Below are 144,179 nucleotides of genomic sequence, written 5' to 3'. Positions count from 1 at the left end.
TAATAGCTATATATGATTCAGAATACACACACACAAAATGTTTTCCACTAAGCTTTGCATTTTTCAGGGAATATCTAAAATATTATAGTCACTATTGTTGGCATATTTCAAGAAGAAAACTAACAAATTAGAATTTGTCTGAGAGAACCACTGGAATGTTCTAGTAGCTATACCCAATACTATCAAGTTTTATTAATGCTGAAATAACAAATGCTTGGAAAAACCTCTTCAGCTACATAGAGAAATTATTACAGGACTATTACCACATAATTCCTGAAAATATAGTTGGTAAAATCCCAACCATTCAAAGAAAATAAATTTGTTGTAAAAATGTGCAGAGTAGCACACCATTGAAACATGGTAGTAAATGTCTAACCCTGAAAATATATATGGGTAGTATTAGCACGTTCAATACTTTTCAATTAAATCATTAACATGTCCCTTGCATCTCCTCAAACATGCTAGTGACTGATTGCTGCTCATTTCACTCTAAGCTCACCTCATTGTTATTGTTGTTAACAATACTGAACACCAACTGAGAACAACTATGCCTTGTAAATAACAAAAGTACAGATTCAGCTCTGCCCCAAGGGCTGACATGTAGGCTTCATCTTGAACCTGGATAGAATTCACATTATGCAACAACAAAAAATCATGCAAGGAACTTTTACAGAAAATGAACAGCATAATGCAGGTTTTTCTCCTTCTTAGTTGAATTATCAGATAAGTGTGTACTGTAGCTCTTTACTGCTACGAATGTCAGCGTTACAGGGAAATGTTTTGTTTGCAATGACAGACATACAAGTCAAAGCCCTTCTGTGTTGAATTGCAATGTTATCTAAACTCAAAATTTCATAGAACTGAGTGCTTTATCCGAAGTACACTAAAGACACAAATCTCAGGAGTTTATAAGCACAAGTAAGGACATCCGAACATGGCAATGGATCACATTTATATGGAAAAAGTGTTACTTCAATTTGATACTTTCCAGATGATCCACACCAAACATGTTTATCTAACTGAAATGTCTCCAGATCCTGCCATGGCTTTTAATTTCTTAGACCTATGTAACTTTGACACTCACAGAACATTTTTATGGACCACTATTTTCTCCCTGACAGAATGAATAGCTACAAGAAGATTTTAAATATTCATCTTGTCTCCTTCCTTTTGAATTTAAAACTATGTAAAAGCTATCTGAGTACATTGAAAGAAAAAGCACTTTAAATTATAAATCTTCCTTGATAATCATCAAGATTTGTATTTAATATAAATGCAAGCCAGAGGGAAATAATACCAAAATATTATATTATCAAATATGCGATTTGCAATAGAGTTCCTTTATTAAAATCGCCAATTATTATTTCACATAAAATTTAATTGAGGTCATTACCCTTCTGGCAAGTTATTTCAAAAATTATTTCTTATAATAAGATTTGTTATTTTAGCATTTTCCACATCAATGCTTCTTTCATATTTATATGCTTTTCATATCTATTTATAAAGATAATAGGCATCACCCATAAGTTGGTTGAATTAATAATCAAGTTATATATTTAAATGCCTGCCGAAGAGATGTGGTTCCTCCGTTTTGCTGCTGTTAAGAAAAGTCAACAACATGGCAAAGCTCCTGTATGCTCCGAGAACTGTTAGTGCTCCCAACAAGCCAAAACATCCATGCTTCCTGAACTAAGGAAACAGGTATTCTGATCACGTCCTTGGACAAACGATTCCTCAGAAGAGGCGGAGTTTTAGCCCCACGGTATGTGTGATGCATCATTGCTCACTTAAATCCAACTCGAAGCCCTGCACTCATTTAGAGAGAAGTTAAATCCCTGTGAAGGACCACTTGTCTGCATGGAGCTCTCTCGTCTCACTGGCCCTGAACATTTGCCGATTAAGATCATTTCCATTTAAACGTGAATATATAGTTGATATGGTCTGTGATCAAAATTACATAATGCACTGGGATTGTACAGTCATCTATATTGAAACCAATCTATTATGGCAACTGAAGGCCAATTACCCACTTTCTTTTCCCTTTCTATAACATTGATTATTTTTACACTGGTTACTGTCTTCTATATGGCGGAATAAGCAAGTGATAAAGCAATTCTAATTCCATAGGAATTAAAAGCTCAATAAATAAAGCTCCCCACCTATTTCTCTCTTTCCTTCAAATAAATAAATCTTAAAAAAGAGAAAAAGATCTATAAATGGCTTACATGCACTTGAAAATACACCCAACAGCACTGATCATGCAAATCAAACCACAAAGTAATATTAACTTCTCCAAATTAGAAAGGTTACTATCAAAAAGACAAAAATATCAAGTGTTGATGAGTATGTGGAGAAAGCGGAACTCATACAATGTTAGTGGGTATGTAATTATACAGCCATTGTAGAAAACAGTGTGGAGTTTCCTTAAAAATCTAAAAATAAGATTACCATATGATCCAACTGTCCTACTTCAGGATATGTACACAACGGGAATGAAATCACTGGGTCAAAGAGATGCATATATGTTTACGTTTATTGCAGCACTACTCACAACATCCAAGATATCCACCAATAGATGATTGGATATGGAAAATGTGATTTATGCACATAATAGAATACTATTCTATCATAAAAAAAGAAATTCTATCGTTTTCAGTAACATGGATGGAACTGAAGGATATCGTGTGAAGTGAAATAAGCCAGGTACTGAGAGACTAATATGATCTCACATAGTCTTTCATTTGAAGCTTCAAAAGCTGATTTCCTTGTAGTATGGTGTAGGATAGTTGTCACTGGAAGCTAGGAAAGGACTAGGAGAAATGGGGAGGTTGGATAATGGCTACCAAAATTACATAGACAGCTGGATATGAGGAATAAGGGCTAGTGTTCTGCACAACAGAGGGACAATAGTTTATAAAATTACATATTTTATAAAGAACTAGAAGAGAGGAATTTGAAGGCTCCCAACCCCTCAAAATGCAAAGTATTAAAGGAGAGGAAAATGGAAATTACCTTGATTTTATCAGTGTCCACTGTATAAATATATCTAATTTGCAGTCTGTATCTCATAAATGTCTATAATGATTATACATCAATTAGTAATTTTTTAAAAATTTAAGAAGTTGATAGCAGTATGAAGTTCAGTGAAGGAATTCAATTTTTCCATTAATATCCATTTAAAAATGCCAATAACTTCCATAATAAGAAATACGATTTATAAACAAATGCATCCAAAGAAATAAACAGGATTAGCCTGAGCTTTCTAAGTTCTATGATTGGTGTTGTTTTGTGGCACATTTTAGTTACATTCAGAATTTTTTCAGTTCTGTAATCTTATCTATGCCATCTCCATTCACTTTGTTCCACATTTGTGTGCACATCATAATGGCTTAGCTTGGGCCTGTCTCACAGAAACCATGTAACTGTTGATTATTAGTATTATCTTTGTGGCTTAAAAGAGTTGGGCTCAGGACTGGTATTGTGGCTTAGTGGGGAAAGCCAGCACCAGTGCCACAGTCATCCCATATTGGGGCCAGTTTGTGTCCCAGCTGCTCCACATCTGATCCTACTCCTTGCAAGTGATCTGGGAAAGCAGTGGAAGATGTCTCAAGGTCTTAGACTCCTACCACTCACTTAGAAGACCTGTGTGAAGCTCCTGGCTTTGGCCTAGCCCAGCTCCAGGATTTGCTGCCATCCGGAGAGTCAAGCAGCAGATGGGAGATTTCTCTTTGTCTCTCCATCTCCCTGCCTCCCTCTGATTTTCAAATAAATAAACAAATAAAAAAAAAAATGGACTGACTTTTACATGCTGCCAGTTGTATAAATTTCCAACAAAAGTTCTATGAATTTAGAGCAAATCTTGGATACTCTGGTTTCTCTTCAGATGATATGAATCTTTCACTTAAAACTAATCTTGGTCAGAGGCACCTATTCCATTTTATTAGACTCATGGATATTTTTAAAAGGCACAGAATTAGTAAAATGACTGGATCAAACAGGTAACTTTCATTAGGATTCAGTTTTTCCAAAAAGTGTACCACAGAATAGAGAAAATAAGCTTGGTGGAAAAAAACAAATGTGTTCAAAAGCCAGAATAATTACTCCGAACTGTATGAATTAACTGTTTTAAAATCTTACTCCTCATATTTGTGAAATAAATAAAATTATCACTTAATGGGGTTTTATAGGCAAAATGTACAGCCTAATAAATTAGACATGGACAATACTTTGGAAAAGTACTTTGTTTTCTTATATACTTTCTTTACTTCCCTGTATTGTTGCTACCTTGAATATTCTTGAAGATTCAAATCCTGAATATGATTTTATGCATTAAGTCAAATTTATGAATTTTAAAAGTGATTGCAAGTTAAATATGCCCTAAATAGTTTCAAAAGTCTTAAGAATTAAGCAGAGTACTAAAAAATTATGGCTATATGAATAAAACTTAACATTGCATGAAGTTTACATGAGAGCCTCTTTAAGTTTGTATTAACTATTATGATTTAAACCATTAATAAAATTAATTGCTCTATTTTGTGTTATTATATACATCATATTGGCCAGAAAATTTTAAACTCAAATATGAATCTCAGTGATTTATGTTAGCTATCTCAGAAAAAAAAATGGTGTTCAGAAGGATTCTGAAGTGACGTTCAGGCTACAAGTATCATGGGACCGGTGCTGTGGCATAGCAGGCAAAGCCACCGCCTGCAGTGCTGGCATCCCGTATGGGCACCAGTTTGAGATCCGGCTCCTCTACATACGATCCAGCTCTCTACTGTGGCCTGAGAAAGCAGTAGAAGATGGCCCAAGCTCTTTTGCCCCTGCACTCTTGTGGCAGAAACAGATGAAGCTCCTGCTTCTGGCTTCAGACCAGCCCAACTCCAGTACTTGCAGCCACTTGGGGAGTGAAACAGTACATAGAATACCTCTCTCTCTCTCTCTCTCTCTCTCTCTCTGCTTCTACCTCTCTATAACACTGCCTTTCAAATAAATACATACATCCTTACCAAAAAAAAATAATAATAATACAGGGATGGTAAAAAAAAAGTATGATTTCTGTGTGCAGGAGGTATCTTAGTCTAAGTTTTATAATTTGAAAACTTAGTGAATAAAATTGGGGCAATGGAATTTTCAGTACAATTTTTTTTTTGGTTCACTAACCAAGTTTTATTGTCCTAAACTCATATTTGCCTTTTATGATAGTTTATTCTCTTCAACTTAAGGATGCATTTATCAATTTCTTTATTATGGAAATAGTAAGTAAAATATCTTGTAACTCAGACTTTTTAATTAAAAGTATAGGGAATGACAGAAAAGGAATGATTTAGTATATATTACATGTAAATTCTTATTTATATACTATTTAATCCTCAATATATCTGACACCATTTTGTCCATTTTTACATAGGAGGGAACAACTTCAGACATATTAAGTTTCTTTAAGTGAAAGAAGTAAAATTCAAAATCAGTTTGTTGGGGACACCCCTTATATTGCAGGGAGTGCAGGTTCTATTCTATCTGGCTTCCCATCCAGATTCATCCTCATGTACCCAGGAAGGTATCAGAAGATGGTCCCAGTATTTAGTCCCCTGCCACTCAAATAGGATACCTGGGTGTTCATGGCTCCTGGCTTCAATGTGGCTATTTCAGCCATTTGGAGAGTGAATCAATAGATGGAAAATCTCTATTTCTCCCTCTTTCTCTGTTACTCTGCCTTTCAGATAATTGTTTTTAAAAAGTTAAAAAATCAATTTTACTTATTAGAATCCAGTGTCACTCTATATCTTTCTACAGTATGTGAACTGATATTAAAATGCATGCCATGTTGGGGCTACTGCCGTGGCTCACTTGTTAATCCTCCGCCTGCAGCATTGGCATCCCATATGGGCGCCAGGTTCTAGTCCCGGTTGCTCCTCTTCCAGTCCAGCTCTCTGCTGTGGCCCGGGAAGGCAGTGGAGGATGGCCCAGGTGCTTGGGCCCTGCACTCACATGGGAGACCAGGAGGAAGTACCTGGCTCCTGGCTTCGGATCAGCACAGCACCAGCCGTAGTGACCATTTGGGGGGTGAACCAGTGGATGGAAGACCTCTCTCTCTGTCTCTCTCTCACTGTCTGTAACTCTGTCAAGTAAATAAATAAATAATGCCATGTTTTAATCAATGATTTAGATAAAAGTTAGGTAATGGGTTTTTCATTAGTAAACACATTCATTAATCAAATACAACTCCTAACTAGTAGTATATCTCAGTGCTGAGTGCATGCATCCTCCCCAATGTCTAACAAGTCTTGCAACTGGACATGTCCAGAACTCATGCCCTGTTGAACACCTCTCACTATCCCAAGCTACTTTTCTAGTCTTTCCCAGTTCCATACATGGAAATGCCACCCTTCCAGCTACTCATGCTGTTACCCCTCTTCTATAGGAGCAGCCTCTTTTATCCAGCCTATTCTCCAAGTCAGATTCCTTTCACACGTGTGGCCCAGTCTCTCTAGGGACCTGTTTTAGATTAGATTGAAAGTTGAAGTCCTTTCCACTGCCTACAATTGTGCACTTGGTTTGATTCTTCAAACATTTTCTTGGGCTCTGCCTTCATTTACCCATGTATGCTGTTCCAGCTCCAGGGTCTACCGTTTGTCAAGTGTTGTAAACATGCCGTGGCACAGTCACTACTGTTCTTTCAGCCTGGAATGTGCTTCTGTGATCCCAAGGGCTTTTCCACTTCCTTCAGGCTTTTGCTCCAATGGCCCATTTCAGAAAGGACTTCTCCAGCCACCTTTCTCATCCTGCTTTCTTTTTTCCACAGCACTGATCTTACAAACACTTTTGCAAATTATGTGTTGTCAAGTTCGCCTACTACTTTGATGTGGAACCACAAAATCAATACTTGTGGCGTGTTGGCAGACATTCACAGACATGTACAGTGGCAAAAGATTTGAGTCACCAGACGCAAACAGGTGAGGTTGAGCCAGGCGATCTTCTGTCTTCTTGTCTCAGCTCTTGCTTCCTTTTCTTGGTCTCCGCAGTGCCACATTTTTCACACTTAGAGGTTTCTTTGGTGGTATTTTTCTATTTAAAAGTGCTGTGGAGTGCTCCTAAGTGCAGGAAGGCTATGACATGCATCTCAGAGAAGATGCATCTCAGACAAGCTTGCTTCAGGCCTGAGTCACAGGGCTGTTGCCCATGAGTTCAATATAATAATCATATATATACATATATATATATAAAATAAGTTAGCATTAAAACATGCATAAAAGAAGGTTGCATACTGGTCTATTAAAAAAATTTGTAACCAGAAGCCTGCAGGAAATTACACCTATATTTTTTTTAGATTTTATTTTTTATTTTTTACTTGAAAGTCAGAGTTACACAGAGAGAGGAGAGGGAGAGAGAGAGAGAGAGAGAGACAGAGAGACAGAGAGAGAGAGAAAGGGGTCTTCCATCTGCTATTTCACTCCCCAGTTGGCCACAACCGCTGGAATTGCGCCAATCCAAAGCCAGGATCCAGGAGCTTCTTCTGGGTCTCCCACGCGCGTGCAGGGGCCCAACGACTTGGGCCATCTTCTACTGCTTTCCCAGGCCATAGCAGAGAACTGGATTGGAAGTGGAGCAGCTGGGACTAGAACCCACTGCACCACAGTGCCAGCCCCACGCCTATATTGTTAACCTTGGGAGAAGTGGATCAGTTTTTGTTGATATTTTATAGCACAAACCAACCATAAATCATGAGAATGGCCTATATTATCTATGTATTCCCACTAGAAAGTAAGCTCCATGAGAACAGGAATACTTTTTTTGATTTGTTCATCGCTATATCCTCAATTTTGAAAAATAACAGGAGCTTATAATTAAGCTTATAATTCGTGTTATAATCCATGAACCAATAATAAAGCAATTAGAAATTGTGATTGAGTAAATTATGAAATATGAGTATATAAGTAGCTAAATGGAATGGATAAACTAGTTATGACCTGGGTCTTGGTTTTGTCTTAAACCTAGGATCACAGGGTGAAGATTTAAGATGTGACCTTTGCTCTTGAGGTTTCCATAATTAAGACAGTTTACATGCTTCACAAAATAAAAAAGCTGTTATTCCCTTTGAAATACTGCAGCTACAGTTAAGACCAATTTTGAAGATTCAGTGTTGATTGTTTATGTGAATCCGCCTACCATGATAGACAAGGATACAGTCAGCAACTGCATTTACTAACACAACCTGACCTCTAACTCAGAATGTTTGACATTTTTGTTATTATTCATTAATGTTGTAAATGCAGTAATGTGTAGCTTTATAAATACATACCTTATTCAAGATGCATACATATTATAGATATATGTATGTGTGTGTGCATGTATATATATATATATATATATATATGTAATGTTAACAATTTGCTGCATAACCTTAAGCAAGTGACCTAACCTCTTTATATTACAGTGAGCTTGTCTGCTAAGGGCAGGAGATAATACTACCCTCCCCAACTGGATTCCATTAGTATACGTAAACCACTTAGAATAGTAGTTGTATAATGGAAGCTATCAGAATCCTTTCTACATGGAAAAAGCCTGCATTGCTGAGATTTAAAGTAAAAAATGACAAATGATGTAAAAGGGGTCCTCAAAAGTTCACAGAAAATGTGTATTATGTAAAAAAGTATGCTTGGATTTCAAAATTTTTGCAGCAAAATAACCTCATCTAATTTCATTTTCCATGAATAATTTGAAGTGGCCTCATATATATGAAGTAGAATATATGTGGACCTAAATTTAATTTCCTGGAATATTTCAGTAGAATTCAATGTATAGATTTTGGTACATGGAGGTTTTTTTTCATATTTAGTGTAGAATAAGTTTTATTAGAACTTTATAATTTTGTATCAACATATGTAAATGTGCTCAGATGTTCCATTTCAGTGGCTACATTATTATAAATGGAGAATGATTACTATGAATATCTATTTTCTTTCAAAATCTATCAGCATGAATTTTACATTTTTAAGCAAAAATGGATTATGCTAATGTATTAACTCTGAAATTACTGTCTACTCTTTTCAGTTTCCTTTCTAATTTAATGAATATTAAGAAAAAGTTCTTAGCCATTCAAATGTGTACCTATTTTGCTCTGAGTTACACTTAAAAGGAAGCCATCCAGACTGCCTAGGTCCCTCATCCCCAGTGTAGTAAGGGATACTATCATAGTTAGTTCAGGCTGCTGTAACAACCAGAGTCTAGGTGATAACACAAAAAGCAGTTACTTCTCACAGTTTGCCTGCTTTGGAAACCCAAGATCAAGGTGTCTGTACGTTCAACATTTGGTGAGGGCTCTCTTCCTCATTGGCAGGTGACCACAACCTTTCTGTATTCTTTCAGGGATGGAGAGTGTCTGGCTATGTAAGGCCCATGAAAAGATTTGGTCTGATCTTGCCAAGACAATCACAGATAGGACTCAAGATTCAATAAATCTATAGCTGGCTAGCATTTAAGAGGCTAATTTTTTGAGTCCCACAAATGATGTTATAAATATCCAAATGGTCCTTTGCAGTAAAAGAGGTTCCCTACTCTCCTACATGATAGATAATATCTCCTGTAGCATCTCTTTCAAGAGCACCGATCCGTTCATAGGATCTCCATCTACTTTCACAGCCTAATTGTGCCCCCACAGCCCTGCTTCCAATCACCTTGGGGTTTAGGACTTTAACATATGAGTCCTGGGAGACATAAATATTAATCCATACACACATTCTCATGATATAAATCAGATGCAGGTGCCCGTTGTGTCCTCGTACTCCCTGCATTCATCAGCTTTCTTTACGTGATGACCGTAAATGGTATTCTTTTATAAACTCCGGATAATTTCTTTCCATTTCTTGCACATCCATGTTCCTCCTATTAAAAGCAATTTACTTGACACACTAAGCTATATTATTTAAAAGTCTCTTCCTATCTACTTTGGTAATGTTTGCAGATAAGAAAAAAATTGTTCCCACAATGTAGTGTACAAGCCCCAAAACTTCCAAATGATAGCACTCAGGAAACTGGTAGACATGGAGGTAATACCAATCTGGTGTACAAGATAAAAACCCTCTCTTAGCTTTTTTTGATGAAATTGAAGCTGATTTTCACATTTGTGCTGATGACAGATTAGTGTCTTAATTTTGCTGACTATATATTGTTTTCTTTCTTCTATCATTTTTTTTTCTATTTTTGTTTTTCCTGGAGGACTGGGAAGATCCATACTCTTAGTGATATAGTGATTATACTAATTCAGAGCCTTATGTTTCTATTCCCACATTATCTGGAAACTAGATGGGAAGCGGAGTAGCTAGGACTCCAACTGACACTCTGATATGGGATTTCCATGTCACAAGTGTGGGGAATCCCACAGGAGTCTCAAACAGAGTCACGGATCACCGCTCACCTGGAAAGGAGATGAACTGTGGAAACAAGGTAAAACATTGAGTTAAGAAGCTACCACTAGCCACAAAATAAAAGTAAAGTGGAGTTGTAAGTCAGGAGCTGAGGCAATGCCTAACGGCTATTAGGGAAACGCTCCTAATCATATCAAGCACACATCTCTGGTCAGTCAGATAACAGGGCGCTACAGGCAATAGCCTCCTACCCTCGGTGACTGGACTGCTCAAACATAAGTGAGGCGGGAACAGTATTGACTGGACTGTTCAACCGCAAGCAAGGAGGAAACAGCATTGATTGGACAAGTTGGAAGTTGGCAAGCTGGAGGACTGCCGGAAATGAGGATAAAAGGGGAGCCCTTCACCGCTCCCCATCCTCTCGGGGATCATGGCCCCGTGTGTGTGAACCTCTGGATCGCCACACATCCGGAGCTGAAGAGGCAGCCCGCTACTCTGCATGGAGCAGGTAGCAGCACAAGCCGACCTGCAGAGCTGTCCCTGAGCTGTAACCCCACTGTCTGTGTGTGAGTGTGTGTGCGTGCGTGGGCCCAGTGTGTGCGAACCTCTGGATCTCTGCGCACTTGGAGCCAAAGAGCCAGCCCGCTAGCTTTTGCTACGCGGCACAAGGCGACGACGGGATCAAGAGGCCATCTGGAGCTGCTGCATTGCTGCCCTGCCGCTGTGCCTGACCAGCCAAGATGCCGCCTCACCACCGTGCCTGGAGTCCTTATCAGATGCTGCCAGAGTTGACCACAGGGCTGGACCAGGCCTCTCAGCAGGGGACCTCTCCAACTTCTCACCTGGCCGTCCGCCTGGGAACTTTGAGCCTACTGCCCAGAGTGACAGCCTTCCCACGACTTCCTGCCTGTAAGTGACTGATCCGAGATCCATCTCTGCCAAGACATGGAGCTCTGGACCTTGAACACTGACACTCTTTTTCATGACCGTGATACGAGCCTTGAAAATGCAGCTTTTAAAAATAATGTTAGTCATGTGTAATATAATATAACTATGTTTTGACCCTATGCAAGGTATCTACAAATAATGCTGGAGACCCGATGTACATATACTATTACGATTGGATAGCCCTCAAAATTACTTTAACACTGTATACTGTGATCTGTGGATTAATGAATAAGTTCAAGTAGTATTATTGATATTGATATCAATGGTATTGATTCCCATAGTCCTCTAGTCATTAAGGAAATAGTGTTTCTCTGATAGGTAAGTGTTATTATAGTAAGTAAATTAGGTAGAAGATAAGTAGTTATGTTAAGCTAAGTGGTTAAGCTAAGTAGTTACATTAAGCTAAGTAGCTAAGTTAAGTAGTTTATTAATAAGTGTATTAATTAGTATAGATTGATAAGTATATTGATACTGATAAGTACATTGACCTCAATGAGCATGCTGATGAGTAGTGTGATAAAAAACCTCTGATGTGTAAGCAATAAAATCTCTCATTGGAAACACAGTCTTGTGTCCGTGAGTTCCTTTCTTCTCCGTAACTGACAAGTTATATGTTACACTTGCTACTGTCGAGCTGCGTGACAGTAGGCGTTCCCGACAACAAGTCATGGTTCAACCCACTGTGTCACAATGTCAGCTGCCAATATTTTGCTTTATGTGAAATATATTCAACATTAAAATGACTAAATAAGATTTCATTACATTAATAAATTGTTGACATTTTCTCCATAAACTTACTTATAAACTTTGAATATTAAATTTCTTTTTAAGGACGGACATTTGTAAATAGTATTTAGCTGATGTTTAATTAGAAACTTTTAAAGAATAAATTTATTGTGATTACTGATAAATGTAGTTTATCACTTTATTTTGTTTTCACTTTGTCATAACTATCTTGCTTTTTCTTTTTTTTCTGTTAACGAATTCATTAAGGTTTCTAAAAATTACTTATTATGCAAATGTTTCTTATTTTTAGATTTTCTTTCTTTAAATACATCCCATATACAAATTTTGAAAAAAACTTTGAAATTATAAATGCAAAGAGGCCTCAAAAAGCTTATTGAAAATGCATATAAGAAAATAACTCCTGAATTTCAAAAATTTTATGCAACAAAAGAAACCTACTTTTGTTCCATTTTCCATGAACTTTTTAAAGTACTATTGTATATTGCATTAACACATGGGTGCAGGGACCCAAACACTTGGACTATCTTCTACTGCTTTCCCAGGCACATTAGCAAGGAGCTGGATTGGAAAGTGGAACAGCCAGTACTCGAACATATGGGATGCCAGTGTCTCAGGCACCGACTTTACCTGCTATGTCACAGTGCCAACCCCAAATTTCTCATTTTTTATCTCAGATTTATGACCCCTTCTTTTTCACTGAAAACCCTCAATTCTTCTATGATATATGTAGGTATGAATCCCTTCCTTCCTTAACATTTTTTAAATCTTTTTTTCTGCCTTGCCTAGGAGTCAAAGTATTTTAATCTCAGAAGTCATATACAAGTTTACAGATTATTGTTTTTATGATATAGTTTCATCCTGATAAACCTATCATAAACTGAAGCCACATTCAGTCCAGCTAAGCTAGTAAAACTGTAGATCAGCAACTCAGTGCAATGTTTTGTCTCCTGATCCCCTGGCTGACTGGGAGCTGAGGCTCCCGGCTGCTGCCCAGTATCACCAGTGGTTTCATACTGCAGCACAGCACTGCTGGAGAAAAAGATCCACATCTAACATTGGAAGTATACGTTCCACTGAATGGGAATTGCTTTCCACAATTGTATAGATGAAAAATCATTAACTCAAATCACTGCAGGTTGAGGACTATGTGGTATGAATATACACACACTCTTACATACACACAAAAAATTCTAGAAAATAATTTGCATTAACCACAGGAAAATACCACTCTCTCATTCCTTGATTTTTATCCTTTGGGAATTTTAAAATGTGCTGAATCTTCTCATTCTATCTTCCCTTGTAACTAACTACTTCTTCTTTATAACACATCTCCATTAGTTTCGATGTTTTCTTGTAAACTTGATTTTTACAGATTTGTCTTTCAATGTACTCATTGTCTCTTTAGCTGTGTCCATTTGGCTATTAATAACCTAATAAGGTTATTGTTTCAATATCTGAATTTTCATTCCCAGAGCTTTTTATAGCTTTTTCACATTTAATTCTTCTTTTTCATATATTGTTCTTATTTTACAATTGTTATAGATTTTACTGTAAACATTTCAAGAATCATAGTCTGTTTAAGATCATTCTAATATAAACAGTCTCTCCAGTGTTAACTGTATTATTTCTTTTTCTCATTTGGTTTGTTCATAAAATATACAGAGTTGTTTGCCTCTACCAGAGTTCTTATGGTTTTATTGATTTCATACAATTTTTCCTCATGAACTTGACTTGAAGTTCTAAAAAACAGAAGTATTAATTCTGCCAATGCTTCTGGTGGGACCAGGTTGAAAATCTGTGTACTGATTTCCCAAGCTGAACAACAGAGCTTTCTTCATTCCTGTTTTTTTAGATGGCTTAGCACTTTGAGACTCCTGGCTCTTCAGAGTAGGTCTAATTTCCAGAGAAACATCTTTATCAGCTCTGAGACCTGGTGTTCCCTCAGACATATTAAACTCCCTGGCTCCTTGAAGCTTATATCCATGGGGTTAAAATTCCAAAATCCCTGGGATTTAATGCATGTCCTTGTTTGTCGAGAATATACTTTAAAAAATATTCTGGTGTTAAATTTATTCTCTTTGAATGCATGTGTGCATGTAAGTTTAGGTACATATGTACACATGTGTATGTGTTTACCATTTGTTATATGTTTGGAATAAGAAGTAGCTGATTCATTTCATTTCAGGCTAGTTTATGTACTTGATCTTTGTAAGTTTTGTGTTCCCCATCACATCCTAAAAATAACTATCTGGGAATAGGAAGGTAGGAAATGCCTTTTTTTCTTCACTATGATTTTCAGTTCACACATATTTGCTTGTCTTATATAAAATACTACTTTGTAATCAAGATTAAAATGATTCTGCTGAAATTTATCAAAGAACATTATAGAAGATATGAAGAGGGTGATTAGAAAATTCTAGGGAGAATGATCTATTGAGCAGAATTAGTTCACCTGAGGCTCAAGGGCAGGAGACTTTCGTAACACATTTGGGAAAAAGTCTAAAGGAAGAGTACCATTTCCTCATTTTTCTGAAGCCAGTGGTGCCACCATGATTTGCCCTTAGCATCCTTCTCCCCAGGGCTCAGAGTCAGCTGAAACTGTCTCCCCTCCGTGTAACATGTTATGGAACTGGAAACTACACCCACTCTGAAAGTAAAACAAGACACCAACTGGTAGTAGAAAGCTGTCCCCAGTCTTACTTCTTCATTTTTATTAAGAATGCAGTTGAGCCAGTGTTGTGGCATTGTGTGAAAAGTGTTGGCACCCCATATGGGTGCCAGTTCAAGTCCTGGCTGCTCCATTTCCTATCCAGCTCTCTGCTATGGCCTGGGGAAGCAGTTTTGAAGATAGCCCAAGTCCTTGGGCCCCTGGACCAGCACAAGAGACCTGGAAGAAGCTCCTGGCTTCTGATTGGCCCAACTTGGGCTGCTGCAGACATCTGAGGGGTGAATCAGCAGAAGGAAGACAACGCTCTCCCTCCTTCCCTCTCTCTGTCTCTGCCTCTCTTTAATTCTGCTTTTCGAATAAATAAATCTTTTTTAAAAAGTAATGCAGTCAATTTCAACTTCTTATTTTGTAGAGAAAGAAAATAATTTTATATTTTGTCATTAGATCTCTTTCAAATGAGAAAGTGAGAATAGGGAAGACAAAGAGAGTTCAAAATACTCCTTAATACACATTTTTTTACTTTCCTTATTGTTTAATACAAGATAAGCAAATGTATACTTGTATCTTTTGAAAACTATATGGAAATACAGCAGAAAGTAATTTATTTATATCTGTGGCTCCTAATGTCACCCTGATCAGAATTTCTATGAAAAATATTCAGGCCAATAACCAAATCACAGAAAAGAACTGTCTTTAATAGAAGACTTTGGTCTTTAATTCTTTGAAGTATATGAGAAGCAAAGATATGCTATATGCAAAATAAAAATCTTCTGCTATCTTTGAAAATACCAAAGGTAACTTTTAAGTGTACTTACAATTTTCATCTTTACAGATAAAATGTCTAGTAGGCAGGCTTATAGATGTTCATGAGTTTTCTCTATCATTTAAGCAGTTTTGAGATGAATAGCAAAAATAGTCACCTTTTTAAAAAGTCAAATAGTACTTTACCTCTGTGTTATATACATATGTTAAGCATCTGGATTGATAGCAGTTATTCTTTGAAAGCTAGTCTTATGGTTATCTAGATGTATCTTTAAAGAAATAAGGCTTAGATCGGGTACAAAATCTAAAACTGATCATAAAATGGAATGAGGTGATTGCAGCTTGCTAAATATTTATTCTTGTATAGGTGTGCATATGCTACCATATAACACACATGAGTCTATTTAAGCCTATCAAATATTTTCTTATTCTCAGCTATAAAAATGTTTTATTTAAAGCCTAAATTTCAAATAGAATTGTTTATATGAACCATATAAAGAAACTTGTTAATGATTGTTGGAAAAACAATAATGTCACATAGTAAATCCTCAAATTAAGTTTTTCCATAAATATATTATTAATAATCAATTTGCTTCAAATTCAAGGAAAGTGACTTTAGAAAATGCATCTGGTCATCTCTGTGGACTCTCACAGGAAAGGGACAGGATGTATTTCCCCTCCAATAAAGACCATATGATTAAACCTGTCCTTTCAAGACAGAACTGTCCACTCGGAGTACACAGTATACACAGAAACACAAAAGCATCCATTCTATCAACTGACTGTTGAGCTGCTGTAACAGTAGATGGAATAAGCAAACCTACATTTTTCTGATTTTACCTACATTTGGTGTTCCACAGTCAAGAGGAATATACTTCTCTCTCAAAGACTTCCCATAAAGCACAAAGGATGTTTCTGCCTATATAACCCTTGCTTTAGCTGAGTGATTCCCAGGCTGCATCAGTCGTCCCATCTACCAGCAGGACTTATTAAAACGCAGACTGCTGATCTTCACACCCAAAGAAACTAATTCAGTATATTTGAAGTAAGGCCAAAAATTTGCCTTTCTACTTGGACCTTACATGTTGCTAATACTCCTAGTACAGGGACCATATTTGAGAATGAATGAATTATTGAAGTTTACCCATGCAGAGGAGCTATGGCTTTTAAACATGCCAAAATAACAAGTCTTGAAACTTTCAGATATTAAGATTTATACCCTTAGATGTGTCAGAAGGGCCAGAGATCTGAGCCCTTATTTTCTTTGAAATATCCAGAGATTTCAAAGCCAAGTGGAATTAGTTAAACTGATAGAAATTATAATCAATACATTACCCAGAACATAATAGGTACCACATTGATTCATATGAATAAATTTAATCTAATCTCTCATTCTGCATTTATCATTATCTTCGAATATTTTCTCAGTGAATAGAGAGAAAAGCTGATGTAAAAATATGTCGCTGACCCAAAGGTCATATTTTAATTGCTCTTCAGACTTGGCTCAATATTCCCAAATGGTATTTTAAGATAGCTTGTTTCAGAAAAAAAACAAAGCATAAATAAATTAAAAATGAATTATACTCCCAGTACTTTACCTGATGTCTACTTTCTGTCCCTTAAGCAACTTATTAGCAAAACTTGTAAAACGCGTGGTCTTTGAGAACTTCGCTTCAGTGGTTCTGAACTGTTAAGAGACAGTATCATACATATGAGGCTTCTGATGGAGGCGCGCAGGAAGGCAGAATGCACTGAGATACACAAGGTCTGTTTTCTATGTTGTCTTTGGCATTTGTCAGTGGTGTCTGCTCTTGGGCGACTCTTGTAACCTCCAGCTGAACTCAGTTTCTTTATTTCTAAAATGGCAATAATAATTTCTTTCTACCATTAGATTGTTGAGAAAATCAATTTAGGTAGAGTCTTACTTTCTTATAAATAGAATTAACTTCAATCTAACATATTCAGTACTTTAAAAGGGTCATTGGGTACCATTGTCAATAAGAGGAGAGTATGCTTGGAGCTCTTATCCTAATTCAATCGTGTGCCTCTAGCACTGCCTAGATTTTTAAAAGTAGTAGTGAATTATAATGTAGAAGTTATTAATATATTACCTGCTTTAAATGCTTATTTTCTTTGGTTCATGTGACAGTTTTATGTAGTCTGTGAAGTTTGATATTCTTCCCCATATGAGTAGTGGTAGACTTGGCAGATTTTAATATCACTTTTACCACTTTAAATAATTTTCAGTAAATATTCAGAAAATTTATCCACTGGAAATATCAGACTGCAGATAAACCAATGTTTTGTCCATTTAAATGAACATTAAAAGGACATTCAGGAACAAAAGCCCCATTTTCTGTGAGCATTTCCACCTTTTTTGTGTGTGTGTTTGCCTATGAATACACATCACTGCCCTTCTTGGCTGCAAAAACCAAGCGTAAATATTCACTTAAGGAATGATTTCAAATTTCTTCTGTTAACTAGTCTAATATGGTAGGAGTTAAAGTAGAATATTGCACTAGGAAAAGAAGGAGTCTTAGAAAAAATGACCCTTTGTTAAGAAGGATGTCCTTTGTGTGCATCACCTCCACTGATGACAAAGTGGCAAGTCAGTGCCTTGACGGATGAAGCGGACTGCCAAGGAAGAGCCTCACAGGTAAACTTTGCACAATGTGTCTGCATCACTTCTCTTGCTGCAATGAGCAAGCTTAATAGAGGCAGGCTACTATCCATCTCAGGTGGTATTTAACTCTAAATATCAGCTTAACAATCCTTCAAATGTATATATATATATATATATATATATATACACACACATATTACATTATATACATTATATTACATATATACATATACATTACACGGTTCAAATCAAAGAATAAAGATAATTCCACGTCATGCCTTGTTTTTCTTTTAAACTCTTTCTTAGCTTCTGCGTTTTTTAGGCATTCATTAAAATGCTAAGACAACATACTTCCTCTGAGGCTTCAATCTTGGGAAGACATAGACAATAGTAAGGGTAAACTTAAAACCAAACAGAAATGATCATGGTTCTGGTAAAAGGGATTCTTTCAGAGAATAAAACACAATTACCATTGAGGATTTCTCTCATCCTCAATATGTAGGTCCCAGAGGTACTAATATGTTTGGTTACTTGTAATCCGATCTCGAACATTTTAGCTCACTTCAGCCATTCTGTGAAATCTCATGACATTTTCAGACCTGTGTTGCACATTAACAATATATTGCTACCTCCACTCAAGCAAGCAATAATGGTCAATGGCTTCCTTTTATATCCCTCAAAACATGTAAAAAATGGGTATACAGGAGACACCAAATGGACACAGACTAAAAGATAAGATTCCTTTCTGTGTGAGAATTATGTGTAAGAAGTATTACATAAAATACACGAAGTTAAAGCAATTGCTGAAGTTAAATCTACTCTCTTAAGGTCTGTTAGTACTACTGCCTTCTCATCTTTGCTAAAGTTAATTACATGGGTTATTTAAAAATGAAAGCCATATTTCAATGCCAGCCATGTAAAATCAAGATCAAATACTTGGTAGTATCTTTTATGTACTCTCTAGCTTTAGATATTCAATGAAATGGAGAATGCCTAATGGTAAAATTCAAGACCAGATGTTTGAGGATTTATAGCATCATATTATTTTAATGTGTGCAACTTATTGTTTCTGTTAATTAAAGAATTATTCTTAAGATGTTTGGTATCTGAATTAGTAACATGATTAATTGTAGATTCTCCAAACTCAAGCAGAAAAATGTGGTAATAAGATTCCTGCATAAAACTAAATGTTCACTTTTTTTGCCTTCTAAGGATAAAATTTTTAAGTGAATATTCACAATTAAGATAATTTTCATCAATCCATAAGCTTACTACATATGAAGAACACACTTAACCACAAAATTGTGTGATAGTCTTACTCTACAATGGCTATATCAGCAGAGTAGTATCATTACTATAACAAAAACTTGAACTGCTACATTACAAGTTTCTATTAAACAACAGTAAAATGAACTCAAGTACAACTAATCTAGATAATTTAACTTCACCCTATATGTCTGATTCATTTTTTCACTTCTCACAGTTTCAGTCTTTTCTATTTTCTCTCATTACCTTTTCTTGAATCAGATGGGCTGAGGTTTTTATTTCTTTAAAAGTTTAATAGCTGCATTGACATTTCATGATGGTACTTCTTTAGATAGTTCTCAGCAGGACAGAACTTCAGTATCACACAAATGTCTCTCTCACACACACACATACACACACAAATTCAGAGAATATTTTTTCAGACTAGCCCCAAAATTTTAATCTATAGGCTGTTCTTCAGACATTACTTTCTGTTTAAAGGAAAAAGAAATACATGAGACGTTAACCTTGAAATACTTAATTGAAAGACTATGACATGGAAGATGCTGATGGGGATCACCGGCACAATCGGCATGTCACTTCCGTATGTCCTGCTTTTATGAGAAAGAATTTTGAAGGATCAATTCCCGATTGCCTGATTTAGTATCTTGAATTCTTCTCTGCATTAAACCTATAATGATATTGTAAAAGAAGCTTTATGCTTTTGTTTATTTTTATTTTTACTTTTCTCCAAAGAGGAGATTTTCAGATTTTGTGATTGCCCTCAGTTGGAAATATATAATCCCAAAAACCACAGAATGTTAAAAATAAATTTATGCTCTGGGAAATAAGTTATATATAGATATGTAAACAAATAGCTGAAAGAGCTCTTAGGAAAATAATTACATCTAGTGAAGAACTTTCACTGTTTTATTTGAGACAATGATATAGCCAATGAGGTGCCATCTCTATCGGAAAACTGTTATCATTTGAGGCCACAGGATCTAGAACAAAGCAACACAGACTGCACTTACCTGGGAAATTCTCTCACAATAATAGTGTCAGGGATATTTGCGGGGATTTAATAAAGCACATTATAGTTTCATGTAATTATAATGTTTTGGAAAATCTTATATCATTACTTTAATAGTATATCATGAGGGAAAGCAAAATAAATAAGAAGAAATGGGAAGATTTAAACACAATCTTATTGATAGTAACATAGTAAATATTTTATATTTTATATTTATTTATGTGTATATAAGGGTTCTCTGGAAGTGGATGCTCAGGCAGACTCAGACGTGCAAGGTATTTATAAGGAATTGACACTTGAAGAAAGCTGGGTGAGAATTCAGGACCTGTTGGACTATTGGCTGTACAGAGGGAATGAAGACTGGATGAGAATTTGGAAGATTCACAAGCTTAATATTTGCATAATATATACCTCAGCAGAAGAAAAAAAGAATAGGAAAAAATGGGGCTGTGATGAATGTCTAATGTGCCTGAGCTGAATAAATACCCAAGACAGTGCTCACTTAGTTCTACAGCAGACAGATAAGAAAGAGATCCACCAGATTCCAAAAAACAATCACTCAATCAATAGGCAAGCAACTAAAATAAAATTGTAATCTTTTGTCAGAAAAAATAATAAGTTACAGAAGGAAAAAGCAATTTATGTAATACTAGATTTTTAATTACTACAATGGGAAGTAGAAAATGGTAGCACAATGTCTATAACCACTGCGAGGAAACACTGTCATACAAGGTCACTGTATCAGAAATTAACTCCTCTGCCTGTCAGGGTGGCAGAATGTCATGCAATGATGGCAGTATGCAATGATGACTATGGCAGCCATACACTTGACCTGAGGTATATAGATGAAAAAGGAGTTAAACCAGGAAAGGAAAATCAAAATAACAAAAGGCAGATAGGATTGACTATATAAACATTAGCATCTTCACACAAATGTTTTATGAATTTACAATTATAAACTGGAGGGATAAATGTAGGATACACAAATAACAAAAGGTTAATTTTATAACATTTGTAATAAAAAGACAACATAAAAATGAGCAAAAGATTGAATAGTGAATTTGTAGAGAAGCCAACAGAAGCAGCAGCTACACAGTCCAGAAATATTTTCATCCTCTCTGTTGTTCAGGTAAATGCAAAGTAATGTAGCAATGAGATATCAATTATTTATTAGAATTTGTAAGATCATTAAAAATAACATCTATTAATGGTGACTATTCAAGGAAAATAGTTTCAAATATCATTGGCATAAATATTGTATATTTCAGCCTTTTAGAAAACAAATGTAGCAATGCTTTTAAAGGAATAAACAAAAGTATATGTATTTCAGTATATAAATTTTATTGCATCATTATTGTGGTAGCAAAAAATCTTGGAAAATATTGTCTTTTCTTTGTCTATCTACAAAGAAAATTAGTAAAAGTCTGAATTCATATACACACAATATCCAAAATGTATATGCATATTTATACCATGAAAATGTCATCTCAACTATAGTGCATGTTGTGAAACAAAATTTTTTCCCAATGTGACTGATACATTAGGGAACATTTAGAGCATCATATGAATGGAGTGATCTTATGAGTGATTTCCTTACTACAAATACTAGGTAAAAACAGAACTATCCTCAACTGAGCTGAGGTGGTAGGAAGTATATACAGAGCCACATGCACATGTCACATTTAATGGCCACATCACTTCACTGCATGGGTTATCCCGCAAGATTATGTTCCTTTCATATTTGTAAAATTTTCTGTATATGTTTTATAAGAGAAAAGAAAACTCATTCAACAGCTCATATTTCTTTCCAGGTTCTGGTTTAAAATGCTTAGCAGAGCACGCAACAATTAAGGCACTTTTTATGCATGAGGAGTTAAAGGGACTTGTCCAAATCCTACAGAAGTGAACCTACTAGTGCTTGGGGTGGCTGCTTTAGTAGTTTTCAACATCCCAGAAATTTGCAAAGTTTTCAACTACCAGCAAAGCTTTAGATGTGGAGGAGAAAATCAAAAGAAAATGTCCACAGTCACAAAGAAGATAAATAAGGCTGTATATTGGACTAACTATTCATTTTTTATTCTTTAAAATTCCTTTCTTGAAAGGCAGAGGAAGAGAGAGAGACAGAAATAGATCATCCATCCACCAGTTCACTGTTCAAATGTCCACAATAGCTGAGCCTGGGACAGGCCAAAGCCAGGAGCCCAAAATGCAAACCAGGTCTTTCTCTCACATGGGTATCAGGGACCCAAGTACCTAAGTCATCATATTAGGAAGCTGGATGGGAGTCAAGATTCAAACCAGGCATTCCAGTAGCGCCTGTGGGTGTTCCTGGTAGCATCTTAACAGCCCAGTGAAATACTCATACCTAAGTATTTATTCCATTTTCACAGAATAAAAAAAATCTGTTATGGCACGTAACTCAGAGGACCTATATCTCTAAACAGAAACAACTGCACCAAGGTTTAAAGCTGTAATAAGTCATTTAAGTGTGATATTTGGAGCCCAGGACTAGGATCTTCATCTTCCCATGTTTGAGAGTACAACTTTCCTTTTTATTTCAGAAAAAACCTCTTCCCACCATTTCACAGCAACCCAGGAGCTACAACCCCCCATTACCAAGGCCACAAAAGTCCTGAAAAACACCTATTTTTTAAAAAAAAAAGTGCCATATTTATTATTTTTATATTTTTAAACCATTTATTTTGTATGCCATTCCACTGTTTTAATGTTTCTTTTTTAAAAAGAACCAGTTATTAATGAAGATGTTGAATGTTTTATACCAACTCTTTGTTTTCATAAACACTGGTTTTATTGCCTGACTGTGCATGGAGTGGTGATTATTAGGCACACACATGATAGCAGAACAGATTATATAGAGAGATCTGTACACTACACTCACCTCTATACATATAAAACTTGCATGTAGTTATACAAACATGAAAAATTATGACCATCAACTTTCTACACATGCTTACATTAGAATAATGTAATATCATAATTCTCTGTCAGCTTTATGTCTTCTGTTTTTTTTTTTAATAATTTTATGAGATAAAATAACTGTAAATCTTTTTATTATGAAAAACAAAGTAAAGGAGCAAGTGTCAGGAAAATTTTTTTTAATCTCCTAGGAAAGGGGTAAGAACCATTGTGGGAGTATCTTAGCATCTTAGCATAACCTAAAAGCAAATGCATAATATTTAATAGCAAAAGGATCCAACCTGGGGTAGCAGTGGGATCCCTTAGCACTAGACAGCCACACATTCCTAAGTGTAATGATGACCAAGTCCTATTACCACACTGCATTATTCTACTTAGTGCAGAAAGTTCATGAAAAAGTTATAAGGCTATGTGGGAGGATGTGCTACAGACTGTCAGAATAAGCTATTAGCACATACATTGTTTTGTTTCTTATGGAGTTGTAGTTTCCCACACCCACACTTGGCAGAAGCCATCTTTGCGCACCATTCCTCAGAAGTGGTCTCTTTTATTAAACCTCATAATAAAAGCAACCTGAAAAGCCTTCTCTCTCTTGTTTCTGTTTTTACACAGTTTTCTTTTTGGAGGTTGCTGTAAGTGACCTTGAAAGCAAGAAGAGTAGCAAGTTTTGATGAACAAAAAGAGGAGATGAGGAAGGAAAAGGACAAGCAATGGAGGTTAAGGACATCCAGCAGCACTGTCTTTGGGGATTGGAAGGGCTAGGGAATCTGGAAACATGCTGTGCTTTGGTTAAAAGGCTCCTAGATACTTAACTTAACCAAAGGTTCCTGTAACTCACTCACAACCAAGAGAAAGCAGCCGGTCAAGGGTTTGACCAGTGAAAATGCGATCTAGAAATGCAAGCTAGAAGCTCTATCCTCTACCACAAAGTTAAGCAGCTCTGTAATGTTCAAAGGTCCAACAAAATACACTAGCTTTAACTGCTTCCTTCTTTACCTCAATGACCTCCTCTGCATTTTGAGCCATCCGTATTCACTATGCCTCATTCTTTCTCATTTTTTTCTATCTCTTTTTAATCTTCTATCTCTGAGCTAACATTCAATAGAGTTTATACCTCCCTAATTGTCTTCTCCATGGGTTGACGAAAGGATGGCCTGTTTCATACGCCTAGGTTCTATCAAATCATGACTCACGGGGAAGAGCAGTGGGCTACGGGCAGTAAGAAAGACGAGGTTCAAGAAGGTGATAGCCCCATTCAAGATTATACATAGTAAAAATTTTTAAATGTAGGTAGACAATTATTACTCTTATTACAACCATTATCTGTGATAAAGAATAGATCTATTGACTGTGTGAGAAAGAATTATTTTCAGTCCTGATATTTGAAGCCTGTATACACTGAGACCATACTGGTAATACAAGGAGCCTTTCATATGAACAATCATATGTATATTTCTCATAAAGCTAAAAGTGTTGAGAATTATCTGTTAGTCCTCATCATATTAAAAGAATAAACAATCCCCTATAACAATTTTTTGAGAGAATAAACATATCCTGTGAAAGGCTTTCTGGCTCAGCCTGGTTCTCTCTATTGTGGGTTTATTTGATAGTCCCAAAGGAAAATGAAATATGGTATAGATTGTACCCAATACTCTGCTCTATAAGATGAAGCTGAAAAGATATTGAAAAGATATTCTGTCACAGAGTGTGTAGTTATTGCATTTTTTAACTCCTGGATGACAGACAGCATCAGTTTGTTAAAAGCAACATACAGAACAAGATGTATATTTTCACATTTTAAAGCATTCCTTCTTTCTCTGCGTCCAGAGAAGGATATAACAGCAGACAGCTCATAAAATGTGAAGGTAATATGCAGAAGCATATCAAGCCAATAGATATTTTCTTCACCTTAGATAAGTGTTCTTATTTGATACAGTTACATGGCTTTCTGGAAGAGACTTCTCTGTGAAAAACAGTTGTATTCCATTTCCCAGAATGACTGACATCAAAGTAAATTTAAATCTTTCTGTTCTTAGCACAAACTTATGAAAATAACTTCATTTCTATTTTTCAGAAAATATTTGGAGTAAAACTAAGTGACTGGAAGCCGGGAGGCAGGGAATGTGTTTTAAATTTACAAAAGCTTAGATTCTGCAAATGTTATTACCAGATGCCTTTCATTTAAATATAAATATCATGGCTATATTTATTTTGGCTATATGATAACTTTATTATCCAGTATTTCTGAAATATGCATAAATCATCATAATTCTGTTACATCAAAATTACTCTGAGACCTTGGCCAAGGGTTAAAGTTTTTTAATTCCCCTTTTGCCCTTCTTTTCAGGGGTCCTCTTCCCTTAAAACCCTGACACACGATCAACCTAATGCTTCCAATTACTCATACTTCCTTACTGTATACAGACATCCCTGTTGTATATCATATTTCAAAATAAGTTAATTTCCAGGTCTGTTTCTCTCGTGGTTCAAAATTAATCATCCCAACTTGAACTGACAGCTATTAATAAAGGTAGAAGACCACTAAGAATATTTACAGTTTACTAAGTTTCCTTAATTCTTTAAGATACAAAGACTCTGTAACAATGGGACTCATTGCGATGGGGAAGGGGAAAGTTGGGACTGGTTTGTTGTTTTCGTAGGGTTAGGCAGAGCAGTGCAAGCAACAGCAAGGAAGGTTGGTTGTTAGTACTTCACATCCCCATGGTGACTCGATACACAAAGTTTTCATGCTGCTACTGTATGCTGTGACCAAAACTACAAATTGCTAGGGGTAAACATTAAATTCAGAAAGCCTCATAAAATTAAGAATAAATCAGTTGATGAGTGTTTCTTAGCAAGTTCGTTCTGGTGAAATACAAATAGATTTTTTTTTTTTTTGAAATACAAATAGATTTTATAAGATAGAAAGCTCTGTATATCACAAAAACAAATTTGCCCCATTATGAAATTCACAAAAGAGATGCAACTGAAATTGTGTATTTGTTAGTTTTGGTACTCTCGGGGTTTCGAGTGTTTGTTCTATATGGTCCAGCTTGATGGCTTTGGATCATATTCTGAAAGCTGACACTTATACCTTCCAGTTTGCACTTTAATTTACTAATATTATTATACCCATAATCAGTGCTTTGCTTATTTCGGTAGACCAAGTTACTATGGTCACACCTAATTTCAATAAAAACAACTGCTTAACATTTATGTTATGTTGGAAAATTGCAGTATGGTACAGATTGGTAACAGAAGTTATTTTGATTTATTGAATTGTCTATCAATTTACTTTTCATTGACTAGTAAACCAAGATGCAAAGTTCCTTGTTTTATTTATCTTCACATTCAAACCTGTATCACAAAGGGAGAGTGCAACCAATGTTTGTCATGTGAACACACTGATGAATTTGTCTCTCGAGGCATGAGCTTTCTCACATACAAAATAGTTTTGACTAACATTTGCTTTTCCATACTTTATAATTATTGATAGAATCTGCCATGCTGAGTCAAGAAAACAAACTGAAAGAAAATAAAATTGATATAAAATATATCTAGAGTATGCAAGTAAAAGGCAAGTGATGGGCACTTCTAGTGTGTCTATTTTGACCACTTTGTACCTCACTTCATTGATTTGTCTTTTTTTTTTTTTTTGACAGGCAGAGTGGACAGTGAGAGAGAGACAGAGAGAAAGGTCTTCCTTTTGCCATTGTTTCACCCTCTAATGGCCGCCGCAGCTGGTGCGCTGCAGCTGGCGCACCACACCGATCCGATGGCAGGAGCCAGGTAATTATCCTGGTCTCTCATGTGGGTGCAGGGCCCAAGGCCTTGGGCCATCCTCCACTGCACTCCCTGGCCACAGCAGAGAGCTGGTCTGGAAGAGGGACAACCGGGACAGAATCCGGCGCCCCGACCAGGACTAGAACCCGGTGTGCCGGCGCTGCAAGGCGGAGGATTAGCCTAGTGAGCCGCGGCGGCAGCCCATTGATTTGTCTTAGCAGTTCATGAAGGTAAACATTAGCATCTAAATTTTCAATCTAATGTAATGAAGTCTGGACGAGTTTGTGTAATTTGTCTATGACCTCATACATATTGATTGATGGAGGTAAAATTCAAAGTGACTTCAGTGTATGCTCTTTTTAATTGGTGGCAATATAAATACATAAAATATATTTAAAACATGCTGATCTGTATTTACATAAGGAATGAGAAGAAAATCTCACTATCCTAAATATATTTTCAACTAAATTAATTGTTCCAGATAGAACCATGAGATGATAGATATATAGGCTGACTGTCTTCACTTTGGAAGAATTTATATTCTTGGCATGGCATTTAATCCTCCCCATAGCTAACCCCAATCTACTTTCCAGCTTCATCTCAACTAATTCAATCCTCATAGCCAACACAAGCCAAACACCTTCTATTCCAAGACATTCCCCAAATGAGCCTGCATTCATTATTTTATTCCCTTTGTTTCCTCCAACTCAAAGGTCCTATTATTCTGACCACCACTAGACAAACTTCAGTCTATTCTTTAGGGCAAGTATCTTATGTCTACAACAAAACGAACTGCTGTGCAATACATGCCTCCAAAATTGTAGACATATTCCCCCAGATAGGTCTTTGGCCAAATCTCTCACTGAAAGACTTTTCTGAAATGTAACCTTAATCATCCTATTTAATATTGGCCCATTCTTTTCTCCCTGCCCCAGTCTCCCATATTCTGCTTCTCTTTTGATTCTACTATTGTCCTTCCAACAAATTTCTTTTTTCTATTAGACAGGCAGAGTTAGTGAGAGAGAGACAGAGAGACAGGTCTTCCTTGCGTTGGTTCACCCCCTAAATGGCTGCTACGGCTGGTGCGCTGTGCTGATTGGAAGCCAGGAGCCAGGTGCTTTTCCTGGTCTCCCATGTGGATGCAGGGGCCCAGCACTTGGGCCATCCTCCACTGCCTTCCCAGGCCACAGCAGAGAGCTGGACTGGAAGAGGAGCAACCGGAACTAGAACCTGGCACCCATATGGGATGCCGGCGCTGCAGGCGGAGGATTAACCAAGTGAGCCACGGCGCCGGCCCCTCCAACAAATTTCTTAACTGTTATATTTGCTGTGTATGCTAACTAATTTTCTGTTGTTCCTGACCCAGGAAAATACACAGTTCTCAAAGGCAAGTGCTTGTATTCACTATGATAGCTCAAATGCCTACATATTTTGAATGGACACCTAACTAAAACAGGTTGAAGACTGTATTCTCTGCTTCCTCCTTCTTTCCACCAGGATGCTCTGTAGAATCGGAACTCCAATAGCCTAGGACCGATGGCTGAAACTAAGCAGATAAAAATGCAAGAGCTGTACCCAAGCAGCATCATATTGGAATGTCTGGGCCAGTGTGTCTGCAGAGAAAAGCAGCTTTGGGAGATCAGATGGGAAAACCGTGGAGGGACAGAGCAAGGAAGACACTGGGAAATGGAGAAAGTGGCAGCTTCAATTTCTAACAGTTTTTAAATATAAGATTTATTTCTCTTGAAAGGAGAATTTTACTTCTGAAGACTGGGGACGGGAGATTGGCCTTCATCCTTTGGTTAACCTACATGAGTTTTCTTAACTATATTCAAAGCTCACAGGTTCTTTTGTGGGAAACCAAGAGTATTTCAATTAATAAAATGTTAACCTCTACGTGTGCTTTAGACCCTGCCTAAATCTTACCTAAGCATTATTCAGAGTGATGTGATTTTGAGTTAAGCAAATAGCCATTCCCCTTTGACTGTGAATATCATGTACACAAGTACCACATCTCATTCCGTTTTATGTTCCCATGGAACCCAGTATCGGTTGCATCAGTGATTGCTTTTGGATTTTTGGTATATTTCTATTGAAATAGAGCTTTAAATTAAAAAAATTAGACCTTAGATAATATGTAACATTCACTTAGTGTATAATGCACCTGGAAAAGCAGTGGAAGAGGGCCAAATACTTGGGCCCCTGCCATCCATATTGAGGACCAGTATGGAGTTCTAGGTTCCTGGCTTCAGCCCGGTCCAGACCTTGGCTATTGGAATCATTTGGAGAGTGAAACAGCGACAGAAGATCTTTATCTCTGTTTCTTCCTCTCTCTTGGTAATTCTGTCTTTCAAACAAATAAATAAACTTTTTTGGAAGGTAGTACATTGCGTACTTATAGAAATAGCACTGATGTTCTTTGTCAACCATAACAGGAATAAAATGAACTAACTTACAGATTTCTAATAAATTCTAGAAATTTATCAAAGTAAAAAGAAATGTTAACTATTTATTGGACTTCAAACATGTGTGGTCAATAGTTTTTGTATAATCATCAAAACAAACATCCAGGAGCTGGTGCTGTGGCATAGTAGTCTAAGCTTCTACCTGCAGAGCCAGCATCCCATATGGGTGCTAGTTCATGTCCTGGCTGCTCCACTTCTGATCTAGCTCTCTGCTTATGGCCTGGAGGGCAGTGGAAGATGGCATAGGTGCTTGGGCTCCTGCATCCACATGGGAGACCTGGAAGAATCTCTTGGTTCCTGATTGGCTCAGCTCCAGCTGTTGGGGCCATCTGGGGAGGGAACCAGCAGATGGAAGACCTTTCCCTTTCCTCTCTGTAACTCTACTTCTCAAATAAATAAATAAATCTTAAAAAAACAGCAGCATCTGGTTCCTGCTCTTATATTTTCTCATTTATAGCTGATGATATAAAGTATCATCAGTGATTAGTGAACCTAGCTAAATTCACCTAAGACCTAGGAAATAGGTCCTATACCAGAGCTCAGAGGCAGCCTCACCCAGAATTCAGTGGGCCAACCTCCTCAGTACAACTGCCGAGATGTGAACCTTGGTTCAGCCACTAAAGCTTGAAACGTTGAGTAAGTTACCTACACTCTCAATGCCTCAGGTTGCTCCTCTTCAAAATGAGCTTGACAATATGAGTACCACCATCAGAAGCCTGAGTCAGATAAATGGGTTTGGAATATACCAATAACAGCCATCACACATAGTGCTATCAAAGTATTGGCTAACTAAAAAAAAAAAAAAATCTCATGCCAAATCTTATACACATTTTCTTTGCTTTCTTGCTCAAAATCTCACACAAAGTGGTAACAATATTATCAATAGACATTAATAATATTACTACTAACATTTTTAGCAGAGATATATTCCCATAAGTATGGCATGTTTACAAATCAGAAATAGTTCAGGAGTCTTCTTTTCCAGTAGTTTTGTTTTTATTTTCTCCAATATGTTAAAAAATGGTGCTGGTGATGGTACCGTACTTGATGGTGATAATGAAACTGTACTTGTTGAATTGAATTTCTTTTTTATTTAATAAATATAAATTTCCAAAGTACAACTTTTGAATTATAGCGGTTTTCCCCCCATAACCTCCCTCCCACCTGCAACCATCCCATCTCCCACTCCCTCTCCCATCCCATTCTTCATCACAACTCATTTTCAATTACCTTTATATACAGAAGATCAACTTAATATATACTAAGTAAATATTTCATTAGACTACACCCACAAAGACACACAAAGTATAGAGCACTGTTTGGGTAGTAGTTTTACCATTAATTCGCCTAGTACACCACATTAAGGACAGAGGTCCTACATGGGGAGCAGGTGCACAGTGACTCCTGTTGTTGATTTAACAATTGACACTCTTATTTATGGCATCAGTAATCACCCGAGGCTCTTGTCATGAGCTGCCAAGGCTATAGAAGCCTCTTGAGTTCACCAACTTTGATCTTATTTAGACAAGGCCATAGTCAAAGTGGAAGTTCTCTCCTCCCTTCAGAGAAAGGTACTGCCTTCTTTGATGGCCTGTTCTTTCCACTGGGATCTCACTCACAGAGATCTTTCCTTTAGGTCATTTTTTCTTTTGTCTTGGCTTTCCATGCCTGAGAAACTCTCATGTGCTTTTTAGCCAGATCCAAATGCATTAAGGGCTGATTCTGAGGCCAGAGTGCTGTTTAAGGCATTTGCCATTCTATGAGCCTGCTGTGTATCCCGCTTCCCATGTAGGATCATTCTCTCCTTTTTAATTTTATCAGTTAGTATTAGCAGACACTAGTCTTGTTTATGTGATCCCTTTGTCACTTAATCCTATCATTATGATCAATTATGAACTTAAACTGATCACTTTAACAAGTAAGATGGCATTGAAACAATGGAATTGAAATGTTTTTAAAAAGTCAAAATAAGAATTGAAGCACATCTGCATATTTCTTTGAAGATTAATATATGAAAACTTTAGAATTTTTGAAAGATTTATTTACTTATTTGAAATACAGAGAGAGAGACATAGAGAGAGAGATTGATGGTCCAACCACTGGTTCACTCCCCAACTGGCTGCAATGGCTGGACCTGGATCAGGCCAAAGCCAGAACCAGGAACCAGGAAACAAACGCTTACTCTGGGTTTCCCCTGTGAGTGCAAGGCTGCTCTTCAAGGGAGCTGAATTGGAAGTGGCGAAGCCAGTACTGCAAGAGGTAGCCTAACTTGCTATTCCATAAGGCCAGCCCCTAAACTTTAGGATTTTTAAGTGTATAAAAATTCCAACCAACTATATGTTTAGTTCAAATATTGTACAAAGAAGCAGGTTCTCACAGTATAAAATTATTTTTATTTGGTTTAAAGAGCCTTTTCTTGAAGAAAAATTTCTGGTTATCAAATAAAATGTATGTTTATAATAAACAAAATTATTTTTTTAGGTTTCCAAAGTCACTGTGTCTATTTAGCTTGGTTCTCTGAAAGCAATTCTAGCATTTTATTTAAAACACACACTTTCTTACATAGTATTTTTAAATATACTAAAATGAATAAAAAATTGAATCATCAGATTTAAGTATCAGACACCCATCAAAAAAAGCACGGAATTATATGTGAAGGCTATTGCAACTTAAATGAATTACATCCATATTTTATTCAAAATAATCTCACTTAACCTGTTTATGTATGAAGAAACAAATAAATCATCATTGATATATGAAATATAATTATTATATCCTACATAACAGGTTGCTTTTTTTTTTTTTGACAGGAAGAGTGGACAGTGAGAAAGAGAGACAGAGAGAAAGGTCTTCCTTTGCCATTGGTTCACCCTCCAATGGCCACCGCGGCCAGCGTGCTGCGGCCGGCGCACCATGCCCATCCGATGGCAGGAGCCAGGTACTTATCCTGGTCTCCCAAGGGGTGCAGGGCCCAAGCACTTGGGCCATCCTCCACTGCACTCCCTGGCCACAGCAGAGAGCTGGCCTGGAAGAGGGGCAACCGGGACAGAATCTGGCACCCCGACCAGGACTAGAACCCGGGGTGCCGGTGCCACTAGGTGGAGGATTAGCCTAGTGAGCTGCAGCACCAGCCTATCAGGTTGCTATTTTAATCACACTTGAAATTCTTAGTAATGTTACATGCTAAAATACTCTTTTTTTAATTTTTTTTTTATTTTTTGCCAGGCACAGTTAGAGAGAGAGACAGAGTTATAGACAGTGAGAGAGAGACAGAGAGAAAGGTCTTCCTTCCATTGGTTCACTCCCCTAATGGCCGCTATGGCCGGCGCTGCGCCAATCTGAAGCCAAGAGCCGGGTACTTCCTCCCGGTCTCCCATGTGAGTGCAGGGATCCAAGCACTTGGGCCATCCTCCACTGCCCTCCCGGGCCACAGCAGAGAGCTGGACTGGAAGAGGAGCAACCGGGACTAGTACCTGGTGCCCCAACAGAGACTACAACCCGGGGTGCTGGTGCTGCAGGCAGAGGATTAGCCTACTGAGCCATGGTGCTCGCCAAAACACTCTAACTTAAACAAGCTCCACATGCACATACCTGAACGTTCATTGATCAATACCATAATAAGTTTAATTAATGCTAACATGTAGGTAACAGTTCAATGAAGTAGTACAACACTAATAATTGAGCAAGACAATATTTTTCTTTTATATTATATAATTTTCCAAGAAAATTTAACAGCTATTGACATTTATACATCAATTAAAAAGCACAACATTGAGATATATAAACAGAGGGCTGCACAGCCTATAAGGAGGGATATATAAAACTCTGATGGTGAACTATAGCTTAGAACTCTTATAAAATGTTAGATCATAACCATAAAAAATACCTTAGGATATAGTGTATGTGAATAAAAACAACATGATTTTACAGCCAGGTGTATGAAGAGAAAAATTATTCCCTGGACAAAAAAGATATTATTTCCAATGCTAGAGGAACATTTATAAAAAGTACATGCATAAGACAAGAAAATCTCAATTTCCTAAAGAAAATATTATAAGTATTATATTTTCAGTTATAAATGCAATGAAACTAGAAACCAAAATCAGAAAAGAAAGTAATAAAAACAGAATAAATTCCTCTGCTTATGACATTTTGGATAATAAGGAAATAGGTACTGAAATTATTCTACATTTAAATATGAACTATATAGGGAACACTATATATACAGTGTTTCCTCTGTGGTACTAAAAGAAAAATGTGTAACCTAAATGAAAGTATAAAGGAAACAAAAAGTATAAAATCAGTCTAAACATTCTTTAAGAAAAATAAAAATTATCAACAAAAATAATGTAGCTCAGGGACAGGCATTTAACTAGCGTAAGGATATTGGTGAAGATGCTTTCATCTTGTATCAGAGTCTTGGGATTTGCTACTCAATTCTAGCACCTGACTCCAACTTCCAGCTAATGTGGACTCAGGGCAGTAGCCTTGGTGGTTCAAGTAACCAGGTTCTTGTTACCCATGTGGAAGACCTGGATTATATTCCCAGTTCCCAGTTTCAGCCTGTTCCAGCTGTAGTCATTGACAGGTTTTGAGCAGTAATCCAGTGTATGGGAATTCTCTGGCTCTAAAATAAATAGATTGTTTCATATAGAGGGATGGGGCAGGCTTTGTGGTGTAATGGATCAAGCTGCTCCCTGTGATGCTGGCATCCCATATGGGCACCATTTCCAGACCTGGTTGCTCTACTTCCAATTGAGCTCCCTGCTAATGTACCTGAGAAAAGTAGTAGAACATGGCCCAGGCACTTGGGCCATTGTACCCTCATGGGAAATCTGGAAGAAGCTCCTGGCTCCTGACTTTGATTTGGCGATCATTTGAGGAGTGAACCAGCAAATGGAAGATATCTCTTTTTCTCTGTCTCTCCTTCCCCTTCTTTGTAACTCTGTCTTTCAAATAATTATTTTTAAATGTAGAGGGATGCACTTCATATTTCCACTTTTATCTCTATTATATACATTAACATTTTTAATGCAGCAACTTCAATAAAGTAAATTCTTTCAAATACTCTATAAAATATAACTTATTCATTTGACAAAGATGGAAAAAGTTATTTATATAAATCACATTAACAATAAAACATCTATAGTACATTAGAAAATGATTTAAAACATTATAAAAGAAAAAAAATTGCATACTCATACTTCTGAAAATCTAAGAGATTTTCAATTAAATGGAACTATATATAGAAAAACAAACTGCTTAAACCTCAATGAAAATAGTATATAACCTAAATATATTGATAAATCAATGAATGAAATCTACATTCATCAACTAGCACAAAATGTTTGTTAAAATTATGTATGATAATACTTTAAAAATTTATGAAATACAGTTAAAAGTTCTGTCTATTTTGGTACTAAAAATGAAATTCATGTGTATATTTTTCACAATACATATTTACTATGAATTTTTGAAAACCCCTCATGTATTTCTTGTATTATTTACATTAGTACATAGCACTTAAAAATATAGAAACATCACAACCTTAACTCGAACATGTTACAATACAGAAAGTAAAAACAGTACACATTAAATTTACTTTGATATAAAAAAATGAGTAAAATATTAATCAATGAAATTTAGCTAAGTATTAAAAGAATGATACATCTTGAGCTAGGGGACTTCATCCAAGAATTGAAGGAATTATTCAATATTAGGAGTTTTAATATAATTTAGTACTATAATAGATTAAAAGAGAAAAATATGATCTTCTTAATGGATGACAAAAATCATTTGCTCAAATTCAATAGCCATTATAAATTAATTTTTTAAAAAATGCTTAGCAAGCTAGAAGTACAATATACTCATAAACTGGTAAGGAATTCACCTGAACTGTATTCTTTGTGTGTGTGTGTTTTTTTTTTTTTTTTAATATTTATTTATTTGAAAGGCAAAGCAAGGGAGAGAAAGAGGTAGGGAGAGGGAGAGATGGAGAAATCTTCCATCTGCTGGCTCAATCCCCGAATGGCCACAATGGCCAAGGCTGGGCCAGGCCCAAGCCAGGAGCCTGGAACTCCATCTTAGTCTCTCATGTGGGTTCCGGGTCCCATGGACTTGGGCTATCTTTCACTACTTTCCTAGGTGCATTAGGAGGAAGCTGGATTGGAAGTGGCACATAGAAAAGCCATGTCACATGTGGCAGCTTAACCTGCTATACACAATGCTGGCCCCATGAACTAAATGCCTAATGGCATTAAAAAAGGAATAAAGTGGTGATATTTAACCTAGGAACCCATATCGGAATACCTGGGTTTGGTACCTGCTCTGTCTTCAGATTCCAGCTTCCTGCTGGCAGTTAATAGCTCAAGTAACTGTGTTCCTGCCACCCATGTGGGAGCCCTAGATTGAGTTCCAGGGTCTTCACTTTGAACCTGACCAGCCAGGATATGGGAGGTTTCTCTGATGCATTCTCATTCCCATTCTCTTTTTCTCCCCTAACACCTGCTCAAAAATAATCGATACATTTTGGTATGATGATGGGCTACTAATAAATGCTACAAATGCAGATAAAATTGATTAAGTAAAAGGAATTGTTTTTTGTTGTTTTATAGTTGCAGAAATGTTGACTAGGTACCTTTCCACCATAAGTTGTCCAGATTTACTGCCAATATCTACACATATGCTTTGAATCTATGTATGAGTTAATGGTAAAAAATATAAACAAAATTGGGCTAGAATACAGATGAAGAAAATAGAGTAGTATGTGCTTTCTCTACCTGTTAGTTTAAATTTATACAACCCAGTATCTTCACAATATGAAGGTAGGCATATATTATGAAATATATGGGCAGTGAATGACCTAAAACTCCATTCCTGCCTTCATGATAACTTAGGGCACTTCTATATTTGGTGACAATAATGCACCCAAATAAATGTTAACATAGAGGAAGACTTACTTTCTCACTTGATTTTTTCTTTCCTACTATGTAAAACTTAAGTGCCACAGTTAGAGTACCAGCTATTCAGGAACAATGAAAGAGAAAGAAACATTTAGCATTGGGGCTCTATTTATTCCTGAATCTGATATAACAGAACTACACTGCCAACATTTAGACTTCTTTTGCTTGAGAAAATAAACTCATATGTATTACAGCTGCCACTTTTTCTATTTTCTGTTATTTGCAACACATCCTAACAATAATTTACACAACCTACAAGAAATTCTGAGATTTAAATGTTAATATTGAATACCACAAATTTAGAAAAAAAATAAAAAATTGACATTACCAACATCAAAAATCTCCCTTCCTGTTGCCCACTATGGAACTAGGGCAATCATTTTACTAGACATCATGACATTCTCTCAAAGATGTTGGAAAAGTACTGAAAAAAGTACAGAGTGTTCATGGAGTAAGTATATTCCAGTCACATGCCAACAAAAATGTCATAAGGTTTTGTCTCTCCTCTCTAAATTATCTCCAGGCCATTAAGGGATAGAAATTATATGAGGAAGTTTCATCATTCATTAAAATAATAATAAAAAATATTCAAAATCTTGTTTTAAGTCATTTTTAGAGAATCAACTATTCATATGAATTTTTTCATTAACATTTTTTAATCAACACAATTATGTATTATGAACAAAACACACAGATGTGCTCCAAGTTATTTTTGTTCAGTCCTCCTGTCTAAACCATTTTTTCCTAAGTATAGAAAAATACATTTTAAAAGGTAGCACTGTAACAAACAGATGTGAAAGTGAACAATTAAATTTTTAAGTTTCCCATGAATGTTATTCCTGGCTTATTACAATGAAGGCCATAATAAACTTATAGCTGAATATATGCTTAAAACATGTTAATCTTACATATCATATTATCATCAGATATAATGAACTATTTAAAATGTTCTAAAAGTAGGAAGTATTAATGGCATTGCAGTGGATGAGGTGATGTTTTAATATGTGTATATGTATATATCTGTTATGAAAGCAAAACATGAACAACCAGACTTCATGAGTGTAATACTAAATAAGTTAGAATTTCTATAAAGCTTACATAGATTTATTCTCCCCTTCCCTAGTTTTTCAGATACCCAACAACTGGGTGTGTGGTAGAGATGTCCTTGGTGTACAACCATAGGGACAGAGAGCAGTGCAATGATTCACTCTGCAGAACTAGCAAGTGTGTGGAATGGGAGCTATCCGGGGACCCAGAGAAGCCTCAGAAAATGCAGAAAAACAGTGGCAGAAGCTTGGAGGAATTGTGAACAGAAAAGTTCTGAGTTTCTGGGTAAAGAAGAAAGTCATTGTTGAGCTTAATTAGAGTACAGGACATGGATCACAGCTAAAGTCCATAGATGGTCCAATGAATAATCTACACATTAAAAAAATATTGTGATGACTCTTGAAATTATAATTTTCTGCATGATCTTTTTTTAAATTTTTTTTTTATTTTTTTGACAGGCAGAGTTAGACAGTGAGAGAGAGAGAGAGAGAGAGAGAGAGAGAGAAAGGTCCTCCCTCTGTTGGTTCATCCCGCAAATGGCTGCTACGGCCTGCGCACTGGACCGATCTGAAACCAGGAGCCAGGTGCTTCCTCCTGGTCTCCCACGCGGTGCAGGGCCCAAGCACTTGGGCCATCCTCCACTGCCTTCCCAGGCCACAGCAGAGAGCTGGACTGGAAGAGGAGCAATGAGGACAGAACCGGTGCCCCAACCAGCCCAGCAAACGGACTAGAACCGGGGGTGCTGGCGCCAAAGGTGGAGGATTAGCCAAGTGAGCCGCAGTGCCGGCCTGCATGATCTTTCTTCAGATTCCTTTGTATTGGTGCTAGTTTAAAAAAAAAAAAAAAAAAAAAAAAAAAAAAAAAAAAAAACAACTCTGAAAATATTCTCAATACACAGTGTTGCGATGGTGGAATAAGTATATTAATCCTAGCTGCAGACATGGAAATATATAACCACTCAGAATTCAGCCTCCTTTCATTCTTCCTGTTTCTATTGCCCATAACACGTGTTACATTCATGTAAGACTTTCATCAGTTTCTATGCATGCCATTTGCTCTGACCCTTTCATCTGTCCATGTTCACTCTGCTTGGACCAGCCTTCTCTACCTTATTTCTCTCTCTTTTTTTTTCTTTTTCTTTTTTTTTTTTAACAGGCAGAGTGGACAGTGAGAGAGAGACAGAGAGAAAGGTCTTCCTTTGCCGTTGGTTCACCCTCCAATGGCCACCGCGGCCAGTGCGCTGCGGCCGGCGCACCATGCTGATCCGATGGCAGGAGCCAGGTAATTATCCTGGTCTCCCATGCAGGTGCAGGGCCCAAGCACTTGGGCCATCCTCCACTGCACTCCCTGGCCACAGCAGAGAGCTGGCCTGGAATCCGGCACCCCGACCCGGACTAGAACCCGGTGTGCCGGCGCCGCAAGGCAGAGGATTAGCCTAGTGAGCCGCGGCGTCAGCACCTTATTTCTCAATACAGCTCTAAGTATTCCTTTAAGGTCCTCCTTAAATGGCCTTTGCTTGATGGAAAGTCATCTGATTGCCTCATCTTTTCCCTCTCTCCAGTTAACCCTAAGGGTTAAGTGCTAGTTGATTCACACATCTGTTTATACCTCAACAACCAACAATATCATTTTTACTGTACAACAGAAATTGTTTGATTGCTTATCTATCCTGCTCATCCCCACATCATACACAGCACTAAGATTACTTCAAGAGCATGGTCTTGGACACAAAACACATATGAGTTAGAGAAGATGGGAAATGAAGTTTTAGTTTTCTTACTGGGAAAACGATAACCTAATGAAAAGATCTAGGGAGTAGTAATAAGACAAGAGCCTACCAAGTAAGCAGTGTTCACTCATGCTATTGCCAGCAGCACAAGTTTTGCTTCAAGAATATACTTTATTAATTTCTTAATTTTTAAAAGGTATTTATGGGGAGAGAGAGAGAGAGAGAGAGAGAGAGAGAGAGAGATTTAGCTCATCTATCGGTTTACTCACTAAATAACTACAATAGCCTGGACAAAGCCAGAAGTTAAGCATTCATTCCAGGTCCCACTTGGGTGCAGGAACACTATCATTTGAGCCATTTCCACTGTCTCCCAGAGTCTGCATTATCAGGAAGCCAGAATCAGGAACAGAGCAGAGAATCAAAGCCAGGTACAGAAATATGGGACATGGGCCTCTTAACTGGTGTCTTACACTAAGTCAAGTGCCCTCACTTCAAGTTTCAAGCTAAAAATGGAGAATATACTTAGGACCTGGAAATATCTTATTTGTCAACCTCTTTCTTCATTTCCTCAAATTCTGTCCATTTCACATTTATACCTAGTTTTCTGATCCCAAAACCACTATCTATGTATACAACAGAAAATATTGTTAAGGAAAATCTTGCCTTCCAGCTGTCGTTTTTCTGGTAAGAGAAGTGACTTGTCCAAGTGCTAAAACCTAAGAAAAGTATAGACTTACATGAATAATACATTCCTTCACTCTTAGTAAAAGGTGTTTGCTTTATATCTTTGAAATTTCTTAAAATTTAGAGTAAATTATACCCTTCAGAGAGGTAAGAAGTCTTTTTGTGAATTTTACCACTATTTGAAAGTATTCTGTTCTAAGTCATCTGGATTTGTGAAAGAACTTACATTTATTTAAAAAAAAAAAAACTATACAACTTGACTAATAACTGCAAATACCTATGATAAAATGCTACAGTGCAAGAGTATAAACCCCATTTTTCTTTCTTAAATACATCTTCAGAACTTAGTTACCCAGAAACTGCTAAACATCCAGAGAATGACTTTTAATGAATGTGTGCACTAATGATGTGATATGTTATTCTCAGAAGTAAATAAGATTATTTATAATGTGCTGCAATACATTTAGGAAAATATTTCTACCATACTAGACTTTGTCTTTTTGAAGTTCTATCATATGGAGGCAGTCACATTTAACAGTAAAAATAACCTCTGTTACCAGAGCACATGGGTTAAAATTCCAGTGTCCGCATTTACAAGTTCTTCAAACTGGAGGCACTATAAAGCTGAGTCATGAAGTAAGTATCCCATTTAGTGAATAAAGTAGAAGATCAGTCAGTATCTCTCTCTCTGTCTACCTCTCCATCTGTAACTCTGCCTTTCAAATAATTAAGTCTAAATATATTTATATCTGGGCAAACTTCTCACCCCCCAAAAAAGCCTAATAATATAACCTGAGAAATAATCATGTTATGGATTAATTGGCTAATTATTCTTCCAATGCCATCCTTTTCTTTTTTTAAAAAAAATCTCTTTATGTTGGTGGCCATAAAATTATTAGTTATTGAAACATTTTGGAGGTCACTCAAAAAGCTACAAGTAGCACTATTATAAAATTCAGAATTCCCACTACTGGATATATAAATATCTAAAGGAAATGAAATCAGTCTATTTAGAGACAGCTGCATTCTCATGTTTATTGTACCACATTAACAACAGCTAACAAACTGAGGTAATGTAAGCGCCCATCCAGAAATGAATGAAGAAAGTGTAGTGTGTATATATACACACATACACAAACATGCACACACAAAATAAAGTCATTAAAAAGCAATGACAGGCATAGAACTAGGAGCTATTATATTCAGTGAAATAATTCAAATACAAAAAAAAAAAAAACCAGCATTGTGTAATCTCATTCATATGTGAAATCTAAAAAATAGCTGATTTCCTAGCAGTTTAGAAGTATAATATTGGTTACCTGAAGCTGAGTAGAATAGTGGTCAGAAAAGATAGGGAAAGGTTCATCAATGATTACTAAACTGTATTTAGATAGGAGTTATGTGACTACAGAAAATGATAATGTACTAGAAGAATTTTGAATGTTTTCATTATAAAGAAATATTAAAGTAGATATGATTATCCTCATTGGACATTACACAGTGTGTACATATTTCTAAATGTCACATGGTACCTCCTAAATATGTACAATTGTTATAGCAGTTAAAATTTTTTAAAAGTATTTATTTATTTATTTGCATATATATATATACACATACACACACACACACACATATATATATATATCTCACTTTCATTAGCCTCCTGTCTATTAGGCTACTAAATTGTTAGCATAATCCAAGTAAGTCAAATGCTTACTTAATAGGGATTGACCTTATGAATATTTTCAACATTTTTGAAGTTATAAAAACATTAGTTTGATTGCTATCTGACTTATGGACCCAGCTTAACTGATTTAAATCCATATTTGTAATATAATTATCTTATAAAGATATAAATTTTATACATGTATTTCAATAGTAAAAGTAAAAATTGAGATTGTCTTAAATACCTCCCAGTAATTCTATAATAAAATATGATTAATTCTCAGAAGCTTGGGATTCCAAAAACCATTGATAGTATGTGGATACTAAATTTAATAGTCAAGATTCCAAGATTGTGGAATAGGGAAGGAGTTTACTGCTCTAGGTTATGGAAAGATAGTTTAAAAAAAGAAGTGGAGAGAGTGCAATCTCAGGGAAGTGTTAGGGAGCAAACTGCAGTAGAAATCTCACAGAAGGTAAAGGGATGCTGTGGATCTGCATGCAGGGTGTGGATGTGTGGCACGAGCATGGATATAACACAGGACCCCACCAGCTGAGAACCTGAGTGCCAGCTTTGAACAGTGAGGTTAGACCAAATTGCAGCAACCCACACCACTGGCAATATAGCTGTAGGAAGAGCTGTTGTGAGTTCATCCTGGAGACCCATGGAGGACAAGACACCTGCCAATGGAGAGGGAAAGGGGGACACATTTTTCTCTCCCCATTCTGGCACCCAGCAACTGGCTGAGAGAGGATGGGTGCCATTTTGGATATAGTTACAACTATGCCAGCTCTTGTCCATGCACCCTAGAACCAGGTGAGAGGAGACACCTGAGTCTGGTGGGAGGATTGACAGGAGGCTGGGCAACCACCTAAGACTGGGAAGTGCCCTCAAGCTACCAATACATCACAGGCTCTGAGGCCCAAATTGCTTAGCCTGAGCACCCACATGCAGCCAGCTTTGGGAGCATCTCTGCCTCTGTGTGAATAGGACAGACTAATAGGGGTGGGAGTAGAATGGATCTTTGGCATCCTATGACTGTGGAAACCTTGTGCATTCAGATTGTAGGAACACTTTGAATGTAATAGAGGGCACAGGGTGTAGCAAGGTCTCTGGGCAATCACTGTGAGTGGCTTCACACACTTGCGGCTCCCTTATTACCTGGGGTATGTCATTGCAATGGGACACAAGCTCACGTTGAGGACTAAATAGATCCTTTGTGCAGTTTTTACAGCAGCATGGGTAAGTATTACACCCACTATGTGCTAACATCTGGGCATTGCTCACCGTGGAAGAGAGGAGGTGAGGGTGTGTCTACAGCAACAGAGCTGATCAAACCCATCCTTATGATAAAAAAGAGAAGATAAACTACACCCAACTTGTGTGTCACCCTCAATACTTGTCTCACCTTGGAGCACTGACCACAGATCCCTGGCCACAACCAGCATACACCTCTGGGTATTCACTGAAAGATCAGACATTCCACTAAGCCACAGAAGCATATTTCAAAGGTAAAAGCCATGAAAGGAAAAAAAAAAGTATCTCCACAAAGCCCTAAAAATAAACATAGAAATTCAAGAAACAAGAATAAGCAAGACAACATGACACTCCCCAAAAAGAACACAATATTTCAATATTAGAATGTGAAGATGAAGAGACTGAGGACATGCCTGAAACAGTATTCAAAAGATTAATCATAGGATTAGTAAGAAGCAATCAGAAGCAAATCCATGAATTAAAGAAATTCATTCATGACATGAAAGAAATTATTTCCTATGAAATTGAGATTTTAAAGAGAAATCAAAATTAAACATTAGAAATGAAGAATTTAATAAATATTCAATCAATTAAATAAAAATGTAGTGGAAAACCTTAACAACAGAGTTTGTGAAGCAGAAGAATGTATGAGCTACAAGACAAAACTTTGGAAATTTTCAAATCACACCCCCCAAAAAAAGAAGAAGAAGGAGGAGGAGAAAGAAGGAAGAAGAAGAAATTAGAAAAATTAAAAACAGTGGAGATTTATGAGATACTGTCAAATGTCCCAACACATGGGTCCAAGGAGTTCCTGACACATGGAAAAAGAGAATGGACTAGAAGGCCAATTTAATGAAGTGCAACAGAAAACATTATCCAATTTGGAGAAAGAAAGGGACACAAAACTCTTAATACACATGACAAGATTTTCATCACAACACAATGTAGTTAAATTTTCAACAGTAAAACATAAAGAAAAGGTTGTAAAATATTCACAGTAGAAACACCAGATTACTTTCAGAGGATCTCCAATTAGACTCACAACTAACTACTCATCAGAGGAGGCTAGGAGAGAATGGCAAGTTATATTCCAAAAAACTTGGAATATATCTTGTGTGCTTCCTCTGCTCGGATGTCTTAAGAGAAAAAACTATTAACCCCAAATACTGTACCCTGCAAAGCTCTCTTATGAATGAATGTGAAATAAATACCTTCCAGAACAAACAGAAATTGAAAGAATTTTTCACTCCTCATACAGCAATACAAAATACACTTAAGGATGTGCTACACACAGAAACACAGAAAGATAGTCATCTCTATGAAAGAGTATGAAGGCAGAAAAATCTCCCAGCAAAAGTGCAAAGGAAACCCTCAGTAAACAATAGGAATATTTCTGGAAAAATGGCAGGGCCAAGTCATTATATATCAATAATCACTTTGAATGTAAAGGGCATCAACTCTCTGATTAAAAAATACAGACTGGCTGAATGGTTAAAAAATAAGACATTTATTTGCTGACTACAAAAACATATCTTACCAACAAAGATACATGCAGACTCAAAGTGAAAAGATGAAAAAAATATTCCATGCTAACAGAAAGCAACAAAGGGCTGGTATAGCCATTCTAATATCAGACAAAATAGAGTTTAATATAAAAACAGTTAAAAGACATTGAGAGGCTAGCGCTGCGGCTCACTAGGCTAGTCTTCTACCTTGCGGCGCCAGCACACCAGGTTCTAGTCCCCTTCAGGGCACCAGATTCTGTTCCGGTTGCCCCTCTTCCAGGCCAGCCCTCTGCTGTGGCCAGGGAGTGCGGTGGAGGATGGCCCAAGTGCTTGGGCCCTGCACCCCATGGGAGACCAGGATAAGTACCTGGTTCCTGCCATCAGATCAGTGTGGTGCGCCGGCCGCAGCGCGCCGGCCACGGCAGACATTGGAGGGTGAACCAACGGCAAAGGAAGACCTTTCTCTCTGTCTATCTCTCTCTCACTGTCCACTCTGCCTGTCAAAAAAAAAAAAAAAAAAGACATTGAGAAGGGCCAGTGCTGCGGCTCACTATGCTAATCCTCCTCCAGCGGCACCAGCACCCCACTTTCTAGTCCCGGTTGGAGCACCGGATTCTGTCCCAGTTGCTCCCCTTCCAGTCCAGCTCTCTGCTGTGGCCTGGGAGTGCAGTGGAGGATGGCCCATGTGCTTGGGCCCTGCGCCTGCATGGGAGACCAGGAGGAAGCACCTGGCTCCTAGCTTCGGATCGGTGCAGCGCACTGGCCGTAGCAGCCATTTGGGGGGTAAACCAATGGAAGGAAGACCTTTCTCTCTGTCTCTCTCTATTGTCTATTACTCTCTGTGTGTGTCTCTCTCTCACTGTCTAACTCTGCTTGGCAAAAAAAAAAAAAAAAAAAAAAAGAGAGAGAGAGAGAGATTGAGAAGGATACTATGTAATGAATAAGGTATCAATTCAATGCACCCAATTACAGGGTCTGGCTATTTAAAAGAAATGTCAATGGATCTAAAGGAAGACATAGATGCTAACACAAAAGTATCAGGGGGCTTCAGTACACCACTTTCAACAATGGACAGATTAACCAGACAGAAATAAACAAAGAAACAACAGAGATAATCAATACTATGGGCCAAATGGACCTAATATCTACAGAACTTTCATCCTATAGTTGCAGTATACACATTCTTCTCATCAGTGCATGCAACTTTCTCTAGGATAGATCCCATGCTAGGCCATAAAGCAATTCTCAGAAAATTTAAAAAATAATCGAAATCATACCATGCACCTTCTCTGACCATAATGGAATGAAGCTGGAAATCAACAACCCAAGAATCTCTAGAACATTTGCAAACACATAAGAGACTGAACATCATGCTCCTGAATGAACAGTAAGCCACAGAATAAATCAAAGATAATTCAAAAAAATTCTGTAATCAGCTAAAGACAATACAACATGTCAAAATTTATGAGATATAGCAAAAGCATTGTTAAGAGGAAAATTTATAGCAACTGGTACCTACATCAAGAAATTGGAAATGTATCATATAAATAATCTACGATTGCATCTCAAGTACCTAGAAAAAGAGCAAAGTGAACCCAAAATTAGTAGGAGAAATTAAATAATTAAAATTAAAGAAAAAAACATAATTCAAACACAAATTACAAAGATCATTGAAATGAAGAGTTTTTAAAAAAGAAAAATACATAAAACTGATATACTATTGGCCCAATTATCCAAAAAAGAAGAGAGAAAACCCAAATCAATAAAATCAAAGAAGAAAGAAGAAATGTAACAATAGATACCACAGAAATGAAAAGAATCATCAGGGAATACTATACAGAACTATACACCAGTAAATTTTGGGAAATCTAGAATAAATGGATAGATACCTGGACACATAAAATCTACCAAAATTGAGCCATTGAAGATATAGAAAACCTAAGCAGGCCAATAACCAAGACAGAGATTGAATCAGTAAGGAAGCCTAAAAACAAAAGAAAGCCCTGGACTCGATGGCTTCACTGCAAATTACACCATCATCTGAAGAACTATTTCCTATTCTTCACAAGCTTTTCAAAACAATTGAAGGGGAGGGAATCCTCTCAAACACTTTCTGTGAATCCAGCATCACCGTAATTCCTAAACCTGAAAAAGATACAACTGAGAAAAGAGAACTATAGACCAATTTCCCTCATGAACATAGATATAAAAATCCTCCACAAAGCACTAACCAAATTGAATCCAACAACACATCAAAAAGGTCAATCATTCTCACCAAGTAGGATTTATCCCTGGTATGCAGGGATGATTCAACATTTGCAAATCAAGAAATGTGATACAACATGTTAAAAACTGAAGAATAAAAACCATATGATTATCTAAATAAATTCAGAGAAACCACTTGATAAAATACAACATCTTTCATGATGAAACCTTAAGCAAATTGGCTATAGAGAGAACATTCCTCAATTTAATCAAGGCAATTTATGACAAACCCACGACCAGCATCCTATTGAATAGGGAAAAGTTAGAAGCATTCCCACTAAGATCCAGAACTAGACAAAGATGCCTGCTCTCACCATTGCTATTTAACATAGTCCTGGAAGTCTTAGCCAGAGCCATTGGGCAAGAAAAAGCAAAGGGATACAAATTGAAAAGGAGGAAGTCAGACTATCCCTATTTGCACATGACATGATTCTATATATAGGGGATCCAAAAGGCTCTACTGAGACACTAATGGAACTCAGAAAAGAGTTTGGTAAAGTGGCAGGATATAAAATCAATAAGGAAAAATCAATAGCCTTTGCATACAAAGACAATGCCATGGCTGAGAAAAAACTTCTAAGATCAATCCCACTCAAATTAGGTAAAAGAATTAAATACCTCGGAATAAATTTAAACAAGGATGTCAAAGATCTCTATGATTAAATTATAAAACATTGAAGAAAGGAATAGAAGACATTAAAATGCACTAAAAAAGTAACATTCAGCAGAGAGGCAAACAACAGACTGTGAAAAAATTTTTGCAAACTATACAACTAAGAAAGGATTAATATCCAGAACTATGAAGACCTCAAGAAATTCAACAGCAAGAAATCCAGTTAAGAATAGGGCAAAAAACTTAAACTGGCATTTTTTTTAAAAGACAGGAAATTCAAATGGCCAATAGACACATGAAAAATGCTTAGGATGCTCATATCACTAGCCATCAGGAAAATGCAAATCAAAACCACAATACCACAATGAGGTTTCACTTCACCCCATTTAGAATGGCTTTCAAAGAGAATTCAACAAACAAGTGTTGGTGAGGATGTGGGGGAAAAATAGCCTACACTGAATGTAAACTGTTGGTGGGAATGTAAACTGGTACAGGCACTGTAGAAAAAAGTACGGAGATACTTCCCAGAAAGCTGAATATAGACCAATCATATAACCCAGCCATCCTGTTCCTGGGAATTTTCCCCAATGAAAAGAAATCAGCTTATGAAAAAGTTGCCTGTACTCCCATTTTTATTGCAGCTCAATTCACAATATCTGTGATATGCAGTCGACTCAGATGTTCATCAACTGAAGACTAGATAAAGAAATTATGGTATATTTACACAATGGAATATTACACAGTGGTAAAAAATGACATTCTGTTGTTTGTAACATAATGGATGCAGCTGGGAACCATTATACTTATTGAAACAAGCCAGTTCCAAAACAACAAATACTCTGTTTTCTCTGATCAGCGGTAACAGAGTGCATAAAAAGCAGTCTACAGAAGTGAAGTTGATATCTGAGATGGGATGATTTTGAACAGCACTTGTCTCAACTGTTGAGGAACAGGGTTTTTTTTTTTTGTCATACTATTTGTTGAACTATTTATTTAAGGTAGGGTTAATCTTATGAGTATAAAGTTAACTGAAAACAAATCTTTGTAAAAATATGAACGAGAATAGGAGAGGGAGGAGGAAGAATGGTAGGAGTGCTGGCAGTAGCAAGGGTAGAGTAACAAGAATCACTTTGTTCCTAATTTTGTATATATGAAATGCATACAGTTTGTATACCTTAAATTAAAGGCTTCTAGGTAAAAAAAAAATTGTCAGTCACAGTACCAATATTCATTGTACATAATCATTAACATCCCTGGATTCAGTATCATAGCATCACATATTTAGAATTATAGCTTCTCAAATCATTATACCTATGTGACAGTCACAAACTATTGTTTCCTTTAAAAAAAAAATAAGTACGGATAATGGCCAAATTGAATGCATTGACTCTGCAACAAAGACGGACTTAAAGTTTTTCAAGATTGTTTCCAGCATGCTAAATAAATGTTCAAATCATTTATAAAATAAAATCGAGGAATGCAATTATACTCATGTTTTAAAAATTCAGATGACTTTAAAATGTCTATTCATTTATCTTACCAAAGAAAGCAACAACCCTAGGGCACTGTTCACGACTGAACTAACTGTTAATTAGCATTCTCATTTAGCTTTAGAAGGGGGTGGAGGAGAATCTCTTCAAGTTTGTACACTCTCTGTGCAGCTGCTTGAAAATGATGAGAGTATTATTTATTAAAAATATTCTATAGTTATGCTATCAGAACATCAAAAAAGGTGGGCTTAAAATGAGTTGAAGAAATTTCTACTAATTCAAAGAATTACTTGAGTATACTGTGTGCCATATAGAAAAATCACAAATAGAAGACAAATTTAGTAATTTTCAAGTTTTCAATTTAATTGTGCTGAATAAAATAGCAATAAATTTATTAATATACCTATACATACATCTGTACATAGCCTAATTTATCAACTTATTTATCTATTTGTCTCTTATACTAGTTTACACACACACACACACACACAATTAAATGTTCACCCAATACGTAATTAAAGGTATACTATGTGAAGTCTACCACCGACAGAATTAAGCCATAAATTGACACATATTAAGCCATGAAATCGAAATCAGCTAGCTTTGTACAGGTTAATGCTATAGCCATCCAGAACCAGAAGATAGAGGTGGATACTTCAGTAGCCTCATCCCTATTCAAATCATTTTGTTTAATAATGCTATATGCTGTTACGGTCTTCACAGCATTCATCATGATCTTAAGACAACTTCTTACTTGTTTATGATAATAGTAGACTATCATAGGGACTATTTCTTTTCTTTTCTTTTTTTTTTTTTTTTTTTTTTTTTTTTTTGGACAGGCAGAGTTAGACAGTGAGAGAGAGAGAGAGAGACAGAGAGAAAAGTCTTCCTTCCATTGGTTCACCCCCCAAATGGCCACTACAGCCACGCCAATCTAAAGCCAGAGCCAGGTGCTTCCTCTTGGTCTCCCATGCAGGTGCAGGACCCAAGCACTTGGGTCATCCTCCACTGCCTTCCCCGGCCACAGCAGAGAGCTGGACTGGAAGAGGAGTGACCAGGACAGAATCCGGCACCCTAGCCAGGACTAGAACCCAGGGTACCAGTGCCGCAGGCAGAGGATTAGCTATTTCTTTTTTTTTTTTTAACTTTTATTTAATGAATATAAATTTCCAAAGTACGGCTTATGGATTACAATGGCTTCCCCCCCATATCGTCTCTCCCACCCACATCCCTCCCCTTTCCCACTCCCTCTCCCCTTCCATTCACATGAGGAATCATTTTCGATTCTCTTTATATACAGAAGATCAGTTTAGCATACATTAAGTAAAGATTTCAACATTTTGCTCCCACACAAACATAAAGTGAAAAATAATAGATGATTTTTTAAATGATGATGAAATCAGATCAGACCTATTGTCATGTTTAATCCCAGGGAGAGTCAAGTTGGGAATTGATAATTAGCTATTTCTTAAGTTCCCCCTCCAGAATTTGAATTTTTTGAAGCACAGGGACTTTGGTTTTATTTTTTTAACAACTATAAACCACATTGAGCAGAGAACCAAGTACATAGTGGATTATTAAAATAATTTTTATTTATATCAGGTAAACGAACATCATAGATTTCATATATATACACCTTAGGAGCACAGTGATACTTCCCACCCATTCCCCATTCTCCCTCTCCTTCCTTATTTTTTAATTTTTACAATGACATACTTTTGGTTTATTTTGTAAACATAAGCTTAATCTATACTAAGTAAAGAATTCAACAAATAGTAATAAGAACAAAATCACTGTTATACAACAACATAGACAAGGGCTGTAAAACAAATCTCATTGCCAATTTTGCTCATAGATATATTTTTTATACCCTATTAGTTACCACAATCAGGGAAAACATGATATTTGCCTTACTTGAACTGGGTTATTTCACTAAGTATAATGGCTTCCAGTTGTATCCATTTTGTTGCAAAAGACAGGATTTAATTCTTTTTTTACAGCTCAATAGTATTCCATAGTGCATATATATATATATCATATTTTCTTTATCCAGTTATCAGTTCATGGACATCTGGGTTCATTCCACATCTTAGCTATTGTGAATTGAGCTGCAATAAACATGGGGGTACAGATAACTCTTTTATATGCTGATTTCATTTAATTTGGATAAATTCCCAGGAGTGGAATAGCTGAGTTTACGGTAGATCTATTTTCCAATTTTAGAGCTATCTCCACACTATCTTCCACAATGGTTGTACTAGTTTACATTCCCACCAACAGTGGATTAGGGTACCTTTTCCTCCTATCCTCACATTTATTGATTTTGGATTTCTGTATAAGAGCTATTCTGACTGGGGTGAGGTGAATCCTCATTGTGGTTTTGATTTGCATTTGCCTGATGGTTAGTGATCCTGAGCATTTTTCCACGTGTTTGTTGGTCATTTGCATTCTATCCTTTGAAAAATGCTTGTTCAAGACCTTTACTCGTTTCCTAACTGCATTATTTGTTTTGTCATTACTGACTTTCTTGAATTCTTTATAAATTCTGGATATTAATCCTTTATCAGTTACTTAGTTTGCAAATATTTTCTCTGATCTGTCAGTTGCCTCTTCACTTTGCTGTGGTTTCCTCTGCAGTTTACATTCCCACCAGCAGTGGATTAGAGTACCTTTTGTCCCCATATCCTCACCAGCATTTGTTGTTTGTTGAATTCTCTTTGAAAGCAATTCTAAATGGGGTGAAGTGAAACTTCATTGTAGTTTTGATTTACATTTTTCTCATGGATAGTTATTTGATCATCCCGAGCATTTTTTCATGTTTCTGTTGGCCATTTGAATTTCCTCTCTTGAAAAAAATGTCAATTCAAGTCTTTTGTCAGTTCTTAACTGAATTGCTTCTTGTTGTTGAATTTCTTGAGCTCTTTATAGATTCTGGATATTTATCTTTTATTAGTTGCATAGTTTGTAAATATTTTCTCACAATCTATTGGTTGCCTCTTTACTTTGCTGAGTGTTTCTTTTGTAGTGCCAATTTTCTTAGCTTGATGTAAGCCCATTTGTCTATTTTTGCTTTGGTTGTCTGTGCTTCTGGGGTCTTTTCCAAGTAGTCTTTGCCTGTGTCAATAACCTGCAGAGTTTGCCCAATGTTCTCTTCTAGTAATTTGATTGTATCATAGATTTATATCCTTGATCCATTTTGAGTTGATTTTGTATATGGTGTAAGGTAGATGTTTATTTAATATTTGTCAAATGAATATATATGTTAACACTAATTCCTACATGATGTTAAAGGCACATAGTGCAATTAGGAAAGATGACCTCATGTACTGGATTGTATTAATAAAACATTGATAATTGTAATAAAGTACATATTTTTAAAACATGAATATACTTTCTCATGTTGAAACACAAAGCTCTAGGTCTCCCAGCTGGATCTCCCAGCCACCCATCTTGCATAATTAGAAGATGTTTTAGAAGGGTGGTAAAGACAAGAATGAAGTAAAATTCAATTGCTAGTGAAAAATAAATGAACATATTATGTCCCATGCCCCATCTGACATATCAAAGAACAAAACCAAATTATAAGGCCGGCCCCGTGGCTCACTAGACTAATCCTCCACCTTGCGGGGCCGGCACACTGGGTTCTAGTCCCGGCTGGGGCACCGGATTCTGTCTCGGTTGCCCCTCTTCCAGACCAGCTCTGTGCTGTGGCCCAGGAGTACGGTGGAGGATGGCCCAAGTGCTTGGGTCCTGCACCCCGTGGGAGACCAGGAGAAGCACCTGGCTCCTGCCTTCAGATCAGCGCGGTGCGCCGGCCGCAGCGCGCCAGGCGCAGCGCGCCAGCCATGGCAGCCATTGGAGGGTGAACCAATGGCAAAGGAAGACCTTTCTCTCTGTCTCTCTCTCTCACTATCCACTCTGCCTGTCAAAAAAAATTATAGCTTATATATCTACTGTGAGAAGGATATTCAATGTCTAGAAAAGCCTATATTTTTCTAATCCCATAGGATTGTAGGAAATGATGGCTGTAGTAAGAGAGAGTACCAAGTAAACAGAAGTAAGAGCCAGTAAAATAATAATTGGTTGGAAAGTTCTGGAAGTGGAAGAGGCCTCTTGACCACCCTCCTGTCTATATCCCATTCAGCATTTGACCTCTGAGGGTCCCCTCTCCCACCATTATTAGTAGGGAGGAAGGTCACAACATGGTTGTTCAAAAGTAGGCTCTGGGGCAACTGAGCTCTAACTTTCCTGAGGCGATATCCTTGGTCTCTATAATGCATTGAGGGGGCGTATGTTAGTGAAAAGACTGGTTCTGAAAATGTGACCATGTATACAGCAGATCCAATAATGATCCAACCATCCAATGATGGAAAGATTTATCTTTGGTGAGCTCCAAACAACCTTGGTAAAAGCTGAAGCTGAGTTAGCAGAAGGTTACTAAAGTATCTGACCAAACAGCTCCTGATGTTCAACTGCAAAGCCAACAGATAACCCATCACCCAGATAGTTAGGTGCATTAATTCTCACTGCCAGAGAAAGTAGAAGATATTTTAGCAAGGGCCTGTGCTTTTGCACACTACTGAGATGCTGGATTAGACTGTATTCACAAATCTAGTGAGGGTTGGAAGAAGCGAAGCTAAAATTCAAAAAAGGGTAGTCTGACTTTGGATTCAGATCTTTATATATAGATCTATATCTATCTATCTATCTATATATATATACATATATACATATACATATATACATAATATTTTTTAATCTAGAATACATTATCTTTGCCTCTAGGCAATTTGTGCATTACTCTTGCCATCAAACCCCTAACAATGCAACTAATGATGTAATGGGAAGAAATGGTGGGAGACCAGGAGGAAGCACCTGGCTCCTGGTTTCGGATTGGCTTAGCTCCGGCCGTAGCAGCCATTTGGGGGGGTGAACCAACGGAAAGAAGATCTTTCTCTCTGTCTCTCTCTCTGTCTAACTCTATCTGTCAAATAAATCAATCAATAAAATAAATAAATAAAATGAATAAATAATGGGAAGAAATGGATATTAAATCGGTAAATATATGGGTTTTGGAGTGACAATGAGCTGGGTTGAAGTGCAGCCTTGGTACACACTACATGTATAACCTTGTATCATGAACTTCAGTTTCAAGATCAATCAATAATTACAGAAATATATATTCATATGGTTACTGTAAGCATAAAAAGAAATAATATTTATAGCAATATACACAGGAAAATATAAGAAATGTTAACTATTGCGGCTGAGGAACGGACAAGTTCAAAACCTTAAGGTGACGCAGAAACTAAGTAGTAAGATCTACGCCAAGACTCCTATTCACAACCAAGCTCCATTCTTCCCTATTTTCAAATATTAGGTTTCCTCCTCCAAGTCTTAGATCATGCAAGGATTTTCCAAAAATTTATTGTCAACCTCATCATCTACATGCAAAGTCTTTCCATCTTAGAGCAGATGACACTTCGTAAGCCTTCTCTGTGCCTCCAAATTGACTGCATCTTTTTCTGCTTTAAACAATTGTAACATATGATCAGTAATTCCTTTATGATATTCATAATTTTCTAGTTACTATTTACAAATGTCACCTTCCTGGTGCTTGTGTAAAGGAATATTTTCCTTGTCATAATGGATAGTAAACAAATGAAGGGAGCACATATTTCTCCATTTAATTTTCTTCTGTGAATTCGAAGCATATCATATTACATCTAGCCAGTTAACAAGTTATTTATTGAATGTTAACAAGTTATTTATTGAATGTTAACAAGTTATTTATTGAATGTTCCAGTGCCACCTACACTATCTACTAATTCTATTCTTAAACTGACACAAGTTAGAATAGAAGAAAATAAGTCCTTATCTCTTCAACTTTCATGTTTTATATAAGAGACATCTTGGCATACTAGCAAGCGCTGAGAATAGAGAACTAGAAAGACAGATTAGACAACTCATTCTGCTTCTAAGTAGCTTTGAGATGTGATAGTAGTTACTAGCTTCTTTAAACTCCAAGTTTTTCATCTTTTTTTTTTTTTTTTTTTTTTTGCAAGAAGATTAAGCATTCTTCCCTCTCAGGTACCTTCCAGCTTTAACATTTCATGATGATGTGATTTTACTCTTTTAATTCTCTAAGATAAATACAGGCTTCCGGCTTTAAATAGTGCTAACCTTAGTAGAGAGTCATCTTATTTGTTTTGTTCACACTGTTATTGGCATGACCTTTACGGTGCAATGCCCCCTGTGACACATGATAGAATACCAAAAGTCACAGTCCACAGCTCAGTCTAATGAAAAATACAGTTTTAATTTGGGTTGGCCACTTTCACAAAATTACCTTAATGAGATAGCAAAGTGCAAGAACTGTATCTCCCTTGCAAGTATATACCTTGTTTGCAGATTTCCTAATACATAGTGACAGTATTGAACTTAACCATAAATGCACTGTGAACTTTGCAGTTGTGAAGCAATAGGAAACAATTTAATAAGAATGCCTTACAAGTTCCCAGCCTGGTGTTTTATACTAAGCCAGTTTCTGAAACTCTGCTCCTCTTGTAGTGATACCAGTTTACACGGAATTGATTTTACCATTGACTCAATTGTCCTATTTTCATCTCTTACTTAATGCCAACCAAACCTTCAAAATCTTCATAAGTAAAAATGCTAATATCCATGAAGTGCTTTAATCTAGCATGCTCACTTTGTCTGAGGAACTTTTATCTCACACACTTGACAACCTCATCTTCTTTGATAAGGCAAAGATCAAACTCACTTCCTATAATCATCCCTTACTTGATTCTCCCCATGATCTATCTAACTAGCACTGATACACTGTCTTTCTTATCCTAAGAACAAGATAAGAAATTTCTTCTTATTTATATTGAATGCCTGCATTTTCCTTATAATCCCATGCTGTTGTTAAGATTAGATTTATATTTTAATCTCTCTTCCTTCTCAGTTTAAATATCACATTTATTTATGGTTTAAATCTTTGCAATGATGCCTCCCATTCTTATGAGAAATAAAATGTAGATTCCTAGCCTGTAAGACTATTTGTTTGGAAATTTGCCTAATTTTAAAATATTACCTCATTCCATTGCCCCAATATCCCACAACCACTTTCACTTTGGTCTCACCAAGTCTTCCTGGTAACACAAATCCCTTAAAGTGAAGTACTGGGAAGAAAGCCGAAGAATTCATAGACAGAACAAAGAAAGGCTACAAACAAATATGTATAATGTAATGCATAGGTGACTATGTCTAAAGTACTAAAGTGTCCAGTTTGATCTTGCAGTGAATAGTATTTATCATTACTCACACCAGACCCCACCCCATCAGCAAAGCCCTTGGCTTTGTCCCTACTACATATTTCCCCAAGAATATAGCTTCATTAATTGGTTTATAGATTGGGAGACAAAGAAACTTGCCCCCATGGCAAATTGTCCCGCTAAGGCTAAGTATGGGGAGAAGAAATGCTTTAGAAGATAAAAATAGTTTCTCTGGTGGCCTGTACTTCTCATTTGCCCTGGACAAGTTTAGGATGACTATGTTTCCAGAGGGTTTTCTGTGATTGTTTGCACTCAACTCAGGTACACGCAAGTCTAGATGATATCAGTTGACACAGATGAGAGAAATGGAAAGCATACCTTCATAAGAACAGGAGTAGAGATGAACACTTGCTTTCTTAGTGAAATTCTACCCAGCATCTGCACATTATTGACTTTAGTGAAAGCAAAGTCAGAAAAGTAGTTAATATTTATTGAGTATCAAGAATCAAAATACTATACAGATATCATTTAATTAAGCCTTTAAATGACACATAAAGAGAAAGAGAGGAGTATATTTTTATCAGCATTTTACAATTAAGTGAGGTAAAATTAAGCAATTTTCTTACCAAAGAGATTGTTCCTAGGAATTACGCCTTCACAGATATTATAACATATATACTAGCTATCATATCAAACCATAACAACAGAGTTACGACGATTATTTTTTAAATGACACAACTTTCTGCACACTATTGTCCTAATACCACCAGAGAGAGTTCCTACAGATCTGAGTCCAATTGAGTAAAGTAATCTTTTTTAATAAGATTTATTCATTGGAAAGTCAGAATTACAGAGGAAGAGACAGAGCATGAGAGATCTTCCATCTGTTGGTTTACTCCCCAGACTCCTACAACAGCCAGGGCTGAGCCAGGCCAAAGCTAGGAGCTTCATCTGAGTCTGTCATGTGGGCAATTTTTGTTTCTTTTCCCAGGGCATTTGCAGGGATCTGGATTGGAAGTGGAGCACCTGGGACAGGATCCAACACCATTATGGTATGGCAGCATCATAGATGGTGGCTTTAGTTGCTATTCCACAATGCTTGCCCCAAGTATGAAGATTTTTCAAAGCATTGTCAGTTGTCATCTATGACTCAACTAGACTTTTTCAATGAAGTATTCATCTTTTTCCCAGTCATTTGCTTACTATTTGTACTAACTGAACATGAAATATAGGAAAGATATGATTTTAATGTCCTACTATATAAACCCCATGCTAACTATTATTCATATAAAGGGAACATATTACATGCTTTATGTTGCATATACACAGTTTTAAGGGCATAATGATATTTTCCAACCTACCCTTCCTTCCCTTCCCCTTTTATCTTTCATTTAATTTTTACAATTACACTATTTCAATTTATTTTATAATCACCAGCTTAACCCCCCACTAAATATAGAATTTAGCAAGAAGTAAGCTGAAAAATTCAGTGTTCCTCAGGAGTATAAACAAGGGCTATAAGCAATAATCAAATCTCAAAATGTCAATTTTTCTCAAAATAATTTTTTGTGCACTCTATACATTAGCTACCACAAATCACTGAAAATGTATGATATTTATCTTTTTGGTACTGGTTTATTTCACCAAGCATAATGGTCTATGGTTGTATCTATTTTGTTGCAAAAGACAGTATTTCATTCTTTTTTATGGCTGAGTAGTATTCTACCATGAATATATACCACAATTCCTTTATCTAGTCATCAGTTGATGGACATCTGGGTTGATTCCATATCTTAGCTATTAAGGGTTGAGGTACTATAAACATGGGGATACAAATAATGCTTTCATATACTTATTTCATTTCCTTGGGATAAATTCCCGAGAATGGAATTGACTGAGTCACATGGTAAATCTATTTTCAGCTTTCTGAGGCATTTCCATGCTGTCTTCCACAGTGGCTGTAATAACTTACATTCCAATGAACAGTGGATTAGGGTACTTTTTCCCCACATCCTCACTGTTTTTGTTTGTTTGTTTGTTTTATTTTCCAGTTTTTCAGATAGCCTTTCTAACTGGGGTGAGGTAAAACCTCATTGTGGTTTTGATTTGCATTTCCCTGAAGGTTAGTGAACCTGATTGTCTTTTCATGTGTCTGTTGGTCATTAGTATTTCATCCTTTGAAAAATTCCCGCTCACATTCTTAGCCCATTTCTTAACTGGATTGCTTGTTTCGTGGTTGTTGAGTTTCTTGAGATACTTACATACTTTGTAAGTATCTGTTAAGTGTTTCCTTTACTATGCAAAAAGCTTCTTAGCTTAATGTAATCCATTAGCCTTGTCTGTTTTTATTGTCTGTGCTTCTGGAGACTTACCCAAGAAGCCATTGCCTAGGCTAATGTCTCACAGTGCTGCTCCTTTGTTTTCCTCTAGTAATACTGATGATTTCAGGTCTTAGAGTTAGATCCTTGATCCACTGTGGGTTGATTCTTGTATAGGGTGTAAGGTAAGGGGTCTTGTTTCATATGTCTGCATGCAGAGATACAATTTTTATAGCACCATTTGTTAAAGAGACTGTCCTTGCTCCAGTAACTGATTTGAGTTCTTTGTCAAAGATTAGTTGGTTGTAAACGTGTGTAATCATTTTTGAGGTCTCTAGTCTATTTCATTGGTCTGCACATCTATTCTTGTGCCAGTATGAAGTCATTTGATCACAATTGCTCTGTAATATGTTTTGGTATCTGAAATTGTAACTCCAGCTTTATTTTTATTGTGTAAGATTGTTTTAACTATTAGAGGTATCATGATTTAGGAATCATTTTTCCTAGATGTGAGAAGAACATATTTGGTATTTTGATTAGGATCAAATTGAATTTATAAACTGCTTTTTGCAAAATAAATGTTTTGATAATATTTTACTAATCCACTAACATTGAAGATTTTTCCATTTTTGTGCCTTTTTTATATTTCTTTCCTCTATGTTTTGTAATATAGAGATTTTTCACATCCTTGGTTAAATTTTTCCCAAGGTATTTGTGTTTTTTGAAACTATTTTGAATGTGACTGATATTACAAGTTCTTTCTCAGACACGGCTTCATTTATATTTACAGAGGTATTGATTTTTGTATGTTGATTTTATATCCTGCAACTGTACTAAACTTTTATGAGTTCCAATAATCTCTTAGCAGATTCTTTTGGTTCCTTTATGTACAGAGTCAAATCATCTGCAAAGGGTTAATTTGATCTCTTCCTTTCCCATTTGTATCCCTTAGATTTCTTTTTCTCGTCTGATGACTCTAGTTAAAGCTTCCAGAACTATACAGAATAGTACTAGGGAGAGAGGGTGTCCTTGTCTGATTCTGGATCTTGGTGAAATACTTCTGCTTTTCCCCATCAATAAGATTCTGGCTGTGGGTTTGTTATATATAGCCTTGATTGGGTTGAAGTACGCCCCTTTTGTTTAAGATTTCTTTTTTTTTTTTTTCTATTTGAAAGAGTTACAGAGAGAGAGAGAAAGAGAAACAGAGACAGAGATTGAGAAACAGAGAGAGAGAGAGGAGAGAGGTCTTCCATCTGCTGGTTCACTTCCCAGTGGCTACAACATCCAGGAGTGGGCCAGGCTGAAATCAGGATCCAAGAGCTCCTTTCAGATCTCCCACATGGCTTTAGGGGCCCAAGCATGTGGGCTATTCTCTGCTGAATTCCCAAGAAGATCAGTAGGAAGCTCAATAGGAAGTGAAGCAGCCTGAAGTGAATCAAGGTCCATATGGGATACCAGCTCTGCAGACAGTGGCTTAACCCTCTATGCCACAGCACTAGCCCCCAGGTATGCTCCTTCTATACTCAATTTGCTTAGGTTTTTATCATAAAACAATGTAATATTTTACCAAATGCTTTCTTTGCATCTATTGAGACAATAATATGCTTTCTATTCTATTCAATTTTTCAATGTGATATACCACAATTATTGATTTGTGTATGTTGGATCTGTACATGCATAACAGGGATAAATACCACTTGGTCTGAGTGAATGATCTTTCTGATGTATTATTGGATTTGATTAGCTAGTGTTTTGCTGAGTGTTCTTGCATCCATGTTTATTAGGGATATTGGTTTATGGTTCTCTATCCTATCAAACTTTTAAAGAACTAATTGCAATTCTTCTCAACTATTCAAAACAATTGAAGAGGGGACCATCCCAAATTCCTTCTATAAGGTATTTTGTTTCTTATAAAATTATTCAGGATATAATAATTTTGAATTATCTGCCTCTTTGGAGGAACATTGCCTCTATTAACTATGAATAATTTATTCAATTCATTGTTAAATTTAATATGGCTTTAACAAACACTTCTAAAGTGTACAAGGTATGAGTCTGAAGAAAAGCCTAGTGCCTCTTACCTTATGTGAGAAGCCACAAAATATTTGATGATGAATGAACCAACAGCACTTTATTTTCAAGCAGTCTTGATTTGCACATGCCTCTCATGAAGTAGTTTGAATAATAAAAACAAAGTGCAAATATTCTAAGTTTGGGTGCCTTGTTCAGCATTAAGAAAGCACCATAATTTTTATTAAATATTCATTTATTTGAAAGGCAGTGTTACAGAGAGGCAGAGGCAGAAAGAGAGTCTTCAATCTGCTGATTCACTTCCCAAATGACCACAATGGCCAGAGCCGGGCTGATCTGAAGCCAAGAGCCAGGAGATTCTTCTGGGTCTCCCATGCAGGTGCAGGGACCCAAGTACTTGGATCATCTTCTATTACTTTCCAAGGCACATTAGCAGGAAGCTGTATTGGAAGTGCAGCAACTGGGACTTGAACCAGTGGTATATGGTATGCTGGCACTACAGGGGGCAGCTTTACCCACTATGCCACAGCACTAGCCCCATCATAGTGTTTATTACAGTTCATTTTGGTAGATAATTTTCCTTTCTATTTGAGAAAAGAGACCCTCTTAAGAGGGTAAATGGATCATTTACATATTAAATTTTAAGAGATATATTTTTATATGTTCCAAAGAATTGAATTGTATGAGGACTTATGCAAGTGAATATAACACTAGAAAATGTTTGGTCTCAGGACTCACATTGTGGCATAGCGGGTAAAGCTGCCTCTTGTGACACCAGCATCCCATGCAGGCACCAGTTTGAGTACCAGCTGTTCCACTTCCAATCTAGCTCCCTGCTATTGCCTTGGGAGAGTGAAAGATGGCCTAAGTTTCTCACATGGGAAACCTGGATGAAGCTTCTGGATTCTGGATTTAGTGTGGCCCACTGCTGGCTGTTAGAGCCATCTGGGGAATAAACCAGTGGGTAGACGATCTCTCTCTGTCTCTGTAACTCTTTCAAATAAATGAATAAATATATTTTTTAAAAAATGGTAGTATGATAATATATGATTCTAACATAAATGTGAAATTACACAAACACATTCTAATGAAGACATGTATGCTATTCAGTGTGTCAGAAAATGTGTGAGAAAATTTTGAAATGTTTATTTTATTCTATTGTCAGGTTTTATTAACAATAAGCACATCAAAATGCATATTTTATGCTCATTTATTTCATTAGTGGGTCAAAGCTTGGGTAGATTAAATTGATCATGGAGAAAAACATAACTATTTTTGCCAAAATCAGACTAATCTATATTATGTTCAAAAACAAAATCCAACTGAAAATAACATGATTAAATTTAGTATCATTAGAAAAATAGACACCATTTGGCCATAGCGTAATAATTTAGGTACTGAAGCTAGCACTGTGGCATAGCAGGTAAAGCTGCTGCTGGCAGTGCCAATATATCATATGGGCCCCAGTTCGAGTCCTGGCTGCTCCACTTCCCATCCAACTCTCTGCCATGGCCTGGGAAAGCAGTAGAAGATGACCCAAGTCCTTGGGCCCTGCACCTGTGTGGGAGACCTGGAAGAAGCTCCTGGTTTTGGATGGGCCCAGCTCTGGATGTTTCAGCCATTTGGGGAGTGGACCAGCAGATGGAAGACTTCTCTCTCTGTCTCTGCCTCTACCTCTCTGTAGCTCTGCCTTTCAAATAAATAAATAAATCTTAAAATAAAATGTAATAACATAATTTAAGTACTATACATAATTGTGACTGTGTGCAAGGACAAATCACCTAGGCTGACTCTGTTTTCTTATCCTTGCTTTTTTCTGCCTTCAAATATTGTTTGAAGGAACCGATATCTCCATCTATCAAATATTTTAGTATTAAATATTCAGTCCTTCTTATTCTTTAGTTGTATTCTGGTGACTTCAGCCCTACTGACACTGTTTTATGGAAGTCATTCTCTCATTGAATTATCTACACAAATTAATTAAGCACCATTTTATTCCTTCCCTTTATGCCACTAACATATATTAACTATGTATCATATTTAGCCCTCTTTCTTTTCTCATTATTTGATTTCTTGTTTTTGAATATTAGCGTAGTACAACCGCAAGTTTCTTTACGTAAAAATTCAAAATAAAGAATAAACTTCCAGGCCATCACCGCGGCTCAATAGGCTAATCCTCCACCTAGTGGCGCCAGCACACCGGGTTCTAGTCCTGGTCGGGGCGCCAGATTCTGTCCCGGTTGCCCCTCTTCCAGGCCAGCTCTCTGCTGTGGCCAGGGAAGGCAGTGGAAGATGGCCCAAGTCCTTGGGCCCTGCACCCCATAGGAGACCAGGAGAAGCACCTGGCTCCTGCCATCGGATCAGCGCGGTGCGCCGGCCGCAGCGCGCCAGCCATGGCGGCCATTGGAGGATGAACCAACGGCAAAGGAAGACCTTTCTCTCTGTCTCTCTCTCACACTATCCACTCTGCCTGTCAAAAAAAAAAATAATAATAAACTTCTTTTCTATCTCCATAGAGTTTATAGTAAAGCATGTTTACTATCTTACTGATAAAATAATTTTTATGAAAAAGCATGCTTGTGCCACAGAAATGAAGCATCTCCCCTGAGAGAGAAGCCAATTTGCCCTTTGCTTCTGAGGGACTGCTCACTTAGTAGCACACATTGAATTAATGGATGACAATGGGTATCCTTTTTCATTCTATTAAAATTGATCATGCTCATTTGTAATTGTGAGAAATACATTCAAACTAGCTAGGTAGCTCTGATTTCAATAAATGTTTAGATTTAATTATAAGGAATAAAGGTCAAATTATGTGCGAGCACATGCTGAGCTCCTACTTGAAGACTGGCACGAAGAAATCAACACATTAAAGAAGAGAAGAAATAAGCGGCACTTCTGCCATTTCAATTTATTTCTACTGCTTTCCTAATGAAAATTCACCTAAACACAAAGTACCTTACTAATTATCTAATCACAGCAGGAAAATAATAAATGGAAACTGTACAATTGTATTTAGAATTGTGCTCAGAACAGCTTTGCACTTGGCACTTCTCTACGGTATGTTAACCTACAGTGGAGTTCTAACAATTACCCTATTGAAACAAGAGCTCATTTTTTCTTCTTCCCATTTGAAGTATCTATAATGTAGATTTTTCGATTTAGCAAAATCTCTGGATTCCATGTTCTTCCAGCTTTTCTAAGTCTCTCCTGGAAGATGATGCAGTGCTGTACAACGTTTGCAACATTGTAACATTTTAGAACCAGTAGGGAAAAAACTGGTAGGACATCTAATGAATCTGTTATTGATGCACATGAATTTCAGGAAGATCACCGAGGTTATGGCTGTTCCAAGAGAATATTTTCGAAAACGTTTTTTATCAACAATACTCACACATCTGAAGTGAAGAAAGATAGTGCTTAGAGAAACAAAAAGAAATAACTGATTTTCAAAAAAAAAGGCTATTCCTAATGAGTTTTAATTCTTCAGCCATCAAGGACAAATGATTTCTCCTTTAACAGTTGAGGGAATTACACTGTAGCTCCCTCTTGATCTCTAGCAAAATTCCAACTATAGTCAGAAAAAAAGAATTGTTCACAACAGTTTGTATAAAGCTAAACAAATCTATTTTCTGTTGATGGCTTTTTCTAACAATGAAAATGGCACTTGTAGTAGAGAGAGGTGGTTTTCTATTTAAGTCACAAGTAGGTTCTGAGATGCTAATAGTGGATCTAATATTCAAATTCTTGTAATCACATTATTGTTATTTTCTTTAAATATCATTATATCTTTCCTTATTTACGTACATGAAGTGTGAAAAATCTTTAAGAATGTAGAAGAGTGGTTAAATAGTTGCAAACCAAACGGTTTAAATTTACAAATTAAAAATGATGTGTAGTAGGAGGCAATACTAGCTTATATATAATGAGTATGCACTATTTTAAGGAGATCATCAATTGGTTGGGGTGTCAGGGAAATGCCATAAGTAATCTTGGTTTCTGCTGAGACTTTGACAGAGTATCTCATTGTAAGCTTGTAGATAAAATGTGAAGCTGTGTATTAGGGTAATGGTACAATTATATAAGATTCATGATTCACTAAAAATTAAACTCAGATTGTGATTAGTGGATTGAGGTCATCTTGAATGAATATTTTCAGTGACAAAATGTGAGATGGTTGTAGGCAACATTTTAAATCAATGGCTTAGAAGGCATGGAAAGTAAATTTCACCGTAGTATATAAATCACATTAAAAAATCTGATTTCTAAATTATTTGCCTGGTATGCTAAGGCTAAATCTAACAAAATGGAACTGAAATGAAGTAATTACTGAGTTTTAAATTTAGGTTACAAAAATCAATTAAACAAATATAAACAACAGAAGCCCATGCAGTGGTTCATGTGAAAAAGATCTGGATGAATTTTCACAGAGTGATACAAAAACTACTGTAAGATGAACCCTAAAAGAAAGAACCATAAAGAAAAAAAAAAAACATAGTCTTAATTGCAAAAAACAGATCATCGATGTTTAATGTTTATGTTTTGATTTAGTCAGTCCAGACTTTTGAGAGTGAATTTTTTGCATTTCACTGATCCATTTTCTGTTCATTGAATAGTATTAAATGTCTTTCATATGCAAGGTGAAATGGCATTAAAAAATTCACTTGGAATATTTTTAGGAAACTGACAGCTGAAGACTTCCAGGAGAAAGGCAATTAAAATGATGAGGATCCCAAAAACCATGTCACATAAATAGTTAATGAAAACTGAGATATTTTCACGGATAAAGAAAAATAGCTGTAAAGGATAAACCACACATTTGGTAGACTATCACAAACATTTTGTGTTGTCTTAGAAGGAAAATGAAGATTAAGAGCTAGAGATCATGTAAAAGCAAATAGTCCAATAGAATGAAATATTGTCTAATAAGTTCAATAGTTCAGAAACACAAGTGGCATGTTGAAATATCTGTACACCCCCACCCCCCCCCCCCCGCCAAGCATTTTCAAGCTAGGGATGAGGCAGAGCTATTCCTGTACCGACACAAGGTGTAGCAGGTAGCAGCACAGAATCACCTTTGAAATCATGATTCTAGAAAACTGCATTCAGGGAGGCTTCGCTGCAGATGCAACGTCACACTGTGCAGAGACCGTGGCACATCTTTAAACATTTTCCCTGTTTATGCTGGGACCAATCGCTTTCATTCTCTTCCATTTACAGACTTATCCCCCACACTCTAAGCCTCGGGGTCTTTTCTTGCCAGTTATTCCTTATTTCTACCTTTAGGGGAATTATCTATTTATTATTCTCTGGGTTCCTTGGAGGAATTCTCTTTCTCAGGGTTTCAACCCTAACTATTTAGCTTTAGGCTGAAATCCCTGGAGCTGTATAAACTCTAACATATGCGTGGTTCCTTAGTCTCTGTGCTCAAAACTTCTCTGCCTGGCCCATCTGCACTCTGGGCATCTAATACGTCACTATACTCCTCTAAACTGAGCTTCCGCTTTCCACCGGCGTGTTCTGGATTTACCTTCTACTTCCTGAATTTGTTTTTATGATATTTTAGAAACAAGTCACCGTTAAAAAATGAAATTAAAACCCAATTTATTGTGTTACAGAAAAAGCTTTGAACTCCATACACAGTTTTACCATTATAATTTTCCAGGAACTTTCTGAAGTACTCTCATAGCCCAGTTTATCCAGGGACACATCATTCTCTGTAAGTCTCTAGGATTCTTTGTAATATACGGTTTGATTGTCCCCTCAGCACCTTCAAAGCATTTAATTTCCCCTCAAGATTTGTGATGTCTCATTCAACAAAATCACAAACACAGCTTTCACATCTTTAATTTACCACATTTCCAGATACATTGAAGACAAGAGACAGTATTTGAAAATTCTTAAAGCTCAAGGGATGAGAAAGTAGTGTTGAAACCAGAAGAAAAAATTATAGTGGTAGTAAATAGAGAGGTTATATCATTGTGGAAGCTTATAAATAATGTTGTAGAACTATAAAATCAAAATATAGATTAGATAGAATAAAGATGGGGCTGCTGATGTGTCAATGGGAAGGGCAGTTCTAAACAGGAAAATAAAATAGAAAGGGTAGAAACATCAGAAAAAAATAAACACATAATTAAATTACAAGGAAGAAGATGTCTTAATACTGACCAGAGGATATTTGTGGAGAAAAACAATTTTTTACTGGAAGATAAAAGATTATCTGATCATTTAAGGGAGGAAGTCTTGTTAAAACATTTTATCTCATTTGAATCTCAAAGATGTAGACTAAAACATCTTTTCACATACTAATGATTAGGCGCACACACACACATAAACACATGATCAGACACGTGTACACACACAGTTTCATGTTGTATGCTGAGATGAATAGTGACACCACCACCAACAACAGGGCAACAGAGACCTTGGATCACTAACGTGAATGATGACTCTTCCAGCTGACTACTTTCCTGGACTATACTGACAAACAACATCAAGTACATTTCCAACTTTCACAATTCTGGTATCAGAATATATAGGAAGAGCTCTGTAAATATGATACCTTCATTAACAAAATGACAGAAAATTGACTAACCATAAGCTTGGTAATTTTGTAATCTTTATCTTTTATTGATTATCTACTTCCTTTAAGTAGACATTCTATTTATTGTATTGGCAAGGAAATATTCAGAAGTCTACACTCCCTTGCATAGCTTCATAAATTGGCACACTTTATCAGAAGATTTTCGCCTCGGACTTTCATTTGCTATGACAGCAGGTATTATCCTGTTTATACCGATGAGGAAACTGGGACTGGGGAGGTGCTACAGCTTGATCACAAATTCTAATAAACATTATCAGAATTTACACAGGAATCTAGCTCAAATTTCCATTACTCCAGTGAAATACTCAAGGCAACTAACTTTACAAAGAAAAAAAAAAAAAAGGTTTATTTAGCCCACAGCTTTGGAAGTTGAAGTCCAAGACTGGGTGGCCCCAAGGATATGACCTATCAGGAGATCTGAGGCTGGCAAGGCAGAGCGTAGAAAGGGATGACCACATAGCAAGATAAGCAGAGAACATCAATGAGCCCAAACCCAAACTTTCATAAGAACCCTCTCATGAGAACTACCTTCGAAGAACATGTCTCCATGACACAAGGGCTTCACACTAAACTCTACCTCAGAAACACCACACTCTCAATACCATTAACAATTACTTTTCCAGTTTAATTGTGTGCAAGAGTTTTAGGGCCAAGTCACATTTAAATCATAGCATTCTGTATCAGATATTTATTGCTGAGTACAAAATTACTCAAAATCTCAGCAGTATAAAACCATAAATGTTTCTCACATTTTTTTCAAGGAATCTAATTATGAATTAACCAGGTGCATCTGACTTGGGTGTTTTAAGCGGCCTTGATCAGGTTGTTGGCCAGGGCTGCAAAAATCTCAAGGTTTCAGTGGGAACAATCCAGTCTCAACTTCACTCACATGGCTCTTGCCAAGGAGTAAGAACTAGCTGTTGGCCATAAACATTACTTCCATACCATGTGGAATTATCAATAAGGCCTCTTACAATAGGCTGCTTGCTTTATTCAGAAAGCAAGCAAGATAGCAACAGAGGATGCACAGGATGTATGTTTGAGCCTTTTTGTAACCTCTACTCAAAATAATATCCCTTCTTATCTGCCTCATTAAATCTACCAAAGTCAAGTGACTTAATCCAGAGCACACTCAACAAGGAACCATTATACAGAGATATGGATATCGAGGGATGAAGAAGATCATTAGGGACCAATCTAGAGGCTGCCTGTAACAGACCACAAAGTCTTTGCTCCACACACGTGACACCAAAACTTCTTGGTTTCTTTTTAAAGCACAAGTCAATCATAGACCTATCTGTAACAAGGATATTTGTCTTTGCTTATAGCTATTCAGTTTAGCCAATGAAAATTCTCAGTTTGATTTGGATACAATGCTTTAATATATTTTTATATCACAATATTAAAAATATCTGAGTGTAGTTGTAGGTATAATATGCTAGGTCATTGAAGCATGATACTTCTGTGCCAAGGTGGCACAAACACATGTTTTAAAGTACACTAGAGACAGGTGGATGCAATCAGCGTGAAGTGCACTAAAACTACGTAAAGGAATATATCTGAGATGAGGTGAAAATTGTTAACTTTTTTTCCTTTTGAGGGCATATGTCAATTTTAGTAGAAGGTGAATTAAGCTGCTCAAAAGAAACACAGCATAGAGGGAAGACAGCAAATCTTTGCGTGAAGCACAGGACTCATGTGACAAATTGAAAATTTGAGGAGACTCAAACATATGGCCAGTGTCCTCCACTGGAAACATGTTGAAATCTGGCACTACATGCTGACTGTGGATCAAGGTTGAAAGCTTCATAAATGAAAAAGAAAATCTCCTGTAGTCTTGTGACACTTAGGAAACAGACTTTCCCAGAAAGGGACAGAGAAGTCTGTCAATCACAGTGACTGCTTCCCCTTCAAGTATATGGCAGTTTTTGATCTATGTAAAATGAGGAGATGAGAATAAAACCGTAACAGCTGAAGGGAAGAGTTGTTATCTCCCGCAATTCTTGGAGTAAGGAGAAAGAATCTCACCACATTATGAATTAAAACTTGGCCATATGAAGAAAACCGAGGTTGATATTACTAAAATGATCAAATGATGACAAATTTCAACAGAAATTTCTAATTTGCAAATGGGATTCAGGAACCAGCAGTGTGGCATAGTGAATAAATTCACCACCTGCCTGCATACTGTGTGGGCATCGGTTCAGGTTTTGGCTGCTCTGCTTCTGATCCAGCTTTTTCCTAATGGCCTTGGAAAGCAGTAGAAAATGATCCAAGTGCTTAGTCCCCAGCTACCCACATGAGAAACCCGGATGAAGTTCCTAGCTCCCGTCTTAGGTTGGTTGCAACCATCTGGGGTGCATGGGTTGCAACCATCAGGTACATGGAAGCTCTATCTCTTTCTGTAACTTTGACTTTCAAAATAAATAAAAAATAAAATCTTTAAAAAGAAAAAAACAGACTTCACCGGACCCTCCACAACAGAGAGCAATGACATCTAATCATTTATTGGATGAGTTTAATCTCAGCCTCAACAGAGCAAAAAAATTACTGATCTCAGGCTTATATGAACAGAAAATACAGAAAGAAAAGTACACACAATTGCAGAAGAATGAAGGAGAAAAACATTATATAACACACATAAATGAGAAACCCGAAATACGGGGCCAGCACTGTTGTGTAGCAGGTAAGATTCCACCTGTGATGCTGCTGTCCTATATGGGTGTCAGTTTGTGTCTCAGCTGCTCCACTTCCAGCCTTGCTCCTTGCTAATGGCCTGAGAGAAGCAGAAGATGTGCTTGGGCCATGCCACCTGCATAGGAGACCTGGATGGAGTTCCAGGTTCCTGGCTTCAGAAGACTCCCCCTTTCTGTCCTTCTTCTAACTCTGGATTTCAAATCAATCAATCAATCATTTCTAAAATCCCAGAATATCGACTATTCTTATAACTAAATATACAAAAGGAGAAGAGATATTAGGGTAGAAGCAAATATTTGGGCATGTTGAGAAGTGGACGTTAGCTTTTAGGACTGTTAATTTTCTAAGAAGGCAAGGCAGTGTCTGGATAAAGCTGAAAGGAGCTTTATTTCAGGAGGGACACAACAGCGGGTTCAGCCTGCCCTGACGAAGGGAGGGGGTTTGAAGCCAGACTTTGCTCTGCTTTGGCGGCTGGCAGAGTCTCCTGCTGAGTTGCTTGTTGGGGAAGGCCTTGTGGACATTCAAGCGTTGCATGGGTGCTGATAACGTGGGGGGCTTGCAGAGAGGCTCCTTGGCAAAGTCCCCAGTGATTGTCTCAGCAGTTGAGCATGTCCCAGGGAGAGCCTTCCCAGGTAACAAACTTTCCCCTAGCCTTTGGATAGTCTATCTGTGCCCAGTTTTACCACATTTTGGTTAACAATTTGTGCCTCAGTGGACTAATAGGTTCTAACAGTGTACATTTAACCTTGTGGATAAGATGCCCACAATCTGCCTAAGAATTCCTGAGTTTGATTCCAAGAACCCCATGATGACCTCAGCTGACCACCAATGCAGATCCTGGGAGGCAACATGAAGGTTCAAGTAACGGGGTTCCTGCCACCCTTAAAGGAACCTGGATTGCATTTCCAGTTCCTGGCTCCAGCCAGTTCGTGGCCTACCCCATCTTTGCAGGCATTGGGGGTGAGGGGTTGAATGGTCTGTCTGCTTCTCTTTCTGCCTCCTTCCTTCCTTCCAACTCTCTCCCTCTCAAATGAAAAAGATGACATATTTAATAAGAATTTTCCAGACACAATGGAAGACACTGATCTGTATGTTCAACAGTTCAATGACACTTAAATAGGTTAAACACATACAAACATGCACCCTCATACATCCAACACAGAGAACATGTTCATACTCCAAAGGCGGAGGAAGACAGAAAAAGACACATTGCCACTAAAGAAACAATCATAAGATTGACAAATTTATCAATGCAAGTTATGAAAGCCATAAAACAGCAAAAACAGTATCCTTAAGGTGATGAGTGTAGCTACAAACTAAACTTCTATGCTCAGATGAAATATCCTTAAAAGCTCAAAGTAAAATAGAAATTATTGGTTCCACACAAACCAACACCAAAGGAATTGATTTCCAATTACACTAAAACAAAAACTAAGAAAAGTTTCTTTGATAGAATAATAATTGAATTATATATTTAACTATTTGTAAAAAAGAACACTGGAAGCCGGCGCCATGGCTCAATAGGCTAATCCTCCACCTTGCGGCGCCGGCACACCGGGTTCTAGTCCTGGTCGGGGCGCTGGATTCTGTCCCGGTTGCCCCTCTTCCAGGCCAGCTCTCTGCTATGGCCAGGGAGTGCAGTGGAGGATGGCCCAGGTGCTTGGGCCCTGCACCCCATGGGAGACCAGGAAAAGCACCTGGATCCTGGCTCCTGCCATCGGATCAGCGCGGTGCGCCGGCTGCAGCGGCGGCCATTGGAGGGTGAACCAACGGCAAAGGAAGACCTTTCTCTCTCTGTCTCTCTCTCTCACTGTCCACTCTGCCTGTCAAAAATTAAAAAAAAAAAAACACACTGGAAATAGTCAATATGTGTAAAGATATTTATAAATAAATTAGATGAATGTTGCTTTATCAAAATTTTTATGTATCTTACTGGATTTTAATTATATGTAGAAGTAGAAGCCCTGAAAACAAGAATACAAATATATAAAATGAATTAGTATGATTTACAATTTCTGAGGTTCAACTTGTATGAGATACAATAGAAGTTTTTATTAAACTGCAACAAGTCAGTTACACCTGCTTTACTCTGAGGTAATCATTAAAAGTACATGAAGAGAGTGCACAACTAAGTTAATAAAATGATTAGTGCTAGACTAAGCTAAAAGATAACAAGAAAGAAAGAAAAATAGCCATAAAAATAAGGGAGGTCAACTACATTCCAAGAAGTTTACAGAGAGATATACAACTGCATGAAAGTAGTTAAATGCAATCAATTGCAAACAGAATATTTTTAGGACAAGGTTAAGAGTACCACATTAAAACATCAACACCTAAATGCTGCAGCAAAACCATTACTGAAAATATGAGTTTAAGACATGAGAAGTTAAAAATTGTGTGGTGAGAAGAAATGCATCATTAAAAACAGAGCAAAGTTGCTATAGCTATGCTCATATCAGACAAAGTAGATTTCAGGACATAAACATAAACAGGAACTTCTCATAATAATATATATTTCAGTATATAAAAAGTATAACTAACGATAAACCTTTAAGTACCTAATAACATAAATACTTTTATACATCGTTAATCTACCACTCATCAGAAAAATAGAGGTAGCAGGTAAAGCCCCTGTCTGCAACACCATCATCCCTTATGAGCCCCAGATCAAGTCTCAGCTGCTCAACTTCCTATCGAGTTCCCTACTAATGCACTGGGAAAGCCGTGGAAGATAGCCCAAGTGCCTGGGGCGCTGTACCCCTATTGGAGACCTGTAGAAGCTCCTGGCTCCTGGCTTCAGTATGGCCTAGTCCTGGTCATTGTGGCCATTTTGAGAGTGGACCAGCAGATGTAAGAGCTCTGTGTCTCCCTCTCTCTCTGTGTAACTCTGCCTTTCAAGTGAACAAAAGTAAATCTTAAGAAAATTAGGTAAAGATAAAACAGGTTGACAGAAACAAACAGATAAAGGGTCAGACAGCGAGGGAGAAACTTTATCAGACCAATAATAACATTAAAGATAAAAACATTTAATAAAAATTTAAAAACATAATTTATAAATTTGAACTATTTGAAGTGGAATACTTACTCAATAGGACAGAATTCATATTTATATCATGCCTAGAACATTTTTAAAAAAATTGAGCTGATGCATGGGTAGTGAGGACAGCTTCAAAGAATCCTCATTTCATTTTATTAGAATAGCCATCTGACCACAAAGAAAAATGAGCAAGCAATCAATAACAAAGAAACAAGTAGAAAAATATATTTCTATAAAATGTAAGCATGTTCCTAAACAATGTTACTTAAATTAGAAAGAATAAAATTATCAGTTTTAAAACATTTAATATTGATTATTAAATATAGCTAAAGCATTTTGGAGGGAAATTTACAACTTTAGATGTTATAGTAGTGAACAATGAATGTTTAATATCAATGGTCTGCATTGCTTCCTTAAACAGCTAGGGAAATATCAGCATTAAAGACAAAATCAGTGAAAGAATTAATGAATCAAGGAATTTGATACAATATTTAAAAAAATATAAAATCAACAATTCCTAAATTGTTTTCCTTTTGAGGACAAAATTAGTAAACATTTATCAACTCAAAAAAAGAGGAAACAAATTAAAAATATCGAAGATAAAAATAAGGGATTGGGGCCGGCGCTGTGGCTCAGTAGGTTAACACTCTGGCCTGAAGCGCCTGCATCCCTATGGGCGCCTGTTCTAGTCCCGGCTGCTCCTCTTCCCATCCAGCTCTCTGCTATGGCCTGGGAGAGCAGTAGAGGATGGCCCAAGTCCTTGGGCCCCTGCACCTGCGTGGGAGACCCGGAGGAAGCTCCTGGCTTTGGACTGGTGCAGTGGTGCAGCTCCAGCCGTTGCGGCCAATTGAGGAGTGAACCATTGGATGGAAGACCTCTCTCTCTTTCTCTCTCTCTCTCTCTCTCTCTCTCTCTGCATCTGCATCTCTCTGTGTAACTCTGACTTTCAAATAAATAAATAAATCTTAAAAAAAAAGGGATTAATATGAACAATTTGATGAAAATGAACTTAGCAAGCTCTATGAAAGTGAAAAAGTCTTCTAAATATCCAATGTAACAGACTTGATAGAATAAGAAATAAAAATTCTAAATAGTTCCATAGTCTCCAAAAATGCAATTTTTCAAACAAAATGTTTTCACAAAGAAAATATTAAACCTGGAAGCTTTGTGATTGCCATATACACATAGGAAGAGATAATTCAAGAGTTAACGCCCTCTTCTATGCAATGAAAGAAAAATAGAAAACATTTGTCAGTTATTATGATACTAACATATCCTTGATATTGTACGTCAATGATGGTATTATAAAAGATTATCTATCTAATGGACATAGTTGATAAAATCCTTTATGAAACAGTAAATCAAATTCAGCAAACATTAAAAAGTTCAATGAATATAGACCAATAGGTTTTCTTTGAGGTATACATCAGTAATTTACCAGTAGAAAATTAAGTCAACATAGTATTTACATTAACAGGAAAAAAGGGAAAATAATTGTTATCAGATAAAGAAGGGAGCAAGTCTCCAGAACAGGAGGTCCTCTGCGCACATCCCACCAAAGCAACAGTAATGTGGCACCCATTCATTGACAAGAGTGCTTTTGTGGGAAATTTGGGTTTAGGCAGGAACTTATAAAGCCTCAGTAGAGCCCAAGATCGAGGAGGGCGACTTTGTGAAGCCAGACCCCTGCCCATGTGGCAGGGTCCACAACCACAGTCCCAGCTACAAATGCAGAGAAAGCCCTGTCCCTTTGTAGAACTGGCTGCAGCATCCTTTGGCCTTAGTCCTGCTATTGGTACCATTTGCCCAGCTGTACAGAAAGAGCCACACTTGTTGGACATTGGATATCAGGCCTGCTGACCTCTGTCCTGGCTATGTGCCCTGTAGACACCTTCTCGGAACAGTTAGTACATATTCCTATCTGTCCTAGTGGCAGACCTACCAAACTTAGTCTTACTGCCAATCTTAAAGAAGCCCTGTAACCTGTATCCACTCTCTTGAAACCACAGCTTCAGAGTATTCCAGCCTACCCATTGCCCTAAGAGGAGACATGCTCATCTATGCCACAAGAGGCAAGCCTACATGTTTTTTTTTTTTTTTTTAAGATTTTATTTATTTATTTGAGAAGTAGAATTACAGACAGTGAGAGGTAGAGACAGAGAGAAAGGTCCTCCATCCACTGGTTCACTTCCAAATGGCCACAACAGTCAGAGCTGAGCCAATCCAAGCCAGGAGCCCAAGTGTTTGGGCCATCTTCTACTGCTTTTCAAGGCCATAGCAATGAGCTGGTGTTGAAGAGGAACAGCTGGGACTGGGACCAGCACCCATAATGAATGCTGGCACCAATGGCGGAGGATTAACCCACCGCGCCACATTGCCAGCCCCAAGCCTGCATTTCTTTGCCAGGCTGTGTACTGTTAAGCATCCTATTAATTCAGTTTTAACCCTAGTCAGTCATGGTCCCCAGCCAGTTCCATCCACCCTGGAGCTGCCTGGTGACCTAGTCTAGATTACACCTTCCTGTGTATTTGGTAATATACTCACCACCTATAATCCCAACTGCGGATCCTAAAGTGCATCTTTGTTGCTATGCCAAGAACCAGATAGGGTCAATATCACTGAAGTGACTGTTAACAAACCTGCTAACTGCAATCACACTGGGAATCCAGAAGTAGACACGTGATCTGTGCACAGTTCTACTTGGCTGCTATGCCAGAAGAAACCCTATCAAATGCAAAGACTGAAGAAGATCTTTATCTGCCAAAACCAAATTGTAAAGCCTGGAAGATTGATTCCTATTCCAAAAGCATGGGTATCAACACAAGGCTACATGAATCACAAAGAAATAGTCAAACATGACGCCACCAAAGGAAACTAGCAAAGCTGCCCTAACCTATTCCGAAGATATGGAGACATGCGAACTGTCTGACAAAGAATTCAAAATAATCACCTAAAGCCAGCTCAGTGAGATGCAAGAAAACAATTAAACAAAATTAGGAAAAATGCATGAACAAAATTAGAAGCATAATAAACAGAAATCACTTACTTTTAAACAGAAATCATTTTCATTTAACTTTGAAATTAATATAACAGGGTTTATATAGCTCACAGATGCAAGTCTAAGAATAAAATTGTATTTCCTTTCCTCCCTCCATCTTTCCCTCCTCCTTCCCTTCTTTGGAATTTGATTATTATTTATAGCCCTTGTCTATATTGCTGCTGAACAATGGCCTTCTTATTGTTTTATATATTGAACTCTTCACTTCGTGGTGCATTAAGCCTTTGATTATAAAGTAAATTGAAAATATGTTATTACAAGTTTAAAACAAAAAAAATCATTTTTAAAATCTTGGGCTGCAGAATGTAATGAGAGAACCGAAAGATTAAGTGGAGAGCTTCATTGGTGTACTTGATCATGCATATGAAACAATCATTAAACTCAAGACAGGTCGTTTGAAATGAGCCAGATACAGGAATAAAACAAAAAAAATTGAAAAATGGTTGAACAGAGCTTACAAAATCTGTACAAAATATTGAGGCAAACATAAATACACATTATGAAACTTAGAAAGAGAGAGAAAACTACTTATAGGCACAATTCCTAAAACTTCCTAAATCTTGTAAAGATTAAAAATATCCACATTCCTGAACTTCAAAGGACCCCAAGCAAGAACAATTCAAAGATTACCCTAAGCCCTACTATAGTGAAATTGTTAAAATCATAGACTAAAATAATTGTTAAAGTAGAAACAAAATAGTAGCTTATCATAAAAAGTAGCTTCCATGGGGTGTTAATGAATTTGACAGCAGAAGCTTTGCATGCCAGAAGAAAGTATTCCAAAAGAAAAACAATGCAACAAGGAATATTACCCTTACAAAACTGTCCTTGAGAAATCAAAGGCATTTGCAAACAAGCAAAAGCTGAGAGTTCATCACTACTAGAAGTGACTTCTAATAAATGCTAGGGGCCAGCGCTGCAGCACAGCAGGTTAGTGCCCTGGCCTAAGGTGCCAGCATCCCATATGGGTGCTGGTTCTGGTCCCGGCTGCTCCTCTTCCAATCCAGCTCTCTGCTATAGCCTGGGATAGCAATGGAAGATGGCCCAAGTCCTTGGGCCCCTGCACCCACATGGGAAACCCAGCGGAGGCTCCTGGCTCCTGGCTCCTGGCTTCGGATTGGCGCAGCTCCAGCCAATGTGCCCATCTAGGGAGTGAACCAACAGTTGGAGGACCTCTCTGTCTTTGCCTCTCTGTAGCTCTTTCAAATAAATAAAAAATTAAAAATCTTAAAAAAAAAGAAATGCTAAAGGAAGTTTTTCAGGTTGAAATAAAAATATATTAAATCTTATGACACCATTTGAAAACATAAAACTCACTGCTAAAGGCAAATATATAGGCAAACTCAGGAAACTATAATAATCAACTCATAGTACATAATAGATAATCTAAAAATATATACATAAATATACAGTCATCTGATTTATGATAAAGATGTTTTTACAGTATCATATTGTAAAAGATACTATATTTCAATGGATGATGCTAAGAAAATTAGATACAAATTAGTAAACAAAAATTAATTCCAAAAAGTTGTACACATAAAAACATACATGAAAAAGCTTTTAATAAAAAGCACATGAAAATATCTTCCTACTTTTGTCATGATCAAAGATTTCTTAAGATAAAAATACACAATTGTCTACTATCACAGCTTTTATCCAACATAGTATTATAAGTCCTATAAGAACTAGTAGCAAGAGAAAGAAATAAAGGAATTCCCAATTGAATAACCAGAAGTCAAAGTGTTAATGTTTGTGGATGACAGGATCTTATATTTAGAAAACCCCCAAAGATTCCACCAAAAGTTACTAGAGCTAACACACTAATAAGCAAAGTTTGGGAGACAAAATAAATGTGCAAAACATCAGCAGTGTTGTTTCAGACAAATGGCAAGTTATTTGAGAAAGAAATTAAGATGCTAATTCCATTTCTAGTAGCCACCAAGGAATAAATCACAACTAGGAATCAATTTTAACCAAACAAGTCAAAGATCTCGACAAGAGCAGCAACAAAAAAATAAAATACTTATCAAAGGAATTGAAGAAAATATAATCAAATTGAAAGATACCATATGTTCATGAATTGGAAAAATTCATATCATGAATATATCTATACTATACAAAGTTACTCACAGATTTGATGAAATCTCTTTTAAAAAAAAAACCAATGACCTTTTTAACAGAATTAGGAAAAAACACTATTAAAATATATACGAAACCAGAACTACAAAAGTTCACAAACAGCCAAAGTAGTCTTGAACAAAAAGAACAAATCAGGAGGGGTGGTATTGTGGCACAGCAGGTTAAGCAGCCATTTGCAACACTGGCATCCCATATCAGAGTGCCAGCTCAAGTCCTGGCTACTATGCTTTGAATCTCTCTTCCTACTAGTGCACTTGCAAAGAAAGGTAGCAGAAAATGGCCCAAGTACCTTCCCACTCATGTTGGAGACTAGGATGGAGTTCCTGACTCCTGGATTCAGCCTGGCCCAGATGTGGCTATTACTGCCTTTGCGGAATGAACGAGCAGATTGAAGACTTCTCTTCCTCCTTCTATTACCTTCCTTTCAAACAAATAAATGAATAAATACATCTCTTAAAAAAGGATGAGGCACATCAGCACTGTGGCGCAGTGGGTTAATTCCCCGGCCTAAAGCGCTGGCATCCCATATGGCACCAGTTCTAGTCCTGGCTGCTCCTCTTCCAATCCAGCTCTCTGCTATGGCCTGGGAAAGCAGTAGAAGATGGCCCAAGTCCTTGGGCCCCTGAACCCACATGGGAGACCTGGAAGAAGCTCCTGGCTCCTGGCTTCGGATCGGCGCCAGCTGTAGCAGCCATTTGGGGAGTGAACCAACAGAAGGAAGACCTTTCTCTCTGTCTCTCTCACTAACTCTGCCTGTCCAAAATAAATAAATAAATAAATAAATAAATAAATAAATAAGTAAAAGCAGGAAACTGCAGCAAACTGCTGTTTGACAAAGATGCTGATAACAAAATGGAAAAAGGCCAGTCTTTTCAATATATGCCACTGGGAAGATTTGATATCCACATTCAGAGGAATGAAACTAGCTCCCTAAATCTCCGCATGTACAAAAGTCAACCCAAAGTGCTGGCGCCGCGGATCAATAGGCTAATCCTCTGCCTGTGGCGCCAGCACCCTGGGTTCTAGTCCCGGTCGGGGCGCCAGATTCTGTCCCGGTTGCTCCTCTTCCAGTCCAGCTCTCTGCTGTGTCCCGGAAAGTGCAGTGGAGGATGGCCCAAGTGCTTGGGTCCTCCACCCACATGGGAGACCAGGAGAAGCACCTGGCTCCTGGCTTCGGTTCAGCACGGTGCGCGGCCGCAGTGTGCCGGCCGCAGTGGCCAAGGTAGGGTAAACCAACGGAAAAAAGGAAGACCTTTCTCCCTTGTGGGGAGCAACTGAGACTAGACTAAATTACTGGAACTAGGACTAATTCTATACATCTGATCTCCTACAATATGGCGCTGAGAGAGAGCAAACAACTTCTACGCAGCTGCCTCACCAATTTGACTAACAAGTGGCAGGAGCTGATCCTGCTCCTGATTGGAGGAGAGCAGCGTGCTCGGCGTGTGGGCAGCAGAGCATGGATTGGTGGAAGAGGACTATAAAGGAGGAGAGAGACAACATGCACCAGGAACATCTGAGGAACATCTGAGCAACCCCTGAGAGAGCCGGCCGGCGGTGTGCCGCCCCTCCGCGGAGGCAGGGGGACGGCAGCTAACCCAGGAAGGGCCGGGGAAAAAGAACAGTGCAGGGCCCGGTGTCGTTCCTCCACGAATGGGGGAGCGACACTCCCTGTCTCTTTCTCCCTGTCTCTCTCTCACTGTCCACTCTGCCTGTCCAAAAAAAAAAAAAAAAAAAAAGTCAACCCAAAGTAGATTAAAATCCTATATGTAAACTTGAAACTACTGGACAAAAACAGGAAAAACACTTTGGGATTCAGGAATGGGTAAGGTTTTTTGACACACACCCAGAGGCACAGGAAACAAAAGCACAAAATGGACAAATGATATTTTATCAAACTAAAGAGTGTCTGCACAGTAAAGGAAACAACGAACAAAGAGTAAACTTACAGATTAGGAGAAAATATTTGCAAGTTATCTATCTCACAAGGATAATAACCAGAATGCATAAGGAACTCAATTCAATAGTGAAAAGTTCAACTGAAAATGGCAATAGATTTAAACAGAGATTACTCAAAGGTGGACATTCAAATGGCCAATAGCAACATGGAAAAAATGCTCAATACAAATAATTATCAGGGAAATGCAGGTCAAAGCCACCATGAAATAGCATCTCACTCCAGTTATCTTGGCTATTATCAAAAGGACAAGATATCAAGAGTTGGCTGGCAAGGATATAGAGAAAAGGGAGCCCTGGTGTGTTGCTGATGGCAATGTAAATTAGTACAACCATTGTGGAAAAGAGTTTGGAGGTTACTCAGAAAGTCAACCTATGATCTAGTTATCTGGTTATATATCCAAGGGAAATAAATCACTCTGTTGGAGATGCACCTTCACTCCATGTTGATTGTATCACTATTCACAATAAGCAAAAATTGGAAAAAAACCTATTTGCTCATCTAATGAAGAATATAGAAAGAGTGGTATATATGTGTTGACACAATTGAATATTACTCAGTCATAAAATGAGGATGAAATCTTATCATTTGCAACAACTTGGATGGAACCAGAAGTCAGTTTCTTAGGTGACATAAGCAAAGCACAGAAATGTAAGTATTGCATGACTTAATACATATGTACAGTCTATAAAATAAATGATCTAATAGCATAATGGTGATTATCAGCAGTGAAAATGGGGTTAAGACTGATTAACAGGTACTAAGTTATAGTTAAATTAAAATAAGAAGTTCTGGGATTTCGTTGCACTGTAGGGTACAAACAAGACTGACCATAAAAACAAAACTCCTAATAATCAGAATAAATGTAACTGTCAAGTTGTAATATCAAAAAGAGTGAAAATACAAATCACAGATTAAGAACACATAACTGATAAAACACTCATACCTAGAATATACATGGAAATCCTAAAAAACAATAAGGAAACAAAGGGAAACTTAGTAGCTAAGTGAACATAATATGCAACTGATACTTATAAGAAGAATGATAAATGGCTACAAATATATGAAAAATTTCTAAAGATATACAAATTAAAACCATGAAATATCACCAAATACATGAATAGTAAACAATAAAAAAGACAGGAAATACCAAGGTTTCATCAAGGATATGGTAGCACCTGGAACTACACACATCTTTGCTGCAGATAGGAAATGGTAACTGTTCAGCAGCTTGTACTAATATTGAACACATACATATTCGTAATGTAGCAATTCCATACCTAATGAGGAAAGCCAGCAGAAATGCATGCGCATGCATAACAAAGGTTATGTACAGGATGTTTGTAGTAACACTACATATAATAGCTTTATACTGACAACTACCCAAATATTCTTTAATAATTAAAAAAAACCTGATAGATTTCATGAAAAGAAATAAATGATGAATTCTAAACACACTACTACATAATTTTTTTTTTTCAAATAAGCTATTAGAACACAAGAGTCACCATACTTTCAAGAAGTAAGGAAGTATGAGAAGGCTACTGGGATATTGGTGAAATTAAGTTCTTAATCAGAAGACTGTTTCTGTGCATGAGTTCCATTCGCAAAGCATGCAATATCCCCTGGCATATATGCACGCCAGGCTAGGAAAACAGCATTGAATACAAGATTTGAATTAATGCTTTAAAGGCGAATGTTGTGGGAGTAAAATAAATATGAAAATGTTATGCTGTTTCTGTCTAGAGAACAACAGAATCAGTAGTGTGAGAAGAGGTATTGAGATCACAGGTGGACTCTCTATTTGGTCTATGAGGAAAGTAAATGAAAGGTCTGATAATCAACAAAATGGTTTTTGTTCCTTAATAGCTTAGGAGAAATTTTAGTGCCAAATTTTAGGGTGAACAATTTATAAAAAAAAAAATGGAACCAATTCAATATTAACTATTTTCTTTCTTAAAGCAATAGCAGTATATCCATGAAACTTTGAAATATATGAAAATATATGCAAGATTCACATGAACAGTACAGTAATTCATTCAGACTGGTACTAACACCCAATAAATTAATGAGAATGCAAGTTTGAAATGCATTGTTACCCAAGCATATTTTGTAAACACAGAATAATCCCATCCTTTAAAAGCAGTGTTTCTGTATATTAGCTATCAAGCATTTAGTAAGAAAAACAAGCAAAATTAATGTGCTGGTTCTAAAAGAGTGACCTGCCTTGTAATAATGCTTTTTGTATCTTTATGAATAATTAGAAAAAATAGATGAACTTACAGTTAATTTTCTTATTTATTTATTTATTTATTTTTTGACAGGCAGAGTGGCCAGTGAGAGAGAGACAGAGAGAAAGGTCTTCCTTTTGCCGTTGGTTCACCCTCCAATGGCCACCACGGCTGGTGCGCTGCGGCCTGCGCACCGTGCTGATCCGATGGCAGGAGCCAGGTGCTTATCCTGATCTCCCATGAGGTGCAGGGCCCAAGCACTTGGGCCATCCTCCACTGCACCCCCTGGCCACAGCAGAGAGCTGGCCTGGAAGAGGGGCAACCGGGACAGAATCTGGTGCCCCGACGGGGACTAGAACCCGGTGTGCCGGCGCCGCAAGGCGGAGGATTAGCCTATTGAGCCACGGCGCCGGCCCAGTTAATTTTCATAACTCATATATATCACTAATGTCCCACTTCAAATATGATAAGAAGTGTAAAGATAACAGGGCCTGTATCAGGCAGCAATAGGGTTAACCTGCCACTTGCAATGCCAGCATTCATAGCAGTCCCCCTACTCTTCTTCTGGTCCAGATCCCTCCTAATGGCCCAGGAAAGCATCAGAAGCTGGCTCAAATATTGGTCCACTCTTGAACCCACAAGGGAATCCCGGATGGAGTTCTGGGCTCCTGGCTTCAGCCTGGCCCAGCTCCAGCTGTTGGGACCATTTGGAGAGTGAACTAGCAGATGCAAAATTTTTCTGACTCTCTGTCTCTCTCCCTTTCTGTCACTCTGCCTTTCCTATAAATAAATTATCTTTAAGACAAAGATAAGGTATATTTATTTTAAATATTGCAGTTTTTATTTATTACTTTAACTTGCCTCATGCTTCTTCTGATCTATTGCTAGTTCTCACCAATACTAAATACACACACACACACACACACACTTTAATACTTTCAGAGCAAGGATCCGCATGATAGAGCTCAGTCAAGATGATAATCAGTATGGAATTTTTAATCAATCAAAACATTTAACTTAGAATGTGATTATGTAAACATGGAAATATTTCAATAATAGCAAATCAGATATTTTAGTCTAATGGCAAATATGAAAGATTTGCATACTAAATTAATATAGTGTGTGCAAGTCTGTGGATGAATGGTATATCACAACTAAAACAGGATAATATTGAGTTTTACAAGTATTAATGGTAAAATGGCACTAAATTAATAGTTAATCCCATAGAATCTATTAGGCTGAAGGAATTCCTGAAATATAAAGAAAAGTTTTACATTTGTTGGCATTATAAAAAGTCCAGATTTATCAAAAGTAAGCTATAATATATAGAGGAGAAAACTACTCCAGCCACCCCATACTTATTACAACAGTTAATGTTTAGTATATTTAAACTCATCTAAAATATAGTACAAACTATAAAAACCCATCAATATTAATATTTACTGATAAACTTCTTACATGAAAATGTACTATGTTGCCCTGGACATCCATATGTAGAACTCTATAGATGATTGTGATTTTTAAATGACTTCTGAAAAAATTCAAATGATGTTGGCAATAAGATGAGGTAGAAACAAGCAAATACACAAACTTACATCCTGTCATTCTGATATATAGAGAAGATTTGATGGGGAATCAGAAAATGCTACCCCAAAGTACACCACTTTGGCATAAAGGTTATTTTGGGTTGAAGGCAACTAAGAACAAGCAACACAGGAGGAGCTCTCTGTCATTCCCTTACCTAATAAAGACAGCACATGCATTGCTACACTTCTATTGTGATGATGTCCCTTGTCTCCTGGTATCATTAATAGAACAACTGTTTGCACCAGAACCAGAGGCAGCACTGAAATTAAGTCTGCAAAACCAAACCTCATTAAATAATTCCTAGCATCAATTTCTTCCATATGTTTCCTAGTCACCATCCTACAATTTTTTTCCAGCTCTTTACTATGGCCTGGGAAAGCAGTGGAGGACAGCCCAGGTGTTTGGGCCCCTGCACCCGCGTGGGAGACCCAGAGGAGGCTCCTGGCTGCTGGCTTCGGATCTGTGCAGCTCCAGCCATTGTGGCCCTTTGGGGAGTAAACCAACGGAAGGGAGACCTTTCTCTCTGTCTCTTCCTCTCACTGTCTGTAAGTCTACCTTTCAAATACATAAATAAATTCTTAAAAAAATACTTAAAAATGAAAAAAAAATGTGTGTGCCTCTTCCTGTTAATCTGCCTTTTGTGAGTTTTACTCATAGGGTTTTATCAGTGAAAAACCAAGGGTAGAGGTTTTCCTCTCCTACATATCATATAAATGTAGATAAGTACCCACATGCTTCATTTACAGAGATTATGCTATTCGTTAGCAAAAGTTGCTCATAGGCAAACCACTCAAAAAGACTATTTGAAGATTTAAATATATGCATTTTGGTTTGGAAGAAAATTGCAGGTAAAAACTCATTACAACACTTAAATACCCAAATCTAGTTAAGCCAGAAAATATTCCAGGGTAAAGCCTAAAACAAATTTCTTGTCACTAAATATCCTGCTCTGAATTGAAGTTTACTAAAAGGTAATTTTGTACTTAATAGTCTACACAAATATTTCAAAATCCACTTCCAAAACTCCATATTTTTTCTAAGTTCATAAAGATGAATTTCACCCTCAAGATCAGCTGTTATTAGCTGTCTAAATTTTTTATCAACTAGATAATGGTAACTTTCATGTTTCTGTAAATCTATGACTTTTTTTAATGATCTAAATCCCTAATATTTGCATGCCCAAGGAACACTACAAAATGCATTCTCAGATTTTGTCTTAAAAAAGTTTTAGATATATCTAAATCCATATTTACTTATGCCAGTACTTTAACATCTTTAAAACAAACTAACATAAAAAGAATTTGATTCAGATTCTTGTTTAAACTTGACAGATTTAGAATTCTTGGCACACTTTCACATTTGTTACTTGCTCTTATCCTTTTTGATAATATTTTTACATAAAGCTGAGATAAATTATGAGCTTCCTCCTCTAATTGTATTTCTACTTTACCACAAGGAAAACCCACTGTTATTCAAATCAATCTTTACTCCCAAAATGGTTGCTAGTGACACCCTGAAATTAGCATCTAACAGCCTCATCAATTCCAGATGACAAAGAAATAAGTGTCCCTATTGTATGATTAGGAGTTAGCTTAAAATCCAAAGAATGGTCTCCATTAATTTCAGCGTATTTTGAATCTGAAAAAAGTTCATGTCTTTAAAAGAATAGGACAATTATATGACAGAGTTCTTTTTTTCCACATGATATTTGAAATGAAAACAACCTTTCCAATTGTTCATGTAAAATTTGTGTTCAAAGTAAAAAACCATATTATACTTACTGTTACACTCAGAGATTTCAAAAACTATTAATAGATTTCTTTGGAAAAGTCTAAAATTCATTACCTTTATTTTTTTCAAAAATGTTTGTGTTTTTCAACCTATTTTAGAGGGAATCTTGAATGAAAACTTACAGGTCAAAAAATAGAGCCTGGTTTCATATATGCAAGGTTATAATTTCTGTTTACTCCTCCCCATGCTGGAGAATATATCACTGTTACATATGGTTGCTGCTTAAGTTAAAGAAGAACATTTTCAAAAGTTAGGTAGAAAGTCAAAAACTTAGCCTCTGTCTGTGAGACAGGCCTGAAGACCAGCACCTACTGCTGAAGCTCCAGAAGCCCAGCATTTTGCAAAGTCTTGCTCAGGCCCTGATAACTTCCCTGGTGGTTCCAGCCCTTTCCCCAAGGAAAGCTCCCAGGAGAATTCTCTCTCCTCAGAACCAAATGGGTTACCTGACCTGATAACCTGGGGCAATAAGACACTCTAAGGGAAGCCCCTCTACTCTGCCAGGTGCCAGCAAATCTGGGAAGGAATTTGCTAATTTTCACCCAATAAATCCTTCCACTAGGACCCCCAACCCTTTGTCCTGGAGAGGGGGAGGTGGGTAAACAGACTCCCTTAAAACCTAGAGAGTCCAAACAGACTGTGCACTCAGCTCTCTGCCTCTCTGCTGAGCCGCCCACCTGGCCTGCCCAAGTGTATTCTCTCCATTCAACCACGTAACCTTGCTCTCCCCAGTCCAAGTGACTGGGCGCTCTCTCTCTGTCCTTTCCATTCTGATAGATGCCCTATCCCCAAAAAAGCCTTATTACTCCGCTCGCTGTCTCATGCTGAATTCTTTCTTGCATGAAGGCACAAACCACACAGCTTCCACGGCCTTTAAGTGTCAAAGAGACACTTAAAACACACCCTTTGGCCAATGCTTCAGCTCAATAGCCTAATCCTCCACCTGTGGCGCCAGCACATTGGGTTCTAGTCCGGGTCAGGGCACCGGATTCTGTCCTCGTTGCCCCTCTTCCAGTCCAGCTCTCTGCTGTGGCACAGTAGTGCAGTGGAGGATGGCCCAGGTGCTTGGGCCCTGCACCCACATGGGAGACCAGGAGAAGCACCTGGCTTCTGGCTTCGGATCAGCACAGTGCACCTGCCGTCGCAGCCATTTGGGGGGTGAACCAATGGTAAAGGAAGACCTTTCTCTCACTGTCCACTCTGCCTGTCAAAACAAACAAACAAACAAAAAAACACCCTTCATCCCAGGTTGGGGTTTTTAAAGGGAGCTATACATTCCATTTCTTACAATTGAAATGAAATAAAATAAATATAAATAATCCGAAAAAGGACAAAGCAAATAAGATTAGGAATCTAAGTCCTCATGGATTTTCCTATTCTTTTTAGTGAGTTTCTGGAACACTAATCCAAAATAATACTCTACTGTTTGGAAATACATTTTAGAAATCTGTTTCCAATGATCACTCTACTGGTTTTTATTGTGGAGTTACTATGTTTTCACTGTCTTTATTATGTCCAAGATAAGATTTCCAAAGATGTGTTGTTTAACTAAGGAATTGCCAAGCAATGTAGCTATTCCTTTCCTCAGATTCACTGTTCCAAGTCTTACCATGAATTTGGGAAACAGGCAGGAAAATTTAACTTGTAAAATTAACTTGTAATCTCATCTAAGGTTACAGCCTAGCCTACCCCTGGGAAATCAGAAGTAAAGTCACAAAGATAATGCTATATACTGAATTGTGGCCCACACCCCTAAAATTCATATGGCGAACCCTAACCCTCAATAGGACAATATTGGAGATAGGACATTTAAGAACACAATTGGGTTACTTGAGATCTTAAGGTCATATTCCTGATCTCCCTATTAAGAAGAAATACCAGCGATCTATCCATGCAGAAGAAAAGCTTTGTGAGTTCGGAGGTAGAGGGCAGCTGTCTGCAAGCCAGGAGACACCTTCCCAGAAACTGACTCTGCCAGGACTTTAATCTTTGAAGTCACTCACTTTGTGTTATTAACCGATAGTTGAAATTGAACTTCATAAAGGTGTAGGCAACAAATAAAACTGCTGATGAGAAGACACCTGACAACCAGCTTTTACTATGCCCTTATTATCCATTATAATAGTGCTAGAAAATATTATCATTTTAATGTAACCTAAAAAGTAGAAGTATTAATGGGGATTGTATAACCAGACCCTTAATTTTAGCTGCACCTACCTACATTGTAATTACAGCTTCTAGTGTTTGAACTTGGCCTTCCTCACCTGTAATGCTCTTACCATGCCTGAGGAGGGCTACTCTGGCTGCCTTTGTCCATTGTATTTGCCTGAGTTTTACGTCTTCCATTTCTATTTCAATTCATTTCACAGAAGCTCGCATGACATATTCCCACTTGAACATTTTGATTGAACTTATTGACTTTGTCCTCCTGTTGGCTGTCATTTAGTTACAGGTTTGTTTGATTTTATCAGCCCCCTTGCCTGAAATTTCCCATGAGATAATGTCCATGATCAAACATTTCTTACTTCTCTCTGTGGCGTAATGGTCATGTTGCTTGGTTCATTTTCTTCTTTGCCCGTTTATCCCATTTGACAAAAAATGATGTTTTATTGACTTCAATGTTTCTCTTGATACTTACACATTCTCTTCATGTCTATATTGTTGTCCAAAAAATGAGGGTTAGAAATACTTCAACCACTTTATATTGTGTTGAAGTTTCACAGTTTCTCTAATATTTGATGTATCTTTAATTTTTCGCAACCAAAATAAAATTACTTCAAACTTAAAGAAAAAATATTCTATGTAGCATCAGAAAAAAGTGAATGCCAAGGCCAAATTCTCTTCCCATTTTTGCCTGAGATCATTTTAAAAATGTCTAAAAGTATCATACATGTGGCTTCTTTGCTATCAGCTAATAACTCATTTTTCCCGAGTTTATCTTTTGTATATTTTAAAGAAGTGAGGCAAACTGTATGTTAAATAATGAACCAATTAAACATAAGTCCTTGAAATCTGACAGAATAAAACACACTATCTTTAGGAAGGAGAGAAAACATGTTCAACCCACGAAGTGAGAGCTACATGATCCGTTTGGCAGTTTGTATGCTTCTGGTTCTCTGGAGACCCTTCAGACACAGTGGTGGCAAGGTTCTCTTGTCAACATAACTCTGAGTGCCAGCATGGATGAGATAGGGTCCTGAACATATGGGGTTAAAATGGCACATGGCAGCACAGTCCACACAAACTACCCTGCTTCCTTAAGGGTCCTAGCAGGCTAGTAGACATCCTAAATATGCTGATATGAAGTTACCCTCTCTGTTGCAAAACAAAAGAACATTAGAATCCTATTTTCTTCTCCCTGGGAAGATCTGAGAGTTCTGTTGGTTTCCTTAAGAGACTATCTCAAAGATATATAAATAATGCAACATCTTTTCAGATCTCCCCACCAAAACCTCAATTTCTCTTAAGCATTTTTCACAGTAAAAATATACAGGAGAAACAGATTCAGGATGTTTGTAAAACCGGTAAGTTATAAGATGATGTTTTTTGTCTTCTATTCCTCAGGTAGTCAAGAATCAGAGACCAATCAATATCTTTAGCAAGTCCATGTGCTTTTAGTTCAATGATTTGGAGCATATCTTATGTTTTAAATTTCTCCAGTACTGATTAATTATCATCAAAATTATTGACTAATTTGTTTTTAGGTAAGTTGATGTATTTATACCTGATATACCATGTTGGTCATTGTTTGAATAAAAGACAAATCAATCCTCTTGGTAAAATAGCTTGTTATTGTTAAGGATGTTTTAGATAAACTCAAGTAAGTGAAAATTTAAACCTTTGCACTAATTCTCAGGTTTCTAATAACAGAGTATTTGAACCTTATAAATCTTGGAAATCTAATTAGACAATGTTAAGTTCTTTCTAGTTGAAGCCGCAGATGTTTCACACTGGGAAAATCAGCAAGCCCCAGGGTTTGTTTGGTCTAGAGGAGTGTCAAATTTTCATGGATAATTTAATAGCTAATAACTCTAATTCTTTCCCGTAAACCAAGAGATGATAAATAATGATTGCGCTAAAACTGTAAAATTAACCCTCTAGGCTAATGAAAATTTTCAGGAACGATTGAAGAAATTAATTTCTCATAGTTAATGTTTATTGCCAATCTTACTAGAGCTTTCTATATCTCATAATGTGACAGGAAAGGCACATAAACACTTGGAAAGATGCAATTCAAAAAGAATTATATATCAAGGGACCTTTGAGTATCTTTCATCTTATATTCTCACTGACTAATCACAGAAAAAAGATTCTTCAATCTTGGACTCAGTAGCATTTAGTTTTTCATAATTTTGATTTATGCGCCATCACACAATGAATTTCCATAAAGAAAATAATATGCTCTATGAAAATGGAAAACTTGTATTAGAACTGCCAAGCATTGGGATACATTGATGTGACATATTTTATTAAGTACATAATTGGTCAACTCAAATTGCTATCATACTTTTAACTTGCAAAATTTTATATAGAGTATTGGGGTTTCTAATACTTAATAGTGTAAGTTAAATGACTATGAACATTAAATTTGTCTTTGTCCTTATAATTGATTAAAATTACAATATCTTAATCTATCAGAACATACTGAATCAACTAAAATCAAGCCATCTTTCATTTTTAGTCTGTAAATGAACAGATTTCAAAGCCTAGAAGTACAAGTCAAGAGACCACAGGAGTGTTTGTGGAGCATAACCCAACCACAGATGTTTACATCATGTGGTTTATTCTCAGTTCGACCTTCAAGTGGCCTTGATGTTTCTAGCACAGAGACAAAAGCGTTGCAATCCAAAAGGAATGAGGAAATAGCATACTTTTAAATCATGCATTAGCACTTAGCACTTGGAATTCCCACTTGCAATGATCAGAGTTAAATCAGTGGTATTTTTTTTAATAGCTAAGTGCACCCAAATACAGGATAGCAAGAAGGCCCTTGGGCAAATGGAGTATCATCCCAGACCCAACATTCCTCTCAATTAATGGAACACCTATAGTGTTCAACAATTGTGTTTTTCCACTAAGATTTACAACTAGAATTACCTCATTCAAAATTGGCCTGTAAATGGTAGGAACTCTCTGGAGCCAACCTCCGGACTCTTCTGTAGTGAAACAGGAGGGCACTGAGAGATATCTCCAGATACCAATTTAAATTCCGTCTATCTGAGTTCCGGATATTGATTTTTTCATAAATGTTGAGATGAAAAATTTGACCATAACTCTAATATAGTAGGGTAAGTCATGGACTGGGAAAATAAAGTGAATAAAATATAAAGATAATACAGGCATTGTCTATACTATGGGTAGATATGAGACCCCTTGCTAAATCTGGAGTAATTTGACCAAAAAAATAGGTTTCCTCTATATTCTAAGTCCTATATTGCTGTGCTCTTTGCCACAAAGCCTTAGATATAGAAAATAAAACCTAAGCAGGAGTAATAGTTGTTTAAGTCATGAAAACATTTCTACTGAAACTCATTAAGTGCAAAAATTCCTTCGTACTATACATGATTATCAATAAGGTCTCTAAAAACTCTTTTAACTTGATATTTTTAGCTTAACATATTTCTCAGTACTTACATAAATATGGACTTGTATGTTTTTTGTTTATCCATATACCTTCTGAATACATCCTTATTTTTGAAACTGTATACTGTCTTCCTCTTTTCTCTTTATGGTGGGAACCATCAAGTTCTATAAATGACATTTTTCTACATTTTATTTAAGGTTTAGAGAAAACCTAAACACAGCACATTAGAGTAATAATATGCAATAAAAAAAACCTTCACTTAGGCCTGAGTGGGGTTTTTTTCATGTTGTCTACTAGAGTTTTAACAATTGGGTTGCTATACCATGATAAGGTCACATATACAGTGACGTGTGCCTTTGAGAAAGGAGTTGCCTTTTCAAATGCTCTCGGAAGATGAAGGAATGTAAATTTTTCTGTTGACTCTAAGATATCCCTTGTAGGATGATTTATGATCTAAAGAGGATTCCTTGTTTGACTTTAAAAAGCTCACAATAGACTTGAGGTGGGCAACAGCACCATGGGGATAGCCAGAGTGGACAGCAGCAAGGTTTAATTGTCAATTCAAGGGCAGTTTTTAGAACTGCTTGAGAGATTGACTATTTCACCTGATCAGTCACCCAATCCTGATCTCAGTTCTCTCTCTCTTCACCAGCTACATCAATCATGCTTTCTGTGTTTAAAAGGGGAGCACAGGTTCTCTTATGGCCTTTTTCTTTATTCCATATCATACTCTACTTTTATCTAAATGATCCTCAAATACGAATTGTGGACCTCAGCTGTCCTCAGCATTCAGGACTCATACCTGCATGTTTTACCATTGCTTTAGAGCTCATATTGGCCTCAAAGCAAATACCATCTCCATATCATCAACCATAAACTTGAATTTGTAAATGCTTTGATAGCAAGAAATGATATTTATTTAGTTCTCAACATTTGACAAGGTGTTTTCCATACTATAAAACAAATATCAAGGGGCTGGCACTGTGGTGTAGTCTCTAATGCCAGCATCCCATATGGGTGCTGGTTCAAGTCCCAGCTGCTCCACTTTTGATGCAGCATTTTGCTGTGGCCTGAGAAAGCAGAAGAAGATAGCTCAAGTCCTTGGGCACCTACATCCCCATGGGAGACCCAAAAGAATCTCCTGGCTTTGCATTGACCCAGCTCCCACTGTTGTGGCCATCTGGGGAGAGAGCCAGCAGATGGAAGACTTCTCTCCCTCTCTCTGCAACTCTTCAAATAAATAAATAAATCTTTGAAAAAAAAAAAACAAACAAATATCTGTGATGAGTAAAATAATTTGTCTACCTCTATTATGAAATGCTGTTCTGTGTTCTATGGTTGTGAGTGAAATTTTTTTAAGTAACACCCATTATGTATTTTACTTTACATATCTGATTGTCACCAAACCTTCTCTTCCCTTTCTGAACATTAAGGGAGCCTCCATAGCTTTACATCTCTCACCATACTTCTCACTCTCCACTGCACAAGTTGTAATACTCAACATTTTTTTTGAAAGACTGATCTAGGAAGGTAACATAATCCAGATGAGCTACAACCAAGTGAGTAAATGATACGATTGTTTCCTTTTGTATTAATATCAAAGAGACAAAGACAAATGTATACGGAAAGCTAAAGCACATATACATCATAAATCCCTTATGTCACCAAGGAAAGTATCTCTATAAATTTTGAAAAATTTCCCTCCAGAAAAATTTTAGATATTATGTATTAGGTAAACAGTCTATAACTGAAGGAAAATACTAGATAAACGTTTTATAATTGGGATCAAGCAAGAATTATCCTCTTCTTCAATTCATCTCAGTATTGTCAGATATACTATTTCTGCCTCTCTCTTTGCCTTGTTTTGTTTCTTTTTGATTTCTACATATCAATTACATTACTAATTCTAAAAAATGGGTAGTATTAAGGAGTGAACAGAACTTTTAAAAATGCACCTTGAATATTGACCATATTCATTATTATTGAAGATTCTTACTCCTTTTTGCAAGGTCTTGCTGACAATTTTACTAGGCTTAATGAGGAGGGCAGAACTTTTCAATATAAGATGAGTGGTTTGCCAAAGCCTATGGCAACTTAACCAGTCATGACTTTTTCCTCTCCTCTGGAAAGAAAAAGAATTGACAATACAACAAAAAAATAGTCTCCTCTGAGACTTCATTGTTAGGAACCAGTACTGAATTTGCCAATTCAAATAAAGAGGAAATTTTGAAGAAAGCATGTTCTTAGGATCATAAATTCAATTGTGTAGAGGAAAGGAAAGCTCCTTAAAACAACAGCAACACAAATCACGCAGATATCAGAAAGAAACCAATCAGTCCCTTCTCTTTAATCAATCTCAGGGTGATGGTTAGATGATCAAACTGCTTCATAAAATATTCATACAATATAATTTAGATGCAGCTTAATATATGTACAATTATTGCTGGGAAAAGTGACTGGAGAAATCCCTTTAAACTGAAAAAGTGTTGAATGTAGTGGGGACTTGTATTACTGTTTTTCAAAGCAAATTTCATCTATCTTTTGATATTCCACTGGATATTCCATGCAAATCCCAATTTTGTATTAACTCCACTCTTAGCTTCCTTTGATTCTACTCTCATTCTGCTGAACTTTTTGGAAATAACAGGTAACCATACAGTTCCAAACCATTATCATTTCATTTTGCCTTTGGTGCTGCTTGGGACTACCTAACTCATGTCAGAAGTCAATCAACGTGTTTCTTAGAAAACTGTAGCAGTCAGCTCAACAAGTCTTCATGGAAAACCAACACCATAGGATGGAGTACTTGGCCCTGAAGTAAAACAATGACTCAAAACCACATGCCTGTCTGTCAAGTCAATGCAGATTCCCAAGTGAACAAACAAAATGGTTTCAGAAGTCATCCAATTTTTATCTTCCATCTCCTTTACACTCACCTTCATTTTAATAATTGTGTCTATCTTCCTAGGTGACCACCCTACAGAAAGGAAGGATGGCTTCTTAAGAACATATGAAAAACTCCTTGGCTAATCACACACTGGGAATGTGGGAGGCTGACTTTAATTTGTGGATGTATATTTATATTTTCTGAATTTAATATTTGTACCTTTTACTCAATTCACAGAACATAACTTAAAAACAAATCTTTTTTGCTCTTCATTTTATAGCTTTTGTCCAATTCTGTTTTCATCTTCAGCCCAACTTTTTGAATAGGATGAGAGGCAGTGTCCTGATGAGCTTTCTTGTTATTTTCTCTTTTCCTGAAACCCACACCCCTAAGGTTTCCTCCGAGGATGAGTATTTTTATTATTCTGACTCCTTGTCCTCCATTCCATCACTGAATATGTTCTTTCCTTCCATTGTATTTTGTCCACCTTCCTCATTTTACTTAGCTCACACATGCTACTTAACATATATTGGTTGATAATCTTGCCTTCATGACATTCCTTTAACAGGCACCCCACCGTGACATCTAGTATATTTAAATGTGCTGTCTTTAGCACATTACTCTGCCCTGTTATCTCCTCTATGATACCTTCCCATTTCATCAAATTTGAATTTCGTGTTAATGATATCCATAGCTGTATTCCAACAAAGTATTCATCATTATCACCTCTATTCCAAACACATTTTTCCCTGAGATTAGATCCACTTACTTATATTTTCCTGAATCTAATATCCTGGCAGGGATTAGTATTCTCATTTATGTTTGAAAACTTCATCCTCCCTACTGTAACATATTTTTTCTCCATTTTACAGATAATCAACAATTACTTCTAGGTTCATCTCAACCCATTTTCCCTGTAACACGTGCCTGATTCTTCGGAAACACATGTCTTTTGGGGGAACTTAGTTCATTTACATGATTATATAACACTAAAATTCATGGTAATAATAATAGAAATACTATTTACTAGTGTTTATAGTATTCCAGTCACTGTTCAAAACTCTTCCGTATTTGATAAGTGTAAGAGCAAATGCAGGCCGGCACCGCGGCTCACTAGGCTAATCCTCCGCCTAGTGGCGCCGGCACACCAGATTCTAGTCCCGGTCGGGGCGCCGGATTCTGTCCCGGTTGCCCCTCTTCCAGGCCAGCTCTCTGTTGTGGCCAGGGAGTGCAGTGGAGGATGGCCCAAGTACTTGGGCCCTGCACCCCATGGGAGACCAGGATAAGTACCTGGCTCCTGCCATCGGATCAGCCGCGGCGGCCATTGGAGGGTGAACCAATGGCAAACGAAGACCTTTCTCTTTGTCTCTCTCTCTCACTGTCCACTCTGCCTGTCAAAAATTAAAAAATAAATAAATAAATAAAAGAGCAAATGCAAATTAAAAGTTTTTCCTCTGTCTCATTGAAATTTATGTGAATGTTTTATAACTAAATAAGCCTTATTTCAGATTAAATTTTGGAATGCCTTTCACCAGAACTGCAAAGCATCTCCTTGAAATGTGTTTATCTCCCAGGTTCTGAGCCAAGGAATGAGCCTGATTTCACCAGGTACCATGCAAGTTGAAAAACTACCCTCTGTCATAGAAGTTTAAACTCCTTTTAGAGAAAGCCAACTAGCTAACAGAGATAGTCACATATAAGATATGCTGTATGTGACAAATGGTACTATCAAGGCCTCTTACTTGAGGACAAGTTATTCTTTTCATTGATGACATGGACTTAAAGGGTTTTTATCTGTTTAGGTACAGAAAGGGGTGGAATTTCCTTCTTTCTTTAGAATCTCTTTAGTAAAATGCCTATTCCTGTGATGCAAATATCATTCTTGTTTAATGCTTATTCATTAAACAAACTGTTTTCTTTCTCTTCTACCTTTTGGAGAGGTTTTATGCATTGGCATATTAAGTTGTATTTCCCAATGGAAGCTGTTATTACAATCTCTCTTTTTTTTTTCCAATGGATGACAAAACTGATTAGAGACACATTGCTAAAAACAGAACTAGAAATTTAATTCAATTTAATCCAGGCAGTCTAGTTCTGGAAGCCATCATCTCAGCCCCCACCCATATTTTCCCTAATAAATTTCCCCCTTCCCCTACCCTGTCTAGTTTTGTACCCTTTAACTTCATGCTGCCTGTGTGCTATTGGCCATATGTTAGGTATGTAGTGAGTAATTGATTGGCCTTTAATTCCTTTCTTCCTTAAAATATATGTAATCTAGTGGGGTTTTGAGTAAGAGTATACTTCTTTTCAGTAGTGAAACAATATTCCTATAAATCCATTTTTCTCAATTGATTTTCTACTCTTTCTCATTTGAATTTTATATGCATTTCTGTTGACACCAAAGTTGAAAGAAAGTGGCTCTGCTTATTCAATGTCTATTCAAATCAAGTTTAAGGGAAACCCATCCTCCTACATAGAAACAATAAATACGTCAAGTCTGAATTCTGAGAAAACTAAACTACACTTTTATTTACTACAACAGTACTGAACTCTCATTGTCAATGAGATAAATAATGCCATCATTTTTGTAAGTCCTTTTGTAAATTGAACTTTCAAGCCATTTCATTAGAACCTACCAAATGATAAAAAAAAAAAGTTAAAATATGGGATCTGAAGGAAAAAGATCTTTTCTTCTAAGTTCTAGCTCATTTCTTAGAAACTGTGTGATTTGGGAAAAGTCTTTGACCTCTGTTTTCTTACTTGTAACATGAGTATGTCTGCCAGATTATTAAATAAAAATATATCCTTAACCATGATGCCACACAGTTAAATGCTTTAAATAATAGCATTATATATTATACATATATAAATTATATATATTATAAAGTCAATCCACATGTTTCTTAGAAAACTGTAGCAGTCAGCTCAACAAGTCTTCATGGAAAACCAACACCAGAGGATGGAGTACTTGGCCTTAAGTTTTACATAAATATATATATATATTATATATTTTATATATAAGTATATATATAAATTATAGTAAATAGAGCATGAGTGGAATTCCAGGCACTTAGTGACCACTAATAAGTATTAACTACCCTCATCATTACCATCATCATCATTGTTGAACATCCTTCTCATTATCTAAGTCAGGTACAAGTTGAGGTGCAGTGTTAACAAAGAATTATATGAAACTACCTATATAACAACAACATATCCCTCAATCTTGAGTTATTAAATATATTATTTTAAATCTTATAATAAATAGTTAAGTCTAAGCAAAAGCCCTTAAATGCTTGTGCTAAACTGAAACACATCTGAAATACAAAAAAAAAAAAAAAGAAAAGAAAAAAGGAAACTTTATGAACTATTCCTGTCTCAACATTTCTATTCCCAATATAAAGGGGTATTTTACTTAGTAAATATTTAACATCTGGAGCCTGAAATACACCAGCACTGTGGTTTTCAATGTCATTTTTCATCAAAACAATGTTAAAATTTCCAGGCTCAATTATTATGAATAAAGAATATTTTCCCCTGATTTTCCAGAGTAAAACTTATTTTTTAGTCTGAAGTAGAATAAAAGCAAATGTGGTATAGCCACATTATTTCAACAATGATAGACCTATCACTTTCTTGCTCACTAAAAGTAACTCTCTTGTAAAAAGTAATATTCCCTGTTCTCAGCTTATTCATATCAATTTACTTTCACCTCAGCTTGCATCCATAATTATTTGTTCATTTTCTTGCTCCTTCCTGCCCACAAAAACAAGCAAAAAATCCACAGAGTTCCTGTGATGTCTTAACCAGGAACTCCTCTCATTACACTTGTAACAGACGAAGGAAAGAAAGTAAATTTTGCATTACTGGCTGCCTATACCTGTTCTCCCCTGACTGAAGCCACCCTAGGAGAAAAAAAGCAGCAAGGTAACCAACCCACCCTTGGATATGAGAGAAATAAAAGACCCTGAGTCTGTATGCTCTCACCCAAGAACAAATTTCTGTAGTAGCATCTTTACTTTATCACCTGGCATTACTGAAGGCAACTGTGATGTGGATGCTTAGCCAGAGAGTGGACATCTCTCAAGGTCCCCTTTCTATGAGGTTCATAATCTCTAATATTCAAGGCATAGCTTAATAATTTAATGTAAATGAGAAATCTGACTTTCTGGACACCAATTTGTTTTTGCAAATCCTGATGTTCCTTGACCTAGGATGGGTTGTATACCAATATATTCATAATAAGCTGAAAGTACCTTAATGCATTCACATTGCATTTAATATTCCTAACCCAAGGAACATTATAACTTAGCCTATCCTGACTTAAATGTGCTTTGAACACATAGCCTACAGTTGGTCGTCTGACATAAAGCTATTTTGTAATAAAGTGTTGAACATCTGAACACTTGAATATCTGTATGCAAAACACATTGCTCATGTGGCACACTGATCACATGACTGTGTTCAGCTGCTGTTGCCCAGCATGAGAGAACACTGTAGCACATTTCACTAGTTCAAGAAAAGATCAAAATTCAAAGTACAATTTCTGCAGAATATATATATTGCTTTTGTGCCATCATAAGGTCAAAAAATGCTAGGTAGGGCTCTCTGTATCTCTAATTCTTAACTATTTTATCTCCTTTACTAATCATTGGATTTTACTTTGTTTTATTTTAAAAAGACTACTAAAGATATTTGAGAATAAAATTATCTTCATTTTTTGCATTTACCCATTTTTCTCTAGTGATTTCCTTCTGTCTTCTGTTGTATAATTTTATTTATTTCAAGATATACATTTGGGAGAGAATCAAAGAATGGATGTGTAGGGAGGGTTATCTCCAAGCAGGAACATGTTAAGATTCTTTAGTGGGCTATATTGTTGGTTCCTGGGATCCAGGAATTATCTTCCAACATTTTGAGATCTACGTAAAAATAGTATCCTCCAAAAACTCCTTCTTCATCATATGAATATATTTAGTGTCTTTTTTCACATAATAAGACAGAAATGCTCAGTCCTTCCTAAGTATAACTATTTTAAGAATCTTATTTAAGGGCCTTTATCACCCTATCTCTGGCAGAATCATTCATATGATTCCCACTGCTGCTACAATAAAATACCTTTTCTCTCTGCCTTTCCAATCAATCAGCTCACAGTAGACCAGGGAAGTCAGCAAATTCACATTCAGGCTCAGGCTTATTCTAATTGTGTTTATCTCTGCGCAAATCACCAACTCTCAGAGCATTAGATTTCTTGTTTGAAAGTAAGGTGATCCAAGGAGTAATCTCAAAAGCCTCCAATACTATTCCAACCTTCTAACCATCTACCCCCAGGGCAAACTGGACTTGATAATTATCATCTCTACCCCTCAAAATTCTTAACTCCCCCTAATATTATCTGATCATTATGCCAAATTGACTCTTCTCTGCTTTATAGCCCAGCCATGCTTGAAAAACCTCTTCAAGCATCACCCTTCCAAAAGCTTCCATCACTCTTCCAGTAGGAAGTAGATTTTCATATCATGATCTTTGTGCATATGGTATTTGATGTACTTTCTCCTTATATTACAATTGCCTGTAAATTTTCTATTCCAATTCATTATTTTTAAGTTTCCTGAAAACAGGAACGTTCATATCTTTTCTCTTTCTCTACACACACACACACACACACACACATATATATATACATACATACACATGATTATATAAATTTATATGTTCAAAACTTTATATATATTGTTTCTTAAGTTCAAATTTATCTCAATATTTTTAATTGAGCTTTTATAGCAGTAAATTATTCTAGAAAATGTAGCACTAAAATATAAACTTGATACAGTGTGTGATATTTTCCCATTTTCTTTTTTAAACAGAGTCACAAAATTTCATAAGAGGTTTATATTTCTTTGACCTTTCTCAGCCCAGGTAATATCAATATTATTATTCATCCTATTTCAATGGGGTTTTGGCAATCTGATTACTCTACAAGACGTCATTATTGCTTAATTTTGTACTTGTCCAACAGGACTAAAATACATAGTAAAATACTTTCTGCAACCCAGACAGGGTTTTAGAAGTTTTACTACAAAGTATGTGTACTCTGTTCTACTCATTGCTATTGTTAGGTAGGAAGACAGATATGAGTTTATGTGTGTGTGACAAAGGCCTAAAGAGTTGACATCTTGGTCCAGAATATGCATCTCAGAGTCATCCCGATAACCTGCCAGGCGGGGGTCACCATCCCTTCTGCCTGATAATCTTCCAGGTGAAGCCCATTATCTGCATTTCAAATATGCATCCTGCCCTGCCCTTCCATCTGATAACTATCCTTCCTCTAAGGTTCCTCTAAGGCGGGGCAATGCCAGCCAGGCTTCCCAAGTCTGATAACTTCAGGGGAAAGCAAATAGTTCTGTGTTCTAGGAGGAGGAGAGGGGAAGGCAAGCCCCATCCCCTTAAAAACCCCTAGCCTCAACTGGACTGTGCTCAGTCCTCTACCTCTATGCTGAGCTGCCCTCCTGGCCTGGCCAGGTGTACTCTTTCCTCAACCACGTAATCCCACTCTCCCCCAGTCTGAGCGACTGGGCATTCTCTCTCAGGTTGTGTCTGGAGAGGTGTCCATCCGTTCGTATGGATGTCCCTTCCCTAATAAACCTTGCTATTTGCTTTCCACTTACTCTCTGTCTCATGCCTGAATTCTTTCTTGCGGGAAGACAAGGGCCCTGCCATTCACCAGTAACACTATCACTAGTCAGAACTGATATATTAGATGTCTATTCTGGCACAGTAACAGTGACTTACAACTAAATTCAGGGTATTCCTTTGCTTTCTCACCTTAAAATATCCTCAGTTTCTCCCTTTAGGGCCTTTCTTTGCTATAGTACCATTTTTAAATAGTTGAAAAGCAACGGATTTGTCTATGTAATTTTTTCTCTCTTAAAATTGGAACTGTGATGTTAAGTAAAAGGCAAATCACTTTCTCTTTCTCAAACCCCTTCCTGAAGTACAAGAAGAAAATGGCAAATCTGAAACTTCTTCTGTTTTCTTTCTTTAATCACCAGTTTTAAAAGCTCAGGAGCTCCTTGGAACAAGCTTTATGTTGGTCTTATTTAAGAACTTCAGAGAGTCAAAACACATGATTTTAGTTTTCAGCTGTGTTGCAGTGTCCAGGTTTAACTCTGAGTTAGCACTTCTCTGTTGGGTTCAAATGGCTTCTGTACTTTGCAGTTGCCTACTCTGGCGATTAGAGGGAAGCTACATTCCCCAGCTGAAGCACAGCTTCAAAATATAGGAAACAATGTGAAGCCAACTCTTTAAAACAACAAGGAAACAAAAGGTCTCAATATAGAATTTGCATTTTTCCAATTTGGGCCAAATGTATAAAGCTTGAAATGTTCTTATTCTATAAAGTAGCATTGTTCATAATAAGGGCATGTTAATATGGCAAGAGCATGCTGCAAGGCATATGCTCATATGCTGGGTTGGAATTTTGCCATCACCATTGTGGCTGTGGGCTTTTCTCCCTTTGGCCTCACATTTTACATACTCAGTACATGGCATATTCCCAAAACACCACACACACCCTGTTGTCTCTTACTGCTTAATTATGGTTCATATTCTAAGCATATGCTTCATACTGTCAACAAAAGAAAAAAGCCGACTTTGATTTGGACCAAATTTAATGCCTTTAAAATATTCAAATATGCTGTTTTAAAATAACATATGGCCATGAACAACATTTTTCATTTTTTTCTCACAGTATCTCTCTTTAAGGATAAATCATGTATTCTAAGATTAAATTAAATGGACCCTGCTGTTAGAGAAAAATGTTTTTGTGCTACTGTTTAGCTTTCTGTATTAGTGTTTATTAAATCTTTAAGAACTTAAATAACCCTATGATAAAATTCAAGAATATGAAAAATTACCCATGTTTATATTATAATGGATTTTAGTATATAAAAAAGTAGCATTAAAGCAAATGATTTTATAAACCAGAATAGCAAAGCTAGGTTTTAGGTGGTTTCATATAGTGCCAAACTGCATTATCAAACTGACTTCTTGAATTTGAAGTCAGTTCCTGATTCCTATTCTATCCCCTTTCCTATCCTTGCAGAAGACTAAAGGTGGACATACACACACAATCCCCAGAGTAAGGGGGAAGAAAAATCATCCTTCTACTCCCTCTTAAACATTCACACCTCTGTACATTTTGTTTCATTTTCAACTCTTGATGTTCTTCCACAACTATGACCTCAGAGTAATCTTGGAACAAGCTCCAGGGAGATGTGGATCAGATATTATCACAGTCATGGTTTTAGATCTTTCTGCACTTAGATGTTTCCAATGGATATTTTCATGAAACACAGTATAAAACAGAATTACCCTTTTAAGAGTCATACCAGAAATTTCATTTCCTTTAGAGAACCAATGGTAACTCATAGTGCTCTTATGTATATATTGATGTATGGATTTATTTTCCATCCCCCTCTTTAGAATGTAAGATAAATGAAGCCACGAAGTCCCCAGCAAGACCAAGAGTTATGAATGAATGGATATAGCTAAAGAGATTTCTGACCTTTTCAATGTCATACAGTGAGCTCATCCTAAAATAAAAAATCAGAAGAAACAACCCTTTGGACACTAATCCAGTACACTCTTCTACAGTGCCTTTTGCACACAATTAACCTGATAACAAATCAGAAGTGTCTAGTAGCTTCTAATAGCCTATTTCCATACTAAAAACGGGAAAAACTAGCTCTAGTATAGTTATGATTTGCCAAAAAAGACAGAATAGGTCATAAAAATGTCAATGTGAAATATATGTATATTTGGAATAGACAAGTTCTCTCTGTTTCACAATGATGCCTTTGTGTTTCAATTGACCTGCCACTTCGTGTTACAGTGAAGTAGAAAAGGAGAATGGGAAGCTACCTTGAGAAGTCATTGTATCCTTTCCCTGTCCTATTATTAGTGTCCTGCTGTGCTGAAAAAGAACAAATTGGAAACAAACATTACACACTAGTCTATCTTTCTGCATATTTAAACACCAATTCCATCTCTGCGCTATAGAATACATCATATACTATTTATGAAAAATTACTCACTGCAGCAATTATGCCCTAAAGAATATCCTAGGGACTGAAGGAACAAAGACAACATTCTGAGCAAACATCTTACTTTTATACATTATCTTACTCAGAGGGTAGAAGATTCTTGGAGAGTTTACACAATTTACTTTAAAAACACTAAATAATGGCTTGACGGAAGTATGTTTACTTGTTTCTTATCCATGTTTCATTTTATCTGAAATAAGATGATTTGTAATATTAAGTGGATGGATAGTAATTATTATACTCCTTGACTATTTAAGATGATATAAATTGGTATTTTAATAGGATTGTCTTGTAAATAATGAAACCTAACACAATGGCTCAGTTGATATATACATTTTATGATTATTTAAAAATGATTTATATAATTAGACTTGCTTCATCAAAAAATCCATTACAACACAGTAAAAATGTCCGTTAATAACATACATAAAATGTGTCACCTCTTTAAGTTATCCTCAATTTTCAGTCTCTGGTTAGAGAATAAATATGAGGTCATCGCTAAAAACTATGTTTTCCCACAGAATTCAAATCATTCTTCATCCAGTGCCCCCAACACCCTCCCAAGCCCAGGCAGATAAATCTACTTCATGTGGGTGAACTCCATGAGAGATAAGTAAGAGACAAAACAAGAATGCAGAATGGGCATTATGAAATCCATTAAAGGTCTCGTGCTCACTTGTTAGTAGGATGAAATGTAAATGTAAAGTGTGAGTGACCTCGAAGTATTGAGGGCTACAGGATATGGGCTCTAATGCTTGGAAAATTAGTCTCTGTGTGTTTAGAGTCCTGGGACCCTATCTGTTTGGCTAATAATTGCCATATTTCTCAATTGCTGAAACATAGGATGAGCAATGGGTACCATCGCAAAGATATTTTTAAAAAATCCATTACGACCTGACACTTGCTGACCCTGCTACTTGAACTAACAGGACTATTTTTTTCTTACTCTATTTCTCCTTTATACCAAAAAGCGAAGGTAGAAATTTATGACAATATTTCTCAAATGTAAAGAAAAATGAAATTTCAATAAATTGATTCATGCAAAACTGTAATTGGCACTTATATACAATTTTTGTCAGGTAAATAACCCTCAGAAGCTCAGGAGTCACTCCTGAGAAGGCACGTCAGGGTGTGTCTCTGCCTTTCACGGCAAGGATGTCGGCAATCTCTCCTGTCAGGCAGGAATCCTAATTTGCTCTTTACTCATGTGAACAGAAACCTCTATACTTTCTTGATTTAATACTTGTGGCGTCACCTGCTACTGTGCACTGGATAAGCTGCCTTGCTATCAGGACTGATTTCTTACCTCCATCCCCTACTTCTGCAATTACCAAGTACAATATGCCTGTAGTTCAATGTTAACCTTTGATCTGAGGAAAACAGAAAAAAAAAAAAAAGCTTCTGAAGAATGTATTAATGACTTTTCCACCCAGGGATTAGAGAGCAAAGGGCTGAGTTACTGCTAAACTCCTCATCTGATGGCATTGTCTCCAGTGGCCCTTATGTATTAGATTGTGGCAAGGCAGCTCCTATTTGCAGAAGTGCTTTGCTCATGGTATTTAAAGCATAAGCAACATAGCCTGAGTATTGGTTGCAAACAAGAAATATGTTCAGTTTCTCTCAATATGATGTCCATAGAATGCTAAAAACAAGTGGAAGAGCTCTCACACACCCCTCAGACATTCGTGTGCTTATTGTGCATCCTGCAAATCATGTTTCTTTGCTGATGGTATTTCTGGAAGTCAGCAGAGTAAGATGGGAGAGGTCCCCACTGCTGTTGGAACATGTGGCTCCCTAACTCTTGAAGTTGTTTAATCCCAAAGTTGTGGGCTGGTGGTTTTAGCAGAGTAGATATGTGACCAATAACAGGGTTTATAGCCGGGCTGATGGGAGGTCCTTAGGTCACTGGGGGTGTGCCCTTGGAAGGCAGTTCTAACAAGAGGGCTGCTAATAAGAATCAAGTTGGACTCAGTCCCTCCCTCCCTTCTTCCTTTCCTCCCTTCCCCCCTCCCTCCCTCTCTCTCTCTGTAACCTGGCTCACATTGTTCTTCTTCCATGTCCTTCCAGTCTCACCGGTTAGCAAAACTGATGGGATCTGCTTGATCTTGAACTGTGAACCTCTACAACTGTAAACCACAAGGAAACTCCTTCCTTCCTAAGTAGCTTGTCTTAGCTATTCATAGTAACAAACAGATAACTAATGGAGTTCCTCTATTCTTGCCTACCCACGTAATACTCTCTCCATTGGTAAATTCCTTTACCTACTGTCTCTTTCCTTCTTTATAGGCTTCCTTTCTCAAGACACAAGCAACACCTTTCTCCTACCCACCCAAGTTAACATAAATCTACTGCTGCAAACACAGATCCAACTTTGGGTGCTGACACTGATTAGAATTTCTTACTGAGGATGTTTTTCCTTTTTCATTTTTTTAACATCTTGAAGGTAGAAGTCGAAAGTTAGGGCCCTGTTGTAAAGTTATGAAGAACTTCTGAAATGAGACCATGAGCACTGACTATATACTTGACCAGGTGCAATATTCTGGATGTTATTTGACTTTTTCAGATAGTTTTTGGCTATAATGATATTGTTTTTGAATATGCTATTCCATGTAAAATCCTTAGCTTCCACTTGGCACACAGTAAATCATCAATACTGGTATTTTAGAAAAAAGAATTTGGTATGGCAGTTAAGAAGCTCCTTAGGATGCCTACATCTCATATCAGACTGCCTGGGTGCAAGTCATGGCTCCACTCCTAATTACAGTTTCCTGTTAATGTGTACCCTGGGAGATAGCACATGATGACCAAACACTTGGATCTCTGACACCCTTGCGAGAGGCCCAGATTGAGTTCCAGGCTCCTGGTTTTGGCCTGGCCCAACCCTAGCTATTGCAGGCATTTGGGGAGTAAACCAGCATATGGAAGATCAATGGATCTGTGTGTGTGTGTGTGTGTGCGTGCGCGCGCATGTGTGTGTGTCCATCTTTCAAATAAAAATAAATCATCTTAGGAGTCAGCATTGTGGAACAGCAAATAAGCCACCACATGCAGTGCCAGCATCCCATATGGTTGCCAATTTGAGTCCCAGATGCCCCACTTCCAATCCAGCTCCTTACTAATACTCCTGGGAAACCAGCAGAAGACAGTCCAAGTGCTCTGACCCCTATCACCCATGTGGAAGATTTAGATGAAGTTCCAGGCTTCTGTCTTCTGCTTGGCCCAGTCCTGGCCATTGTGGCCATTTGGTGCGTGAAGTAGAGGATGTAGTCTTTCTTTCTCTGTCTCTGCCTCTCTGTATAACTCTGTCTTCAAATAAATAAATGTTTAAAAGTAAAAAAAAATAAAAAATGTATTAGCTTTTTATTGTTACAAAGATTTCATTAAAATATACCCAATTAGGAGCTGTCCTATAAATAAGTTCTGTGGATTTGGGAACTAAGAATTTTTTTTTTTCTCAGGGCCTAGGATTTCTTATTTATACATGCAACTGAGGATGACATAGAATGAGAAAGACTGAATATTTTTAATACATGATCAATCTTATTATAGAATTCTTAAAGTTTGAAGACAGAATACCTTCACACTCTACAGTGAAAATAACACCCCCCTTTTTTAATTTCAGGGCTAATTATTTTTCAAACATACAAACCTTTCAAAGGTAAATGTGATCACTAGGCAACACTGTATAATCACTAACACAGAGTTCTCAGATGTACTACAGAAACAGAGAACAACATACCTGATCATTTAGGAGACCTTTACAGAAGTGGTATATTGAGCTGTTCTGGGGAATGCTGTTTGAGTGTGGGGTTGGGGCAGGGGACCATAGAATGAACAGAAGGCAGAGAAAAAGGGGGCACAGGGAGAATAATGCATTTTAGAAGATAGAGTCAGTTGTGGATAAATCGGGGCCAGTGCCATGGCACAGTAGGTTAATCCTCCGCCTGCAGTGCCAGCATCCCATATGGGCACAGGTTCTAGTCCCGGCTGCCCCCCTTCCAATCCAGCTCTCTGCTATGGCCAGGGAAAGCATTAGAAGATGACCCAAGTCGTTGGGGCCCTGCATCCTCATGGGAGACCAGGAAGAAGCACCTGGCTCCTGGCTCCTGGCTTCGGATCAGTGCAGCTCTGGCCAGTTGTAGCCATCTAGGGAGTGAACCAGCGGAAGGAAGACCTCTCTCTCTGACTCTCCCTCTCACTGTCTGTAACTCTACCTCTCAAATAAATAAAATCTTTTAAAAAAATAAGATATGGTCAGTTGTGGATAAATCATAGGTATATGTGGAGGAGGGTATATGATGTTGATGTAAAAGTATGCAGGGTAGGCTGGCACCACGGCTCACTAGGCTAATCCTCCCCCTTGTGGCGCTGGCACCCCGGATTCTAGTCCCGGTTGGGGCGCCGGATTCTGTCCCGGTTGCCCCTCTTCCAGGCCAGCTCTCTGCTGTTGCCAGGGAGTGCAGTGGAGGATGGCCCAAGTGCTTGGGCCCTGCACCCCATGGGAGACCAGGAGAAGCACCTGGCTCCTGCCATCGGATCAGCGCGGTGCACAGGCTGCAGTGTGGCAGTTGCGGCAGCCATTGGAGGGTGAACCAACGGCAAAGGAAGACCTTTCTCTCTGTCTCTCTCTCACTGTCCACTCTGTCAGAAAAAAAAAAAAAAAAGTATGCAGGGACTAGAATATAAAGAACATTTAGTTTGTGCTGAAAAGTGTATTCATTAAAGTAAATCCAAATTCTTAGTTTCCTTTAAGGACAGTACCATTGCTTCCTTTGAGGATGATTTTTTTTTTAATGTTTCAAAAGTTTGTTTTCTTTTTCTTTTTTTGAGGATAATTTTTAAAATTGGTGTTTTTCTTTATCCTTCCTTTCCTCTCCTCCTACATGCCAATGTGCTTGTTGGCCCATCATAAAGATACAGGCAGTATGGCAAGGTGTTATAAGGATGGAGCCCAGCTGTGACTGAAGGCAAGGTGCTGAACCTTTCTGTGTCTATTTCCTCTTACATAGGACAGGCATAGGTAACTTCCTTACAGAGTTGTTACAAAGAAGAAATAAGCTAACAATACACACAGCAAACTTTATACAACTGTTATGTGAGTTTTGTATTTTAAATTATAAGACTTATTTCCTCTTTGCTTAGTATATACTAAGTTGATCTTCTGTATACAAAGATAATTGAAAATGAAACTCAATGAAGGGTGGGATGAGAGAGCGAGTGGGAGAGGGGAGGGCTGTGGGAGGGAGGGAGGGAGGTTGAGGGGGGGAAGCCACAATAATACAAAAGTTGCACTTTGTAAATTCACATTTATTAAATAAAAAAAAAGAACCAGGAAGGGCCCTGGGATGTTGGGCCATGTGGGGACACAGTATTGGGAAAGGACTTAAGGAAGGAATATCAGACTCCTGTTGTAAGGTCTGTGGACCTCAATCAATTCACCAGAAAAAATAAAATAAATGAAACTGTAAAAAAAAAAAAAAGAGAGACTTATTTCCATAACAAACTTCAATATAACAATGAATTCGTCCAAGACTAATCTGAACCTATTTAGGATTCTTAAGATTTTATGTTCATAATCCAAAAGGCAGAATAGTATAACTTTCCTATCCATGAGATCTTCTAGGTAAATTTAATACAATTTCTGTTTAAAATAATTCTGAGGGCCATTATCGTGGTACACCAGGGTAAGCTCCTGCTTATAACCCTGGCATCCCATGTCTGAGTGCTGGTTCAAAACTCACCTAGTGTGTTTCCTATTCAGGTCCCTGCTAATGTGCCTGGAAAAGAAGCATTAGACAGCTAACTTACTTGAGCCCCTGCCACCCATGAAGGAGACTCAAATAGAACTTCTGGCTCCGCCTGGAGCACCCCCAGTTATTGCGACCATTTGGGGAACAGATATTGAAATTTTATAAAGTCAAAGAGATAATTATTATGTATTCATATAATATACCTGAAACCAAACTTTTAAAAAGAGTTTTCTTATGTTCATGAACCTATCTAGAAATGTTGGGCTATGAATGAAGTCTAAGTTCTCAGAGTCCTGGTATGATTTGGATATGGTCCCTGCCTGCCAAATCTAGTGATGAAATTGGATTGCCAGGGCAAAGTGTGGAAGGTGGGGTCTTAAACAGTTAAAGGGGTGATGTTAGCTCCACCTTCATGAATGGGTTAAGACCTCTCTCAAGATACTGGCTTAGTTCTTGTTGAACAGACGTGTTCCCCAAGAGAGGCTGTCATACAACAAGATGACCCTCTGTGTTTTGGCTCTTCTGCACATGCCTGGCTGTCCTTCCATTTGTCTATCATATCCAAAGCAGCACAGGGCCCTCACCAGAAGCTTATCAGATATTGCTACTGGATTTTTAATTTCTAGTCTCCAGGACTTTGAGGTGAGCAAACCTGTTTTCTTTTTTTTTTTTTTTTTTTTTTTTTTTTTTTTTTTTTGACAGGCAGAGTGGACAGTGAGAGAGAGAGAGACAGAGAGAGAAAGGTCTTCCTTTTGCCGTTGGTTCACCCTCCAATGGCCGCCGCTGCAGCCGGCGCACCGCGCTGATCCTGGCAGGAGCCAGGAGCCAGGTGCTTTTCCTGGTCTCCCATGGGGTGCAGGGCCCAAGCACCTGGGCCATCCTCCACTGCACTCCCTGGCCATAGCAGAGAGCTGGCCTGGAAGAGGGGCAACCGGGACAGAATCCGGCGCCCCGACCGGGACTAGAACCCGGTGTGCCGGCGCCGCAAGGTGGAGGATTAGCCTATTGAGCCACGGCGCCGGCCTTGTTTTCTTAATAAATTACCCATTCTTGGAACAAAAATGGACTATAACAGTTCCTAATACAAAATTTTCCTCTACATCATCGTGTACCTTATTCCTACTATAGAAAATAAATGCTTCCAAATTCAATGAATACTTTCTCCTTTTTGAAACAATATTTTTGTCTGCTAGAAAAGTAGAGAGAGAGAGAGAACAAGACAGAGAAATTCCACATTCTGGTTCACTTCTTAAGTGCCTAAAACAGCAGGGGATACAGGTCATGCGAGTCTCCCACATGGATGGCTGGGGCCCAGTCACTTGAGCCATCCTCTGCTGCCTCCCAAGATGGCTTTGTTTTTATGCAATAAAATTTACAATGTTGTACACACTCAGAATACTTTTATGTCCATTTAACAAATCACATAATTAAATTGAGGGCATGGGACTTGGTAGGCATATATTCTGAGTTCATCTCATTTCTCCTTTGTCCTACACTTTCATATGACTTAAGATATATCCCAAGAGTGCCAATTGTTAAATCAACAACGGGAGTCACTGAGTTCATGCTCCCCACGCAGGATCTCTGTCCTTAATATGTTTATCTATGAAACTCAAAAACAACACTACTAGTCGAACAATACCCTATACCTGGTTCGGTTGTGTGAGTGCAACCTGTTGAAATCCCTGCTTAGTATATACTAAATTGATCTTCGGTATATGAAGGTAATTGAAAATGAAACGTGATGAAAGGCGGGATGGGAGAGGAAGTGGGTGAGGGGAGGGCCATGGGAGGGAGGGAGGTCGGGGGGAAGCCACAACAATACAAAAGATGCATTTTATATTCTACTTAAAACTATTGGTTGAGCTCTGTAATTAAAACACAATTACTCTTAGGTGTTTAATCAATGCTATAACTAGTACTCAAATAGTATTTTACACTTTGTGTTTCTTTGTGGGAGCAAAATGTGGAAATCTTTACTTAACATACGCTAAATTGATCTTCTGTATATAAAGATAATTGAAAATTAATCGTGATGTGAAGGGGAAGGGGAGAGGGAGTGGGAGAGGGGAGCGTTGTGGATGGGAGGGAAGACACGGGGGGGGGGGTGAGGAGGCTATTGTGGTCCATAAGCTGTACTTTGGAAATTTATGCTCATTAAATAAAAAAAAAAAAAAGATATATCCCAATGTTACACCAGCAGGACCCTCACATGTGTTCCAGAGCCCATCTTAGGCCCTGAGACAGTGTGTTCTGTGAGTGCTGTTGCTGGAAGTGAGAATATTATCAAGGAAGACACTTGAAATAACAGTTAAAAACAATCAAACAACAACATAATTTATGTTAAATCAATGCATGTTGACTGAAGACCCAACTAGGTACTGCATTACATTGTTTTTGCTAAGAGTCACCAGCACTCATGAACAATTCTCTTAGTATGATTTAGTAGATAAATATACAATATTTCATGATTCACCACCACCTTAAGAGCCAGAAATTATTACTCCTGTTTTCCTGAGAGATTAAGTAACTTGCCCAAGACTTTACATCCAGGTACCTAACTTCCACAATACAACCATATTTCTTTGAAATCATTCCAGTTAATACCTATATTTGTTTAAGCAACATTAAGTAAGTAAAATTATGTAACCTGCATATTGCAAAAAAAATCTAGGCCTAAAATGGTAAAATTGGCTGTTTTAAAAGTTATCATGCATGAGCTAAATTAATCAAATGTGTTTCTTGAGTGCCACACATTTAGTACAGCTAAATTGGTACATTTGGTACATGAAGACATTTCCTTTGTCATTGGTGTCACACTGACGGTCACAGGAATACATAAACCCTTCAAGTGTCTGAACGCATTTAAAGACTGTATCAAGCAGAAACAAGAAGCAGTCACAGTAGCTCAGCAGCTTTGCTCGTCTGGACATTATGATGCCTAATTGCTTACTATTTTTTTCCCTGGCATCCTGATCATGTTGACATTTGTTTCAGAGATGATAGGAGAAATGGAAAACAGCCCTGACATCAGGAATAGTACCTCGAACAGCTACTAGCCACTGAGCAGCTGCTGAACAAGAATCGGAAACTTGTTTATCTCTACCTGCGCCAGCAGAGATGCCATTCCCTTAAAGAGGGAGGAACACGGAAGTTGCAGAGGGTATCACACACGCTCTCGTAACTGGGCAAAACACATCACTACCAATTGAGTGTCCATCTCTGAGGAAGGGGACAAGTAATAACCGGGGCCCTGACATGCACGTGTTTTAATGTTTTTGTGGCAAGGCTGACAGCTACTTTTGGAAACAGCTGTCAATGAGATAGATGCTAATCTAATTTATACTCGAAAAGGAGGGGCATATGCTGCCTTTTTATTTGACCTGCTCAAAAGCAGCTAGTGGTGCAATGAAGCTAATCACGGGAAACTAGTTTTGCTTTGTGTGAGGCTGCTAATTCGTTAGACTGCAAATTTTCCATAAAGAGTTATTTACATCTCACTAACCACTAGGTTCACACCTGGGGTTGGCAACACCTGGCAGTGTGCTTAATGAGTTCACCACTGTTTCCAAAGAAAGTGCTGACATTAATAATTGTAATGCTACCTTTATTGCAAGAAAAGTACAAACATAAACGCAGAGGATTAGTAAAGGTCATTGCAATCTACCTCCTTTTGGTGCTAATGCAGCCTGACAGTATTTGCAAGCCAGAAGGAGACACAGGAAAAAGCCTCCTGTGATAACTAGATCTTTCATGGCACTGCCTCATTGCATAAGGGCACCTGCTTCGGCGATTTTCCCCTCAACAATGCTTTTGGCATTTTCCAAAATGGCACCTGAGTTTCTGTCATATACTATCCATCCTGTCACTAAATTCTACTGATGCTTTTCTCCAGATTTCTCAAGTCAGTTCCTTCATTTCCATTTTCATGGTCTGCCAGAGTCCTTGCCTGACCTGCCTAAATAAATTACTGCAACTGCCTCCAATATAGGCTATGTAAAGAAGCAGAGTGGCCGTTTTTGCGTGCTGTTGTGACGATTCTGAAATCCACAAACAACGATTCAGTTCCTGGTAGACACCCAGCCCAGGGATTCGTGCTGTGGGATCAAGCAAAGACTAGCTGGTTGTTTCTACTCACAAAAAGCTTATGATTTAATTAAGGAGACACAAAGTTAAACGGTGAGAAAAGCAGTTCTGGGGAATGTATGAAATAAGTAGCTTAGCTAATACATGGCATGCAAATTCAGAAGACAAGGAGGACACTAATGATCTTTATCAATTTTTAATTGACTCTTGAATCTCAAATTTTGCAATTTGCAATCTCAGGTTTTGTGCCAATGAAGCGAATCTACTCCTCACTTCCACACCGACTCATTCTCTCAAACCCAGGGATAACATGCTGCATACACACCATGCCTCTGTGCCTACTGTATTTTTCCATGCTAATCATCCTCTTTGTCTACCAGGATCTTTTCTCTGTTTTCCTCTGCCTGTGGAGATGCTTTCTCCTTACCTGGTTCCAATACTGTAAATTCATTCCAGTAATATCATGTGTTTTCTTTTGATGCTCCTTTCTACAGTTACGACTATTTCCATACATTTATTAAGTTTTGGGGATCTTTTTATTAATCTAATAACTACACATGTGCCAAGGCTGATTTTGTCTGTGCTTTTGTATATTAAGCCAGTGCAGCACCATGGACAGAAAAGTTTTCATTAACCGTTTCCCACACTCCCTGCCCACGTGCTGTGGGTAGCATTGGCTGCCTACATTCTGATTCAGTAAACAAAGCCTACAGATATTAAAGCTGGTGCTCCCAGGAATGCTTCCTTCAACGCTTCCACCTGGCTATCCCTGCTCCAAACACAACCTATTTTTATGGGAGCCACTAACCCGCTGGTTCACTCTGCCTTGAATAACCCAGATCATCATTCCTTCTGATGGTTTTGTATTTGTCCACACAGTTCAAGTACCTCTGTCAAATGACAGTGACAAGGAAATTTTCTCACTCTGCCCTCTGCATCAGAACAGCAACAGCTTACCCTCTTTACACTGGATGGGTGGACACAACAGGACCTCAAAGCGGTCTCCTTACAAACCCCACGCTAGATTGGAATTGAGGGGTTGGCACAGGCAACACTCATCTGTCAGCTCTTCCTGTCTCCAAATAAATCTGCATCTTGATCCATCTCATAGTTCTCTTAAGGCGGATATGTCTTGGTGCCTAAGTTGGAATTTCCAATCTAGAATCCTGGCACCCAATACATTTTAAAAGGTGAATGAATTTAAACTTCATTCTGAATGTGAACAGGGAGCCCCTGAGAAAAGTTAAGCAAGAATGCAATATCAGTAGACAAGGATTCAGAAAAGGATATAGGGTGGTTTTAGAAAAAAAAAAAATGATGGACAGGTTTTATTGGGGGATGTACAAACAGAAGCACACATATGCATTATAATGCATAAACAATGTGGATTGTTTTGGGGAAGGGTTCACACAGGACAGCAATTTAATTCCCGCTTTTTCTATAATGCTAGACACAAGCAGATGACATACGCTTCTGTGCAGTATGAACAATGGCCCAAAGGTGATTCATCTAATCCATAAGAACCCCTTTCTTTCACTCATCATTCCACATTTTTCTTCCCAGAAGTTCAGTGGTAACGGTGATGATTTTACAATAAAATCTTGAGAGGTTTTAGTTCCCTGCTACACCTCCACTTCGTTCTTGTTGGAAAGTGCAATGGAGTTTTACCTGAGTGTGAATGATTCAATAGTAATTTCCTTAAAATAGTGATATCTCAGCACATCAGAGAGGTTGGTAGGTACTGACTTGGAACTGAGACAAAGAGAAACTGTATCTCTTTGTGATTGGTGTTATGCACAGCACATTACTAGCAGTGAATAAATATCATTAGCTATAATAACCTAACAATTCCTACTATTTCAAAGCTTACATATTTTGCCATAATTGGCTTATAGACTGGATGTACAATGTTAATTCACTCTTTTAATAACTTTTTGCAGCCATTATAGAATAACCATAACTGTTAGGCATTAATTTTTAACAAGGTATCTATAGTCACCTATTTATCATTTATAACATGGATGGCAAAAGTGTTATCAAACATTTATTAAGCATTTATAAATAATTTTATCCTACTCCTAGCATGTGTTATAAATATATTATTAATTTTTTTAAATTATTGATAAGAAATCCTTGAAACTGAATATGAGAGTAATATTCATTATGTAAATGACATTTGTCACCCTTGAAATCTCCATCCTAGGCTAAGTATATGTACATCATTGGAAGTCATGGGTAGGAAGGAAGAAATAATATTTTTTACTGAAAAATAGTTAAGTTAGCACTTGACAACACAGATATGATTGATATAAATTCCAATGAGCCAGATTTCTCTAAAACAAAAATTGGATTAGTTACCAGGTGTTAGGGACATGACTGGATTCTGTCTGATCACTTAGTAATACTGAATATAACAGCACAGCATGGTTTCCCACACCATATTTTATCAATTTTGCTTATTTATGTAGTACACCCACACAGAAGAAAATGTCCATTGAACTAAATGGTTTAATGATGCATATATAATCTACCAAGCCCTATGGGCATGACTAATATATGTGAGAGTCAAAATAGTTTTTTAGGACATTACCTGAAATAGCTCACATAGTTGAAGTAAATCATTCAGCATTTCTTCAGCTATAGGGTATGTACTATAATGGTTACATGAAAAAATTTCCACATGTGGTTAGATTCCAGTTAGTATCTCTATTAGAAAGGAGATTAGAGAAAGCATGATCAGCAAGTTGCCAGAGTAAAAAAAAAAAAAATTTTGACAGGCAGAGTGGACAGTGAGAGACAGAGAGAAAGGTCTTCCTTTGCTGTTGGTTCACCCTCCAATGGCCGCTGTGGCCAGCGCGCTGCTGCCAGTGCACCACGCTGATCCGATGGCAGGAGCCAGGTGCTTCTCCTGGTCTCCCATGGGGTGCAGGGCCCAAGCACTTGGGCCATCCTCCACTGCACTCCCTGGCCACAGCAGAGAGCTGGCCTGGAAGAGGGGCAACCGGGACAGAATCCGGCACCCCGACTGGGACTAGAACCCGGTGTGCAGGCGCCGCAAGGCGGAGGATTAGCCTAGTGAGCCACGGAGCCAGCCCAGAGTAAAAATTTTATGGTCATTAGAATTAGAATAAAAATCATTGAGTTCTGTGATGATATTCATGATCTTTAACCATCTGAAGTAAGTTTAGACTACTTTTTCTTGCCTAATTCCTGCCAACCAACTCCAAAAAACTTTGCAAAAGGTTCAGAAGCAGTCTACATACCACTCAGAAGCACAAGAGGGCCAGTGCTATGGGACAGTGGGTAAGCCGCCGCCTGCAGTTTTGGCATCCAATATGGGCACCAGTTTGAGTCCCAGTTGCTCTACTTCCAATCCAGCTCTCTACTGTGACCTGGGAAAACAGTGGAAGATGGCCCAAATCCTTGGGCCCCTGCAAGCACGTGGGAGATCCAGAGGAAGCTCCTGGCTTCAGATTAGCACAGCTCCAGCTGTTGTAGTCAATTAGGGAGTGAACCAGCAGATAGAAGATTTCTCTCTGTGTGTGTCTCTCTCTGCCTCTCCTCTCTCTGTGTAACTCTGACTTTGGAATAAATAAATAAATATTTATTAAAAAAAAAGAAACAGAAGAAAAATCAAGTCAATATTCTAATGATTTTGGAACCCTAAACTGAAATTTTACATCAGAGAAAGAATGATCATGTATCTGAGTCAAAGTCCATTTTAGGCCGGCGCCGCGGCTCACTAGGCTAATCCTCCGCCTTGCGGCGCCTGCACACCGGGTTCTAGTCCCAGTCGGGGCGCCGGATTCTGTCCCGGTTGCCCCTCTTCCAGGCCAGCCCTCTGCTGTGGCCAGGGAGTGCAGTGGAGGATGGCCCAAGTGCTTGGGCCCTGCACCCCATGGGAGACCAGGAGAAGCACCTGGCTCCTGCCATCGGATCAGCGTGGTGTGTCGGCTGCAGCGCGCTGGCCGCGGCGGCCATTGGAGGGTGAACCAACGGCAAAAAAAGGAAGACCTTTCTCTCTGTCTCTCTCTCTCACTGTCCACTCTGCCTGTAAAAAAAAAAAAAAAAAAAAAAAAAAAAAAAAAAAAAAAGTCCATTTTAAGAAGCAAGTTTTTTTTTCCATAGTTTTCATGACTTTAACAAGTGTGATTTCTTTAGAAATCTTAAAATTTATTTCCCAGTTGGTGTTATTTCTATAAATATACTTTCCAATTGTCAGTACCATATTGGCTTCTTTAACTTGACAGAGAAGTTGTGAGAAGGATAAGTGGTAGAATGGTCTAGATCATTATCAGTAGAACTCATATGAAGCTTGTGGAAAGCCACCAAATAACCTTGAGATGAAACAATGCTTACATGCAAGAAAATATAATGAAATTGCCAGCAAGTTTTACAAATCTAACTTCCTGAAAATATAAAGGCATGAAAGTTGTACTGTTTCCGGACCTGCAGTAAGGTACTATCATATTCTTCTTCCTAGGTTTTACTTAATTTTACCCATATATATCCATATATATATACATATATTTAGAGATACATATATATATCCAATATATATATATATATATATTGGGTACTAGTAATGTATAAGATAAATTCCTAAAGTCCTTCTCTCCCTTTTATTGTACACACATTCAACAATATACTTCTCAGTATCATCTCTGCTTCCTGAATATGTCTAATATTTTTTAAGATTCAAAATTATTCATTATTTTTGAATTATTATTGAGGGATGTGGGGGAAGAGACAGACAGCAATAGAGATAGATGGATAGATAGATAGATAGATAGATAGATATAGAAAGACTAGCATGTGTGAGAGTGCACTTATCTATTGGTTCCCTCCCACAGTTGCTTGCAATGGCAGCAGGAACTCAATCCCTTTCTCCCACATGTGTAGCAGGAACCCAATTATGTAAACTTGTATCTCACAAAGATGTAAACATCCACGGGAATATTTCACCAATGCCTACTAAATAACATACATACACATACACACACACACTCACATAGCCATTCTAGTAAGTAACACTAGGGTCACATTTAAACATTGTAGCAAGTAAAATATCTTAGCATTCTGAACAACCTACCAGTGAGTTCTTGGGGCATTTAGTCAAGATGGATGAGTTATCAGTGTGACACAGTCTTCTATCAAAGCCGCTTGTGCTTTAGAAACAACGTGTACAGGAACACAAGAAGCCACAAAGCTAGCCAGGTGGTATTTACCGGTGACTTAAATTCACTTACAGTTGAATTTTCTATAAAAGAGTGTGAACACAAACACAGCTCTAAATGTATCAATTACATGGCCTTCAATGTAACTAGTTGATCTTCCCCTTTCCCTCTGGGAAAGAAACCATCAGCAATGCTAAATTAAGGTAAATTTAGATAAAGTTAGGCTGGTGATAAAGACAGTAAGCAAAGGTTAAACAAGTTCTCATTGAAAATAGGAAGCTTGGCAGAGACGGAGGAGTTGGAGCCAAAATAAATACATTCAAACTTTCCATCCACGGTACAGGAGTCCATCCTTTTTCCTTGGTTTGGTTTCTGCAGTTTGAGCTATGTGGTCAACCGCAGTACAGAAATATTCAATGGAAAATCCAGAAATAAACAAGTCATAATCCATATGCTTTACATTATGTGCCATTCTGTGTAGAATGATGAAGTCTGGCTTTGTCCTACTTAGTGTGTGAACTACTCCTTTGTCCAGTTTACCCATACATACGTGGGGTCTTCAAAATTTTCACTGAAAATGTATGATATAAAAAAACTATTCAGAGAGCTCATTTTTTTCACACTAAAATGAACTTATTTTAATGATTTATTTATTTATTTATTTATTTATTTGAGAGGCAGAGTCAGATAGACAGAGGGGGAGACAGGGAGAGATCTTCCTTCTGCTGGTTCACTCCCTAAAGGGTCTCAATGATTGAAGCTGGGCCAATCCAAAGCCAGGAGCTCCTTCTAGGTCTTCTATGTGAGTGCAGGGGTACAAGGACTTGGGCCATCTTCCACTGCTTTCCCAAGCCATCAGTAGGGAGCTGGATCGGAAGTGGAGCAGCCGGGTCTCGAACTGGTGCCCATATGGGATACCAACGCTTCAGGCCAGGGCATTAACCTGCTGCGCCACAGCGCCGACCCCTCAAATAATTTTTTACATGCCCTTATCCTTACCTCACTTCATCTTATCACATAGCCATTGTGTCACCTCACATCATGATAAAAAGAGTACAGTAAGATACGTTTAGAGAAATCACAATTTATATAACTTTTATTATGTCATATCACTAATCTCTTATTGTATCTAATTTATAAAATAAACTTTATTGTAGATGTGTGAATAGAAAAAAAAACATGGGGCCAGTGCTGTAGTATAGAAGGTAAAGCTACTGCCTGCTGTGTTGGCATCCCATGTGGGCGCCAGTTTGAGACCCAGCTGATCCACTTCTGATCCAGCTCTCTGCTGTGGCATGGGAAAGCAGTGGAAGATGGATCGAGTCCTTGGGTCCCTGTACCTGTGTGAGAGACCAGGAAGAAGCTCCGGGCCTCTGGCTTAGGATTGGCCCAGCTCCGGCCATGGTGGTATCTGGGGAGTGAACCAGTGGATGGAAGACCTCTTTCCCTACCTTCTTGCAGCTCTGCCTTTCAAATAAATAAATCTTTTTAAAAAAAAAACATAGGAGAAAAGTTTGAAAGCACCTGTGGTTTTAGCATTCACTAGGGGTCTTGGAATGTACTCTGTGGATAAGGGGAAATGAATGTACGCATTTTTAGAGATTATTAGATCTGGAAGCTGCTACGTTGCACTAGTTTTTCTTACTCCAGTCATTGAAAACACTCTAAAGCACATGATAATGGTACTAAGGAGATGCCTGTTTCTCTGTTAGCAGTAACTCCAGGCCTTCTGGGAACTTGATCCTCTCAGTTTCAAGGCTGCCAAAATAATCCTCCTCTCATTTCTAAATCCCAGCCATTTAACTCATTGGAGTCCCATCCAATTGTTTTCATACCATACTCCAAATTGTCAGGCACAAATTAAGTTCAAGTTTTAAATTTATTTTCTATCTTATTGGAAAGGCAGAGAGACAGATGGAGAGAGATCTTCCATCCAAGAGTTCACTCTTGAAATGCCCACAACAGACACATTGAAGGTGGGAGTCTGGAGACTCTATTACCTGCTGCCTTCCGGTGTGTGCATTAGCAGGAAGCTAGAATCAGAAGGTTGGACTTGCACCAGGCACGCCAATACAGGAGTCTGCTGTCTAAAGTGGCCTCTTAACCACCAGCTAACACCTGGTCCACAAAAATTCAATTAATAAATATGAAAACAAGCAAATACAGTTTCAGTATTAACTCCTTTGCAGACTTATTTAAGAGTTCAGCCTTTATCAGAAAAGGACAAAACAGAAGGAGCTTGATAAACCAAATGTTCCCTAAAGCCAAATTTCTGTGTCTACAACCAGAAATCTTATCTAATACCTGGCAGCATATGGTAAGGTAGAACTCAGCAAATGTATATTTTATATCTTAAATATTTCATATTTTAAGTAGGTAGCTACTTAATATCTTACTGAGTCTACAATTAATGCTTACTCTAGGTGTTAAACTTGTACATCACAGCATTATTGTAGTAACAATGTCATCACTTGTGGACCTTTTGGCCAAGATCAAGTATAGTAACAACATCTTAACAATGTCCTGTCGTGTGCAAAAGAACCCAGTAAGTGTTCTGACTTCGTCATTCTAAAAAAGAACAGTGACAGATTTTGGAACAGCAGGTACGCTCCACTTGGGACACCTGTATCCCATATCAAAGTGTCTTAGTTCCAGTCCCTGCTCTGCTTCTGTTCCCAACTTCCTGATAATGTGTGTTCTGGGAGGCGATGATGGCTCCAGCACTGGTGTTCCCACTCGCCATCTGTGAAACGTGGACTGAGTCCCCTGACGTTGTGGACATTTGGGGAACGAACCGTTGGATGAAAGATCTCTGTCGCTGCTGTCTCTTTCATTTCTCTGCCTTTCAAATATAAATATGTTTAAAAATATAAAATGGGTGTTCACAAATTAGTATTGGATATAATCATCAATGATTAAACTTCAATAGCCTTAAGGGGATGAGCTATCCCCTGCGTGTTCCTGAGGATCGAGGCTAGGAAGCAGAGCCTTCAAAGTGAGGCTACCCAACAGCTACCAATGGGCTTCCAGGCCTAAGTATAGCAGGCACTTAGTCACTTAGCCCTCTTTGGAAAACTGCCTAGAAATTCATTTTTCAACCTTTCCCCAAATCATTCTACAAAACTCCTTAGACTTCCTGTACTCTCAGTTCCCAATTTCCTACTGGAAGGGACTGCATTAAATATTCTTCCAGGATTCTAACTGCTCTTATTTTACATCACAATGAATACACCTTTTTATTATTCTTCCTTGTTATGTCTGGGAAATTTCAGACAGTTCGAAAGATAACTTTAGTGCAGTGCAACCCAGCAGTGAACTGAGAAAATGAAGGCTATTTGAAGCTGTGTTACAGGGTTTCTTTATTTCAGAGCCAGGAAAAAAATATAGAAAATTACCTTCATTTTAATCAAATTTACACTGCATTATTGGCTTCATCAATTTTCTATATATTGTTTGAAAGGCAGCAATTGATATTTATACTATTCTCAAGATTATACAAGCAAGCATTCTATTTTAAGAGAAATGTACTACATTTTAGTTCCAGAAGATTAATACATTTTTCATGATGCTGGACAGTAAAGGTTAATCTTTTTATTTTATTAGAATAGCATAGCTTTGAAATGAGTCAGAGCAGGTACAAAAGTCAAAGCAGCACCATTCATAAATATATGACAGGATACCAATAATACTAATTAATTTGGGGAAGAATGCAGCCAGATTATGCTTATAGAAGACGTAAATCTTTTAAAAGCCACAAACAGATGGCAAAGGTCATCCAATCAATGCAGATAAATAATGAAAGTCTTCAGAAAAAGCCCAAATGTGACAAGTGAGAAGGTGGTCATATCATTCAATTTGGGGGGATTTAAATATTGAAAAGTCAATTGTTTGGGCATTAAATTTAAATGACAAGAGTAATGAAATATGGAGATGAAAGAAAATCTATGTGTCCCTCCATGTTGCATGCCAGTTATCTCAGGCCCTGAATTTTTCTCTAGGAATAAATTATACATCCTGGCTTGTGCGCTGTCTTTGCCACACCCTCACAAGGCTAGGATGAAGATCACAAGCACCGCTAGATCAGAGCTGTGGCGACCAGATCCAATCTCCTGACTCCCCAGAGGGTGGCCGGGTCCCTGTGGTTATCAACAGTGGAGCACGGCGCTGTGTGTCAGATAGTCCTGCCTCTTCCAAGGTGTCTCTGCCTACCTAACACGTCTGATGACTCTTGATGTACGAGTTTAACAACGCACCTCAGCGTTTATAGGAATATAAAAAACGTTCTGATAGAGCTCATCTCAAAAAGTTACCAGATAAAAAGGATACCAACGGGAACCTGTTATTAGCAATGGCATTTTAGATGTCAGAACTGAGTTCTGCCACCAGAGGGCACTATGATCACAGATGAAGCCATGTTGCCCCAGAGACCAAATGGAGAAAACGTCTTGCGGTGGGGGTGGAGGGGTCTGGGGTGTCCTCCTAGTTACTACTCCCTGCCTATAAAGGAATGAAAGAAGCAGTGAAAAAACTAAAAGAGATGAAAATTGAAATTGAAGGCTCTATAAAGCCAAGAAGATTGATGCTTTGAAGGGAGCAAATTAAGGAAAAAAAATCTTTTCTAGGTTTAGCAGCTTGTCGCCCAGCCTTTTATCACATTATAAAATTCCAGGAGCATAGCACTGTTGATCTGTGTGTAAGTCCTACAGATATCCTAGTCAGCCCCAAGTAACTAAGGGTCTAGCTTTTGCCCCTGGTGTTTTGTTTTGTTTTGTTTTGGCAGAGCAGCACAGAGCACTTTTGCAAGCCCACAAAGGCCAGCATCCCTGGGGATGAGGCCTGAGGAAGGCTAGATAGGAGATGACTCCAAAAAAGCTGTCACCCTTTTTTACTCCTTTGATTCACGCAGAGGGAGGTGCAGGAGGTGTCCCTCTCTGTTCTCTAGACCAGCTTGTCTAGAGAACCAGAAGACCACTAGGTAAAGAAGCCAAGTAAATAAGAACCTTCAGATGTGACACAGGCAAAAATCTTTCCTGGTTCCCTACGAGGGCCTGATTCTTATCTTTCATTTTAGAATAGGAAAGCAGTGAGACGCAGTGAAAAATTTCATTGATATTTTTTCCCTCTGAATTGCAGATCCTGCTCTTTGTGTGTCACAGAAATTGATAAAGACAGCGAGGAACATGGAACAAATAGATGACATGGGGTAGCACAAGGCTCTCTACACAGGGATTCAAGAGATTCCATCAGTTCTTAAGAAACCAGGCCATTTCAGTAGTAGACTGTAATGATATTATACCAATTATTGCAAAGCATACTAAAATTATAACACCATAAAGTGCTTTCTTCCAAACATGACTACTTCTGGAAATTGTAACATAAAACAAAATGAAAAAGTGCATGAGATAGTTCACATAGTGGTACTTTTAATAATCCCCCTAGATTTAAGTCCTATATGCTCATTTTTCTTTTAAAAAATTTGAAAGGCTGGAGCACTATTTCTGTAGGTTTAGAAAAAAAAATTAGACAATAACATCTGTTAATTTTTCTTTTTTCATGTTCTCAGAAATATTTTATATTGAGCATTTATAAAAAGATTAGTTGAATGGCATGGTACTTGTCATACTGTGCTGCAAATTTATTCAAGTGTTTTCTTGGAAAATAAAAGCAAACACAAATGGAAATTTCACAGTTTGATGTAGAGAGTAAATCACTTAAGTTCAGATAAGTTTGTCCTTTGAATAAAGGAGACATGAATAATATTAGTATGCATGAAGCACATAGAAACCTAACACTGAAGCCTCAAGCCCTCATATTCAAGAGCAGGCAAATGAGTAACCCTAAGTGTGTGGCTACACTGCCACCTAGTGGTGTAAAGAATCAGCCTTTCAGTACAGCTGGAGGACTTAAAGTCAACGGTAGTATTATAAACCAATGTTTCTTTTGAAAACGTAAAACAAAAAAGAGAGAACTTTAAACCAAGAGGCTGAAAAGGCCCAAGAAGAACAGGCCTATCTCTTATATGTTCTTTCTCCAAAGCTACACGATTCTCATCGATGGAAATCATAAACCTTTGCAAACTCAGCACCCGAGGCAGGTATGGATGAAAACAGGCTGCAGCAGTCTTTGAACAAAAATACTGTTATTTCCTACAGCTCTCAAACAGTCTCCCTTTTGCAAAGTCTGCCTAGGATTTAAATCTCTCTTTTCCTTTTCTACTCAGGAACAAACACACAAAACAAAAACCCTTAGAGAACGTTTCAAAGCAACATCTTTCTTGCCCTCGACTGCCAGCCTTCGAGGAACGAAATCATCCAACTTGTGATCAATCCAGGATGCAAACTGTTGAAAGGAGTGCCTTCCAATATTGACATCTCTATTACAGACAGCGATGGTGCCAGATTGTGCCTGCAGATTAAGGTCATCTTAAAGGCCTTGGGAAGAAGGAAACGCTTTGCAGTGCATCACATTCTTCTTTGAGAGACCGTTAAAAGAACCACTGCTATTTACTCATTGTGGATTTGTTTTTCGGGGGCATTGTTATTACAGCAGGCACCAAACCATAGTGGGGAGAAAAGCTGAAAGCAAAATTTCAAGGGAAATAAACTGCAGACGCAAACAGAGTCCGCAGCGCCTGATGTGAACTTCAGAACAAGTTCATACAATCTCACATCTTGAATGTGTTGTAAGTGGACACAAAGGCCATCCTGCCTTCCGCAGCTAATAGAATTATTCAGTTCAGCAGTGTCGCTCCCCCTCTTCGTAGAGGAACGACACAGGACCCTGCGCTGTTCTTTCGTCTGCTCGGCCCTCCCCGGGTTTGCTGCTGGTTCTTCCCGGGTTGGCTACTATCCCTTCCACCTCCGTGGAAGGGCAGTTCCCCCTGGCCACATTCCCCACTTCCGCAGGGGAGCGGCACACCGCCGGCCGGCTTTCTTCGGGGGCTGCACAGGTGTTCCTTCAGCTAGATGTTCCCCTTAGATGTTCCCTATAGATGTTCCTGGTGAATGCCGTCTCTCTCCTCCTTTATAGTCCTCCTCCGCCAATCCTAACTCGGCTGCCCACACGCCGAGTACGCTGCTCTCCAATCAGAAGCAAGTCCTACAGTTTATTGGTTGAACTGGAGGCAGCTGTGCGGAAGCTGTTTACTTCTCTCCCAGCGCCATACTGTGGGAGAGCAGATGCATAGAATAAGTCTTAATTCCAGTAACTCAGTCCAGTCCGGGCTGCTCCCCACACAGCAGCACTTTTCAGAATGACCAAGTATGTAAGTTTAATAATCAACTTCCGAGAAAGGCTTTGTGAATGTGTCAACATCGAAGGGAGAAAGAAAGGTTTGGTTAGAAGCTTCTCAGAAAACTTCTCTTAAATACTCGCACATGTTTCTCCTATGTTTGAATGATAGCAGGCATACGTTTCACTCCATCTTTCCTTTCATTTTCCCATGAAGACACTGCTGAAAAGTGTGTTGACAGTCATTTAATGTCATCCTTGATCCAACTTGTGAGGTCATAAGACCACACTAGTCAAGATAGTACAGCTAGGTTGGGGTGGTCCACGGTCCCGTTCTCCTGCCCAGCAACACATTTTTTTCACCAAAACCTACAGCTTCTCTGTACAGATCAAATGAAATTTAAAGATAAGCTTATTTTGGTGCAAAAAATTTTGTAACCTGTGCATCATTTTTCATAATACATGTTTCTCATGAATGTTTTGAATTCTTCTTTTATTTTATAGTTCTCAGAGGAATAGCTGATAGCAGTCTTACACCAACCGTGTTGCAATGCGTGTTGCAGAGGGTCATATTTTCCATCATGTAGGAGCTTTAGTCATCACCATTACATTACACTGTCTTACTAAATATAAGAGCAATGTTTACTCCCTTTAAAGTCATGGCATCCAGGAGACGAAAGGTTGTCACAGCAATGAGCCATTTGCTAAATATCACACATGGAAGCTCAATCGCAATCTGTAGATTTCTCTCCCTCTGTACCTTAATTGCTAAGACTGCAACTTGTACGTTCAGGGCCACTCAAGACAGGGCTATCTGAAAGTCCCCAGGCAATTAAGGACAAAGCATGCTCAAACATGAACAGCACTTGAAGAAAGAAATTGAAAGACCAGATTTTTTTTTTTTTAATCTGTAATGTTATTAGGTAGATAAATCACTCGAAAGAATAAACCAGTGTGGAGGGGGTGACACAAACTACGATTAGTCCTCTAAAAATCCCCCTTGGAGATTATTCAATTTTCCCAAGAAATCAATATCCGTCCAATTGAAGATAAATTACAAGAGAAATCAAAAGCAGACACTTCGCGAGCAGGTAATAATAGTATTGTTTCCTTCATTACCTGGTGAGATCTGATCACACCACACCCGGTGGGTGAGAGAGGATGTGACTCTCCCTTTTGGGAGGCATTGCTGTCAGAGTGCCTTGTTCACACTGGGTTGAGGTTCCCTTATGCTTCCTTAAGTTTTTTAAACAAGTCTCTAAATTCCCACATATCTATAAAGAGTACTAGCTTTTCAGTGTGTTCAGTTTTCTTCATTTAAAATATGTAGTCCATGTTTTATTCATATTGATCATTCATAGAACTTTTTCAGTGGTGTCTAGAGAAAACTAGAAAAATAATTAAAATATTCTGTAAGAGATCTTCAAAAAGTTTGTAGAAAATGGGAATGATGAAAAATTATACATGAATTCCAAAGGTTTTTATATCAAAATAACATTATTTACTTGCTTTTCATTTATTTAAAAGACAAAGTGACTGAGCGAGCAAGAGAGAATGAAGCTTCCATCCACTGATTCACTCCCCACATGCCCCAAAAGTCAATGCTGGGTAAGGCTGAAACCGAAAGCCACAAACTCTACCGGTGTCTCCTAAGTGGTGGTAGAGACCCAAGTACTGCTGCTTCCCAAAGTGCACATTATTAGGAAGCAGAGGCAGGAATCAAACCCAGCACTCTGATATGGGATGTAGATGGACATTCCAATTGGTGACGTAATTGCTGAGTCACACCTGCCCCAATAACTTATTTTTTTTTTTTAATAGGCAAAGTGGACAGTGAGAGAGAGAGAGACAGAGAGAAAGGTCTTCCTTTGCCGTTCGTTCACCCTCCAATGGCGGCTGTGGCCGGCGCATCATGCTGATCAGAAGGCAGGAGCCAGGTGTTTCTCCTGGTCTCCCATGCGGGTGCAGGGCCCAAGCACTTGGGCCATCCTCCACTGCACTCCCTGGCCACAGCAGAGAGTTGGCCTGGAAGAGGGGCAACCGGGACAGAATCCAGTGCCCCGACCGGGACTAGAACCCAGTGTGCGGCACCGCAAGGCGAACTGGTGCCTATATGGCATGCCCGCACTGCCAGTGGCAGCTTTACCCGCTATACTACAGTGCTGGCCCCCAAAGTGTTATTTTACGTAGTCATGTGCATAGAGACCATCTCATGGTTTAGTTGGTACAGCTATAGATCTTGGGTTTGATGGTTAATTTTTTAACATTTTATCCTGAAGAAGTAGTACTAGAGTACTTCAAAAAGCTTGTGTAAAATTCAAGTTAAAAATAAGTTATTGGGACCGGCGCCGTGGCTCAATAATCTTTTTATATAAATAAATAATGTGGCAGGAGCTTGGTAGAATAACTAAGACACCACTTGGAACACCTGTATCCTGTATTGGAGGGCTTGGATTCCACTTCTGATTGCAGTTTCTTGCTAATGTGCACCCTGGGAGATGGAAGGTGGTGGATCAAGTAATTGAATCCCGTCTGCCTGCATGGGAGACCTGGATTGATTTTGGAGCCAGGCCCAGCCCAAGCTATTGCAGCTGTCTGGGAAGGGAATCAGTGGATAGAAGATTTCTATGGGGGCTGGCGTTGTGGCATAGCAGGTTAGGCCACCTCCTAAGATGCTGAAATCCTGTATGGGTACTGGTTCAGCCCCTGCTGATGGGTAAGAGGACAGTGGAGGATGGCCCAGGTGTTTGGGCCCCTGCCACCCATATAGGAGACCCATATGAGGATCCTGGCTCCTGGATTCAGCCTAGCCCAGTTCTGGCCTTATGGCCATTTGGGGAGTGGGTCACCTGATAAAAGATCTTTCTCCCTCTCTCCATACCACAGCTCTAACTCTGCATTTCAGGTGAATATATAAATCTTAAAAAAAGAAAAAAGGATTTGTCTTTCATACTTTTGCAAGCAGAGACCCAGTTTTCCAAACACCATTTTTTGAAGAGACTATTCTTTCTCCAAGGAGTGATTTTAACTAATTTGCCAAAGATTAATTGATTGCAGGTGCACAGATCAATTTCTGAGGGCATCTAGTTTGTTCCATTGGTTGATATGGTTGTTTATGTTCCAGTACCAGGCAGTTTTGATTATAAGTACCCTGTAACATGTCTTGAAATCAGGGATTGAGATGCCTCCTGGTTTATTCTTATTGTTTAGGACTGTGTTAGTTATTCAGGGAATCTTGTGATTTCATATTAATTTTAGGGATTTTTTTTTGCAGATCTGAGAAGAATGTTTTCAGTATTTTGATTGGGATTGCACTAAATCTGTAAAAGCCTCTTCAACAATGGTGTTTGGAAAACTGGATTTCTGCATGCAGAAGTATGAATCAAGACTCCTACCTTACATTCTATTGCAAAAATCAACTCATAATGGATCAGGAATCTAAATCTAATACCCAAACTCACCAAATGACTAGTAGACAACATAGTGAAAACACTGTAAGACATCGGCACAAGCAGGAATTTTTTGGGTAATACCTCAGAAGCACAAGCAATAACGGAAATTATAAACAATTGGGATTGCATCAAGCTGAGAAGATTCTGCATAGCAAAAACAAAACAAAACAAAACAAAACAAAACAAAACAAAAAAAACACTCCACAAAGAGGCAACCAATGGATGGTAGTAAATATTTGTAAATTGTGTATCTGATAAGTGATTAATATCCAGGATATATAAAGGAGCTCAAACTCAACAACAAAATAAGCAACCCAGTTAAGAAATGGGCTAAGGATATGAAAAGGCATTTTTCAAAGGATGAAATACAAATGGCCAACAGACACATGAAAAGAAGTTCAGTATCACTAGCAATCAGGGAAATGCAAAAAAAAAAAAAAACACACCACAATGTGTTACCTTATACCAGTTAGAATGGCTATCACCCCAAAATAAAAAAAAAATAACAAATGCTGGTAAGGATGTGGGGAAGAAGATACCCTAACACACCATGGACAGGAATGTAAACTAGCACATCCATTATGGAACAAAGTATTGAGATTCCTCAGAAATCTGAAAATAGGTCTGCCATGTGACACAGTCATTCTATTTCTGGGAATTCACCCAAAGGGAATGAAATCATCGTATGAAAATGTTATCTGCACCCCCATGTTCATTGCAGCTCAACTCACAATAGCTAAGATGAGATCAACCCAGTCGTTCATCAAGTGATGACTGGATAAAGAAATTGTGGTATATATACACACAATGGAATTCTACCCAGCTGTACAAAAATAATGAAATCCTGTCTTTCATAAGAAAATTGATGCAACTGGAGATCATTATGCTTAGTGAAATAATCCAGCCCCAAAAAGAAAAGTGTTTTCCCTGATTTGTGGTAACTAATATACAGAATACAAAAAAAGCATAGGAGCAAAGTTGGCATTGCGAGATTTGATTATTGTTTGTAGCCCTTGCCTATACTCCTGAGGAGCGGTGGTTTCTCTACTTACTACTTGTTGAATTATATAGTGCAGAGTTAGGCTTGTGATTATAAAGTAAGTTAAAAGTATGTCATTGTAAAAATTAAAAAAAAATAAGAAGAGTAGGGAGGAAGAAGAGGGAGAGGAAGGCAAGAGTGAGGAGGAAGGGAGAGTAGGGTGGGAAGTGTCATTATGCTCTTAAACTGTATATACGAAATACATGAAATTTGTTCCCTTTATATAAATCAACTTAACAATTAAAAAAGCACAAAACAGATTTTTGTTTACCTCTGTTTCTCTGCATTTGAAATAATTTTTTAAAAATGGATCATAAGAAACATTTTTAAATAATTTCTGCAAAAATTCAGAAATATCTAGCTCTACCCCTTGGCTTCATCTGGGCTGGTCAAGAACTTGAAAAGAAAATCAATATGTAGGGGTCACCATCGTGGTATAGTGGGTCAAATTGCTGGCTGTGACACCAGCATCCCATATGGGCACTAGTTTGACTTCTGGCTGCTCCACTTCCAATCCAGCTCTCTGCTAACAGCCTGGGAAAAGCAGCAGAAGCTGACCCAAGTGCCTGGGTCCTTGCCACCCACATGGGAGACTCAGATCAGGCTCCAGGCTCCTGACTTCAGTCTGGGTTGGCCCAGCTGTTGCGGCCATTTGGAGAGTAAACCAGCAGATGGAAGATCTGTCTCTGTCTTTCCCTCTCTCTCTGTAACTCTTTCAAATAAATAAATAAATCTTTTTTTAAAAAAATCAAGATTTTATCAAACATTTCCTGAAATTTAGAATGTTGTATATTAGATCAAAATTGCTAGTAAGTGTTGACAAATAAGAGGATTCATGTAATTCATGAACATTTTTGGAAAAAATAGACGAATTATTAGAGCTTTTGAGTGAAGGACAGAACATAAGACCACAGAGCTGGATTGAGGAGTAACATAGATTAAATATGTGAGAAATCTTATGCTTTTGAATCTCATAAAAAAGTGATCCTATGGGCTGGCATTGTGGCACGGTAGGTTAAGCCACAGCCTATGACACCAGTATCCCACGTGGATGCCAATTTGAGTCCCAGCTGCTCTGCTTTCATTCTCGCTCCCCGTTAATGCACTAGGGAAAGCAGTGGAGGATGAGCCAAGTACATGGGCCCCCTGCATCCACTTAAGAGACCCGGATGGATGGGATTTCTGGCTTTAGGCTTTGGCTTTGCCCAGCCTTGGCATTGGGGTCATTTGGAGAGTGAACCAAAATGGAAGATTCTCTGTCTCTCTCCTTGTCTAACTCTGCCTTTCAAATAAATACATTTTAAAATAAAAGTGATCCTATTGTTTGAAGAGAATTAATAAATCCTGGAAAGAATGCTCTGAGGAGGAAATTGTCAGGCCATGCCACTCCTTCCACTACCCAGCATTCAGGTTAATGTTTTCCTTTCATATCAGTAGTAAGACAAGAAGAACATCAGCAATATGTCATGTGTGTGTGTCTGTAAAGTCAATATGTTATGTTTAATAACATAGAAAAATATTTTAAATGTAAGCACTGGAAAAGTCATAGAAAATGCAACCACAAAGTGGGAAATGGCTTGCAGAGAAGAATATATTTGGTGTTTATACCAGAGACAATCTTCTTTAAACAAGGACCGAGAAAGAAGATTCAACACATAGGAAGAAAAGTGAAAGTAAATTACAAGGGTTTCAAGTCATTCAATGTTATTCAAGCATGATTTTTACTGAAATTCAGAAAGAACTAGAGAGCTTCAAGACACAATCTGACAAGAAGTACAACTTCCTTCCAAACTCGATTTATCTTGTATCAAACTTTCTGAACTTTGCAGTTGAGTTCTTGTTCCTCTGAAGCCACCCAAGATTACGACTCGAATTTCTGAACAAATGAACTCTCCACAGGGGAAATCTCTTGGTAATTGCTTTCTGGTTGAGATCCTCCTTCAGTCCTCCGATTTAAAAATATTTTCTGAATTATCCCGAGGATATCATTGACACTAAGAAGTCAAGGACCATTGATCTGGTTTGTATAGAAAATGTTAATCACCCATGAAGAAGTTTCCTGTCATCATGGCATCAGGAGCAATCCCAATATTCACTTGCTCGGGAATCCAAGCTTCACCTTACGTGTCCTCTCATGAATCCCAGCCCATCAATTACTAAATCTCGCTAAGTGTACCATCTTACTATCTCTGGACTTCATCCATGTGGCACAATGCCAATCACCAATGTCCTCACTTAATCTGTATTATGTCTTGCACACTGGCATTTATACCAGCCTCCCAACCAATTGTATTGAATCACCTCTAATCTAATTTTTATAGTCAGAGGATTCATTTAAAACACGAATCTTTCCATTCTCTTTTAACCCTCTAAGATCACTTCCTCTTGCCCCTTAGGAGAAAATTCCAAACTGTCTTCTCTGTCCTGCTAGACCTTATTCCATCTGGCTACAGCTTATCTGCCCAGCAACATCTAAGCTAATTTCCTACTCCTATTTCAACACTTCAAGTGCACTTGTGTTATTTTTTATTTCCTAGGACATCCCAAGCACTTTCCTATGTCATGGATTTGATTTCTTGCTGCTACTTCTTTGCTTTTCTGAAATAGTAATTGCTTTCCAATTATTTTTTAAAGGATTTTTATTTATTTATTTGAAAGTCAGAATTACACAGAGGAGAGCGAGAGCTCTGGCTGCAACTGCCAGAGCTGCGCCAATCCGAAGCCAGGAGCCAGGAGCTTCTTCCGGGTCCCACGTGGGTGCAGGGGCCCAAGCATGTGAGCCATCTTCTACTGCTTTCCCAGGCCACAGCAGAGAGCTGGATTGGAAGTGGAGCAGCCAAGATGCGAACTGGAGCCTATATGGGATGCCGGCACTGCAGGCTTTACCCGCTACGCCATAGTGCCGGCCCTCCAATCACTTTTGAATCACAGTTAAACATGATTTGCTCTAGAGTCTTCCTTGATCCAAACAACCATCTCCCCAATCAGAAAGAAAAATGTCATATTCTATACTTCCTCATTGCATGTATAATTCTTGTAATTGTTCAAGCATTCTCTTCTTTGGGCTTCTCTGGAGGGAAACCCAAGCCTGTGTCATTAACTCATATCCCTCACACTCAACATATTTTCCAGTCCAGAGAAGGTGTTCAATAAATAATTTTAAAGGACAAAGATTATTAATAATACCACATATAATGCTTCTAAAATGAAACATTTTAAAGCAATGGTCATCTCTTGCTCACTTCCTCAGAGGAGGGCATAAAACACTAAATTACTGGACACTGACATCTAAATCTTAAATACTCTGGTAGGATAACTTGCATAATTAATTGCTCAAAATACTGACAATGTATGGCAATATTGACAATATCACAGTAACTGACAATACTGGCAATACCTAATAGCATCGGTAGTATAAGGCAATGTTATAATATGTGACAGTCAAGACAGGTAGTTTTCACTGTTGTTGAATGACCTCTAATGTCCATGAAAATATTAATTTGCACTGAGAATTGTTTTTGAGTGGATTAATGACACACTGGATAGCCAGCTCTTAATAGAACTATGAATTGGGGTTATTTGAACCTCATAGGTTAGAGAAGGTCACTAAGCTATTGAGCAAGTCCCTTCAATACAGTAGCAATTATTTGTATTCCAATGATAATTTGACACTTCACAAGTGTGTCAAGAATTCTGTTCACATGTCAAGAATACATTGGCTGGGAAAAGAGACAAAATGCCTGAAGTGAAAGAAACCCTCTCACTTCATTGCTCTACTTAATTCTTCTGTTTTATATTATTCTGTTTTATCTTTCTTCACAACATTTAGTATTTTCATTTGCTTATTTTATCAGCATGATGAATGACATTTAATGAGAATGCATCCAATTCTGCACGCGTATCCTTGAAAAGTGTGTGACACAACAGGAATGGAATAAAAATGTGCCAAGAAATGAATGCATGAGTAGCTATTTAATGAACATGTTAGCAAAGGCAGAATGAGCAAAGTACATGTGTGGTCTCCAGTACCCAGTGTGAAGAAAATGGGATTAGATATTTGGAAATATTCTTTACAACTTGGAGCATAGCAATAATTTACAGGAATGTTTCAGGATGGTGGGTATTATAGAGTTTATGATAATCATACTATACCACTAGACTTTATACACAGCCTGGGTACTGCAGCTGAGAATGAAGGAACAAGATTTCCGTTTTCCTGGACACTAAGAAAGCTCACTCTACTGAGGAATACTGAACTACACAGCTGAGAAATATAGAGGATTTGCATCTTATTTCTGGTTAAAAAAAAAATGAAAGATACGTTTCTTCTCCGGCAAGATTCTAACTAGGGCAAGGTGAGTGACTGAAGGACTTGCTTTGGATACAAAAATGGACCACACATTTTGCATTTCTCTTACCTCATCCCAGTCTGTCCTGTGTGACCTGAAGTCGGTGGGCAGTGCTTTGTAAAAAGCACAATGTTGTCAGAGACCCACCCTTACTTTCTAGGAATAAAACGGCCACAATAGCATCCAAACTCAAGGGACAGTGAACAGCTCCTTTTTAGAGTCCAAGGCCATGTCCAATACAGACTTCAGGGAGCCACTCAGAGTTTGTAACTTTGGATATAAGGTTAGTATAAGGAAGCTAAGAGTGATTCAAAGTGCACTTGCAACTCCACAGAAATTGAATGAAAGATTACAACTTGTAGTTCCAGTTATGCACATTTATTTGTAAAGAAAAGAAGTGCCTAACATTTTCTCTGATGGCTGATACCCTGTGGATCAACTCTATATTATTAAATCATAACCTCAGGTTAGCAAATGAAGTATGTTCTTTGTCATCTTATTACAGCTTGTGTTCTTTAAATAAAATGTGATATAAATATTTATGTTCTTATTTGGCTTGGAGAAGCTAAATGTATGGCTCTGTGATATATCACCCTTTCTTGGATTCCGAAAGATACATCACATTTTCTACGTTTCACCTTTTGTATATTTCTTTTGGAAACAATTCTCTATTTCTTTTATTCACACAACCTATACATTGCCCTTCTTCTCTAATGGGGATTACAGTAGAAATTCTGTGGCAGAACTGAATGCAGGAGAAAATTATCATGTACACAAATTCCTGGTAGGCGCTCTTAGGTTGAACACACAGACACAGCAGGGAAACATAAGCCTATAAAGTTTGGTCACAGAAGATAATTGCTAATAACTCATTAAGAACTATTTTTTTTTCTTTTTGAGGAAACTAATTCACTACTTCTACCATTTTCATCAAGCTTTATAATTGGATGTGGGAAAAGGGCACACATGATTTTATGAGCAGTAGCAACCAACATTTGTATGGTGTTTTACAATTTGCAAAGCAGTTTTCATAAGCATAATTCAGCCCTCACTGCCACAGTAGTATTTAGGAGTTATAAAGATCATCTACACTTTACTAATGGGGAATCTGAGTTGGCAAGATTATAAATCTGGTGCATAGCCATTTGAGTAAACCCAAATAAAATACCTTGAGCACACAGAAATTTATTCTTTACATAATTAGTCATGCAAAGTTACACAGTTGCTAGTGCTGGCTCATTCACCAGTTCAATGATGTATGCACCAAGGTCTCAGATATTTTTTTTTTCTTCATGGCTGTTGGATGGCTGCATTCCAATAAAAAGGAAGTAGAGGACAAAGCAAAGGAAGTGACATTGCAACAGAGAAACTATTCTGAACAGAACTAATGAGGGTCACTGCTCTGAAGGTGGTGAGGGAAAAGTGATCACAGTAGAAATGATGTAACCGATGACATCTGTCCCACAATACCTGAAGACATCTTAATTCCTATTCTACTCCAGATCTCATTACTCTCAGTCTATGACAGACAGCATGTCAATGGGAAGTGAGAATTAGTATGGGAAATTCATGCTCCTAATCTTACCCACATGTTTCCAGATAACTGCAAAAACTATGATACACAGAGGAAAAAATTTTCTCAAAAGAATGAAAAATATCTCAATACTTGGTTTAAAGAAATCCATTTTTACATATGACTAACTTTAAAAAAAAATCGAGTAGACAAGAGACAGAGATAAATACACCGAAGGAGCTCCCACCTCCTGGTTTACTATCTCTATGTCCATAATGGCCAGGGCTGTGCTGGCGCTGAAGCCAGGTCTCTTGTCTGGGTGCAAAGACACAATTACTTCAACCATCACTGTTGTCTCCCAGGGTGTGCACTGCAGAGGCCAGAGATGGGTACTGAACACAGGTACTCTATGTGAGACAAAGGAATCTTATGTGCAAGTTAAACACAGTCCCTTATGTGATACACTCACATTCTCAAACATTCAAATCTTTGAACAACCATTGTACTTAGGGCTTCCAACATCATACCTATATGTGTCAGCCACTGATCTTTTTGTTATATTTGAGTTCCACAATGCAGTTGGTTACAGACATTTCTAAGTAAACTGCTCATTATCTTAAATTTAATAAACTTTAAACCATGTTCCATGCTATCCGTAAAACTTCATTTCCATAGTTTCTTGAAATCTTTTTATGATAACATTATCCTCATGATTCTGAAATCATAAGTGAAATCCCACTTGTTTAATATTCACACAATGTGGATAATCTGCCAAAATGCTCATCGGTCATGTGCTAGGCATTGTTCTAGGTGTTATAGCTACAAAGGGAAGCAGACTTCACATATCACAGACTCATTACCTTTTCCCTGTTGAGCCCCTTATTTCATCAGACCTGTGCAGCAAAGATTTCACTTTCTTTTTCCACTCCACATGCTAATAGGATCAACTTTCTAAAAGATTGCATCTATTATGCTTGTCTGAATGCCAATAAATTACAGTATTTCTGCAGTAACAACCACTTTGTTTGAAACTACTATGCCATCCTATATAATAAAGAATTTCCCTTAACTAGAGAGGTGTCTGACATTTCCCTCACATACTGGGAGGTGACTTCTGTGTATGTGGAATGCCTGTCCTGATACAAGTATCTTTTTCTTACCATTTTTCTTTTTTAAAGAATTATTTATTATTTGAAAGACAGAGATTCAGAGACAGAAAAAGAGAGACAGAAAGATCTTTCATTTGCTCATTCATTCCCCAAAATGGCCACAACAACCAGGGCTGAGACAGGCCAAAGCCTGGAGCTTTCTCAGGGACTCCCATGTGGCTGCAGGGGCCCAAGCACTTGGACCATCCTCCACTGCCTTTCCAGGATTGTTAGCAGGGAGCCGGATTGGAAATGGAGCAGCCAGGACTCTGAACCGGTACCCATATGGGATGATGGCATGGCAGGGTTTACCTGCCATATCGTAGTGCTGGCCCTGATATGAGTGTGTTAATTTGCTAAGGGCTTTGGCCACTGGACGGCCTGTCAATAGGATTTATAATAGAGGCTTTCAGTAACAGCCTATCAGTTTCAAACCCTGGAGAAAGAAGAGGATAAAGGTAATAGCTGAAACCTCCAGGAAGGACTGGAAACCATAGCTCAGTCACGTCCACAGTTTGTAATAGAGCACCACTGAAAACTGTGGACATGGGAGGGAAACTACCACCTGTGGTGCCAGCATCCCAACTCGGAGTGCCCAGTCAAGTCCTGGCTGCTCCATTTCCTACCCAGCTCCCTGAAGGTATTCCCGGGAAAGCAGTAGAAGTACTTGGAACCTCATCACTCACATAGGAGACTTGGATGAATTTCCTTGTTACTTGTTTTGGCATGGGCCATCCCTAAACTTTGCCGCCATTTTGGGAGTGAACCAGTGGATCGAAGATCGATCAAACTCTGCGTGTCAATCTGCCTTTCAAGTATTTTAGAAATCCTGTGCACCTAACTATCTCAGATGAGCTACCATGGTGGGCAATGCTTTATGTGCATTTTCAGACGCTGTGGCTAGCAGGAGCCTATGTCATTTGTGACTCGGTCAGGGAGGGTGAACAGCAGCTTTCAAGTTTGGACCCTCGTAGATGCAGCCCTCTGGGTCTCTCTGTTGCTGGTTCTAATGTGCACCCTTTTCCATGAATGCACGTGACTGCGCATGTGACAACTTTCAGTGAGTTTTCTAGTGAATAGGAAACATTAGGGTACAGTAAGGACCCCTGTATTTGTAGTCAGCTGATAGAAAGTGAGAGTGGTCCTAAGACCTTGTACCTGTATAAAGTCTGTTTGTGTTTAATGTGACCTCTATAGAAAGCAATCATAAGAGGAGGGAACATGTTTTACTTAGGTGGGTTACCTTCCTCCTCATGAACACTATAATGCCAAATGAGTGGTCCAACAGTTCTAATCATTTGCTCCACATTTCTAAGCACAGACTGAAGTACTCCTTCTGCCCCAAAACAGAATGGATCTACTAAGCCGTGCACCGATTTCCAGTCATAATGATTGTGACAATAGGAAGCTAGGACTATGAGGAAAAAAACTATGTTCTTGACTTGCCATCCATGAGCTCAGAGTGATGGGATGGGATTGTCTTACTTTTTTTTTTCCTTCTAAGGGTTACTAAAAGCAAAGAAAAACATCCATATTGCCAATCAGGAAACTAGTTGTTTTTTTTTTTTTTTTTTTTTTTTGTGAAATCTGCTATGCATTTGCTATATTTTAAGCACACTGACAAAGAATAGTACTTGCATTTACTGAAAATGATTAAAGGAGCTAACTCACCTGTCAAGCTGTGCCTCCACACCCTAGGAACTGTCCCAGAGCCTCCAAAAGGGGTATGGAGCTTATGATAATAAAATTGTTCAACTCTCACAAAAATGTATGGAGGAAATGCTTTCACCATACCAATTTTACAAATAAGGAGACCAAGCACAGAAAGCTTAAAGAACGTGTCCACTTAGTTATTAAATAGCAGAGTTGGGGTTATATCCAGAGTGTCCAGACACATGACCCCTGCTTCAATTACTGTAAGTCATGACTCGTGCATGTTTTTTTAGAGTGCAGCTGAACCCTGCTTCTAGACAGCCATGCTGTCACTAATGTTAAATTCCATTGCCAGGCACTGATAACCATTCACGAATGTAACTAAAATTTAAAACGTTTGATTTTTGTAAGTGACAGGATCACAATGAAGTTACAGAGTCTATGTGAGTGAAGCTATGGGGTCTGGGTCTTCTAGTGCATGTCAGTGCCTCACCCAGCTCCAGAGGCGGCACATTATGGCAAGGAACCGGTTACATCACATCATTTCACTTGGAAGACACACACACACAAAAAGACCTTCTTGGAGTGAGCAGCATAATCTTTTAGAACTGAACTTTAATCTTTTTATATGGTCTGTCATATTAAAACTCCTGGTAATCCTATTCATAGTATATTAAGAGGACAGAAGCTTTAAAATGGCATGTCTAATATTACCCCATTTTTTGCATGTGTCAATGCATATATATGTCTTCAAAGACAAGATTTCTTAAAAAGCATTAGCATTAGTTATCTCTTGGTGTTAAGACTGTGGGTATATTCCTTCATTTGTTGCTTAAACCTCCTACATCAATTTTGCACAATATAGAATCCTTTGATCACAATCTCATTGTTATATTTTACATTAACCTGAACAGATGAGTCCAAATTTAAGAGAAAAATTTCTCAACATGAGAATTCTAAATAAGATTTTCAAACATACATAAAATGCTATTTTTGAAGAGGTTTTGCTTTTTAATTATGCTAATCATTCCTTACAATGAAGGATCTCCACATTCAGCTATAAAAGTTTGGGGAGATTCTTTAATGCAGAAATCTCATCACCACATAATATATTTTAAATGTTCTCAGTATATCTAAAGTAGCTGTCTCTTTTATCATCTTCTTTTATTGCCAAATTCAGAAAAAATATAAAATCTATCTTTTTTGTAACATATTTTCGTGTACAGAAGAAGATAGAAGGAATTTGATTTCAAACTAAGCAACTTTAAATACAAAAATCATATCCTTTAGATAAGATTCTTAACTATGTAGTTACATTAAAATTCAATTCATGATCTAACTCTATTGTTCAATAAGTAGCTTCAGAGAATATATTACAGAGTATTGATAGCAGGAGGAAATCACTATCCAAGCATTATCATTTGATATTTGTTCAGAAGGTTTAACTCTCTACCTTAAAAACCAAAACTAAAATTAAAATGAGTCCCTTCCTCATCCAACGTTCATTTTATAAACATAGCCCTTTGCATTAAGGGAGCCTAATACGTGTGTGCAGTCTTCTTTTAAATTTTGTTTCAGTAATTTTTTACAGAGATCTATTGTCAAGTTCTTTGTTGCTTGGCAGTAATTAGTATAATTTCACTCTTCTGTGCAATAAAAAGGACCCAGTACCGAAGATTAGCTCAGAGCTTCAAAGAGGCAGCTTTCAAACAAAGGAAAACGCCTCTGAAGGGGAACTTTTTCATCCCTTTCAAAATTGGGCCTCGATTATGTTATCCTCAATGACTCAGTGGCATTGCGTACGTCTCAATTTTGTGGTGATACAGTTGATGTCAAAATCCCATTTGGACATGCACAGATTTGTTCCTATGATTTACTCTGGGCCCAAAGTCAGGAATTTGTTTTCTTTTGAGGGCTCTGACACATGGGAGAAAGATGGATTACATGGCTCCCAGAGATATGGATAGTACTGAATCCAGGGAGAAAAAAAGACATAAAGTGGGACAAACACAGTGACAGGAAATGGAAGCCGATATTCAGGGGAAAAATCCCTGTCTGGTCTGTTCCATAAGAGCTACTAGGAACTTTTTGGTATAACTCTAGCAGTTATTGGCAGTCACACAGTTCTCACTGGAATATTTATCCTATACTGAGTTTAATAGACTGTTTATAACAAGTATTTCATCATCTGAAAACATTTGAACTCAAATTTAATCTATAATAATTGTTGTTGTAGGTAGAATTTATTATTTTCATTCCAAAGCAGAGAACTCACATAGGTCAGAAGAAAAATACTTTATTTTGGTATGAAACTCTTTATCAAACATAGATTATTTAATTATTCATCATTACTAGAGTTTATACAATATTAGCTGTGAAAATTTGACATCAGAAAATATTTTACCTGTTTGCTCTGAGTGTGTTTGTGTAACTTACTTATTTGGAAAGGAATACCTTTTGTAAATGATGGAGTTGGAGGCACAGAATAATCAGATAAATCATCCGTAATCAATGAATTGCTTCTTTAAGATTTTTTTTTTTTTTATTTGACAGGCAGAGTTACAGACAGTGTGAGAGAAAGAGAGACAAGGAGAAAGGTTCTCCCTCTGCTGGTTCACTCCCCAAATGGTTAAAAGGGCCAGAGATGCACCTATTCGAAGCCAGGAGCCAGGTGCTTCCTCCCAGGCTCCCATGCGGGTGCAGGGGCCCAAGAATTTGGGCCATCCTCCACTGCCCTCCCGGGCCACAGCAGAGAGCTGGACTGGAAGAGGAGCAACCAGGACTAGAACCAGCACCCATATGGGCTGCCAGCGCCACAGGCGGAGGATTAACCTAGTGTATCACAGTGCCGGCCCTATATAAACGGTTAATATGTTGACTTTTAATAAAATATTGAGAAACCAGCTAGAATTTATTATAACGAATGTTTCAACAGCTCTTTTGTTTAAGAAATTGTGTATAATTCTTCATTTAATTTTGAATTATTTGTGAATTCTTATAGAATTAATTGCATTGAAATTGACAAGAAAGCAACCAAGGAGGAAAAGAAAAAACGCATGCATAATATTCAAATACAATGTTTTTATTTTAACAAAAGGAACCGTCATTTACTCAAGTAATAGAATGTATTAGCAAAATCCTAGGCTTTCCTTGTTTTTTAAATCTTGAAATTTACACTGAATGTTTACTTGGAAACTGTTCTCCTGACTGTTTGATTGACATTTATCATCTGTTGATTCATGTTATTCCCTATTCTCTTATTTGTTTTCCCTGCATTATGTATAATGGTTATTGAAGGAAAGAACTTTTTTGTTGTTGAAATTCAAGGATTCTGGTAATGATAGCAAATTCTTAGAACTTGGAGCAGGCACTTGGCCTGTTGATGAAATATCAGCTAAGACATTCATATCCCATATCGCAGTGTTTGGGTTCAATATGCTGCTATTAGGCTCCTAACTCCAGCTTCCTGGTAAAGCAGGCTCTGGGGGGTAGTAGGTGATGGCTCAAATGATTAAGTCCCTGCTACCCACCATAGAGACCTGGATTATGCCCTCGTCGCCGAGTTCAGACTCAGTGCAGCCCCAGTCCTTGTGGGCATTTGGGGAGTGATCCAGCAGATAAGAACTCTCACTCTGTCCATCTCTTTTCTCTTAAATAAAAATAAGCAACATTCTACTAATTTTAATAATACCAAACCAAATTTTTAAATATTCTGTTGCTTATCAAGTGTTTTCTTATGTATTTCTATCTTTTTATTCTCATGTTACTGATGGTGAAGCAGCTGATTCCATGAAAGATATACTTTCTTTCTTTTAAGCAAATATATACCTTAAAAAAAAAAAAGCCACAACAGTATGGTGATAACTTTTATCACCAAGACCCTCTGGAAAATGGGAAATATCCTAGCCATATGGGAAAATTTTCAACAAATTTCATTTACAAATGGAACTCCTGCAAACACCATATAATATTCTAACATTTAAATAGCATTCATCAAATTATATTAAATAACATTTAAGGTCCAAGTAAAGTAAAATTATTAAAATGGTTCAAATGAATCCTATCTTGACTAATTCTTACAATATTAAAACTAATTTAGCTACCAATTAAAATAGTAATTGCATTCTATAATGATTTCTATTCAAAACAATTTATTCAATTTAGTAATAACTGTGAAAAATGGCAATACGCTGTACTTAGAAAGGGTATTAAAACAGAGGAAGAGTCATTATTTTTGAGAGGACAAAGGAACATTTGCCAATAACACACCTTTACCCCAAGGAAGTAATTTTCCATTGCTTGACATCCTTCTCCAGAAATCATTTGTCTTGTCATTTTTATTATAATACACAAAGGCTTGATGCAAACTGTGAAAAGAAGCAATTCTGTAAAAACACTGACTGCCTTTTCCCCATAAACTACTATCTGTCTCACCTAAATTAAAACTCTCTTTAGTTCACAAATCAGCCTATATACTTTATTCTTTGATTCAATGAACAAAGCCTTACTCCTCTGTTGGTCCATATAATTTGAAAAGGACTTTGCATAATAAATGGAAACAATTTTATTATTTGTGCTTCATTCAGTAGAGCTAATAGTCAAATAATGAAATTAAAGGTGAGAAGAGGGAAATTTTCTGCAATGCTCTATGGAGGCTCTCAGAAGTCTTAAACTCTCACAATTGTCCTTAGTGTTTATCACACATGACTACTGAGATAGCATTCCTCCCTTCAGTAATCACCAGAACTTAATCCAAGATCCTTCCTCTACATGCCACAGATGTATATGGAGGCTACAGTTTACAAAAGATTCTACTTTAAAGTGGAAAACATTTATAAAAATTAAAGGTAAATGGAGCCCGCACTGTGGTGTAGTGGGTAAAGCCACTGCCTGCAGTGCTGGCATCCCATAGGGGTGCCGATTTGATATCTGGCTGCTCTACTTCTGATCCAGCTCTATGCTATGGCCTGGGAAAGCAGTACAAGATGGCCCAAGTGCTTGGGCCCCTGCACCCACGTGGGAGACCTGGATGAAGTCCCTAGCACCGAACTTCAGATCAGCGAAGCTCCGGCCCTTGCGGCCATCTGGGGAGTGAACCAGCAGATGGGAAACCTACCTCTCTCTCTGCCTCTCCTTTTCTCTCTGTGTAATTCTGACTTTCAAATAAAAATGAATAGATCTTTAAAAAAAAAGGTAAAAGTAATTTTCATATCTATATATCAGACACTTTCTCATTTTGTAGGTATCTAATTATAAAATGTGAATAAAACATTATGAACTATTATTATTCAATATACTTCATAGAAATAAAACCAATACAAAATCATTAAAGCTATAGTAATACATAATTCTTAGCATTTGTTTGATAAAGATTTAAAGCACACTTTGATAAAACAGTATTTGCAGAGTGAAGTTGAACATTTCATTTGATTATTGTTTACCCCTTGCCTGTTTTCCTGATGGGTTATGGTCTTTACTTTTTTTTTGTTGAACTCTTTGTTTAGTAGAGCCACTAAGCCTTTCACAATGATGTAAATTAAAAATATTATCTAAAAATGAAGTTAAAAATAAATGAAGACATTATTATAATATGCAACTTGGGATTATATAGGTCATATACAATAAACTGGAAATATGATATTTGATTTTATAAAATTTAGCTTCAAACTATATGAAAGGTT

The sequence above is a fragment of the Oryctolagus cuniculus genome, chromosome 2, assembly GCF_051225735.1.
Source record: "Oryctolagus cuniculus isolate XC-2025 breed Fujian yellow rabbit chromosome 2, ASM5122573v1, whole genome shotgun sequence".
Taxonomy (NCBI): Eukaryota; Metazoa; Chordata; class Mammalia; order Lagomorpha; family Leporidae; genus Oryctolagus; species Oryctolagus cuniculus.
Note: the sequence above shows the minus strand (reverse complement) of the source record.